The sequence below is a fragment of the Podarcis raffonei genome, chromosome 6 (assembly GCF_027172205.1).
Source record: "Podarcis raffonei isolate rPodRaf1 chromosome 6, rPodRaf1.pri, whole genome shotgun sequence".
NCBI lineage: Eukaryota > Metazoa > Chordata > Lepidosauria > Squamata > Lacertidae > Podarcis > Podarcis raffonei.
In genome coordinates, this window is record NC_070607.1 from 95,662,806 (window position 1) to 95,806,984 (window position 144,179).

Genomic DNA, 144,179 nt, shown 5'->3' on the forward strand with positions numbered 1-144,179 from the left:
TGGGCTTGCCAATTGGAAGGTCGGCGGTTCGAATCCGAGTGATGCGGTGAGCTCCTATTGCTTTGTCCCAGCTCCTGCCAACCTAGCAGTTCAAAAGCACACCAGTGCAAGTAGATAAAGAGGTACCGCTGCGGTGGGAAGGTAAACAGCGTTTCCATGTGCTCTGGTTTCCATCACGGTGTCCCGTTGCTCCAGAAGTGGTTTAGTCCTGCTGGCCACATGACCTGGAAAAAGCTGTTTGTGGACAAACGCCAGCTCCCTCGGCCTGAAAGCAAGATGAGCGCCGCAACCCCAAAGTCACCTTTGACTGGACTTAACCGTCCAGGGGTCCTTTACCTTTACCTTACCATTGGGCTTGCAATGTGGCCATGCATGCTCAGCTTAGCCTTTGACTTATTTGTGCCGAAGGCTGAAACAATTACTCTCCTAGCAATGGAATTTATAGCTATGAACACTGCAGGCTACAACTGGACCCCCAGTGAAGACCCCCTCAGCTCCAGCGGCCGAACTAGTCTGGCCACATTGCGGCAGGACCTGATGCTTGCAACACCGTCCGTCAAGCCACCTGCCAGTGATCTGATGGGAGACATGGAACCCTGTGCAAACCCCAGACTGGCCCAGGGCATTTTCCTGCATGCGGCGAAGGAGAAAGATTCCTTTCATAGGCAAAAGCCGACCAAGACTGGCAGCTGAATCTTACTCCAACACTGGCAATTGGGCAGCACGTTACCTTTGGGGACACAAGGCAGGTTGCAGTGCATGCACTGCAAAGATTCCTGCATTTCAGGTTTGGGGCTAGATGATCCTCGAGGTGTCTACAGTTCAATGATAATGCCTGATTGGGAATCACTACCATCTCACTTGCATCTGATTTGAATTTCAGTTCAGCTCCAAATTATATTTCTGGCCTGCGGCGACCTCTAGTGGTGGGAGCTTTATTTGCACGCTCGAGTTGGGGTTGACTTTCCCGCAAGTTGAGTTTAACTTGGATGATCCAGTCCAGTGCTGGATTTACGTATAAGCTAAACAAGCTATAGCTTAGGGCCTGCTCTCTTGGGGACCCCCCAAAAAAATTAAAGAAAAAAACAGGATGTACATTTCCAAAACATAAGATAAAAATCATATAAAATAAAACCTACCTACAGCAACCGTCACGGGCCCCGCCTGCTAGCCTGCTCCCTAAAATATCCCTGGTTTGCTCCTTTCTATATATAGGGTGCCTACATTCTGCATGGACTGGTTGCATGGCAACATGGGCAAATGGCTTTAGATACCTATTAAAGGTACAGTGGTGCCCCGCAAGACGAAAATAATCCGTTCTGCGGGTGCCTTCGTCTTGCAGGGATTTTCGTCTTGCGGAGCTCCGCTATGAGCGGATCAGCTGATAAGCGGTAATTGACAGATAAGCGGCTTAGCGGCTTTTAGCGGCTTTTAGCGGCTTTTAGCGACTTAGCGGATTAGCGGATAAGCGGCAATTTGCAGATAAGCAGCTTAGCGCCTTTCAGAAAAGGCAAAAAAAAAGGGAGACCACAGGAAAAAATTCGTTTTGCGAGACAGCCCCATAGAAAACTTCGTCTTGTGAAGCGGAAAAAATATCAGAAAGCCCTTTCGTCTTGCACGTTTTTCGTTTAGCGGGGCATTCGTCTAGCGGGGTACCACTGTAAAGGTAAAGGTAAAGAGACCCCTGCCCATTAGGTCCAGTCATGGCTGACTCGAGGGTTGCGGCGCTCATCTCGCTTTACTGGTCGAGGGAGCCAGCGTACAGCTTCCGGGTCATGTCGCCAGCATGACTAAGCCACTCCTGGCGAACCAGAGCAGCGCACGGAAACACCATTTACCTTCCTGCCGGAGCGGTACCTATTTATCTACTTGCACTTTGAGGTGCTTTCGAACTGCTAGGTTGGCAGGAGCAGGGACCGAGCAACGGGAGCTCACCCCGTCATGGGGATTTGAACCGCCAACCTTCTGATCGGCAAGCCCTAGGCTCTGTGGTTTAACCCACAGTGCCACCCACGTCCCAGATACCTATTAGGTCCATCAATTACCATCTAGCATATATTCAACACAAAAAACAGTGGCAATTTGTTGTTGACAAAGGACAGCTGGACATATAATGAGCCCCATTACCTTCAGTAGCTTAGGGCCTCATCAAACCTAAATCCGGCCCTGCTTGGATCTGTTCATTGTGAAAACATATTTTAGGGCGAGCGAATGAGGAGTTCAGTAAACACTCCTCATGTCGGGTTCAGTAAACACCAGTACGAGAGCTATGAATATAGGCATTAGGAGGAGGCAGGATCTACTGCAGGCATAGGCAAACTCCGGCCTCCAGATGTTTTTCGGACTACAACTCCCATCATCCCTAGCTAACAGGACCAGTGGTCAGGGATGATGGGAGTTGTAGTCCCAAAAAACATTTGGAAGGCCGAGTTTGCCTATGCCTGATCTACTGGATCTCCCTACACAGTCACTCAGCCCAAGCAAAGATGTTGTCTGAACCACAGGCTGTGGGTCTCCTCTTTTGCTTGGATGCCAAGCTCACATAGTGAAAATGTGAATTTCGTTGAAAAAATGGCTCCTTCCTCTTTCTGTTCCCTATTAATAGCATTCGCCCTAAGGTGGGTTTCAGCAATTAAAACACATTGAAAACAATTTTCTGGGGAATGATGTATAATGAATTGAAGAAAATGTTCAAGATAACTTTTAGTAAAAACCCCCAAAAAACTAAAAGCTTTTCTTCTAGGGATAATAGATGCAGAGATACCAAAAGACAATGATAATAATAATAATTGTTTATGTATGCTACAACTGCAGCTAGAATGGTTTTTGCCCAGAGATGGAAAGAAGATGCAGTACAGTGGTACCTCGGGTTAAGTACTTAATTCGTTCCGGAGGTCCGTTCTTAACCTGAAACTGTTCTTAAGCTGAAGCACCACTTTAGCTAATGGGGCCTCCTGCTGCCACCGCACCGCCGGAGCATGATTTCTGTTCTCATCCTGAAGCAAAGTTCTTAACCCGAGGTACTATTTCTGGATTAGTGGAGTCTGTAACCTGAAGTGTATGTAACCTGAAGCGTATGTAACCCAAGGTACAACTGTACTAACCAAGGAAGAGGGGCTGATTAAATTAATGGATTATGCTGAAATGGCAAGATTAACAGGTGTAATAGGAAACCAAGAAGAAAAAAAACATTATCAAAATTTGTGGAATATTTGAAAAATTATTGTATGCAAATAAAGTTCATTAGCAGGGTAAAACAAGCAGTTGAACATACTATCAAGATACTGGTAGGTAGCCGTGTTGGTCTGCCATAGTCGGAACAAAATAAAAAAATCAAGGGAAACTGAAAAGTAACTTAAAAATTGTTTAATGTGAAAATGCAGCATAAAACATTAAAATTAAAAAGAAACCACAAAAGGGGGGGAGTCAAATATATGTGTGTATTGGAATTGTATGTGATTTGTGTGTTTGTCATTTGTATGTCTGTAAATTTTTGAAAAATAAAATAAACAAAAAGAAACCAAGAACATGTTACAGACTAGGTAAAGGTTAAAGGGTAAAGGGGACCCCTGACCATTAGGCCCAGTCGTGCCCGACTCTGGGGTTGCGGGGCTCATCTCGCTTTATTGGCCAAGGGAGCCGGTGTACAGCTTCCGGGTCACGTGGCCAGCATGACTAAGCCGCTTCTGGCAAACCAGAGCAGTGCACGGAAATGCCGTTTACCTTCCCGCCAGAGCGGTGCCTATTTATCTACTTGCACTTTGACGTGCTTTCAAACTGCTAGGTTGGCAGGAGCAGGGACCGAGCAATGGGAGCTCACCCCGTCGCGGGGATTCGAACCGTCAACCTTCTGATTGGCAAGTCCTAGGCTCTGTGGTTTTAACCCACAATGCCACCTGTGTCCCATGTTACAGACTACATCTCAGTTAAACATCTGTTTCATGGGCCACCTTGGGGGGAAAACCCCCCAATTCAAAACAACTTGAAATCCCAGAAATAAGGTGGGACCTAAAAGTAAATATCTCAGGGGTCAAAACCCAGGATAAAGAGATCAGTTCTCACACTCCAGTACCAAACTCCTGAGTTGCTTGTGTTGACCTGAATGTATGCTATTACCCATTAAGAACGTCCTCCTATATTTCCTGTGGATTTTGACAGGTGTTGCACATATGTTGAATGTGTGGGAATGTTCAGGGATACAGGAGAGGCTATATTGTCTGATTATAGCCTTTTCAACTTGTGTTAACAAGTTCACAATTTAGCAGAGTCCCCTTTTTAAACTTGCAGCGGATGCGTTTGCTCAGACTTGCTAAAGCCTCTATAATAACTGTTCTGGTATTTTTCCCTTCTTCCCTCTTAAAAGATAAGACACGACACAGTCTTCTATAAAAGTATTAAAAGGTTTAATCACACATCATTCTGTTCACAATAGGATCCCAGAAGGCAGCTTAGAAAAGTAACATATACCTGGAAACTATCTCATAAGGAGATAGTCCCTTTGTCCTCTTTTAGCTGGAAGCCAAGAGAGCATCTTTGGCTAAGCAGATGTTGCTTCTTCGATGCATGTAGTCAAAAGAGAGAGAGATGGCTGCCCTGCCCTGTGCTTTTGTCGTTACCTGCACAGGTGAGGCCACGCCCACCTCTAGTCACATGCAGAGGAAGTCTGTCCCAGCCCAGAAGGAAACAGGAAGTTTACCTGCTGGCTGGACAAACATTCCTCCCCACGTGTAAACATGTTCACTCTAGGAATGTTGTACTTGACTACTCTTGTGTTTCACATCCCACAGAACGCAACTCAAAATACTTGAGAGAAGGTTCTTTATAAAAACTTAGTTTATTTCAAATTTTCAAAACTGTATTTACAGGATAACGAGATATAGCATGAGAGAGGGAAACAAAGAACGCAATAGTGGTAATTGTAATAAGTAAAAACACATTTCCAAAGCTTTCCAAAGCTTCTTAAGGAGTTAGGCTTTTCTTCAAAAATCTTATCGAAATGATCTCTCCATTCTTGTCCTGAAGGAGGTGGAGAAGTCAAGATAACTGAGAGGCTAAGTGTCAAAAGTGTCTGTCCCCCCAAGACTAAATATTTATATGCTTGAACTCATATATATCAGCAATGATCTCTAATTTTTAAAATCTACCGTATTTTTCGCTCTATAACACGCACCCGACCATAACACGCACGTAGTTTTTAGAGGAGGAAAATCCGTAGGCATGCCACCCGTGGGCATTTCCTCCATAACACGCACAGACATTTCCCCTTACTTTCTAGGAGGAAAAAAGTGAGTGTTATGGTGCAAAAAATACGGTAATTCAAAATGTATTGGATTATCGCTCCTAAATAATGAACTGTCTGAATCCCAACTTCGTCATTTAAATGCCAACCTTTCCTAAACGACAACTTTCCACTAAGCTCAAAACAAAACACTTTTTGTTCTAGGTTTGTGCTGCCTGCTGGTTACCTGTCATAGAGCTCTTTCGAAGCTTCAGAAAATATTCCCTCTTCATGTTCATCTTGGTATATTAACCAACAACATTAACAACACTAACTTGATTAACTTCCTTCCCTCCAAAGCCACTTTCTGAAGCCTTTCTTTGGTTTCCCAGAGATAAGAATAAAAGGAGACATTTGGATGAACAAAGATCCCAAATAGCATTTAGGAAACACTTTGAAGTGGACGGGGTGAAAAAGACAAAGATGAGACTGGTGGTCAGCTACATAAAGCTTAATATGAGAGTGAATATAACTCCTTTCTTCTACTGAATCATTGACAACAACCCAATCACAAAACAAAGATGACTATTTACAAAGCTCATTAAATTGTGCATTAAGAAGAAACTGTGCATTAAGGAGAGGCTTCTGTGATCCCAATCAACCTATTTTTCACTAATATCCATGACAAGGATACTATATTATTATTATTATTATTATTATTATTATTATTATTATTATTATTACTATATTGTGTCCTTCCTCCCAAAGGATACCAGGTGTCTGCTCTGATGTCTCTTGGACCAGTTACAAGGCAGTGACACCATAGTGTCACAATTTGACGGCCTTGGACTCTAAAGTCAACCAGAAATTATATCCGCACCAACCCGCCAACCTCCCATGAATGAATTGCATGCAGAGGGAATGGGGATGATTCGTGGTATATAGATTGATCAGACTTCCATTCATGTGGTTGTGTGCATCTATGGACATTTGAAATCATGTCCTCCCTGGGTGAGATTTGGGCCCTGGCAAATTTGCCATCCCTGGACTCCAGGCCACCGTAGGAAGTGAAGCGCTTTGCTACGTCGGAGGTGCAACAGAAAGAAAAATACTTTTTGTTTTATGCTGTATTGGCCTGAATAGATGCCTCACGCCCCCACCAAATTCCGACCATGAAAAGTTAAAGTGTGGCATATATATGCAGCCAGGTGCACGGCACAAACATTTCCCTTTTCTAAAGGGAAATTCCCTTATTCCGAATAGGATTCCTCGCAAGAAAAGGGAAAAGTTGACAGCTTTGGTCCCCCGTCCCCTCCCCTCCCCCTGTCTAGTATGCAGCCAGGAGCTACAAGGAATGGAGAGGCTTATATTCGGGTATTTCCCCCCCCTCCCACCTCCCTCCAATTTTAGAAGTGCGGCTTATACTGTATTCGGGTGCAGCTTATATTCGGGCCAATACGGTATATTGCAAGCGAAAAATGGCCACTTCGCTATCGGCGGAGTTGCTGCACGTCACGGAATGTTCACCAACATTATTTGCCCGGCAGCTGTCATGCTTTGGCCCTCAAGCAGGGCTTGTAGGGATAAATACAGGGCAGGTAGAAGGGGGAAATCTCAGCTTTCGAGGCTGGAGGATTTGGGGTGTTGTGCCACCTTTTCTCCAAAGAAGCTGTTCCACAAGTAAATGGCAGACATATCCTGCAGGTAGAGCACAGTAAAAGCTGCCTTTCGCACAGTTGGTTCAAAATGTTTTGAAACAGAACTGCTAAGGCGAGGTGAGATTTTATTGAGCCTTTTGCCAGGAGGGTTCGTTGGAGACTTGATTCCCCCTGGTGCCTAATAAGGAGAGAGGGTCCTTTTGATTTTCCCATCTTGGGCTAGCCTTGCTGACCAGTTCAACGTGGAGAAAAGACCAGCTTATCCAGCCATCGCTGAAGCAAGGGGTTGAAAATGGCCAGTTTGACCCCCCCCCCATAAACCACAGCAGAAACGCTTCACAGTCTCTTGCAAGGATGTTGCAACCCAGACTGTGCCAGCAGAGGGCAGCTTAGTCCATTCATGGCACCGAGGCTCCAAATTGTGGGGTCTCTGAGCCTATTTGTGTTTATGTGAAGCAAAGGAAGGGAACTCAGCTTCATCTTCAGAGCATGACCCTGTCTTATATTAAATCAGGGATGGGGAAAACCTTTGGCAATCCAGATGTTTCTGAACTCCCACCAATCTCTGCAGAACCAGTGTCCAACACAGGCAGGATCATGTGTGTCTTTAGCCAAATAAAGCCTGAAGCATAATATAAATAATATAAAGGCTGATGGCCAAAGAATGGATGCTTTTGAATTCTGGTGCTGGAGGGGACTCTTGAGAGTCCCATGGACTGCAAGAAGATCAAACCTCTCCATTCTGAAGGAAACCAGCCCTGAGTGCTCACTGGAAGGACAGATCCTGAAGCTGAGGCTCCAAGACTTTGGCCACCTCATGAGAAGACTCCCTGGAAAAGACCCTGATGTTGGGAAAGATGGAGGGCACAAGGAGAAGGGGACGACAGTGGATGAGATGGTTGGATAGTGCTTTCGAAGCTACCAGCATGAGTTTGACCAAACTGCGGGAGGCAGTGGAAGAGTGGAGTGCCTGGCGTGCTCTGGTCCAGGAGGTCACGAAGAGTCGGACACGACTAAACGACTAAACAACAACAACATAATATAAATCTGACCAGATTTTTCTGCATTTACCCAACAAGCTCGCCCCCTGCCCCCAAACGAGCCGGATAGTGTGACACACTTTTCACGGGCAGAGTCAGCCTTTAACATACAGAATAGTTCGCCGTACATTTTCTTGGAAGTCCAAAAGCCCACAAAAGACAGCTTCCTGCACCATCTGGGAGGAGAAAGAGAAAGCTGGTGCTGTTTGCGTCCGACCGCAGCCATGAATTCCTATTCGCGAGGGCCTCTTTTTCAGGGAGTCTCTCTGCACCTGCCACCTGTCCAAACCAGAAGGCAGTTCCTGTTACCTGTGCCAAGGTTTGCTCTCCCTGGCTCACAGAAACTGCAGCCCTGCTTGGTGTCTCTCCGCTATGCTCCTTCAGGGCTGCCCGAAGGCCGGATCATCATCCTCGTGCCCTTGAGCGAGTAGCCCGGTCCCTGGAAGTAGTGCCATCGGATCCCGTTCAGCTTCCGGATATTGTGCTTTGCCGGGTAGTAGATGCCGTTCAGATTCGACAGTCCGCAGGCATCAAACCACCAACCTGAACATGCATCAGGAAAAGCAAACCGTAGATCAGTGCCCCAAAGTAGGTGCTACCATCCCCTGGCCGTGGTGGGATTCAACTCATAGCGGCCGAGGTCCCTTCGCCCCCCCATAAAATAACTGAGTGGGACACCCCCAAAAAGTTGATGGGCATTGCCATGTGTGTGGTTATTTATACAAGGTGGGGCTTACCTGGCACCCCCAATATTTTTTTTCAAGTTGGTACCCCTGCTAGGGGGGCAATAAGAGGCAAGCGGGGCATCGCTGGAAGTGGAGATGACTATCCACCTTTGAAAAGCTGGTATCGCTGGACCAAGCCCATCAATTTTGTTGGAATAATTGAACTAAATAGTTTTAATTGGATTCTGAATAAATGTGCAATTAATTAATTAATTAATTAATTGATAATAAAATTTTATTTATATCCCGCCCTCCCCAGCTGAAGCTGGGCTCAGAGCGGCTATCAACAGTAAAAGTAAACACAGCATTCTAAAATCAATTCAGAATCAAATTAATGGCAACCATTGGGCTAGAGTTCTGTGAGGATTACCAAAGGAGGGGGTCAGACTGTGCCTTGGCCAAAGGCCTGGTGGAACAGCTCCGTCTTGCAGACCCTGCGGAAAGATGTCAAGTCCCGCAGGGCCCTTGTCTCTTGTGACAGAGCGTTCCACCAGATCGGAGCCACGGCTGAAAAAGCCCTGGCTCTGGTCGAGGCCAGCCTAACCTCCCTGTGGCCCAGGATCTCCAAGATGTTTTTGTTTCAAGACCATTAGGTCCTCCATGGGACATACCAGGAGAGGCGGCCCTGTAGGCTACTGTTTTGAATTTTATTGTGTTATTGCCTTCCTCAGTGGCTCTTGCAAATCACTATTCATGCAAACCATGTTTTATAGGGTGGGGGGCACTGGGGATGAGTTTATAGAACCAAGGGAGCAGCGGCCCCCTAAAAGTTTGTGAACCACTGCTGTCCAAACGCTTAAGCAGAAGACAAACGTGTACAGAGTGCTTAAAAACTCAAACTGCTTTAAGATGGCAAAGCTTGTAGGCTTTTAGTGGAGTTTTAGTTTGAAGAGAAATTTACACTTTTTGAAGCAATATGAGAACGGAAATGCAGCCATCCTTAAAAAATCTCTGCTTTCCCCAATTTTACAACATAGCTCTCTGGCCAAGCAATGTGTACAAAAACGGAGGAAAGTGTGCATAAAATTGTATACATTAGCGGAAAAAACATGAAAAGGCATTCTATTAGGGTTAGGTGCTCTGCAAAAATGTGTATAGCAGGGGAAATTACATGCAAATGTTTATAGGATGAGAATTTTGTGCTGAAATGCTGGTGCATTATATATGTGTGTATGCAAACTGATTTGGAAATGTGGAGTCTGGAAAAAGAGAAACTCAAGATTCAAAGCTCTTGGATTCTCACTTGACCCCTCGCTCTCTCCTCCCTTCCTTCCCAGACAGGGTGCACAAAGGCCGGCTCACCGCCAGAAAGCATCTGGGCGCACTTGCAGTTCCGGCAGTTGTCATTGTCAGCGTCTCGCGTGCTGAAGCCCGCCCCTTGGAGAGGCAAGCCGCTCTGCTGCCCAGCACTGCCTTTGTAGCCTCTCAAGAAAAGCCTGCGGAACAGAAGGCATCATGATGAGAAAGAACGAAATCCCCTACAAGTTGCAGCAGGGAGGAGGGAGGCGGGAGAAGGGAGGAGGGAGGGGGAGGAGTTTGGATTTGATATCCCACTTTATCACTACCTGAAGGAGTCTCAAAGTGGCTAACATTCTCCTTTCACTTCCTCCCCCACAACAAACACTCTGTGAGGTGAGAGGGGCTGAGAGACTTCAAAGAAGTGTGACTAGTCCAAGGTCACCCAGCAGCTGCATGTGGACGAATCATAGAATCCTAGAGTTGGAAGAGACCACAAGGGCCATCAAGTCCAACCCCCTGCCAAGCAGGAAACACCATCAGAGCACTCCTGACATATGGTTGTCAAGCCTCTGCTTAAAGACCTCCAAAGAAGGAGACTCCACCACACTCCTTGGCAGCAAATTCCACTGTCGAACAGCTCTTACTGTCAGGAAGTTCTTCCTAATGTTTAGGTGGAATCTTCTTTCTTGTAGTTTGGATCCATTGCTCCGTGTCTGCTTCTCTGGAGCAGCAGAAAACAACCTTTCTCCCTCTACTATATGACATCCTTTTATATATTTGAACATGGCTATCATATCACCCCTTAACCTCCTCTTCTCCAGGCTAAACATGCCCAGCTCCCTTAGCTGTTCCTCATAAGGCATCGTTTCCAGGCCTTTGACCATTTTGGTTGCCCTCCTCTGGACACGTTCCAGTTTGTCAGTGTCCTTCTTGGACACAGGAGCGGGGAAGCGAACCCGATTCACCAGATTACGAGCCCACTGCTCTTAACCACTACACCGTACTGGCAGAGGTTGGGGCTCCAGGATTGTATTTCTTTGTGTGCAGGGCTGGTGATAGATATTTTTTGAAGGTGACCCGGAAACTGCAACTAATCCAGAATGCGGCAGCTAGACTGGTGACTGGGAGCAGCCGCTGAGACCATAAAACACCGGTCCTGAAAGACTTCATTGGCTCCCAGGACGTTTCCAAGCACAATTCAAAGTGTTGGTGCTGACCTTTAAAGCCCTAAATGGCCTCAGGCCAGTATACCTGAAGGAGAGTCTCCACCCCCATCATTCTGCCTGGACACAGAGGTCCAGCACTGAGGGCCTGCTGGTGGTTCCCTCACTGTGAGAAGCGAGGTTAAAGGGAACCAGGCAGAGGGCCTTCTTGGTGGTGGCGCCTGCCCTGTGGAACGCCCTCCCACCAGATGTCAAGGAAATAAACAACTATCTTATTTTTAGAAGACATGTAAAGGCAGCCCTGTTTAGGGAAGTTTTTAATGTTTGATATTTTATTGTGCTTTTAATTCTGTTGGGAGCCGCCCAGAGTGGCTGGAGAAATCCAGTCAGATGGGTGGAGTAATAATAATAATAATAATAATAATAATAATAACCACCCCAGAGCTGGTCACGACTGGACCTAATGGTCAGGGGTCCCTTTACCTTTTAAACTTACTAAAATGTACAAGACAAGAACCAATGAGTGTTGGAAATGTAAAAAAAGGGAGGGTATCTTCCACCACATGTGGTGGACTTGTAAAGAGGTAAAGGCTTTCTGGGAAATCGTATATAACAAGTTAAAGAAAATATTTAAAAATACTTTTGTTCAAAAACCAGAAGCCTTTTTTATTGAGTATAGTGTGCAAAGAGATACGAAGGGAAGATAAAAGACTGTTTATGTATGCAACAACTGCGGCAAGAATTTTTTTAGCCCCAAAATAGTAACAACAAGAAGTACCAATGAAAGAAGAAGAGAAGATGAAAATGATGGGACTTTGCGGAACTGGCGAAACTGACAGGGAAAATCCGAAACCAGCATGACCAAGTACAGTATTCCAAAAGGACTGGAGTAAATTTATACAATATTTGAAAGATTATTGTAAGCAATTTACATCACTAGCAGGGTTATCTAAAGACTTGTAATGAGAAGTGTTCTCCCTTTCTATATTTATTTAAATTTTGAGCTATTTTGTAACGAGTGTAATTGGAATTGGGAAACGTACAAAATGCAATGATATAAAGGTTAATTTTGAAAGCCATGAGGCGGGAGGGAAGGAAGTCAATAGGCTCTAAAGAGCCAGGGAGGTAAAGTGGATAATGATGATGTGAATGTATATTATTAAATGGAGAATAAATAAAAATGAGAGAGAGAGAGAGAGAGAGAGAGAGAGAGAGAGAGAGAGAGAGAGAGATGATGATGATGATGATGATGATGTTTTTGGAATTCCACAAATACCTCAGCAGATCAAAAGCAGATGAAATGAGAGAAGCAGAGGTGCCCTTGCCTGGTGAGCAGAGGGCAAGGAGGACACCCTGAAAGAGCACCATGTTCTCTGAGAAACAGATGCTCGCCAGAAACCCTTAGTCACATCCACAAATACCACAAAGTTAAAGGAGGCTTGGCACACTCTGCTCTTGGAAGGGCAGTTCCCAAGGAAAGCGGAGGTGAAGACACAAACAGAGCTGGAGATTTGCTAGGTGGCAAAGTTCTCTCACAAGAGGCCACCTGAGATGGGTTCAGATTCCCCATTAAACCCACAGGAGACGGTCCTTGCACCCGGGGCTGATGATTTGCTGGGTGGCTGACCTCCAGGGCAAAGCACTCTCGGAACAACTTGTCCAAGCCCCTTCGCCTTTTATCAGAGCAGGTTCAAATCTCCTTCTAAGCTGGCCAGAACAAGCATTTTCATTTGGGTGGCTTTGGCTGATTTGGTGCTTGAAGCACGTATGAAAAAACCCCGGGTGGAATCTGCATGGAGCTCAGTGGTTTAGGAGGTGAGATTCCAGACAGGGATTAGCTCTAAAATGAAGGTGATCTCATAGCCTCCAAGCATCCCAATTTTCCAGGGACAGTCCAGGAATTACAGAATTACAGTACATCCCTGTTATGTACTGAGTTGAATAAGATCCAAAATGCAGCAGTCTGATTGGTCCTAGAACAATAGGATCCAGAATTCAGCAATCTGATTGGTCCACAGGAGCCACCCAATCCAGCTCCAGGTAGAAGTGAATCCGCAACCTGATTGGCCAACAGGTGAATCCCGGAATTAGCCAATCACAAGGGGCCCATTGTGTAAATAATGTATATAAAGCAGACATTCTGGGGAATTTCCATTCCTCCTCAGCTGAATAAAGAGCATGAAATCCACTCTCGACTCCGAGTATATTTCAGTCCCCGTTTCTGATTTGATCCCAAAACATCCTGCGTTTCCTTTTTCCTCCCCTCCACGTCCCAGAGAACAATTAGAAGTGCTGTGTGTTTGTAGGTGCAAAAACAGACTCCTGTTTATCCTGGAAATAAAAGTCCTGCACTAAACGAAGGAGATAGTGAAGCTGGGTTAAAAAGCCCATCCTATCATTTTGAAAGACAATGTCACCAATCGACTTTAAATTCTTTCACTGCCTTGCTTCTGCAGCCAGCCATTTATTAGAAAACACAGGGAGTGCTTATTAAATGGAGCCTTACACTGTTTACTCAGAAGGAAGTCCCACTGTATTCAATGGAGTTTACTCCTACGTAATGGGGTTAAAATTGGTCAGTCTTAAACACTCAGAACTGAGTCCCACTAAGTTGAATAGGATGCAGTCTCTGGTATGTTCTTGATCATTCTCACAGTTTCCACAGTGGCTTCCAATCCACATAAAACCCACATTAAAACATTAAAAAACGTCCCTATACAGTCATAACTCATGTTACGTCCGCTTCATGTTATGTTCTTTCAGGTTACGTCCCGCAGTGACCCGGAAGTACTGGAAAGGGTTACTTCCGGGTTTCGCCGCTTGTGCATGCACAGAAGCACAAAATGGCATCATGCGCATGCACAGAAGCAGCGAATCGCAACCTGCGTGTGGGTTGCACTCTTTTCATGTTGCGAATGGGCCTCCAGAATGGATCCCATTCGCAACCAGTGGAACCACTGTACAGCACTGCCTTCAGATGGTTTGGGGGTCGGATAACTTCATACCCCCCAAGATATCTCTGATGAAAATAGGGATGTCCTACCAAACTCTCCAGGGACGCGGGTGGCGCTGTGGTCTAAACCACAGAGCTTAGGGCTTGCCGATCAGAAGGTCGGCGGTTCAAATCCCCGTCACGGGGTGAGCTCCCGTTGCTCGGTCCCTGCTCCTGCCAACCTAGCAGTTTAAAAGCACGTCAAAGTGCAAGTAGATAAATAGGTACCACTCCGGCGGGAAGGTAAACGGCATTTCCATGCGCTGCTCTGGTTCGCCAGAAGCGGCTTAATCATGCTGGCCACATGACCCGGAAGCTGTACGCCGGCTCCCTCGGCCAGTAAAGCTAGATGAGTGCCTCAACCCCAGAGTCGGCCACGACTGGACCTAATGGTCAGGGGTCCCTTTTCCTTTACCAAACTCTCCAACATTTCTCCAATGAAAACAGGAATGTCCTAAGGAAAAGCGGGACATTCTGGGGTCAGATCAGAAAACCGGGATGGCTTCTGTAAATCCGGGACTGTCTCTGGAAAACAGGGACACTGTGGTGTGCGTGGTTCTCTCCCCCCCCCCCACATTTCAACCTCACAGCAACCCTGTGAGGTAGGTTAGGCTAAGAGATGGCGAATGGCCCAAGGTGAGCTCCACAGCTTAGTGGGGATTTGAACCCTGCCGATAAACACCTACCACGCTGTTTGCATAGAGTTGGCAAAGACCGTATATTACCTATATCGCTGACGCTCGCTTCCCAGCTGGAACTTTTCATAGTGGGCGTATGCGCGGTTGCCTTCCCAGTCCAGGAGTTCGACCCTCAAAGAATAGGCTCCCTGGTTGGTCAGGAGGTGGACTGCCTCATTCCCCAGCCAGTATTCTCCTGCTGGATCCCCAAAACCCTGGGAGAGGCAAAACACAAAGCACTAAGTGGGTTGCTCAATTAAGTTCTTCATATATCAGCTGAGAGGCTGTCCCTTCCTTGAATATTGAAATCAGCCGGTGAGGGCTGAAAGGAATGCGGTCGAAATGGGACCACGATGGGGAGAGAGAGAGAGAAGAAATGGGATCAGCATGGTCAGGAGAACTCCAAGGTCTGTAGATGTACAAACATCATTTAGAGAAAAAAAATATTTAGGCAACCTTCCTCCCAAAAAACAGACAAATGAAGAGCAACAGCGTGCTGAGTCTCTGGAGAAAGGGACAGAAAACTGGGAAGAGGAACAGAACGGAATGGAGTATTTTGCAAGAGGATCACAGCTGGCTGGCTGGAACCCTGAACAGGAGCGCTCCACACCGCAATGTCTTGTAAAAATCAGATGGCACATATTTTTCGGGGGGGGGGGTGCATGGTAGGAAAGGTGAGATTAACTCTGTGGTCATTTCCAACACTACTGGTTGTATCCAATGTTAGTTATAATATAATAATAATAATAATAATAATAATAATAATAATAATAATAATAATTCAGAGGAGACTCATTAATAGACATGAATAGTCCATTCATTTCACTGGGTCTACTCTGAGAGTAATCTAGTTGACTCCAACCTTCCGATTCCCTCTTATTACTTTGTGTAACATGGAGAAGAAGTTATGTACTGCCCGGCTTCAGATCAGCTGTCTCTTGCTTTTTTACGTTTAAAGTAATTTATTCAGTAGAATGCACATTTGCCCCCTTCCTTGAATCCATCACTACTGAATAAATTTTTGGACACTGAAACCATGATTGGGGAGGGAGAGCAAAGTGGGTTGGTGACTTCACGCTGCCTGGCCAATCAGTGCTGTGCAGAGTCCTGGTTTATGGTTCCCCCCTGCTTGATTTGGGAGAGAAGATTGTGCAACTGACCAAACTGTGGCAAGCAAGTTTCCTCTGCATAAAATTATGCACATTGACGCATGGCCTCAGGAAGCCAGTGGGTCAGCAAAATAGGGGTCAGCAAAGCCGTGGGCTGCTATTGGCCCCGTGGTGATTGCTATGTGGTCTCCGCTCTTTCTACTTTTCATCGAAAAGATCTGACGGAGTGAGGATGACAAGTCCAAGGCAGAATCAGACCTGTTTGTATTCTTTCCAGCTCTTTTGGAAGCTGACGCTGCCATTGACTCTGTACTGGATCACCGTCCAGCCACCTCCGTCCGTCTCCATATCGCAATAGGTCTGTAAAGGAAGAAAGCAGAGGATGCTCAGATGGAAGGAGCAAGAGGCAGAAACACAGCTGAGCCTACGGATATCGGAAGAATCTGATCTTTGCAGACGCCATAAGGACTTTTTTTAAAAAAATAAACAATGCTGGAAACTGTTGTAGAACTGTGGAGCACTGAACCTGGCTTGGAATGAACAATTTGCTTGTGCATAGTGCGGGTGGCACTGTGGGTTAAACCACAGAGCCATGGACTTGCCGATCGGAAGGTCGGTGGTTCGAATCCCCGCGACAGGGTGAGCTCCTGTTGCTCGGTCCCTGCTCCGGCGCTGCCCATCAGTGTAGACGGTACTGAACTATATAGGCCAATGGTCTATATAGAAGTTGTAAGGAAACTTCCTGTGTTCCAGAGCTCCTTCCAGGTCCTGCCAATTTTCCCCTTGAACCTATGAATGTTCCCCAGCCCAGAGCAAAATCTAGCCACCAGAACCAAGCGCAGAAAGGCAATCCATTTGAATAAAATCTCCCTGCCCCTCTTTTGCTTAGCTGCCAATGTTTCTCAAACTTGGGTCTCCAGCTGCTTTTGGACTACAACTCCCATCATCCCTAGCTAGCTGGACCAGCGGTCAAGGATGATGGGATTTGTAGTCCAACAACAGCTGGAAACCCAAGTTTGGGCAACATTGGGCCTTTGCAGAACCTGTTTCTGGACCAGGGCGTTTTCCAGACAGCCTTAGAGAGGGTCTGTTATGTACTGAAGTTCTCACCCTGGGCCAGCAGGGGGATACTGTAGATAGTTTTCACTCAGGTCCACATATGCAAATAAGGGATTGAAAGTGACATGCAGTGATTGGATAGTTACAGAAAGTGGTTACTGTTGCGTTGTAGTGGAGCTCTATATAAGAAGGGTGGCTGAACCCTTCAGTTCAGTTCTGGCCTGTGAATAAACAAGAGCTGTTTGAAGAATCGCTGTTTCGTCTGATATGTTCACCCACAACTTAACAGGGTCAGATTCCTTTAGAAGCACCGACGGTAGGAGAACCAAGGTGCTTTTTTTTAGCTGTACAAATTGAGTAATGATCTTTCTCCCTTCCTCCATTCATAGGCTCTTGTGGTTTCACTGACCTTCTTGGGTTCAGTCAGATTGTTGATATGGAGGGTGTAAACCCCACTGAGATTAACTCCAGATTGGCGGATTTCTGCGCAGTCCTGGAACAGCCGGTCTTCTTTCTTTGGAGGAACTAGCAAGAGAAAGTAAAATGCTAAAGAGTTGGCCTCTCCAAATTAAATAAGCATTTTGGGGCATGGATACAGTGACAGTGAGCTCCCAGTCTCAAGCAAATTTCCCTATTTGAAATGTGAATAAAATCCCTATTTAAAATTTGCTTGGGGAAAACTGCGATTATATTTACTAACTCCTGCCTTGTTCTTTCTTCATCAATCCAAGCTAAAGATGCAGTAAGACCAGAATGGGGAATCTGTGAGTCTCCAGATGCAGCCAGCATGACCAATGGTTAGGGATGACGGGAGTTGTAGTTCAACAGCACCTGGAGGATCCTCATCCTTCCAGTAATATTTTGGGCAGATCCACACCATGCATTTAAGAAACACCTAATGCATATTTAAAGCGCACAACTTCCCCCAAGGAGTTCTGTGAACCGTAGCTTATTAAGGGTGCTGTGAAGTGTTGCACCGTGCAGGGAAACTATAGTTCCCAGAATCCTTTGGGGGAAAGCCAGGTGCATTGGATGTTCATCAAAGGATGTTGTGGATCTGACCTGAGTTTATTGCCGGTGGGGATGGGAAGACATGGTGTAAAAGCACTGAGATCGAAAAGTTGCTACACTAATAATAATAATAATAATAATAATAATAATAATAATAATAATTTATTTATACCCTGCCCATCTGGCTGGGCTTCCCCAGCCACTCTGGGCGGCTTCTAACAAAATATTGCTTTAATATATAGAAAGCAACGTAGAATTTTAAGTTTTTCAAAAGCATCCCCCACGATGGAACACTTCCACTCTTTGCTGTAAGTTGCGCCAAATTGGCCTTGTGCGCTATTCTCCTGCACATCTGAACTTTCAAATGACACAGAGCATCGCTGGAGGCTTCCTCCCACCCCATCTTCCCATTGGCTCGGCTGCTCTGATGTAAAGGAATGTTCACAAATCAAGCAGTCCAGAGGGGAAAGTCCTGATGATGGAACATTGGCAAAAAGGTGCGACTCTGCTAAGGAAAGGAAAGTTCATTTTGGAAGGGGAGACTAGGAAGGAGGAACAGGGAGAGAGGCTGCCGGCAGGTGGGATCTGTGTAAGCAGCCAGGAGAGTTCAGAAAAAGGCGTAAGAAGACTGCGAACTGTTGAGCTATCTCCGTCTGCGGTGGACCTCTGGCTAGCATGCATATCATCCGGAGCTCTCAAGCAGCAGAGGCTTGGAAGCTGCCTCATTTGAGATAAAGCGTGATTTATTTTGGTGGCTCTGAGCTCACCTTTGCCTTGGGAGACCAGCTGGACCAAATTCTGAACCGACTCCAAAAGCTGCAGCTGCTGTTGTTGGAGCAGACTGGTGTTGCCGCTGGCGGCATGGAGAGACTTCTCCAAGACCTCGATGGTGTCGCTCTGGCGGATCACCAGCTGCTGCAGCTCCTCCTTCTCCGTCCGGATCCCTTCCAGCTCCATCAGGTGCTTCGTCTCCATCTGCAGGACTCGGGTCTCCAAAATACTGCCAAGGGAGGAAGGAGAGGGAATGAGGGCAACAGAACTGCAGGGCGGATGGCTGGTGGATTTGCAAAGAGCTGGCAAGAGACACTTTTCAGAAGGCGGTCAGCTTAAAAAGCAGGCACCTGCCTTGAGGGCCGCACAGTCACATCCACAGAGTTCATCTATGGGATTCACCAGGATGTTTTAGGTGTAAAGATAGTTGGAAATTTAGTTTGGTTTCCTCACCCCAACCAAGCAGGCAATAATGTACAGGATTAGAAGAAAAAAATGCTGCAAATGTTTAGATAAGGATGGCAATTTTTACCACATGTGGTGGCTGTGTAAAAAAAAAAAAGGCATTTTGGGACAGTATATAAAGGTAAAGGGACCCCTGACCATGAGGTCCAGTCGTGGCCGACTCTGGGGTTGTGGTGCTCATCTCGCTTTATTGGCCAAGGGAGCCGGCGTACAGCTTCCGGGTCATGTGGCCAGCATGACTAAGCCGCTTCTGGCGAACCAGAGCAGCACACGGAAACGCCGTTTACCTTCCTGCTGGAGTTGTACCTATTTATCTACTTGCACTTTGACATGCTTTAAAACTGCTAAGTTGGCAGGAGCAAGGACCGAGCAACGGGAGCTCACCCCGTCGCAGGGATTCGAACCGCCGACCTTCTGATCGGCAAGCCCTAGGCTCTGTGGTTTAACCCACAGTGCCACCCGCGTCCCTTAACCCGAGATACCACTGTATAAACAACGACAACTGGGAAACACTGTCCTGTGAGCGCTCCAGTTGGAGAACAACCTTTACCAAAGGTGTCATGCACTTTGAAGATGATTGAACTCCGGACAAAAGGGAGAAACGTGCTAAGAGGAAAGCATGCTTGGCAAATCTTCACCATGATCAACTCCCTCCCGGAAAGCAATGTCCCCACTGTGGAAGGACGTGTGGATCCAGAATTGGCCTCCACAGTCACTTATGGACTCACTGTTAAGACCGTGTTCATGGAAGACAATCTTACTCGGCTACGAGGGATCGCCAAAGAAGAAGACACAATCAACATGCAGACGGTTAAATGCTGATTGGGCATGTGGAGATGGAACGGCACCAAGGGTCATCTAGTCCAACCCCCTGCAAGGCAGGAATCACGGCTAACAGATTCTTATTCAACATCTTTATCAACGACTTGGATGATGGACTCAAGGGCATCCTGATCAAATTTGCAGATGACACCAAACTGGGAGGGGTGGCTAACACCCCAGAGGACAGGATCACACTTCAAAACGACCTTGACAGATTAGAGAACTGGGCCAAAACAAACAAGATGAATTTTAACAGGGAGAAATGTAAAGTATTGCACTTGGGCAAAAAAAATGAGAGGCACAAATACAAGATGGGTGACACCTGGCTTGAGAGCAGTACATGTGAAAAGGATCTAGGAGTCTTGGTTGACCACAAACTTGACATGAGCCAACAGTGTGACGCGGCAGCTAAAAAAGCCAATGCAATTCTGGGCTGCATCAATAGGAGTATAGCATCTAGATCAAGGGAAGTAATAGTGCCACTGTATTCTGCTCTGGTCAGATCTCACCTGGAGTACTGTGTCCAGTTCTGGGCACCACAGTTCAAGAAGGGCACTGACAAACTGGAACGTGTCCAGAGGAGGGCAACCAAAATGGTCAAAGGCCTGGAAACGATGCCTTATGAGGAACGGCTAAGGGAGCTGGGCATGTTTAGCCTGGAGAAGAGGAGGTTAAGGGGTGATATGATAGCCATGTTCAAATATATAAAAGGATGTCACATAGAGGAGGGAGAAAGGTTGTTTTCTGCTGCTCCAGAGAAGCGGACACGGAGCAATGGATCCAAACTACAAGAAAGAAGATTCCACCTAAACATTAGGAAGAACTTCCTGACAGTAAGAGCTGTTCGACAGTGGAATTTGCTGCCAAGGAGTGTGGTGGAGTCTCCTTCTTTGGAGGTCTTTAAGCAGAGGCTTGACAACCATATGTCAGGAGTGCTCTGATGGTGTTTCCTGCTTGGCAGGGGGTTGGACTCGATGGCCCTTGTGGTCTCTTCCAACTCTATGATTCTATGATTCTATGATTCTATGATTCTATGATGGCCATCCTGACAGAAGACCACTCAACCTCTGCTTAAAAACTTCCAATGAAGGAGAGCCCACCACCTTCTGAAGGAGTCCGTTCTACTGTTGAACGCCTCTTACTGCCAGAAAGTTATTATCGATGTTTAGTTCGAATCTCCTATCTTGTAACTCGCTCCCCCAGGGGGCAATGATGGTCATCAACTTGGATGGCTTAAAAAAAAAAAGGATTAGGCAAAGCCACTTCCGCCATTCAGAGGAGGTGGATTTGCAGGCTTCACGGCCCCAGCCCCCGCATGATTGGGGGGGGGGATTCCCGGCCACATCACCTCCTGGCCAGCCAATCGGCTGGCACTGGGGGCGTGGCCTGCCCTATTTAAACCAGGACGCAGCTGGGGATCTCCCTCTTTGCCGCCTGCCAGATGTTCCTGTTTTCCCCACTCTCCCGCCCTATAGGGTTGTTGTTCCTTGACCTTCCTATGGACCTCGGTTGGTTGCCGTTGAGGGGCCTGGTAGGAATTTTTCCACTTGGCAAATTGGCACCAGCCACTTGGTTTTCGCCTACCTCGTTGCAAATCGTCACAACTTTCTTGGTATTGGCGGTTAGGCATTGGTATTGCTCTGTAGATGGAAGAGGGGAGGTAGCGCCATCACCTGCCCCGCATATGGAAGGGTAGTCCGATAAAGGATTCCGGGGGGCGTGGCCCTGTCCGAAGCCTAGGGAGGTGAGGGCCCAAGGCACCCCCCTAGCGGTGACCCCGGGGGAGCTCCTAGTTGATGTCATCAGCAGGACTCCCCCTACCGGTGGTTAACCCTTCCCAGACTTCAAGCGGACAGGCTGAAGCCGGATATAGTCGGTTAGGACCAATGCCTAAGCCAATACCGCTCATCACCTGTAACCAATAAAGTTGTGGCCATATTTAGCCCATTAACCTTAATAATTGTGTCATGGGTCATTATTTCCACTGGGGGCAGGAACTCGCCATGCAAATCCATGGAGGAGGAGATGGCTATCGTTTGCTGCTTGCCATGCCAACTTTGTTCTGCCTCCACAGTTGGAGAAAGAAATGTTTCTGAATCTCAGTTGCTGGAAACTGCAGGAGGAAAGAGGGCTCTTGTGCTCAGGTCCTGCTTGCAGATTTCCTACTGTAGCAGGAAACCCCCCCAATCATTCAGCTTGTACTAACTTCACACACACTCACACACTACATATGCTACGCTTCTGTTATAAATTCATAGAAAATTACATCAGATTTGCACTGTTCCACTTTTATTTTACTCCATGAAGGAAGGACTACAAAATGGGGAAGGTTTGATACAGGCCAGCCATAATTCCTTGAGCATACCAGCACATCCACAGGAGCCCTGCCCAGTTGCTATGCCAACCCTGATGGTCCTAGACAGAAGACCATCAAGGTCACAAAGAACTTGCATATGGGAGTGGATTCAGCAAGGACTGGAACAAAGGACAATAATCAGCTCTTCCCTCTGGGGGCAGGAAACTGCAAACTCCCCTCTGTCACCTGGAAAGTACTCATGGGGAGGGGGAAAGGGGGAACCAGCCAGGTGACAGGACACTCAGGTTACCACCACAACTCCTCCCTCAACCCCTCCTTTCTGTGATGTATGTATCTGAGGGGTGGTCTTAGGTTACACCCCTTCTGTGATGTTTGTATGATGTTTCTGGGGGTTGGGCTTGATCTACAGGATGGGAATTTCAAAAGTCTTTATAAGGTCTTGCACACCATTTTTCTGTGTCCTTCCTCTCTCCTGCGGGTGAGGGGAGCACCCTGTTGCAACAGATCAATAAAGGCCAAGCCTACAGGCTGCTGTTTTGCTCCAAGTTATCCTGGTTGGTGTCTTTGTTTTTGTCCAAGGGAGCCCTCAGATTTTTCCGTTAACACTACGAACATCTCAATGTCTCCTGTGAGATCAGAATGCTGGACTAGATGGGCCTTTGGCTTGACCGAGCATCTAGCAGGGCTCTTTGTATGTTCTCATGCATGCCATTTTTAGAGACCGTCCCCCAAGGAGAGAGTGCGTGCATGTGTTCTGGAGCAACGAAGGCCGGAACAGGCAACTTCTACGACTCTGTCACTGCCTCTGCTGCTGCTGTCATCACAAGGCACTTCATCAGTTTATTTTTGCAGCCATCAGGGATTTCATTTTTTAAAAAGACAACTTCTCTCGTGACGCTTCTGCGCCATATTGGTGCTGCATGATTGGCTCCCCTCCCCGCTGCCCCTATCACCTTTCTTTGGCCAGGCGAGATGGCCATAAATTGGCTTTTCATAACAGTTTGGCACGGCAAACGCGTCTTGGGAACAATCCAAAAAGCGCTGCGGTTGCAAGAGAAATCATCCCCCAAAACTTTGGGAAGCCAGCTGGCCGGGATGCAACGATCTCTGATCTCAGCACAGTTTGAATCCTTCGCAAGAATGGAGGGGAACTGCAGCATGGAAACCAAAGTCACTCCAAAGTGACTCCATATAGCTTTTAATTTTGATTTCTAGTTTAAGGAATATTTGAACCACTGACCTTCTGATCAGCAGGTCCTAGGCTCTGTGGTCTAACCCACAGCACCACCCGCGTCAGGGTAGACCCACTGAAATTAATGGACTGACCTTAGTCATGCCCATTATTTCTACAGAACGAATGCTGGATCCTGCACCACTTTGAGAACTTGCACACCCTCCATCCCCAGTCAATGGAACTCGCTTTATCCTTTGCTCCTTATCTTCTGGGAACCAAGCAGCAAAATCCACAGGAACGTATATTGGTCCTCAGCCAACAAATCCATTAGTGACCTAATGGAACGAGGTGCTTCGTTGGACAACACTGCTGGAATTAGAGAGAAACCAAGAGGTCCTCACATCTCAGCAGAGCCATGGACAGTGATGGCTGGGAAGAGAAACTCAGTTCTTGGGAAGCTGAGATCTGCAGTCCAGGAGAGCAAGACTGAGATAAGGAAGCGAGCCAATTGCAGTTGGGGATAGATTTATTTCAAAGCCTCCTGAGTACATTTCTGGACAGGGAATCATCCAAGCCCTGCTGGGTTCTTGGCTCATAGGATTAGCAAACTGGAGATTCCTTTTACCCGAGAGAATGTTTTTGTAGCAACTAATGAAAGAGAGAATGATTTGCTTTAATAAATAATAATAATTTTTTATCTATACCCCACCCTTCCCAGTTCAGAAAACTGGGCTCAGGGCGGCTAACAACAAATTTAAAACACAAATTTTAATTGATGCAACAGAAAACAGCATAAAATACAGTATAAAATGTGAATAACAATAAATTCAGAATTCAAAAATCAATTTAGGGGGAAATTCAACCAATAAACATTTGATGATCACCAAGGCTAGCTGGCTAAATTAGTCCTATTTGGGCCAGCGAGGAGACCAGGGGATAATTAGCCGTGGGATCCCAAAGTGGGTAATCTTCATAAAAAGGGGAGGGGGACGGAATGAAGGGGAATAAAAGATCCGGCTGAATTCAAATTAAAGGCCAGGAGGAATAGTTCTGTCTTACAGGCCCTGTGGAAGGAAGCTAAATCCTGAAGGGCCCTGGTGTCATGGAACAGAGCATTCCACCAGTCGGAGCCATCACTGAGAAGGCCCTGGCCCTGGTGGAGGATAGTCTGATTTCATTAGGGCCTGGGACCTCTAAACTGTGATTATTCATGAACCTTAAGGTCCTCTGTGGGGCAGACCAGGAGAGGCGGTCCCGTAAATACAGTGATTCCCAAACTTTTTTGGGCGTCGCTCGCTTGGTTCCATAAACTCATCCCCAGTGCCCCCTCTACCTTAGCCTATATAAAGTATTATTCAAAATAGTGGTTCAACCCCCAAAGGAAGATAGTAACAGTAACAATAAATCACACATTTATTCACATTTATTCAACAGAGAACCCTCTGCCTGGTTCCCTGTAACTTGGCTTCTCATAACAAGGAAATCGCCAGAAGGCCCTCGGAGCTGGACCTCAGTGTCTCGGCTGAGTGATGGGGGTGGAGACGCTCCTTCAGGTATACTGGGTTGAGGCCGTTTAGGGCTTTCAAGGTCAGCACCAACACTTTGAATTGTGCTCGGAAACGTACTGGGAGCCAGTGTAGGTCTTTCAAGACTGGTGTTATATGGTCTCGACGGCCGCTCTCAGTCCCCAGTCTAGCTGCCACATTCTGGATTAGTTGTTGTTTCCAGGTCACCTTCAAAGGTAGCCCCACGTAGAGCGCATTGCAGTAGTCCAAGCAGGAGATAACTAGAGCATGCACCACTCTGGCAAGACAGTCTGCGGGCAGGTAGGGTCTCATCCTGCGTACCAGATGGAGCTGGTGGACAGCTGCCCTGGACACAGAATTGACCTGTGCCTCCATGGACAGCTGTGAGTCCAGAAAGACTCCCAGGCTGCGCACCTGGTCCTTCAGGGGCACAGTTACCCCATTCAGGACCAGGGAGTCCTCCACACCTGCCCGCCTCCTGTCTGCAGGAATCCAGGTATTACTCCACCTGCACAGCAACAACACCTACCTGTTTCGGTTCTGCAGCTTGTGGATCTCGTTCGTCTGCATCAGCAGCTGCTTCTCCAGCTTATTGGTGGACAGAGAGTTCTCCAGGAGCTGGATCTCAATGCGGGAGGTCTGGTTGAGTACCTGCGCAAGGCACAGAATAAAACCTGAAGCTGGAATGAAGTATAAAGGTAAAGGGACCCCTGACCATTAGGTCCAGTGGTGGCCGACTCTGGGGTTGCGGCGCTCATCTCGCTTTACTGGCCGAGGGAGCCGGCGTACAGCTTCCGGGTCATGTGGCCAGCATGACTCAGCCGCTTCTGGCGAACCAGAGCAGTGCATGGAAACGCCGTTTACCTTCCCGCTGGAGTGGTACCTATTTATCTACTTGCACTTTGAGGTGCTTTCGAACTGCTAGGTTGGCAGGAGCAGGGACCGAGCAACGGGAGCTCACCCCGTTGCGGGGATTCGAACTGCCGACCTTCTGATCAGCAAGTCCTAGCTCTGTGGTTTAACCGACAGCGCCACCCGCCTATAAATATATTTTATACCGGCGAGACCAAAGATTTATAGAAGATTGGGAAAAATTTACAGAATATATGCATAAATTATGTGATAATCAAATAACGCTTGTAAGCTTAAATGAAGCGCTGTAAAAAGAAATGTTAGAATTGGAGTAAAGTAAGGCTTTAGTTTTAAGAATAATTGAAGTAAGACCTTAGAAATGTGTATGAAACTTAATGGGGAAGGAGTATCAGGCAGGATGAGGGAAGTAAAAAAAAAAAAGAGAGAGTGGATATCATAAAAAAAGATGTATGATTTGTATAATTTTGTATTGGAAAAATTGAATAAAAATGATTTATTAAAAAAATATAAATATATTTTATAAACGAATAATGCACTCTATCCTCACAACTACAGGATTGCGGATTTGGAAGGGACACCAGGGTATCATCTAGACTGACATAACAATTTTTCTTTGTTTCTTCTCTTCTTCGACCCTCTTTCCCCATTTGAAAACCTCCACCAACCCACCTGAGCCTCCACGTCAGTCAGTTTCCTGGTCTGCTCCGCTGTTTGGTTCAAGAGGTTCGTCCCAATCTCCAGCATCGTGGCCGTCTGGTTCTGCACCACGTTCTGCTGGATCTGCACCATTTCCGACTTCATATTCATCTGGATGTAGCTCTCCAGCTAAAGGTGAAGGAGTCAAAACGTTAAGGGCAAACTCCTCAAGACCTTTCCTCCCCCTCTGTCTTGCCTTCCTCCAGCCCATTCGACAAAAAGGCCCCTTTTCTCCCCCCTCCCCATTTCCTCCTTCGTAAGAAATAATTGAGAAACTCATTCGGAAGAAATAATTGTGCCGTTTGTCTCTAGAGAGGCACCTTGGATTCTCTTGGCTCCACAGTGGTGCCAAATCTGGAGCAGTTCTTGAGAAATATAACCCAGGGCAATTTGACCAAGATGATGCTCAGGGATGCTTTTTGTGGTCAGGCAAAATACTGAGTTATCTAGAGGTCACGACATGTTGTCAGCAAACCTGGAACACTGCCTCCATGAGAGTCTGGGGGTGGAATCTGCTTTTGGAAAAATTAATCTCTCTGAGAAATGTTGGCTAAGAAAAATGCTGGATGTTTATGGTGTCCCTGAAATCCCTCTCGTTTTCTAGACTCCCATTTTCTCTTGCAAAAATCCTGCTCCCATCCAGCATACAGGTTTCAGTGTTGGAGCTGGATAGCTTCTCTGAGAAAATAGGGGCTCTTTCAAAGATTAATTGGAGGAGGACCTGCAGGGAGGAAAGGCATTTGCTTTCCCCGAATTATCCTCTCCGAAAAGGAGATCCTAGATACTAACAGTGAACTTGTCGTCTCAGTGTGAATCATCATATATGGCCTCGGCCCAGTATACCTGAAGGAGTGTCTCCACCCCCATCATTCAGCTCGGACACTGAGGTCCAGCGCCGAGGGCCTTTTGGCGGTTCCCTCGCTGCGAGAAGCAAGGTTGCAGGGAACCAGCAAGAGGACCTTCTCGGTGGTGGCACCCGCCCTGTGGAACAGCCTCCCATCAAATGTCAAGGAAATAAACAACTACCTGACGTTTAGAAGACGTATGAAGGCAGCCCTGTTTAGAGAAGTTTTTAATGTTTGATCTTTTACTGTGTTTTTAATATCCTGTTGAAAGCCGCCCACAGTGGCTGGGGAAACCCAGCCAGATAGGCAGGGTATAAATAAATTATTATTATTATTATTATTATTATTATAGCCCAAACAGCATCACTTGACCTGAAGGAGCGTCTCCACCCCCATCCTTCTGCCCGGACACTTAGGTCCGGTGCCGAGGGCCTTCTGGCGGTTCCCTCGCTGTGAGAAGCGAGGTTACAGGGAACCAGGCAGAGGGCCTTCTCGGTAGTGGCACCCGCCCTGTGGAATGCCCTCCCACCAGATGTCAGAGAAAAACAACTACCAGACTTTTAGAAGACATCTGAAGGCAGCACTATTAGGGAAGCTTTTAATGTTAAATAGGTTATTGTATTCCCCAGAGTGGCTGGGGAAACCCAGCCAGATGGGTGGGGTATAAATAATAAATTATCATCATCATTATTATTATTGAGGGGAGGAACTCACAAAAACTTCCCCAGGAAGACTGAGCATGCTCAGTGAGCACGGAATATCGAGTGTCTATTTGGGGCGGGGCAGGGAATGGAATGGAGTATTTGGGAAACGGGCATGGCTGGCCAGCACCCTGAACAGGAGCACTCCACACGGGATTCCCTATAGCAACTGTGCATTTGTTGTGAGGCACACGCAATCTTTGCCCCCAAAGCCCTGATATATTGGATGAAAATAAGGCAAAAAGCACTGGCCCCCGGCCCCCGGCCCCTGCTCCCTCTCCTGCTCCTCCTCTTCCCCCTTCTCCAACTGGCCGGCAGCTGGGAAAGGTCTGTGTGCGTCTCTCCCTTGGGATCCGCCAACACCATTCCGCATGGCTCGGGGCAGGGTAAGAATAAACATGTCATTTCCTCTAAAGCACTTCCTATTCCAAGCCTTTAGCTGAAAGAGCTTCAGGGGAGAGCCAGCCTTAATCAGATAATTGCTGTGATCAATCCGCTATAGTTTCAACTGCATTGTTTAAAGGGCTTGCTAACTGAGCAAATCACACGCTTGATGGACTGCTCGCAGTTGCTGGCTTGGAGTCGAGGAATATGGAATCCCAGCCACATCAATTCCGGGATAAAGTATGCAGCACAAATAACAGCTCTGATGGTGCAGTTGGCTGTTGTTGTTTTTTTAAATTTATATTTATTGAGGTTTTAACAATAAACTCAACAATAACAATAACAATAACAACAAAAACCACTACACACTACACAAATACAAAAAGGAAAAAATACGGAACAAGAAAGAAAGATGAACAATCAAACACGTAAAAGGAAAAAAAAAACAGCACATAAAATTAAACTTTCCAAAATGTCCTTTCATTAACTTGTTCCTTTGACTTCCTCTCGCCTCCCTTTTTGCATTCTATTTTAATTTGTTATTTTAGCAAATCCTTCTGATTTAACATTACCTGCTTTTTCATAATAATACATTACACACAATCTTAAAAACAGCTTTTGCAAAAGTCAAATTGTTTAATCAGAATGGAGAGGTTTGATCTTGCAGTCCATGGGACTCTCAAGAGTCTCCTCCAGCACCATAATTCAAAAGCATCAATTCTTCGGCGATCAGCCCTGAGTGCTCACTGGAAGGACAGATCCTGGAGCTGAGGCTCCAATACTTTGGCCACCTCATGAGAAGAGAAGACTCCCTGGAAAAGACCCTGATGCTGGGAAAGATGGAGGTCACAAGGAGAAGGGGACGACAGAGGACAAGATGGTTGGACAGTGTTCTCGAAGCTACCAGCATGAGTTTGACCAAACTGTGGGAGGCAGTGGAAGACAGGAGTGCCTGGCGTGCTCTGGTCCAGGGGGTCACGAAGAGTCAGACACGACTAAAGGACTAAACAACAACAACAAAACCCTTTCCTTATGAGCCCAGTATGATGTCACACACCTGGGAGGGCAAACACCACAAGGTCCAATTCCTGTCATCAGTGCTTTTTGCTAGGGGTACACATACCCCTAAACATTTTGTGAAACTTTGTACTTTTGTCCATTTGCTTTTCCCCGATTTGAACTATAAAATGGTGATTTTCTTGAGCCAAAATGAGAGTACCCCTAACATTTTTTAAAGAAAAAAAAAACAACCCACTGAGTTAAACTATGGAACTCACTGCCACTGGAAGCAGTGATGGGTTTAAAAGAGGATTAGACAATTTCAGGAAGGAAAAGGTTGTCGATGGCTCCTACCCACGATAACTAAACGCTTCTGAAAACAAGTTGCTGGGAACCACAAGATGTGAGAGAGCTCTTGGGCTGAATCCTTGCCTGCGGCATTTCCTTAAGGCATCTGGTTGGCCACTGAGAGAACAGGATGCTGGAGGGCAAATTTTGCAGAAGGGCTGTGTTTCAGTTCCCATTTTGTTTCAGAAAATGCGGATTAGGTGGGGTTTGCCTTGAATCGTGACATCTAAAAGCTGACCAGCAAAGTCCCGCTAAGCATCTGGGTCTGATCTGGCTGAGGGCAAAGAAGATGCAGCGGCAGAGAGGGGCATCCGCGAGTTGTCACTGAGAAAAACGGAAAGACGCCTCAAGCTTAGGACGCAGATGAAAGTCAGATGTCCCTTCCTCTTTCTCAAGCCACCAGGGAGATGAGTTTCCCAAAACCGGCCTATTTTTAGGAGAGGTTGTTGTGAATCAAATGTTTGGTTAATTTGATACATCCCAGGTGCCCCCTGTTTTTGGAAGGACTTGTGGGAGACAGGGAAATGGGGACTTCAGAATACAGGCTGTTGAGGCACCTGAAGCAAGAACATAGCAGAAAGAGATTCCTACTGCGGAGAGACCAGGCCTTGAACTAGGAGTCTCTGGGTGTGAAGGACCAGTTTTCCTGCATCACAAGATGCCTGTAATGATCTCAGGCAGGCAAGCAAGCCCCGATAAGAAGTAATGACTCTCCGGCAGTTTTATGTGCATTTATTTAAAACATCCAGAGCACAGCTTCTCGCCTGCTCGCATCGGCCAGTCTGAATCTCTACCCCTTTCACAGCAGGAAGGATGCCAAATTCCCGCCCTTCCCCTCTTGCCCTACAGTTGTCCTCTGACCTTATCCAATCTCCTAAAACGGGGACTGAGAAGCTGGCCTTCCTACCTCCCTACTTCCACTTGACACACTCTCAGTCCTCTGCTTATCTGCTGGTTGCCTAGCAATGCTCTGGCTGCCTCCTAACTCTCCCGCTCCTTGAGAGCTAACAGTGTCATCTTCTGGAAGGGGGGGGGGGGGACAGACAAATTACCCCTTCTTGGCTGTGTCAGCCAGTTTTCATCTGCAGAGTCGGTCTCTCTCTCTCACTTAGCTCAATTTCTGAGTCTGACTCTTCCCCTGCGCTCAGATGAGCCATGTTCCTGACAATGCCAAGACATATGCAGATGGCTTTCAAAGGACTAGGTCCGATCCATGAAGGGCAGGTCAAACCGAGCCCCATAATAAACCCCAGCACCAAGTTTACCCCTTCCCCTCCTTCTGCAACACACTTATGGACACAGCAACTTTGTTAGACACGATTCTTCTGATGGTTAATTCCCCAGCTTAAGGACATAAGAAGAACCCGAGGCATCTAGGGGATAAGGGCTCAACAAGAAAGACCTGGTTATGTTTAGAATGATACCGCAAAGGGAAATGTTCCCTGATACCAAGATGAGGGATTCTATGGAATGCAGATAGAGAGAATCGATAAGAATAATGATCTGTTGTGACCTTGATGGAAGTGTACGCTAGACGAACATTCTTGTGTTTTAGCTCATCCCCCCCTTTTTTCTTCCTTCTCCTTCTTCTTTCCTTTTTCTTTTTTCTTTCCCATAATGACTTATGTTCTATACCATGTACTTTGATATTTTTTTTGTAGTTGTTTAGCTTTTTCATTATTATTATTATTATTAAGGATTTTTCGTTTGTAATTTGGGTTGTTTATATTTATCTGTATTTGTTTAAAGCAAAATAAAAATTACTATTAAAAAAATTAGAATAAGAAGAGCCTGAGGCATGGAGTACCATAGGTCCATAATAGCTGTTTGTCCTGAACATATGCCCTTCCCTGGATGACCTGGAATATCCCAAGAGAGAAGAGGACAGTCAGTCTGAGCTATGGGTAGCCCTCGCAGGAGCTGCTGAACCAGGAGACAGGCCAGTGGACAGAACGGATAAGGCAGGATCAAAGGTAAAGCAGAGCCAGGGGAGAAAGCAGAATAAAGGAAAAGCTTTGCGCCAGAGCAAGGTTCAGGTGGAGAAGGAAGCCCCTCCCTGTCTAGAAAGCACCATTGGTCAACCTGAATGGGCAGAGCAAGCTCATTTTCTCTAAAAAGGTGAACTCCTGCAATTCAGCCTCCCACCACAAGGGGTGGTAACACAAAGATTCTGGTTGTTGTTTAGTCGTTTAGTCGTGTCCGACTCTTCGTGACCCCATGGACCAGAGCACGCCAGGCACCTCTGTCCTCCACTACCTCCCGCAGTTTGGTCAAACTCATGCTGGTAACCTCGAAAACAAAGATTCTAGCAGTGCCAATATATTTCCATTCTCTATCATTCACCATGGTGATTTAATAGGCTGGATTGCAGGAAACAGACATCTGGATTCAGCCTCAGATATTGCCTCTTAACGCCACAATAAACTCCCTTGCAGCCACTTCCCTTGTGTGATGACGTGCACAGATGTTCTGCTGTGGGTTGTTGAAAGCTGAGGGCTTAGCAATAGCTTGGGGGTGGACTCCTCAAAAGGTGTTTGGAATGATGGAGAGAAATATTTCAATCCTTCAAATGTGTGGCGTCACCTACATCATCTGCGTGGCACATTAGGAGCCGTTTGTCGAGCAGAGGGTAATATCTGGAGAGAACATGTCAGCATGAAGCCCCACGGCTTCTGGAGACTTCCCCTTAGTGTCACATCGTTAATCCTCCAATTTTGCCCGGCAAAAGTTTTGTTTATGAAAATGAACAAATTTGAGTACAGGAAACACAAGCAGAGGTTGGGGGGTGGTCACGGGTCGAGGCTGGGAGGAACACAATACCCAAAACAACATGCCCACCAACTGCAGCTTGGCTTCCCATTTTCTTGTGGAAAGGGGCATGTCTAATGTTGGTTAAATGGAGCAAAAAATGGAGCAAGTAGAGGCAGCTGGCTTGAATTAATCAGGACTGAGTGTGAACTGCTTCTTGTTTGTCGCAAATATTTTCCAGAACGTTTGCTTGATGTTAGAGCATAAGAAGGACCAGGCCAGTGGTCCATCAAGCCCGGCCTCCTGTCCTCACACTGGCAAACCAGACTTGGGGTTCCCTCCTGGTCAGGAAAGGAAATCTCTTACAGGAAGTTAACGTTATGCCAAGTGTGCTGGGCCCGGGGGTAACCCATGCAATGTGGTCCAGGACTGGTTCAGAATCTGAAGGTTCTGCTAGGAGTCAGTCCAACAGGGCCAAGGCAGGATACGAGGCAGGAAACCAGGCAAGGACAGGTACAGGATCTCAGGCAGGATCTAGCATGCAGCAATGTTGCTCCCGCAACCTGGGGCGGGGTCCGGCAGCCTTTTATCTTTGTCAGGGTAACAGCTGGTCCTGATCCCCCAGCGACTCACCTCCCTGTTTTGCAAGGAGACATTCAACCAAACATACAGAGGAAAATTCCCTTGGAACTACAGAGCCAATCAGAACATGTGCTTCTTCAGTGTCACTTTGTTTGGATGCTAACCAACACCTCCACACAGCTCCCTCTCAGCTAGTTGGCTTTCAAATCAAGATGATTAACCCTTAAGTTGCGTGATCCTTGACTTCCAACAAATAGCTGATTTGCTCTTGCAAGCAGATTGCCATCAGATGTACACCGAAAAGAAAGCCGTGTCTGGATCTACACGCCGTTGTCACATGCAGAGCACAATGATTCAGAAGTGAGAGCCTTGCGCCGTGTTTTAGAACGGGGAACATGGTGTGCAATTAAGCCAACTGTAGATAATAAGAGGGATAAAATGTGTAATGACAGCTTGGATTGCTTTACAGGAAAGTGACCCAAATAAGGGAGGCCAGCATGAGGAAAGACAGAAATAGAGGGTCAGAAGTGAGTGTTTTGTTTGTTTTTTGTCCTTTTAATACATACCCCAGAAGGAACTCTGAGTTCCTTTTCTTGACAAACTTGCTAACTGGATTAGTCTGCTCAAGTCAAGTTTCATTCCAGTGCAATTCAACAGACTGTCCTGATGAATACAAAGAAACAGCCCATAAAGGGTGATTAAGCTGTAGAAGTCTGTAGAAATTGTATTAATTTGATAGTTGGGTGTTGCTGTGATGCTGTCCTCACATCCCTGTACTTAGGGATGTAAGGAGACCGTGATTTCCATCGTGTCATCCGTTCATAAAAACATAAGATGAACCTGCTCTCACAGTGGCCAGCCAGAGGCCTGTGGGTACCATGCAAGGAGGATTCGAACACAAGAGCAACCCTCTCCCATCCTGTAGTTTCCAGCAACTTGCATTCATTGCTGCCTCTGACTGTGGTGGCAGAGCAGAGCCATTGCTGCTGTTGTTTAGTCGTTTAGTCGTGTCCGACTCTTCGTGACCCCCTGGACCAGAACACGCCAGGCACTCCTGTCTTCCACTGCCTCCTGCAGTTTGGTCAAACTCATGCTGGTAGCTTCGAGAACACTGTCCAACCATCTCGTCCTCCGTCGTCCCCTTCTCCTTGTGACCTCCATCTTTCCCAACATCAGGGTCTTTTCCAGGGAGTCTTCTCTTCTCATGAGGTGGCCAAAGTCTTGGAGCCTCAGCTTCACGATCTGTCCTTCCAGTGAGCACTCAGGGCTGATTTCCTTCAGAATGGAGAGGTTTGATCTTCTTGCACTCCATGGGACTCTCAAGAGTCTCCTCCAGCACCATAATTCAAAAGCATCAATTCTTCGGCGATCAGCCTTCTTTATGGTCCAGCTCTCACTTCCATACATCACTACTGGGAAAACCATGGCTTTAACTATACGGACCTTTGTTGGCAAGGTGATGTCTCTGCTGCTAGTAGCCATCAATGGTTAGTCATCTTCTCCATGAATTTGTCTCATCCACATTGGTGGCCCTCCCTGCCTCTTGTGACAAGGGGTTCCATAGTTGAAGATTGCTCTCTGTGAAGACGTATTTCGTCTGTCCTGAGTCTTCCAATTCAGCCAATATAAATCAAATGACGACATTTCTAAGTCTTTTCAGGGTCTTCAGAATCTGAAATCTCAAGACTGGGGAGGTTTTCTGAGAGCAAATGACCACCGGCCAAAATTGCTGGTCATGCACGGCAAGGCTTGCTCCAGCTCACATGGAAACTTTGCTCCTGCTGAACCCAGTGGGATATGATGTTTTCCCTGGGGGCAGGAGGAAGTTTCATTGAGAAATCCAAGGCTTTTTCCAAGATCCGCAGGATTAACACAGGAAATGGGGAAAGAGGAAGAATCCATAAATGAAAATCTGATCTTCCTGTGTGTGTGTGTGTGTGTGTGTGTTATAAAAAGGCCCAGAAGATTTTTTAAAAATGGGGGAAAATTATGAACCACATTTGTGTTTTACATGGGAGTTACATTCTGGGGGGATTGTGCGTAAAGGCAAAATTGCATATACTGTAGTCAGAATGACACTGGAACCGCAACCCCATAACCATCCCTACCTTTTCAGAGATGGAGCTCCAAGTGGACCAATCCTGTTTTAAAGCCACTCAGGTTGGTAGCCACCTTCCTCCAGTGGCAGGGAGTTCCACAGTATGACGATGTGCTGCTTTATTTCATCTGTCTTAAATCTCCCCACATTCAGCTTAAGCCTCTTCCGCCCTGCAGAGGAGGTGGGATTGCGGGCGTCACGGCCCAGCCCCCGCGCGATTGGGGGAATCCCCGGCCACGTCACCCCCCTGGCCAGCCAATCAGCTGGCTTTGGGGGCATGACCTGCCCGATTTAAACGCAAGTGCGGCCGGGGATCTCCCTCTTTTCCCGCATACCAGCTGTTCCTGTTTTCCCCGCCCTATAAGGTTTTCGTTCCTTGACCTTGCTATGGACCTCGGTTGGTGGCCGTTGAGGGGCCTAGTAGGAATTCTTCCACTTGGCAAATCGGCACCAGCCACTTGGTTTTTGCCTACCTCGTAGCAAATCATCACAACTTTCTTGGTATTGGTGGTTAGGCATTGGTATTGATCTTTAGATGGAAGAGGGGAGGAAGCGCCATCACCTGCCCCGCATATGGAAGGGTAGTCCGATAAAGGATTCCGGGGGGCGTGGCCCTGTCCGAAGCCTAAGGAGGTGAGGGCCTAAGGCACACCCCCAATTGGTGACCCCAGGGGAGTTCCTAGTTGATGTGCATCAGCAGGACTCCCCCTACTGGTGGTTAACCCTTCCTGGACTTCAAGCGGACGGGCTGAAGCCGGGTAGTCTATTAGGACCAATGCCTAAGCCAATACCGCTCATCACCTGTAACCAACCAAATAAAGTTGTGGCCATATTTAGCCCATTAACCTTAAATAATTGTGTCATGTATCTTTATTTCCACTGGGGTGGGGGTGGGAACTTGCCACGCAAATTGCACATCCACGAGCTCTACTATTGAGAAAGGGAGAAGAGTTTTTTTCTCTCCCCTTTCTTCATGCTGTGCATAATTTTATCAGCTTCTATCATGTTGCCCCTTACTTGGCTTTTCTCCATACTAGAAAGTCTCAAAAGTTCCTGACCCCGAGCATTAGGAACATGCAGAAAAGCAGCAAAGTCTACTCAGTTCCGAGAGGTGCAATGCAGTTATTTGCCCTGGATTTGAGCCAAATTGCTTTCCATCTCCCAGCCTGTTCCTCCTTCCATCAAGACTGATAGTAGCTGTTATGTATAGTGGTACCTGGGTTTCGGGTTACATACGCTTCAGGTTACATACACTTCAGGTTACATACGATTCAGGTTACAGACTCCACTAACCCAGAAATAGTGCTTCAGGTTAAGAACTTTGCTTCAGGATGAGAACAGAAATTGTGCTGCAGCGGTGTGGCAGCAGCTGGAGGCCCCATTAGCTAAAGTGGTGCTTCAGGTTAAGAACAGTTTCAGGTTAAGAACGGATCTCCAGAACGAATTAAGTTCTTAACCCAAAGTACCGCTGTACTAAGCTTGGATCCTAGAACAATAGGCAAGTAGGATCCTAGAATGCAACAATGGATTGGCTTGCAGGAAAAGAGCAATCAGGCTCCAGGAGGAAGTTAATCAGCCTATTAGGCTGGTTGGATCCTAGAATGCAACAACTAATTGGCCTGCAGGAAAAGACCAATCAGGCTCCAGGAGGGAAGCAGAATCAGCCAATCAGACGGGATTTGTTGTGTAAATCATGTACAGTGGTACCTCTGATTGCAAACATGATCTGTTCCGGAGGCCCATTCACAACATGAGCAGAACGCAACCCACATCGTGCATGGGTCGCGATTCACCGCTTCTGCGCATGCGCATGATGTGATTTTGCGTGTCTGCGCAAGCACAAGCGGCAAAACCCGGAAGTAACCCTTTCCGCTACTTCTGGGTCGCCGCGGGACGCAACCTGAAAACGCTCAACCTGAAGCAAACGTAACAAGAGGTATGACTGCATATAAAAGCCTGAGATTTGGGGGGCAATTCAATCGCTGTTTTACAAGCTGCAACAAAGAGCATGAAATCACTACAGGACTCTGAGTATATTTCAGTAGCTCTGCAGAAACTGTAGCTATCTCTTAAAAACCACTCCAGTGAGTTTGGGGGGAGCGTATGGACAACTTGCTAATTCACTTTCTCCGCAGCCTCTCATTAATCATGGCTGCCTATTGCCAAGCGCACAAGATCCTTTGCTCCCCCCTCCTCATTTTTCGCTTTCTCCCCCCTTCCCCATGTTTTCCTTTCAACTAAACTGAATCTCTCCCGCAATGCAAAACATCGAGTTCAGAAAGGAACTCGAAGCCCAGGCCCTGTCGCCCTGATTTCTGACAAAGCCAGAATAACAAACTCAAAACCATCAAAAGTGCCAGCGAGGGAACGGGACGGGGTCGCGGGCACATGCCTCGTTATTTTGGGAACGGCAGGACCGATCTGTGCTTTCGTTGTCCCTGGGAAGCTTCCAAAGATTTGCTTGAAATGTGCAGCGTAGCAGCAGTTTAAGGGAAGGAGGGAGAGAAATTCAGGGAGGGTGGAGACAAAGGAGAGATGGAGGATTCTCTCCTCCAAATACCGTTCTTTCTCTTCCCCTCTTCCACTGAAGGAAGGAATTTGCCACACCACTGCAAAGTTGGCTACCTTTGGTGGAGAAGGCTGGGGGAGTCCTATAGGGTCTTAATTTGCCGCCTGTTTATCTTCAAATTAAGAAGTTAGTGTGGCAATGGCAGGGACAAACAGATAGTTTAAGGCTGCCAGACTCCAACGAGCAAACATGATCCAGAATGTGTCCTCAGCCAAGCCTCTTGCTTCTTATGGCATCAATATTCATGGTGTACACACTCGCTTTATGTGTGTGTGTCTGTGTGTGTGTGTTAGGGATGGGAGGAAATTCAGTTTTGTTTACATTTTAATGACAAAGTTGCCTAATTCGCACCCTCGAACCAGTACAGTGGTACCGTTCCGGAGCCCCGTTCACATCCAGAAGCAAATGCAACCTGCGTCTACACGTCCGTGGGTCGCGATTTGCCGCTTTCACGCATGCACATGACGTCATTTTGAGCGTCTGCGCATGCACGAGCGGCGAAACCCAGAAGTAACATGTTCCGTTACTTCCGGGTCGCCGCAGAGCACAACCTGAAAGCCCTCAACCTGAGGCTCATTTAACCCGAGGTATGACTGTCCATGAATGGAGGTGCAACTATCCTCTGAAATTGGGATTCCTCTTGGAATTTGGCCATGCAGTTCTCCAACCAGCCAATGTGTACAAAAACACAGATATTGGGGGGAAGCGTGCATACAAACAGATATAAATGATTGAAGATCACATTATATTTGGAGGAATCGCTTGGGGAAAACGTGCCTATTAATCAAAATGTGCCTATTAGTTATTTGAAGAAATTCTCACTAACTGCTGCTGGATTGACATGAGGATTAAAAGAAATTGAACTGAATTTAAGATTGGAAAAATGAGAAACCAGGAGAAATCACAAATGACAGATTTATCCATCGGGGGGGGGGAGCACTCTGCATATGCACTAACAACAACAACAACATTTTAAATTGCATTTTAACCTGTATTTTAAATTGGTTTTCTTTCCTTATTATGTTTTTACTGAAATTTTATTGATGTTAGCCGCCCTGAGCACAGCTCTGGCCGGGGAGGGCGGGGTATAAATAAAATTTATTATTATTATTATTATTATTATTATTATTATTATTATTATTATCAACAACGCTGTCAATTTCCTTCATAATAACCGCTGGCCTCCACAGGCAGATATCATGGCGTGAAGGCAGGCAGAACTTTCCCTTTAACTGCCTGGCCAATATTTTTCTTACATTTTCCAATTCTTTCACAACCCCCTCCTCCCCCCCGCTTGCCCCCCCAATGCCTGCAACAGAGTTGTTTTTTCAGGACCAGAATCCAAAGAAAACAGGTCCCATTAAGTGCTTCCAGCTGGATTTATGAAAAACAGGCCTGCTTTGGAAGAGGAGCCTTGTGGCATGGGGGTCATGGGGACACGGGTCTTTTGGAGAGGCGGTCAGGGGGGGGAGAGAGCAGATGCTCCCCCTTCTCTGAGAAATCCTTCAGGTTCCCTGCAAAGCCACAATCAGGAAGCCCAGAGCCTCAGAGTTCAGCATGCATCGCTTCTCATTTTAAATGGACAGCGATGCAAACCTAGCCATAGCCAGAGACTTTCGGCACACTACAGATTTGTTCTCAGCTTGATGAAGAAGAGTTTGGATTTGATATCCCGCTTTATCACTACCCAAAGGAGTCTCAAAGCGGCTAACAATCTCCTTTCCCTTCCTCCCCCACAACAAACACTCTGTGAGGCGAGTGAGGCTGAGAGACTTCAGAGAAGTGTGAGTAGCCCAAGGTCACCCAGCAGCTGCATGTGGAAGAGCGGGGAAGCGAACCCGGTTCACCAGATTACGAGTCCACCGCTCATAACCACTACACCACACTGGCTCTGATGCGCCTCTTTAAGTGCCATGCCTTCCCACAAAGAACCCTGGGAGTTGAAGTTTAGTGTGGTTTGCAGGATTCTCCGTTAGAGGTCCCAAGCAACCCACCAACACCAAATCTGCACACCGATTAACCTCCAAATCCTGGAGTCTTTAGGGGTGAAAATGGCTCTACCTGGTCAAATCACTGGGGGTGTGGTATGCCCATGTTTTCAGGACTTATAGATGGTAAAGGTAAAGGGACCCCTGACCATTAGGCCCAGTTGTGCCCGACTCTGGGGTTGCGGCGCTCATCTTGCTTTATTGGCCGAGGGAGCCGGCGTACAGCTTCCGGGTCATGTGCCCAGCATGACTAAGCCACTTCTGGCGAACCAGAGCAGCTCACAGAAACGCCGTTTACCTTCCCGCCTGAGCGGTAACTATTTATCTACTTGCACCTTGACGTGCTTTCGAACTGCTAGGTTGGCAGGAGCAGGGACCGAGCAACGGGAGCTCACCCCGTCACGGGGATTCGAACTGCAAACCTTCTGATTGGCAAGTCCTAGGCTCTGTGGTTTAACCCACAGCGCCACCCGCGTCCCTACTTATAGATGGCCACCTTGCAAAACACAGGTGCAGGAGACAACCCTTTTATCGAATCACACAATTGTAGAGTAGGAAGGGTCCTCAACAATCACCATGTCTAACCTCCTGCAGTGCAGGAATGTCAACTAAAAGCTAAAAAAGCTAAAGGACCCCCAGACGGTTAAGTCCAGTAAAGGCGACTCTGGGGTTACGGCGCTCATCTCGCTTTCAGGCTGAGGGAGCCAGCGTTTGTCCACAGACAGCTTTCCGGGTCACATGGCCAGCAGGATTAAACCGCATCTGGCACAACGGGATACCATGATGGAAACTAGAGTGCATGGAAATGCCGTTTACCTTCCCTCCACAGTGGTACCTATTTATCTACTTGCGCTGGTGTGCTTTTGAACTGCTAGGTTGGCAGGAGCTGGGACAGAGCAACGGGAGCTCACCCCGTCGCGGGGATTCGAACCGCCGACCTTCTGATCGGCAAGCTCAAGAGGCTCAGTGTTTTAGACCACAGTGCTACCCGCGTCAACTACAGCATCTATGACAAATGGCCATTGAATTTACATTTAAAAACCTGTAATGAATTTGATTCTGTCACCTTCCGAGGGAGTCGGTTCACTGTCAAACAGCTCTTACTATAATAAAAATAGTAACAGTCACCACAACAAATGTATAAATTTCTTGATATTTTAGTGTGGCCCTTTGGAACTCCCTGCCTATTGATTCCAGGCAGGCACCTTCCCTGAATTCCTCCCAGTGCCTGGTAAAACATTTTTGTTTAGACAAGCCCACCCAGATATTTAGAAAGTTAATGCGAGTTTTAATCTGTTTCTAGTCTACTATTATTTTAATTTCCGCAAAGTTTTAAATTTGTGTTCATAATTTTTCTTATTGTCTTATCTGTTTTGTAAACCTCCTTAAGTTGTTTTCTTTTAAAAGCCTTTCAAGAAGTGTAGGAACTTTGTGGAATAAATAAAATAATAAATAACAGCAGACACCCTCACCTTAGCATTTGCTGAAATTTGCAATGCTGTGAAAATATTACAAATTTCATTTCAGCGAATCCGGCATTCTCGCCATAGCTGTCAACGTTCCCCCCTTTTTAAGGGAAATTCCCTTATTCCGAATAGGATTCCTCACAAGAAAAAGGAAAAGTTGACAGCTATGATTCTCACGCTGCCTGGTTCTGTGCCAGACACGATTCTGTGATAGCGAATCTAATGCAAGGATTTGTGAAACGCATGCAATCCTGACTCGGATCCGACCATTTGGCTCTTGAGGAAGAAAGGAGTCGTGGTCGTTGCTGGAGGCTCAGGCAGTAGTTCCTTGCTATTCTACCCCTGTGCTCTGTGTACATTTCGTCTTGCAAAGCGTTGCTGGGTCAGCCAGACTTTCCCAGTAGCTGCCTCCGGTGCAGCTGTGTACACAAAAGAGAGCAGCCAGACGTCCAGTATCAAGAAGATACTCTTCCAGAGGAACGTGGAAAGAGTCCTCAGCTTAATGTGGCTACGGACCTTCAAAGAGGGGCTACTATTTTCCATTGAGGGACTGCTCAGGGCCAGCTCAGAGCTAAAACGATTCTGAGGCTCAGGGCATGGATGCATTTAATTTCCCTGTCTCGCCGCCCAGCTTACTAACAGCAACATTACTAACAGCAACAAGTCCCAAGCCAAATTGGTAGGGGCAGTCTTGTGTACAGTGGATGCTCAGGTTGTGAACGTAATCCGTGCAGGAGGCACATTTGCAACCCGCAGCGGCACGTCTGTGCACATGCGGGTTGCGATTTGGCACTTCTGCAGATGCACAAAGCACAATTTAGCGCTTCTGAGCATGCACAAAGCGCAATTTAGCACTTCTGAGCATGCACGACTCCCGAAACCTGGAAGTAACCTGTTCCGGTACTTCTGGGTTTTGGCAGGTCCATAACCCAAAAAAACGCAACCTGAAACGTCTGTAACCCAAGGTATGACTGTACTTGTTAAACTCACACAGCTTTATTTTATCAGTGAGATTTATTACTATTACTATTATTATTATTATTATTATTATTATTATTATTATTATTAATTCAATTTATGCACCGCCCTATACCCAGAGGTCTCAGGGTGGTTCACAAACAAGACCACAACATATAAAACCAAACCAAAAGCAATAACCCAATTTAACCCCCCCAAAAGAACCACATTATAAAAGGGTGTTGGATGTAAATAAGATCAACCAAAGGCCTGGTTAAAAAGGAACGTTTTTGCCTGGCGCCAGGTGAACTTCCCTGGGGAGAGCATTCCACAGACAGGGAGCCACTGCAGAGAAGGCCCCGTTCTTGTGCTGCCACCCTCTGCAACTCTCAAGGAGGAGGCACACGAAGGAGGGCCTCAGAAGATGATCTCAGGGTCCAGGTAGGTTCATATGGAAAGAGGCGGTCCTTGAGGGATTGCGGTCCTGAGTTGCTTAAGGCTTTATAGGTCAAACCCAGCACTTTGAATTGGGCCCGGAAACTTAATTGGTAGCTAGTGCAGTGGGACCAGTATCAGTGTAATGTGCTCAAACCATCTTGCTCTGGGGAGCAACCTGGTCACCGAATTCTGCACTAGCTGAAGTTTCTGAACCGTCTTCAAAGGCAGCCCTATGTATAACCTGGTGTTTTTTTTTAAAAAAAGAAAAATAAATCACAAAGGTGAGCCTAATTAATTTGGCAGCTTTTTTTTAGAGGTAGTTGTAGGTAGGTGTGTGTGTGTGCGCGCGTGTGTGTGCACTGGTGAAATGAGTTAAATTATTTTTAATATGAGATCCAAACTGGCTGGTTTCAGAGATGCCGTCTTATGGCCAAAACATGCAATGTCAGAACATTGTAAAAAGAGCCCAGCTAGTGGATCGGGCCCATGGCCCATCTGGCCCGGCCTCCTGTTCCCACAGTGGCCAATGAGATGCCCTCATGAGAAACCAGCAAGCAGGATTTGAACACAAGACCCCTCTCCCCACCTGTGGTTCCCAGCAACTGGTATTCAGAAGCATTGCTGCCTCCAGCTAGTAGCCATCGATAGCCTCCTCCTCCTCCTCCAGGAATTTGTCTAATCCTCTTTTAAAGCCATCTAGGTTGGTGGCCCTCACTGCCTCCTGTGGAAGGGAGTTCCATAGTTTAACTCTGGGTGTGATGGCCTGGGACTCAGGCTCGGACTCGGAGCCGGAGGAGTCTCAGTCTGCACCGGATCCTTTGCCTCAGGCACCACCTGAACCAAGTCTGGGGCCTGATTCTGAAGAGCCCCAGTCTGCACAGGTTCCCCTGCAACAAGCACCAGCTGGGCCGAGTCCGGGGCCTGAGCCTGCCCTGGCTCCAGTTGCGGGGATTACCTCGTCGCCTTCAGCTGGGCCATCACTTACAGCTGCTCCACTACCGGTTGGGTCAGGGGAGGCTGAGGCGGCCTCTGGGTCTAGTAACCCACTGACGTCTCCCAAGCTGCAGAGACTAAGGTCGGAGAGAAGGAGAGACCTGAGTACTCGTAGGAGGAGTGCTTGCCTTTGGGCGAAACAGGGAGGTGAGTCGCCGGGGGATCAGGACTGGCCGCTACCCCAACAAAGATGAAAGGCTCTCGGACCCTGCCCCAGGTTGCGGGAGCAACATTGCTGTATGCTAGATCCTACCTGAGATCCTGTACCTGTCCTTGCCTGGTTTTCTGCCTCGTGTCCTGCCTTGGCCCTGCCAGACTGACTCATCACGGTACCCTTGGATTCGGGGCTGGACCTGGACCATGTTGCTCAGGTTACCCCCGGGCCCAGCACACTGGGCAGTGTAAGTAAGTGCTTCCTTTTACATGTTCAGAATCTTCCAACATTCGTCTCAATGGATGAATACTAGTGTTTATGAGGGAGGAAAACTGTATCAAACATATGTCGCAACAGGAGCGGGAAACCTGATTTTAAGAAATTGTATTACATTAAAGTAATTTGGTTGGCTCTGTAATAATTTGGGCAATTAATATAAATAATTGCAGAAAACTTTTCTCTGTCGATTTTCTCCATGCCACACATAATTTCATCAACATCCATTTGATTTAATTTCCCCAGGGCGCTGATTAACCCCTGGCATAAAGAGGCAGAGTCAGTTCCCCTCTGAAAGTCAGCCTATATCTGCATCTTTGCTTGTAAAAAAGCAAATTTTACGCAAATCCCTATGCCAGGACTGTACCCCGGGCCATTTAAGCAGCGCAACGCATCCTGCTCAAAATCTCCATTTTGAAGTGACCGTGGTGGAAAGCAGACTGAAGAGCGGGGGCTCACAAGCATTCACCCCCCCCTGCAACCTCCCATTCCATTTCTCATGAGAAGAAGGCCCAGAGATTCCTCCCCCTTTGCCGGGGAACTCAGTTCCTTCCAGTTGTCCACCGGATGCTATGGGACGCTCTCTGGTCCCAGCCCAATCAGGGATGGAGTTATTTGCAGGTCTGACGCAAGCAGCTGTAGCTTAGATGACAGACGAGAGGTCCAGCGGTCCTCTAGAGGGAAGACGACTTTTCTCCTCGCCATGGCTGTCTCCTATTTCGGAGGGAGTCAGCTGCCAAGAAAATAGTGGGGAGGAGGGAGAGGAGAGCTGCCCCCCCCGATAGATATTCCTAGCTCCTTCTCTGAATCAATCAGCTTACCTCCCTCCAGTTTGTTACAGGGGAAAATCTAGGTGCGAGGCTGCTCAGTCACCCAGCTCGTCGGGCAGAGCCCGCGGGTCCCTGTGGAATAAAGGAAGGAGCCCAGCCACCAAATAGCTGTAGACCAAAGTTTATTGTGCAACAGGTTCAAAGAGGAATTTTGAACCCCGAGGATGGGGTGACAAGGACTTTTAAAAGTTTCCCACCATATCCCAGAATACAGTTTGTACAGCATCTGTTATGTACTGAGTTGAAAAGGATCCAAAAGGCAGCAGTCTGATTGGTCCTAGAACAATAGGGTCCAAAATGCAGCAGTCTGATTGGTCCTAGAACAATAGGGTCCAGAATGCAGCAGTCTGATTGGTCCACAGGAGTCACCCAAACCAGCTCCAGGTGGAAGTGAATCCGCAACCTGATTGGCCTACAGGTGAATCCCGGAATTAGCCAATCACGTGGGGCCCATTGTGTAAATAATGTATATAAAGCAGACATTCTGGGGGAACTTCCATTCCTCCTCACCACTATGAGCTGAATAAAGAGCATGGAATCCACTCTTGACTCCGAGCATATTTCAGCATCATTGATGCATCATTGCTACATCACTGACATGTCACAAAAGGGGAGGGGTAAACGGGTTATACTAGTTTAACCTGGGCAAATATGTACAGACAAGTCCTTGGTACAAGATTAGCATAAGCAGACATGGCAGGGCAAGATTCAGGTATAAGATTAGCAGAGGCAAACACCTCTGAAGTCCCACCACCCAAAGTACAATAGAACTTCCTTTGCATGTCTGGCCCCTTGGCAAGTCCGGTGTTTCCTTGGCCAACAATCAGCTCAGCAATTGTCCCCTCTGGGAACTTCCTGGAGTCCTTTTTCAAGGGGAAAATAGCTTTGGAATGGAGGGAAATGGCAAAGGAGTTAATTTTATATTATTTTTAAAGCTAGGTAACTTCCCTGAGCTGTCAAGTTGAAAGGATACAATCAGGCATAATATTTGTAACATTTAACAACTTTAAAAATGTGCCCCCCCGTAATTTCCGTAACAACTTCAAATCTATCTTATCTATCTATCTATCTATCATCTATCTATCTATCTATCTATCTATCTATCTATCTATCTATCTATCATCTATCATCTATCTATCTATCTATCTATCTATCTATCTATCTATATCTATCATCTATCATCTATCTATCATCTATCTATCTATCTATCTATCTATCTATCATCTATCATCTATCTACAGAGACTGTACTTTTTGAGAATTCTAAGGAAAAACCATCTTCTGCAGAAACTGCTGCTTGCCTTCTATCACTGTGCCATTGAGAGTGTGCTCACTTATGGCTTATGTGTGTGGTACGGAAGCTGTACTACCCAGGACAGGATGGGGTTGTGCAGAGTTGTTAAGGCAGCAGAGAGCATTGTTGGCTGCCCACTCTCCACCTTAGAGCAGATTTATGCCACAAGGTGCCATAGGAAGGCACTGGACATAGTAAAAGATCCATCGCATCCTGGTCACTGTCTCTTCGAGCTCCTGCCGTCGGGACGGAGATACAGGACGATGAAGACAAGAACGAGCCGTCTTAAGAACAGCTTCTTCTCCAGAGCGATCTCGGCCCTGAATGGGAAGCCTGGACTTTGAAAGTCATCTAATCTTCCTTGCTGTACTATATTGTATTGTTTTAATTAGTGTTTTTATGGAGCAGTCAAGTAATTTTGTTGTCCCTGAGAGGGGGCAATGACAATAAAGATATTATTATTATTATTATTATTATTATTATTATTATTATTATTATCTATCATCTATCTATGTCAAGGTTGTGTCTCCAGTTCTTCACTTCCACTCTCATGAGAAAAAAAATGTGCAGGCCAATTGCTGGGTGAGAAATCAACTTATCCCCACCTCCCAATGGTCTTCTGGCCAATGACTGCAAAGGGCCAGGCTGATGGACGGGCATCTAACACATCTTTTGTCAAAAATTGCCTTCACACTCCATGATTCTCGCACCTTTTTCTCTAGGCAACACTTTCAAGATAAAAATTCGCTCGTGCCACACCAAAATTTTTTCATTGATAAGAAATGTGTTGGGAAACAAAAATAAAAAAAACTCCTAGCATTCATGACACAGAACATGACTACTTTATAATACGATCACGGGACATGCAGAAAGTATAAAACGATGCAGCTACATAAGAAAAAATGTATCACTCCCAAAATATAATCATAAGTACCTTAACTGTGTATAAAAACACAGTAAGAGGAATGAGCTCACTTTTGCAAATAAAAGAAATATTTTGATACTATGCCATACTGCACTGAAATGTAGATGTTTCTTTAATGGTCCTTGAATCTTCCTGCCACACTTGCCAGCCTCTCCTGCCACATCAGTGTGGCGCATCGCATGCCCTTTGAGAACCACTGCCATAAGACACACACACAAATTTGTTCTGTGATTCCTACATTGAGGGGGATGGACTACAGTCATACCTCACGTTACGTTTGCTTCATGTTACATTCTTTCAGGATACGTCCCGTGGCGACCCAGAAGTACCAGAAAGGGTTACTTCCAGGTTTCGCCGCTCACGCATGCGCAGAATCGCAACCCGCGGGTGAGCAGACGCGCCGCTGCGGGTTGCGCTCTTTTCATGTTGCGAACGGGCCTCTGGAATGGATCCCATTTGCAACCAGAGGTACCACTGTAGATAACTTTTGGGGTCCCTACCAACTACATTTCTATTATTCTTTTTTGTTGTGAACCGCCCTGAGGTCTACGGATGAAAGGTGGTATGCAAGTGTAATCAATGAGGGGTGCAGGTGGCGCTGTGGGTTAAACCACAGAACCTAGGACTTGCCGATCAGAAGGTCGGTGATTCGAATCCCCGCGACGGGGTGAGCTCCCGTTTCTCGGTCCCTGCTCCTGCCCACCTAGCAGTTTGAAAGCACGTCAAAGTGCAAGTAGATAAATAGGTACCGCTCCAGCGGGAAGGTAAACGACGTTTCCGTGCGCTGCTCTGGTTCGCCAGAAGTGGCTTAGTCATGCTGGACACGTGACCTGGAAGCTTTACGCCGGCTCCCTTGGCCAATAAAGCGAGATGAGCGCCGCAACCCCAGAGTCGGCCACGACTGGACCTAGTGGTCAGGGGTCCCTTTACCTTTACCTTTATGATTCTATGATTCTGTATTAGATCACTGGTATTTAAGTTTTCAGTTCTTTGGCATTGCCTGACATTGTCTGTGCAGAGTCCCCTCCCCCCCATCCGCCGCCCTTGCACATCAGCACATATAAATTGTTGCCTGCAAGTCTCCAAAAATCCCCCCGGGAGCTGAGTTTAGATGAGCCCCAGAAGCAAAGTTCCGGTAGCAAGATGAACCAGAGGACACTGGGAAACCACATCTTCCTGACCCTCCTCAACTCCCCGAGGTAGGATTAGTGATGGCCGGGGGGTGGTGTGGTGGAGAGGGACTGGTCATCGCGGGGGTGGAGGGAAGAATCATGCGACGTCCAATATTCACACACATCGTCTCCTTCAGGCCAGGCTATGAGTGAGTGCTCAGCGGGACAGGAAGGCACTCTGCACATGCTCAGTGGCTTCATTCCATCCAAGAGTACAGCTAAAAACCAGTTCTCTAGCCTCCTCCCTCGTAGACTGCAAATATTTCCAGATCTTTACTGTTTGGCTCTAGCAAATTATATCTCTTCCGTCCTCTCCAAAATGACAGCAACAGCTTTCTCTCTCTCTCAATCCCCACACACTGCAGTTCCCAAACTCTGTCATATTTCAGTGTGACCAAGAAAGAGAACCAAAGGAGCGGCTATGCCTATCAAGAGGTGTGGCCATGCAAATAGGCGCATGCTTAATTCTTAACGCCTGGAGTGAGAAGCAGCAGAAGAAAACCAGTGTCCCTGGGTGCATTTCCCCCCCTATATGAATGAAATTTCCATTCTCATGGGCACACCAGGCACTTCTGCATTTGGGAACACTGCTGTGGCAAAAAGAGAAAAACACGCCCCTCGTCCCTGACACAGAATTACCTCAGAGAAAAAGAGAACCTGAGAATTGTAGAGTTGGAAGGGACCCCACCCCCCAGCCATCTGGTCCAACCCCTTGCAATGCAGGAATTGTGGGAATGTTCAGGGATGCAGGAGAGGATATATTGTTTGGTTATAGCCTTTCCAACTTGTGTTAACAAGTTCACAATTTAGCAGAGTAACATTCCCCCTTTTAAACCTGCAGCGGATGCGTTTGCTCAGGCTCGCCAAAGCCTCTATAATAACTGTTCTGGTATTTCCCCCTTATTCCCTCATAAAAGATAAGACACGACAGAGTCTTCTGTAAAAGTATAAAAAGAGTTTCCTCACATATCATTCTGTTCACAATGGGATCCCAGAAGGCAGACTTAGCTCAGAAAAGTAACATATACCTAGAAACTATCTAGAAGACAGTCCCTTTGTCCTCAAAGAGCATCTTTGGCTAAGCAGATGTTGCTTCTTCAATGCATGTAGTCAAAAATTAGAGAGATGGCTGCCCTGCCCTGTGCTTTTGTCGTTACCTGCACAGGTGAGGCCACGCCCACCTCTAGTCACATGCAGAGGAAGTCTGTCCCAGCCCAGAAGGAAACAGGAAGTTTACCTGCTGGCTGGAGAAACATTCCTCCCCACGTGTAAACATGTTCACTCTAGGAATGTTGTACTTGACTGCTCTTGTGTTTCACATTCCACAGGAATCTCAACTAAATCATCCATGACAGATGGCCACCCAACCTCTGCTTAAAAACCTGAAGGAAGGCCCGTCACTTTCCAAGGGAGTCTGACAGATCTCACTGCCGGAAAATTTCTCCTCATGTTTAGTTGGAATCTCCTTCCTTGCAGTTTGAATCCATTGGTTCGGACATGGCCCTGACTGGCCTGGATCCTGTGGAAATTGCATGTGGGGGTACAGTATGTATTAGAAGCTGCCATGTACAGAGTCAGACCCTTGGTCCACCGAGTTCAGTATTGCCTACATGGACTGGCAACAGTTCTTCAAGGCTTCGGATAAGGATCTCTCCAAGCCCTTTGGGGTTTGAACTTTGGAGCTTCTGTAGGTAGTGCAGATGGGACGCGGGTGGCGCTGTGGGTTAAACCACAGAGCCTAGGACTTGCCGATCAGAAGGTCAGTGGTTCGAATCCCTGTGACGGGGTGAGCTCCCGTTGCTCAGTCCCTGCTCCTGCCCACCTAGCAATTTGAAAGCACGTCAAAGTGCAAGTAGATAAATAGGTACCACTCCAGCGGGAAGGTTCGCCAGAAGCGGCTTAGTCATGCTGGCCACATGACCCGGAAGCTGTACGCCGGCTCCCTCAGCCAATAAAGCGAGATAAGCGCCACAACCCCAGAGTCGGCCACGATTGGACCTAATGGTCAGGGGTTCCTTTACCTTTAGGTAGGGCAGATGGTCTAACTCTGAGCCATGAACCTTCCCCTTTCTCTATGGCATGCAATGGTGTGCTGGGCTGCCTTGTAACACACAAGACTGAGTTGGCTCAGTTGGTAGAGCATGAGACTTTTAACCCCAGGGCTGTGGGTTCAAGCCCCATATTGGGGAAAAGATTCCTGCATTGCAAGGGGTTGGAATAGACGACTCCTATGGTCTTTTCCAACTCTGAATCTATGATACTTCTATGCAGCGCTATTTTTCTAGGGAAAAGGGGCCAGAATGCCTCCCTCATTCTCTTAGAACGGCAATGGTGCCCACCTGAGAGGTGCCGGAACTCGTGAGTTGTGGCCGAAAAAAACCTCTGCTTCTATGAAACTTCTAAGGCTGTCCATCCATCAAAATGATGGCCATTTTGCTGCTGACCGGGGTAATATCTCCACCAAGCCCTCACCTGTCACACCTGGGTATTTGTGCATGCTGGGTGTTCCTTCTGTAAACACATGAGATGTAACCGGCTGTACGTTTGAAAAAATAATATATAATAATTATTATTATATAATATATTATAATTATATTATAAAAGATAATATTCATTGTATTGAATTGTAGATTTCAACAGAAGTTGCTCATAAAGTTCAACGACAAAGGTAGAAGAACCAGCAGATCAGTTCATTCTCTAATCTTCTACATTTTTCGTTGAACTTTATGAGCTACTTCTATTGAAATCTACAATTCAATACAGTGGTACCTCAGGTTAAGTACTTAATTCGTTCCGGAGGTCTGTACTTAACCTGAAACTGTTCTTAACCTGAAGCACCACTTTAGCTAATGGGGCCTCCTGCTGCTCCCGTGCCGCCGGAGCGCGATTTCTGTTCTCATCCTGAAGCAAAGTTCTTAACCTGAAGCACTATTTCTGGGTTAGCGGAGTCTGTAACCTGTAGCGTATGTAACCTGAAGCGTATGTGACCTGAGGTACCACTGTAAAAGGAATAGTATATATTATTTTTTCAAACGTACAGCTGGTTACGTCTTGCGAGTTTATTGAATATGTTTCACGTAACCAGAGGTCTGTTGTTGTTTTGTGGGTGTTCCTTCTGAGCAAGAAAAACTGTCTGCGCCGCACCAATGCGCTGAAATTCCAGCGAGTTAAAATTAAGTAGGTGCGTCTTTCTCCAGAGGTTGACAAACCCACCTGTATTTCCATGACCTGGAAGTAAGGAAAAAGCTTCCTTGGGTGCCTGGAGGTGCTTCTGACTCAGGACCATAGAATTGTAGAGTTGCAAGGGACCCTCAAGGATCATCCAGCCCAACCCCCTGCGATATAGGGGTCACAGCTAATGAATTCCTGACAGATGGGCATCCATCCTCTGCTTCAAAACCTCCATAGAAGGACAGCCTGCCGTCTTCCCAGGCAGTGAGGCGAGTGACTTTTTGCATGCCTCCTCAAAAGTTAGAACCACCTCTTCATTCATTTCACAAGTGGGAAACTGAGGCTGAGAGGGATCCTCAGCATCGGCAAGAGAGCTCAGGGCTCCTTGCATTTTGCCCCAGAACCTTTTATGCAATACTAGGCCTCGCTGTATAGTTAAAGCTATGGTTTTCCCCAATAGTGATGTATGGAAGTGAGAGCTGGACCATAAAGAAGGCTGATTATGGTGCTGGAGGAGACTCTTGAGAGTCCCATGGACTGCAAGAAGATCAAACCTCTCCATTCTGAAGGAAATCAGCCCTGAGTGCTCACTGGAAGGACAGATCGTGAAGCTGAGGCTCCAATACTTTGGCCACCTCATGAGAAGAGAAGACTCCCTGGAAAAAACCCTGATGTTGGGAAAGATGGAGGGCACAAGGAGAAGGGGACGACAGAGGACGAGATGGTGGGCCTCGCTGATCCCAAACAAGCTTCCGTCCAAGAACTGCCGAATGAGTGTGCAATAGCTCCTGAGCACGTGCAGAGCATCTTTTGCCGTTGAGCCAAAGGCTGATGTCTAGGCTCAGGCATGGGCAGGCTTGATCCACAGCATCTCTTCCCGTTTGGGGCTTCCATCCTCCACCCTCACCCCCCCGAAGACCCTCCCTTCCCCCTTACCTTCAGCAGCCACTGGGTGTTGTTTTCCAAGACCCTCTCCAACTGCTGGACCCGTTGAGTGGACTGGTCATCACTCCACAGCAAAGGGCCGGCTGGCGAATCCCTCTGCAGCGTGTTGACGTTGAAGGTCTCCCCGGGGTGCTGGCAGGGTTGGGGGTCAGCTTCTGGCAAGACGAAGGTGTAACTGCAGCGCCCGTTCTGAACCCGGTGAGACCTCCTGCGGATGCCCCCCTCAGCCGCCCTCCGCTGGCTGCCCACTGCCCAGGAAGCCGCGACCACCAAGAAACCCAAGGCCCCGACGTTGAGATTTGCAACCGTCCACATGGCTGAGCACGGAGTGGGTGGGTCTCGCCGAGTCCCAGGCCACCCACCACCCCTTGCACCGATCCAGCACCCAGTTGGTATTCTCAGGCTGTAGAAGCTGCTAGTCAGAACTCCCTTGGGTGCTGGTTCCGGAGACCCAGCTGGAGTGAAGCCTCCAAAAGGCTCTGCCCGTTCCTCAACACACACTGAAATCCTGCAAAATCTCGACTTCCTCTCACCCTGCCCCTCCTCCTCCTCTTCTCATTTTAACATTCTCCACCCCCCCTCCAAGACTCTTTCTTTTATCATTATGCTGGCTCCAGTAACAATATTGGCCGGCCGGACATTTTTCATTTTTTTAAAAAGAGAAGTTTGATGCGTTTTCCCCCTCCTTCGTCTCCCTATCCCAGTACAAGAGCTCAAGTTTCAGAAACAGGAGGTTTTTTCCATACACATAACCAAGCCGACGGCTCTCCCAAGGGCTTTGCGCAGATCTTAGCAACGCTCTGTGGTTTGATTTGCATCCTGTCTGCTCTCTATCATTTTATAATCGATAGGCCAAAGGGCAAGTGAGGGGGTGGAGAGGCTGCTCCAGCAAGCCATGCTGCCATGGACGTGGCAGAGAAAGTGTGGCATTGTATCTGAAGATTGTCACAGATATGTTGCTCTGTTCTACCTCCCCTGTTGGAGGCAAGGACCTTGGGAAGCACAAAGTTTAACTGTGGAACTCATTGCCACAGGAGACAGTGAGGGCCACCAACTTTAAAACAGGACTGGGCAAATGCATGGAGGAAGAAAGGGTCATCACTGGCCACTAGCTATGATGGCTGTGCTCAGAGGCAGCAGTGCTTCTGAATGCCAGTTGCTGCAAACCACAGGAGTTGCTCTTGGGTTCGAATCCAGTATACCTGAAGGAGCGTCTCCACCTCCATCATTCTGCCCAGACACTGAGGTCCAGCACCAAGGGCCTTCTGGCAGTTCCCTCACTGCGAGAAGCCAAGTTACAGGGAACCGGGCAGAGGGCCTTCTCGGTGGTGGCGCCCGCCCTGTGGAACGCCCTCCCACCAGATGTCAGCAACTACCAGTCTTTTAGAAGACATCTGAAGGCAGCCCTGTTTAGGGAAGCTTTTAATGTTTAATAGGTTATTGTATTTAAATATTCTGTTGGAAGCCGCCCAGAGTGGCTGGGGAAGCCCAGCCAGATGGCCGGGGTATAAATAATAAATTATTATTATTATTATAATTATCTTACTTGCAGGTTCCCCACAGGAATCTGGTTGGCCACTGTGAGAAAAAGATGCTAGATAGGTCATTGGCCTGATCCAGCAGGCTTTTCTTATATTCTTACATCATCGAGCCAAAGAAGTGAGCCACTTCTTTGAGATCTGTCAGGGTGCCTTGCTCCAAAGGATTTTGTAAATATTTGCTTCCTGACTCCCTGGTGGGAGCTCTTTGTCCAAAGTCTGATCCTGATACCTGCCAATCCAAGTGTTTGGAAAGAGAGGCCTTGGAGAAGGAAAGGCACACCCAGACTCCTGTCACTGTGGGTTGGTGTGCTGCGCCCGGGGGTTAACCTGAGCAACGTGGTCCAGGTCCGGTCCCGAACCCAAGGATTATGCGAGGAATCAGTCCAACAGGGCCAAGGCAGGAAACTAGGCAAGGTCAGGGACAGGGTCTCAGGCAGGATCTAGCATGCAGCAATGTTGCTCCCGCAACCTGGGCCAGGGTCCGACAGCCTTTTATCTTTGTCAGGGTAACAGCTGGTCCTGATTCCCCCGGTGACTCACCTCCCTGTCTCACCCAAAGGCGAGCACTCCTCCTGCGAGTACTCAGGTCTCTCCTTCTCTCAGACCGTAGTCTCTGCAGCTCAGGAGACGTCGGTGGGTTACTAGACCCAGAGGCCGCCTCAGCCTCTCCTGACCCAACCGTTAGTGGAGCAGCTGTAAGTGATGGCCCAGCTGGAGGCAACAAGGGAATCCCCGCATCTGGAGCCAGGGCAGGCTCAGGCCCCGGACTCGGCCCAGCTGGTGCTTGTTGCATGGGAACATGTGCAGACTGGGGCTTTTCAGACTCAGGCCCCAGACCTGGTTCAGGTGATGCCTGAGGCAAAGGATCCGGTGCATGACTGAGACTCCTCTGGTTCCGAGTCCAAGCCCGAGTCCCAGGCCATCACAGCTGGCTTGAAGAAACAGCATTTTGTCGTTTGAAAGAGATAGGAGGCAGAGCGAATGGGCTGAAGGCACCGCAGGAATGTAGGGACCACAGCCTCTCTCTAGACGGCTGATATGGTACCCAATTTGGCCCAGGCGCCTTGTACAAATGCCTTGCTCTATCTGAAGTGTGCAAACTCCAAAAGATGGCCCTGGTTTGGTTGTTCCGGAAAGTTCAGATCAGATAGGATCGTCTCTGAATGCAAACTGCCTTGAACCTCTCCCATTTCACCCTTTCACTGTTTTTTCACCCCAGATTCTTCTTCAGTTGCACACCCTGCTCGTTCTTTCTGCCTCTTAGCCTTGCACCAGTTCTCTAGTCAGAGGCTCCTTGGTTGCAAGAGCATGGCACCCTGGCCCCGTTCTAGGAGGCAAAGCAGACAGCAAGCCTCTGAAGCAAAGAGTGTTTCTTTCTTAGCAACCCTCTGCTCTTCATGCCATAACTCAGCAAATCCTTCTCTGATCAGTACCAGCTGTGACCTTGCTGGGTTCAGCTGAGCCGCATTCAGATTAGATTCAGGGATTCCTCCTTCTCTGTGGTCTATTTATAACGTCCCAGGGAAATGAGTCAGGACTCTCCTGCAAACCTTTCTCACATCAAGGGATATTCTCTCTCAAGCCACAAAGGATTTGGAGTCCTTGAGATTACTTCTGAGACTTCTTGAATAGGATGGGGGAGTCCGTTTGATTTGCATTTAAAGGCAAACCTGCCTGAGTCCCACTTTCTGAAAAGAGACACAAACAAAAACACAGCTGTCTGTTGAAATTTGCACATTCCCGAATTTTGCAATGCAGTTCTCTGGCTCTTTGAAATATGCTCAGAGTTGAGAGTGGATTTCATGTTCTTTATTCAGCTCATAGTGGTGAGGAGGAATGGAAGTTCCCCCAGAATGTCTGCTTTATATACATTATTTACACAATGGGCCCCACGTGATTGGCTAATTCTGGGATTCACCTGTAGGCCAATCAGGTTGCGGATTCACTTCCACCTGGAGCTGGATTGGGTGGCTCCTGAGGACCAGTCAGACTGCTGCATTCTGGACTCTATTGTTCTAGGACCAATCAGACTGCTGCATTCTGGACCCTATTGTTCTAGGACCAATCAGACTGCTGCCTTTTGAATCCTATTCAACTCAGTACATAACATAACCACAGATGCTAGGATAAGTGTGCATATATATGCATGTATTAGTGAAAACAACACAGAAAAATGCATTGCATTGGGCCAAATTGCTTTGCAAACATTTGTGTATAAGACAAATTGCCCACAACCAAGTTCGTTAGCATTAAGGAACATACCGGTGAGAAGCATTCACTTTGGTGCCATTTTAATTTTGGGTATGGATTATTCTCGTGCATTGAGCACCAGCCTGTTACTATATGAATTTATCTGTCATTTCAAATTATATCCTGTCCTTCCTCCCAAAGCGGGAGAGAAAGAGACACGTTTTGTTGGATACAAACCCATGACTAGGGGGCAACTCTGGAAACCTAATGGAGAAGCGAGATCTGTTGGGGGTGTTAATGCTGTGAGCCCCTCCTCCTACGCTCAGGTTGTATATGTGTGTAAATGAAACCACATATCCGAAAGACACCACAGTCTCCACATACTTTCATTCCAAGGAAACAAAACCTGGGTAAGCACCTCAAACGCCTGGGGTCTGTCACCCCTGGGAGACTGGGGCAGTATGGACAATAAAATTAAGGACGAGAAAGAGCTGTGAAGCAGCTTGGGCTCAATAATTCACACACACACAAAAACAAAGCGAGATGATCTCAGGAATTGCAACCTTCCTCCTGAGCCTTAGATCCTGAATCTCAGGGGTGGAATCTTAGTGATAATGGGTAGATCCTACTTGATTTTTAAAAAGAGCCAAAGTTGTTTACGAGAAAGATAAATCAGTAAAATCATCAGTAAGAATTAGAAGCAATAATTTAAGACTTCTGTTAAAATAAAGATCAAGGGACCCCTGACCATTAGGTCCAGTCATGGCCAACTCTGGGGTTGCGGTGCTCATCTCGCTTTATTGGCCGAGGGAGCCGGCGTTTGTCCGCAGACAGCTTCCGGGTCATGTGGCCAGCATGACTAAGCCGCTTCTGGCGAACCAGAGCAGCGCATGGAAACGCCGTTTACCTTCCCGCTGGAGCGGTACCTATTTATCTACTTGCACTTTGAGGTGGTTTAACCCACAGCGCCACCCACGCCCCTTCTGTTAAAATAACTGTAGACTAAAAACAGATTACTGAAATTTCTCCACACTTCTTATTAGGGTCATGTTTTCTGGACCATCTTTGTGGCAAGTGATCTTGTGCTGCACACTCCTTGCAGTTAAAATAATTCCATAATCCCAGAGATGGAAAGGCTTTTGTTTTGAGAGATTTTGCTCTGTTGTCAGTCAACAAATGAAAAATGGTTCTACTATAGCTGGCTTTCAAACTTAGTTGATTACTCTAGAAGGAATTGGTAACCGGTTTTTCCATCCACCCCTCTTCTACAGACTTCAGGCCTGGCCACCAAGCCCGGGACATGATTAACGGCAGTCGCAGTTCTCGGTGCCAGGCCAAGCTTGTTTTCGAGCGCATCCCCAGGGAAGCTGAAGAGGCCCTCTTTGCACAACAGTGTGTTGCCAACCATAACACCAGAGAGAGAGAGAGAGAGAGAGAGAGAGAGAGAGAGAGAGAGAACAAGAACCAGTGGCCTCCCATTTCTGGGGACCCCAAACTCTTCTTGTGCATTGTCTCAAGACTACCTGTTTATTGAGCATTCATCATCACTTGCTAGTGCAAAGTTATATTATATGTAGTCTTGAAAGACCTACACTGGCTCCCAGTACGTTTCCAAGCACAATTCAAAGAGTTGGTGCTGACCTTGAAAGCCCTAAACGGCCTCGGTCCAGTATATCTGAAGGAGCGTCTCCACCCCCATTGTTCAGCCCGGACACTGAGGTCCAGTGCCAAGGGTCTTCTGGTGGTTTCCTCGCTGTGAGAAGTCAAATTACAGGGAATCAGGCAGAGGGCCTTCTCGGTAGTGGCGCCCTCCCTGTGAAACACCCTCCCACCAGATGTCAAAGAGAAAAACAACTACCAGACTTTTAGAAGACATCTGAAGGCAGCCCTGTTTAGGGAAGCTTTAAATGTTTAATAGACTACAGTGGTACCTTGGGTTAAGTACTTAATTCGTTCCAGAGGTCCGTTCTTAACCTGAAACTGTTCTTAACCTGAAGCACCACTTGAAGAAGAAGAAGAAGAAGAGGAGTTTGGATTTGATATCCCGCCTTTCACTCTCTTTAAGGAGTCTCAAAGCGGCTAACATTCTCCTTTCCCTTCCTCCCCCACAACAAACACTCTGTGAGGTGAGTGGGGCTGAAAGACTTCAAAGAAGTGTGACTGGCCCAAGGTCACCCAGCAGCTGCAGGTGGAGGAGCGGAGACGCGAACCCGGTTCCCCAGATTATGAGGCTACCGCTCTTAACCACTACACCACACTGGCTAATGGGGCCTCCCACTGCTGCTGCGCGGCTGGAGCACAATTCTGTTCTCATCCTGAAGCAAAGTTCTTAACCTGAAGCACTCTTTCTGGGTTAGTGGAGTCTGTAACCTGAAGCGTATGTAACCTGAAGCGTATGTAAACCGAGGTACCACTGTATTGTATTTTAATATTCTGTTGGAAGCCGCCCAGAGTGGCTGGGGAAACCCAGGCAGATGGGCGGGGTATAAATTCTTCTTCTTCTTCTTCTTCTTCTTCTTCTTCTTCTTCTTCTTCTTCTTCTTCTTGTAATATTTATTGTTATTGTTGTTGTTATTATTATTATTATCTGAGTGGGGGGTGCTTGTGTAATCTCACGGTATACAAGTTGTACAAGTGACAATAAAGTATTTCAGTAATATATTGCTGAAGGAATGAAATGTCCCTATTTTCATTGCAGGAATGTTGGTGAAAATCGCAGAGCCCAGGCAGGTTCATAGGGGAGAATTCGGTCCTTCAGATAGCCTGGGCCAAACCTTCTTATGGATAGGGAATATTCTGCAATGTCTTGCAGCACAGCTAAGGTTCTACAACGTGGTTTATTGCCTTCTTCTCATTATTCAAACCCAAGGTGATGCATTGCTTAGGTCCAAACAACGCAAGAGAGACTCTTCGCATTTCTAGTCCTTGTCAGAGATGTCGCAAGAGAAACTAGGAGGAATTCTCCCTTTCGCCCTGCCAGGCACCCTGGGCCCGTGCCAGCTGGGCAAATAAACATCCCAGCCGGCTCTGTTTACATGTTGAGCGGGATCGCTCCTTTGAGATGCTGCCCTTTGGCCTGCAGTTGGGATGGGAACTAGACCAGCTTTTCCTGCGTCCTAATGGAAACGGGAACGCGTGATGCAAACCCAGTCCACGTTAGGCCAATGGGGCAGGCTTGTGAAGCCCCACTTTGCCCCTCCTGGGAAGCAACTGTGATGCTGCTGCCACTCTTGGGAGGCTATTGCTGCAGCCCCACAGAATCGTAGAGTTGGAATGGGTCCCAATGAGTTATCCAGTCTAACCTCCTGCAATGCTGGAATCACAGCTAAAGAATCCCGCTGTTTTTCTTCAAGCCTGCAAGAAATACTTGGTTTTATACTGGAACCCACAGGTCAAATAACCAGACCAGGTGCAAAACAAGGGGGTGGAACCCTGGAAACCCCCAGGATGGAGAAAACGAGGCATTTCCACCACATATGTAGGGATGTCAGCTCAGTAGCATCCCAGATGCTGAAATTTCAGGACACAAAGCTGAGACCTGGGGCGGGGGGGGGGCATGGCATTGTCACTAGTAGAGGCCATTGGTGATGTTGTTGTGACGATCCCCTGATGACGTCATTGGCTGGGCCCTGGAGACGGAGGTTAATTGGGAGAGGGGAGCGGACAGAGTGTCTATGCCAGGGGTCAGCAAACTTTTCCAGACCTTGTGGGGTGGGGGCGGACTATATTTTGAAAAGAAAAAAACCCAGAGATGCATTTGAAATAAAAGCACACATTCTGCTCATGTAAAAACCGCCAGGTAGGCCCCACAAATAACCCAGAGATGCATTTTGAAGAAAAGGACACTTTCTACTCATGTAAAAACAGGCTGATTTCCGGACCGTCCATGGGCCAGATTTAGAAGGTGATTGGGCTGGATCTGGCCCCTGGGCCTTAGTTTGCCTACCCATGGTCTATATCAGTGGTTCTCAACCTGTGGGTCCCCAGATGTTGTTGGACTACAACTCCCATCATCCCTGAGCTCTGGCCTTGCTAGCTAGGGATGATGGGAGTTATAGTTCAACAACATCTGGGGACCCACAGGTTGAGGAAGGCTGGTCTATATGCTATACTTTGCAGGCATCTCCTGCTGAGCTGAAGCTTGCAAGGAGCAGGCATGGCCTGTTATCATCATAGTTATTGCTGTTACTGCTATTATTACGACTAAAGGCCATATTGTTCACCTGGACATCCATACTCTCCAACCTGCCACCTTGAGAGAGCCAGGTGAACCTGGCAACCCAACACACCAGTGCATCATTTTGCCTTCCCTCCGTTGACTTGCCCACCAATTGAAAGGGATGGTTCTGAGAGCTTGTATTCTGTCCTAATCGAGCCACACCTGGAGAATCACATCTGGTTCTGAGCACTGCAGTGCTATAAAGGAGGAGAATCCTGCCAAAGGCTAAAGCCACGATCATTTTGTTTCCTCTGTCCAGTTCTCGGCACCACAATTTAAGAAGGATATTGACAAGCTGGAATGTGTGCAGAGGAGGGCAACCAAGATGATGAAGGGGGCTGAAACCAATATACCTGAAGGAGCATCTCCACCTCCATCATTCTGCCCGGACACTGAGGTCCAGCGCCGAGGCCCAACGCTGACTTTTAGAAGACATCTGAAAGCAGCCCTGTTTAGGGAAGCTTTTAATGTTTGACGGACTACTGTATTTTAATATTGTGTTGGAAGCTGCCCAGCGTGGCTGGGGAAATCCAGCCAGATGGGCAGGGTATAAATAATTTATTATTATTATTATTATTATTATTATTATTATTATTATTATTAGAGCCATATGTAAAGGGCTGTCACGTGGAAGGTGGAGCAAACTTGTTTTCTCCTGCTCTGGAGGGTAGGACCCAAATCAATGGATTCAAGTTGCAAGGAAGGAAATTCCGACTAAATATTAGGAAGAACTTAAGACAGTAAGAGATGTTTGACAGTGGAGCGGTCTCCTTCAGGAGGTGGTGAACTTTCCTTCCTTGGTGGTTTTTAAGCAGAGGTTGAATGGCCATCTCTTGTGGATGCCTTAGCTGAGATTCCTGCCTTGCAGGGGGTTGAACCAGATGTGACTTGGGGTCCCTTCGAACTCTACAATTCTACGATTCCATGATTCTACGAATGTCGGTGTTGGGGGTTATGGATGGGAGAAGGCTTTTGCATTCCTGTTGGTTCCTTTGTCAGTCTCCTGCAACCTGGTGCCTCCAGATGTTTCGGGCTACAACCAGCATCCATCAGAATGTGGTCAATAGACAGGGATGGTGGGAGCTGTAGTCCAACTGCACCAGGAGGGCCACATGTTCCCTATCCCTGGCTTAATCCTCCTCCAAATAAGCAAGGCACAACCTTGATGGCAGAAAGTGAGGAGGAATTAAAGAACCTTTTAATGAGGGTGAAAGAGGAGAGCGCAAAATATGGTCTGAAGCTCAACATCAAAAAAACGAAGATCATGGCCACTGGGCCCATCACCTCCTGGCAAATAGAAGGGGAAGAAATGGAGGCAGTGAGAGATTTTACTTTCTTGGGCTCCATGATCACTGCAGATGGTGACAACAGTCACAAAATTAAAAGACGCCTGCTTCTTGGGAGAAAAGTAATGACAAACCTAGACAGCATCTTAAAAAGCAGAGACATCACCTTGCCAACAAAGGGCCGTATAGTTAAAGCCATGGTTTTCCCAGTAGTGATGTATGGAAGTGAGAGCTGGACCATAAAGAAGGCTGATTGCCGAAGAATGGATGCTTTTGAATTATGGTGCTGGAGGAGACTCTTGAGAGTCCCATGGACTGCAAGAAGATCAAACCTATCCTTTCTGAAGGAAATCAGCCCTGAGTGCTCACTGGAAGGACAGATTGTGAAGCTGAGGCTCCAATACTTTGGCCACCTCAGGAGAAGAGAAGACTCCCCGGAAAAGACCCTGATGTTGGGAAAGATGGAGGGCACAAGGAGAAGGGGACGACGGAGCTACCAGCATGAGTTTGACCAAACTGCGGGAGGCAGTGGAAGACAGAAGTGCCTGGCATGCTCTGGTCCATGGGGTCACGAAGAGTCGGACACAAATAAACAACTAAACAACAACAACAACATATAATGCACACATTCAGAAGTTTGGGTTTTTTTTAAAAAAGAACGTTTTTATTGGAAAGCAAACAAGTCAGACAGCTGCCCTGCTTGTGAAAGTGATACAAGCAATATACAAAACCGTAGCAGTTGTGGATTTTGCGTTTCACTTGCATTCACTAGAAGGCAACAGCCGAAATTGTATTAAATGCAAGAACGGAGTACCAGCCATCCTCTACTCTGTAGCGCCCCCAAGTGGTAGCTGCAAAAAATGTGTATGTAAAAACAAAACAAAAAAACAACAACAAAAATATCCCTTTCCTTGGAAAACTTTTCTTTTAAGATGTGGTTGTGTCCATCTTCCATGCAATCACATTTGTTTTTTTCAGCCTAAGTCTCGACAAGGTTTCAAACGGAGGTTGCTATTTACAATGCATCTTTTTTAAAACAAAAACAAAAATACATTTAAAACAAAATTGAAGAAATAAATCTATATGACGAAGAGCATTTTAAATACATTGACATTCTACAAATAAATTCTCTATATTATATATATATATTTATTTATTATTCATAGCAACAATAAAATGTAATTTGCTTTCATCCAGAATCACAGGAACCTATCCAAAAATCTGCATCTTGCTGAAGAAATGTACCTATGTAGGCTTACAGTGCAAGTTTTCTCAAAGGCAAGTAACTAAAATAAAGTAAAGGGGGTAGATGGTTGGGGTTTTGGACCCTCCACAAACCCTCAGCTGGACAACATAAAGTGGGAAGGGGGAGAGGATTTCTTTCTTAAGTATAAAAATTAAGCTGATACTTAGCCACGAGTTCACTATGTAGACTCAGTTCCAAGATGCAGATCGGGGGCTGAATGTGGTGCTATTTTGTACTTCCCCCCCTTTCCCTTTCACCCCACCCCTCACTTTCCGCAGTTTGTGTAACCTCTAGGCTGATGAAGAGTTCTGTGGAACTCAAAAGCTCACGCCACTTTTGTGACGTATTGCTTAGTTATCCCAATAAAGGTCTTGCTCAGCTGTGGGTTTCAAAGGTCGTTCTCCTTCGCCACTTATAGAGCAATGTTGATTCCTTCGTTTTTCCTGTAGAACTAACAGGATTTCTCCACTGGGAAGTTCCTCCCTGTTTGGGCCTTGTGGAAAACCATCGCTGCTATAGGTTTTAGTCATGCAGGAGAGCTTCCTGTGTGTTGTGTCCACTATATTTTCAGAGAAATGCAACCCCTAGGGCCCAGGTTATTTTTCAAATCTATAGTTTTGTAGCAGGAAGGATTACGGCTATGGGACTGATTTAGCAAATGCACTCTCTCTCACTCGCTCTCGCTCCCTCTTGAAAATTTTGACTTGGAAAGTCTGCAATGCCATTGTAGCAGATGGTAGACAGAGGCACAGCTCAGCTCCAACTACAGGATAAATCCTCATGACCTGTCTGCACAAACTGGGTTGGGTTATTTCTCTTCTGGGCCCTGTCCTGGGGTATTTCAGGAGCTGGAGTCACTTCCAGGAGTTCTCTGGCAAGAGAGTTGTCCTTTCTTGACTCTCCATGCTTGTTGAATCCAAAGTGAGCCCCGATCATAGCTGTCAAACTTCCCTTTTTTTGAGGGAAATTCCCTTATTCCAGTACCATTTCCTGCTGCTATCCCAGATTGTTAGATATCCTGTAGACTGTCCCCGGGACAGGTGAGGCTGCTGATCCCTCATTTTTGAGAACTGGGCCAAAACAAACAAGATGAATTTTAACAGGGAGAAATGTAAAGTATTGCACTTGGGCAAAAAAAATGAGAGGCACAAATACAAGATGGGTGACACCTGGCTTGAGAGCACTACATGTGAAAAGGATCTAGGAGTCTTGGTTGACCACAAACTTGACATGAGCCAACAGTGTGACGCGGCAGCTAAAAAAGCCAATGCAATTCTGGGCTGCATCAATAGGAGTATAGCATCTAGATCAAGGGAAGTAATAGTGCCACTGTATTCTGCTCTGGTCAGACCTCACCTGGAGTACTGTGTCCAGTTCTGGGCACCACAGTTCAAGAAGGACACTGACAAACTGGAACGTGTCCAGAGGAGGGCAACCAAAATGGTCAAAGGCCTGGAAACGATGCCTTATGAGGAACGGCTAAGGGAGCTGGGCATGTTTAGCCTGGAGAAGAGGAGGTTAAGGGGTGATATGATAGCCATGTTCAAATATATAAAAGGATATTGCATAGAGGAGGGAGAAAGATTGTTTTCTGCTGCTCCAGAGAAGCGGACACGGAGCAATGGATCCAAACTGCAGGAAAGAAGATTCCACCTAAACATTAGGAAGAACTTCCTGACAGTAAGAGCTGTTTGACAGTGGAATTTGCTGCCAAGGAGTGTGGTGGAGTCTCCTTCTTTGGAGGTCTTTAAGCAGAGGCTTGACAACCATATGTCAGGAGTGCTCTGATGGTGTTTCCTGCTTGGCAGGGGGTTGGACTCGATGGCCCTTGTGGTCTCTTCCAACTCTATGATTCTATGATCCCTTATTTTCAAATTTGAAAGTTGACAGCTATGGCCCCGATGGCTCGGCTCCAGGTGAAGTTAGTTGCCCTTAGTTCCCACTGAAATTGATGAGACGTAAGTCGTTCAGTGGCGGAGCAAGCCGATTGGGCGCCTGGGGCTGTGTGCATGCCCTGTGCCCAGGGGCAGGGCCAGCTACCCGTGGGGTGGGGCTAGTTGCCCGCAGGGTCTCCGAGTCGTCTGCCTGCCTCCTCCCACTCAGCTGCCCCACAGCTGAGTGGAAGGCCACAGGTGGAGAGTTTGGGACAGCACAGAGCCTGCGGGCACCCAAGCCACCGCGTCACTCCCAGGAAAGATGTGTGGCTTGGGTGCGCTGCAGGCCCCGCGGTGAGTGCTGCCGGCGTTTTGTCACCCCCCTCAGTGGTGACACCTGGGGCAGTCCGCCCCCACCGCACCCTCCTTCCTCCGCCCCTGAAGTCGTTATGGCCAACTTGTCCCATTGATTTCAATGAGCCCTAACTTCAGCCAATCTAGCCTGCATCCAGCCCATTGAATAGTGCCGTTCGGGCTGTAGCCTTAGAGCACCAATTGCTCAGACCCCAAATCCTCCCCCATCCTCCCCCCGTACAGTGGTATGCATTCATTCCATAACAAATTATAAAATGCACCAAAATTAAGCCAATAGCTCGTAAATGCCAATAGGGTTGGGTAAAACTAGGTTCATGACTGATATCCCATATGCACTCGTTTCTCATGTGTCATTCAGGATTATCTGGAAAGTTCCCGCAGTAGAAGTGGAAACAGGAGACATTTTGTTTTCCCAGAATGCCCTGGGTGTTGCATTGTTCCAGGTCGTCTAATGGCAGCTGGCACTCCTCTCCCCGTGCTCCAGAATGACACGACAACCAGGGGCATTCTGGGAAAATAAAGCAAGGGTTGCTGGGAAGATGCAGCCAATGAAATCACGCTCTGCTGCCACTGCTCCAAATTTGGGGGCCGAGCCACAATAAACGAGGAAAGGAAGGAAAGCCTACAGAAGAAAGGAGCTTTTTTGCAAGTGAATAACGAGAACAACTGCCATTTCAATAAACAACGAAAGGAGTGGTGTTATTAAGGCCAAAACAAATGGAAGAACAATATGGGGGGATATTCATGCACCCCTCATGGTCGCCTGAATGGAGAGAAACCAGTTGAGGCCTTTCAAAGACTTCTTTGACATGGAGCCATCTTCTGTCCTGGCTGCAGCAAGAGACTCTCCAGCGAAAGTGCGCTGGAGAAGCAGCGGAGAAGGTGACCTGGAGGTCTCAACAGGTCTAGGGCTTGGCTTGCTGGACTTTCCACATGCATCAGTGAGCCCCTGTCAACTGCCCAGCCATCACAACTCCTCCTGTGTGAGGAAGGTGGAGATCAAGAGACACTCCGGGCAAACTGCTTTGGCATCTGTGCAGAGAGGATTCTGCCTTTATGGGTTCCAAGTGGGCAGGAGAGAGAGAAGGCAAGCATTGCGTGGCGGCCTCTTCTTAGGAGGAAAGATACTCTGAGGGGCTGCTAGATCCTAGCCAGCTTCTTCCGTTCATCAGTTCTGCTAGGTGAGCTCACCTGCTCTCAAGCAAAGGGTGCAAGGCAGTTTGGGTCGGCCCATTTGGGAAAGCCAGGAGAGCTGGTTATCCACCCACCTGTGAACACCTGTGGTATATTTGCATTGCTTTGGAAGGAGATAAACACAAGCCTACAAGCCACCAAGTCAGGGTGACTTGCCGCCTCTGGAACATAAAAGAATCTGCCCCGTACCAAGTCAGGTCATTGGTCCATTTAGCTCAGCTTGTCTACACTGGCCGGCAGCAGCTCTCCAGGGGTTCAGGCAGAGAGGCCTTTTTGAGCCCCAAACAGGTGTTCCACCTTTGAATTACAGCCTCTTTCCATCCTTTGGGAGACGTTGTCCTCCTTCTTCTCTGAGTCCCTCTGGGGTGCCTTTCCAGTTCAACGAAGGCTGTGCAGGGAGTGTCAGCAACACAACGCCGTACGGTCCCCAGCGTCCTTTTCCATACTGTTCTGTCTGTGCCGGCAATCTGGGGGTGAGGAGGGAGATGCGTGTGTGGCAACAAATTAGGACCTCTAAAGGGGAAACATCTGACAGGCCGCAAAGGCTTCCTTTTCTCTCTTTCTGGAAAGAAGGATTGTGCAACGTGATCTGGATGGAAAAGATGGAAAAACAACAACAATGCAAAAATAGCTGAGGAAGGAACCTCGCAGAGGCAGAGAAAGAAGGTCTTTTTTTCGTCCACTAGGATGCCCCCTGCTGGACTGCCTCATGTACTGCTCCCCTCCCTGACATTTCCACTTGCTCTGACGGCGATTAAATAACCATGAGAGATTCCAGCTTTTTCTTCCTCCTCTGTTTCCTCTCCCTTTTTGCGTTCTTTTGCTTTTCCTTGTTCTCTGAAAGGCAAAACCAGAACCACGTTTAGTTCAGGGGTTTGTTTCATGCCACATGCAAAAAACAAGAACAACAGAAGCCTTGGGGATATGCATTGCTATTAGCACTGAAAGTATCGTTTCCAGGCTCCGTAGAAATAATTTAGTTTCAGATGTGGATTTAGAGGTAGTAGCAAACTCATCACTGCTGCAAAAACATGTGTAGGAAATAACAGCTGGGGGGCAGTGAGGAAAGTAGCGAATTCCCCATGAGAATGAGATGGTTTGATGACTCTAGTATCCCACAATACTATCTAAATTAGCATTTTATAGGAGATCAGGTCATGAACAGCCCTACAAGTCCTTAGGGTGCTTCCAGACAACCTATTTGCTGAGCGTTCACCCTGATCTGTTTGCAACGAGATGAGGTGATGCTGGCAATTTAGCAAGCATTTGCTCCAGTTGGTTAGCAGGGACGTTAGACGACAGTTGCGTCAAAGGACTTTATTTATTGCAAGAAGTCCAAGCAAGAAGTCCCAATCAATTGCAATTCTGCAATCTGAACATGCCAATACGTAACTGAATCTCACCGGAAAAGAGCAAGAACCTGGAAGCACTCTAAGCATGCTGGTCTTAAAACAATAAAACACTTACGCCATTCTGAGGACACCATTTAACCCATCTGAAAGCAGTTTCAGTTAACAACATTATTCCATCCAGAGATCTTGAGAATGCCAGCCTTAGCAGCATCCTGCTCGCAGGAGTGGAAGTATTATGGGATGGGAAATAGGTTGCTTAGCCTCCTTGCCCACCCCACCCCCGGCCACCAACCTGCATCTTGCTCTGTTTCCTGTTAGTGATGGTCTGCTGCTATCCATTATTGTTTCGCAATTGGTGAGTCTTGGGGGATGCTGGTGTTATTTAAAACATACTTGCCTTGCTTTGTAGTGTATTCTCTATTTAATGAATTGTAGGAATCTCAATGCCACTCAGCTTCTAAAATGCTCTACCTTTCACACAAGTGTCCCAACTGGAAAACTCCATTGGCAAAATTTGGAGCAGTGTGAACTTTCCGTCCCCAGAGCATTCGAGAAAGTGGCAAGTGGGGAGGTTCGCCTTCCAGTGCAAACGGAGACAAATTTCACAGCACCTTGCGGGCAACTGCCCTGCGCAGCCAATGCAGAACTGCAGTCCATGCACCTGCTGATCCAGTGACATCACCAGTTGATTGTCAGTTGATTGGCAGGTGGGGAGGGCCGGATTTAGATTGGATGAGGCCCTAAGCTCCTGAAGGTAATGGGGCCCTTTATATGTCCAGCTGTCTTTTGTGAACAACAAATTGTCGCTGTTTTTTGTGTTGGATATATGCTAGATGGTAATTTATGGATCTGATAGGTATCTAAAGCCATTTGCACATGTGGCCGTGCAACCAGTCCATGCAGAATGTAGGCACCCTATATACAGAAATGAGCAAAGCAGTGATATTTAGGGAGCAGGCTAGCAGGCGGGGCCCATGACTTACATCATAAGAGCCTACACAACACAAAACACTGTTGCTGTATGTAGGTTTTATTTTATGTGGTTTTTATATCTTATATTTTGGAAATCCAGTTTTTTCCTTTAATTTTTTTGGGGGCCCCCAAGAGAGCGGGGCCCTAAGCTATAGCTTGTTTAGCTTATACAGTGGTACCTCAGGTTAAGTACTTAATTCGTTCCAGAGGTCCGTTCTTAACCTGAAACTGTTCTTAACCTGAAGCACCACTTTAGCTAATGGGGCCTCCTGCTGCCGCTGTGCCACCACTGCACGATTTCTGTTCTCATCCTGAAGCAAAGTTCTTAATATTTCTGGGTTAACAGAGTCTGTAACCTGAAGCGTATGTAACCCGAGGTACCACTGTACGTAAATCTGGCACTGCAGGTGGGTGTAGTTTGGGGGGAATTGCCTCATGGGCTGAACTGGATCTCTTGGCAAGCTAGACTTTCCCTGTGGACCAGAGGTTTCCCAGCCCTGTCTGGGATTCAGAAACATTGGCAAGTTCCAATCTCTTTGCCCCCTCCTCACAGCAGGGCTACTCCTCCCTCCATCCCACTGCACCTCACCTCCCGGACAGATCTTCTTCAATCGGCACTTCCTGGACTCGGAGAGTGTTTGGCATGCGGCCGCCTCATCTTTGCTGGGCCTGAGAACCTCGCGGACCCGGGTCGTCGAACCCCACTTGGAGCCGCACGTCCGTCCTTGGTTGTTGCAGGGGCTCCAGCTACCCCAGGGACCCACCTCACATTTTTCTGGCGGGGGTGAAATAAGGAAGAAAAACCCACAACCACCAGGTCAGAACAAAGGAAGCCGGCTTGGTTTGAGCTTTGTCCATCTAAGTCAGTGGTTCTCAGATGTTGTTGGACTACAACTCCCATCATCCCTGAGCTCTGGCCTTGCTAGCTAGGAGTGATGGGAGTTGTAGTTCAACAACATCTGGGCACCCACAGGTTGAGAAAGGCTGGTCTAAGTCCAAGATTATTTCAGGGGCAGGGAACCCAGGGGCCAGATTTTCTTCCGTGGCCTGGAGACACTGCACGGGCCAGAGAAGAAATTCCTGGGGGTTGCATGTGGACCGTGCACCTGAAGTTCACCCCCTGTCAGGGACTGGTTGGACGTGGAGGAACCAGCTGGGGAACCCCTATGGGAAGAAGGCTTAGAGCCTGGGGATTGGTGGTGGGCCAGGTTGCTCGCCGGAGCAAGATGGTTTGAGCTTATTACACCGATCCTGGTCCAACTGCACTGGCTACCAATGAGTTTCCACGCCCAGTTCAAAGTGCTGGTTTTGACCTATAAAGCCTTAAGCGACTCAGGACCGCAATACCGCAAGGACTGCCTCTTTCCATATGAACCTACCAGGACCCTCAGATCACCTTCTGAGGCCCTCCTTCGTGTGCCTCCTCCTTGAGAGGTGCGGACGGTGGCAACACGAGAACGGGGCCTTCTCTGCAGTGGCTCCCTGTCTGTGGAATGCTCTCCCCAGGGAAGTTCACCTGGCGCCTTCATTATACACCTTTAGGCACCTTTATAATACCTCGGAAACTGAATTTCACTTTTGGAGATTTTGCCAAAAAGGCTCAACAACTTTCCCCCAACTTTGTGTCCAGGTATCCGCTTTCTGAAATACGGCAACCCTAACGTATGTGTAAACATTTTTATTTAATGCAAGTCACTTGGAGACCTTTGAGTGACAAGTGACTGATAAGCATCCCTAACAGAGCCTGGGGTGGGTTCTTCGCGATTCCTTGCCTGGCTTACCTTGGCATTCCCGGGTGCTGTGCTGGGCCACTGTGTCCTGGGGACACGAGCTGAAGCATTTGCCTTTGTGCAGGTAGAACTGCTCTTTGCATTTCATGCAGAAGTCTTTGCTGAAGCAGCTGTCGCAGCTGGGAGACCTGCACTCTGCACGGGGCAACAGAGAATAAAGAGGGAGGGAGGGAGGGAGGTCAGCAACACCTTGCCATATATTTATTTCTTCCTGGATATCTCCAACCCACTTCCCACGGCAACAGGACTCTCACAACTCTACTGTTCTATGATTCTATAATTCTGATGGAGGAATCTGCCAATTTCATTTTCTTCCGGGTTTGTATTTTCAGCCTGTGAGTTCAGTTCAGCTTATTTATCAGTTTGCTATTATTATTATTATTATTATTATTATTATTATTATTATTATTATTTCTCTATAAAATTCATATGCTTTCCCATGCATTTTTCATGAATTATACACAGTTTTGCAAACAATCCTGCCCATTATAATGCATTCTTGTATGTTGTTTAAACAACATGTGCATTTTTCTATATAAGGTAAAGGTAAAGGGACCCCTGACCGTTAGGTCCAGTCGCGGACGACTCTGGGATTGCGGCACTCATCTCGCTTTATTGGCCGAGGGACCCGGCGTACAGCTTCCGGGTCATGTGGCCAGCATGACTAAGCCGCTTCTGGCAAACCAGAGCAGCGCACGGAAATGCTGTTTACCTTTCTGCCGCAGTGGTACCTATTTATCTACTTGCACTTTTGACGTGCTTTTGAACTGCTAGGTTGGCAGGAGCAGGGACTGAACAACGGGAGCTCACCCCGTCGTGGGGATTCGAACCACCAACCTTCTGATCGGCAAGCCCTAGGCTCTGTGGTTTAACCCACAGCGCCACCCGCTGTATACTTTCCCCTATTGAACACATTTTTGCAATACTATTTGTCCGGGGAACTGGAGAGCAAAATTCAGAGGAGTGCAGGTTCTGAGGAGAGCTGCATTTTGGGAAATGAAAATGAGGTAGTTTGGCTTTGCAATTCCCTTCCCTAGCTGCAACCTCCAGAGAACAGAGAGGCCAGACCTCTGAACGAACCAAGGGCCAGTGATAAGGAGCCCCACTGGGATAGGAGAGACCCGCTTGCACAATCAGCCACCTACTAATGCAACGGTTGACCTCTTGGCCTCGCACCCCAAAGTATCCCGGTGGACAGGCGTGGACGCAGGCCCCGTACTGCCGGATCCCGTCCCTCCAGATGAGCAGGAAGAGCCTCTGCTGGCAGGAGATGCAGCCGTTGTCCTCCGAACACATGATGCACCCGGTGCAGTTCTCAAACAACGTGGTGCTTACTGGTAGGGAGAGAGAGGAATCAGAGATGGGATAGAGGCAGTGAACAGGGACTATTGGCAGTACGAACAATGCCAGATTTCTGTATAAGCCAAACAAGCTATAGCTTAGGGCCCCACTCTCTTGGGCCCCCCCAAAAAAAAATTAAAGGAAAAAACCTGGGTGTACATTTCCAAAATACAGTCATACCCTGGGTTACAGCTGCTTAAGGTTGCATCTTTTCGGGTTGCGGACTGCTGAAACCTGGAAGTACCGTAACGGGTTACTTCCAGGTTTTGGCGGTCGCACATGCGCAGAAGTGCTAAATCACGTTTTGCACATGTGCAGAAGCGCCTAATTGCAACCTGCGTGTGCGCAGACACAGGTTGCGAATGCTGTGGGTTGTGAACGTGCATCCCACGCAGGTCACATTCGCAACCCAAGCATCCACTGTATAAGATTAAAAAAAAACACATAAAATAAAACCTACATACAGCAACCGTGTTTTCTGTTGTGTAGGCTCCCACGATGTAAGCCATAGGCCCCGCCTACTTCCCTGCTCCCTAAAATATCACTGGTTTGCTTATTTCTATATATAGGGTGCCTACATTCTGCATGGACTGGTTGCACGGCAACATGTGCAAATGGCTTCAGATACCTATTTGGTCCATAAATTACCATCTAGCATATATTCAACAAGAAAAACAGCGACAATTTGTTGTTGACAAAGGACAGCTGGCCATATAAAGGGCCCCATTAACTTCAGTAGCTTAGGGCCGCTTCAAACCTAAGTCCAGCCCTGAGCATGAGGCAAACCCTCAAAGTGTCCCTATTTCCCAGGGACAGTCCTGGAATTACGAAAGCCATCCCAGCTTCTGCTTTGATCCTGGATGCAGAATGTCACTTTTGAGCTTGTCCTAAGTGGCAGCTGTGGCTGCAGCAGACATGAGAGAGCACCCTGTGGCCTCTCTGTGGCCTCTCCTTGGCTGGGTAGCTCATAGCAGCTGCTGGAGAGCAAGTGAGGAGGAGTGGAGTCTGCCGCCATCAAGGACCACCCCCCCTGGCTCTGAGGGGCAGGTAAAGGTCAGGGCCACCCTGGGCAGGAAGAAAGGGGGAGCAGAACAGAGCACAAGGGGTATTGGTTGTTGTTGTTTTAATGCTTTGTGCATCTGCGTCTAACCTTTCCCCTCTCTAAGATTTATTTATTGGCGTGCGTTTTTCCTTTTGTAAATCTACAAAAGGGCGTGTGTGGCTGTGTCCCATTGGCGAAGTGGTGAAGGCACTCACCCTTCTTCCGACAGGAAAGGCTCTGCAATCATTGTTTATTTCAATTCGCTTGTGGGAACAACTCAGAGGCCGTGATAGAAGGAAGGTTAACGACAGGAAGATTTAAAGGAACTATTGTAAATGCCTATTGAAAGCATCAGAGATATGAGATGATCAGAGCCCACCCCCCGAACTTGAAACATGGGAAGTCCCAATAAAAAATTTATAATTTGGCAGAATATTTGGATTATTTGATATGTATGCGTATAATTTGGAATATTTAATGTGATTGGATTGGATTGTTAAAATGGAAAACTTAATAAAAATGATTTTTAAAAAAGGAAAGGCTCTGCAAATTCCACAAATGTTAAAATATTAACCTCAGCTGTCAAAATGCACAAGCCCAGTAAAACATTGATATTATAAGCATCCACAATGAAAATGTGCAATAAAACAATTTCATTAAAAACTGCACAGCAGATGGAACAGGCTGAGAGATTGTAAAGCTCAGGGATTTTGGAGGGTAAGCCCTTTGGGGTCAGGGACTTGTCCCTTCATTTTTGCAAAGCATCCTGTGCGTGGATGGTATACTATAAAGAACAAAGTTTGGGCCAAAGAAGTGGCTTTGAAATAGTGTTCCAGGAAAACCTGAGGTTGCTTGGAAGCAGGTCTCCATGAGAAAGTCAATAATGGCAGACTAAAGGTAAAGGGACCCCTGACCATTAGGTCTAGTCATGGCCGACTCTGGGGTTGCGGCGCTCATCTCGCTTTATTGGCCGAGGGAGCCGGCGTACAGCTTCCAGGTCATGTGGCCAGCATGACTAAGCCGCTTCCGGCGAACCAGAGCAGCGCACGGAAACGCCATTTACCTTCCCGCCGAAGCGGTACCTATTTATCTACTTGCACTTTGATGTGCTTTCGAACTGCTAGGTTGGAAGGAGCAGGGACCGAGCAACGGGAGCTCACCCCGTCGCAGGGATTCGAACCACCGACCTTCTGATCAGCAACTCCTAGGCTCTGTGGTTTAACCCACAGCACCACCGGTGTCCCTAATGGCAGACTAGCTTCCCTGAAAAACAGGAGATCAGCACTACAGATCTTCCCCTGCAATGCACAGACCCAGACAGTGTCCATTTTTATTTACAAGGCAACAGGGAGACCCACACAACAGACCTCACCAATGCTCTCTGGTAATGGACATGGGGATATAGGAAACCAGCTGTGGTATTGAGTAAGTAAGCAAGACACAGTGGCCAGGATCACCTACAGCCACCTGGGGGATGATCATAGCTGAGTGGCCGGACATCTGCCTTGCATGCAGAAGGCTCCATATGGGAAGCGGGGGAAGGAAGTGGGATAATCAGCTTTACACACACGAAGCAAGCTCCACATCCTCCAACCTGGTGCCCTCCAGATGTTTTTGATGACACCTGTCACATGCTTCCTCCAGGCACAGTCTCATCCCTGTACTCTCCGACAGAAGCCACCAGCAAGATATTAAGATGAGCTACTCCACCAGGGATGGATGAGTCTTGGCAATGTTGGCTTCCCTCAATTTCTCATTCTCCACATCTTTGATTTCTGTTCGCCCCACTTCCACATCTGTCTTCAAGAAGATTCTAACACATTTTTGCTAGCAATTTTTTCCTAATATGATGCATTTTTAAAAGTTACTTTCACTAACACATGCATTTTTGTGAACACTTTCCCCAGGACTTTTTTTCCAGGGAGGACTCACCGGAACTCGGTTCTGACACCTCTCAGGTGGGTGCCATTGCCATTCTAAGAGAAAGAGGGAGCCATTCATGGTGAGTTCTGGCACTTTTCTAGAAAAATAGCTCTGACTTTTCCTGATATTCATCCTAGCTAGTAGTCACTGATAGCCCTCTCCTCCATGCATTTTTTCCAATCCTCTTTTAAAGTCATTCAAGCTTATGGTCAGCGTTACCTCTTGTGGGAGTGAGTTCCACAGGTCAACATGCACCATTTGAGAAATTTTGTCTGTTCTGAATCTTCCAAAATGCATCACAAAATTCAGAGAACTGCAAATTTCAAAGGGAGCCATTTCCCCCCCATCTGCTTCCTAGTTCCAGAAGAGCAAGTCAGGCAGCTTCACATTAGAATGTAAATAGAATCCATTTCCAAGTGGTTTGAGCAGTAATGCTTCATGTGGTGAAAGCCACTAAGGAGTCTTTTGTTCCAGCAGGTCTTTCTATATCTCCCATACTCTCATTAATGATTTCCTAATTATATGGTTATAAAAACTTCTGTGAACCTTCCTTTCCAAGACCATAAATGTGCCTGCCAGCCAAATCTGTTATCGTGTCCTTCTAATTCTAATGCCTCTTGCTTTTCCAACCTCATCCAGTCCCTGATCCATACCAAACAGGCAGATTCATAATACAATTTAAGGTCTGGGAGGGCAAACATGCCTCTATCTTTCACGTCTGTAAGTATTTTATATTTTATCCTTGGCCCTTATCCCTACGCAACAGTATGCAGTCCTTTAAAGGAAACTAGAATTGTGCCCATTCCCCTGTCTGGCCAAGAGAGGCAATTAAGGTGAGGCAATGCACCTGTACCCACTTCCAGTTCCAAGATTTGGATAAGACAAGCATCTTTCAGAGCAGGGTTTGGGAACCCCCACGGATCCAGTTTGACAGGAGGGAGGGGCTTCCCACCTGTCATTCACCCAACCCAAGGTGACCCACTTTGGCCCAATGTGGTTTGATATCAGACTATGCCGCTGGAGGAAAAGCGCTTTGCAAATGCCCACTGTCAACTGATCCTTGGCACTTGCAAAACCCAGTCCACATATATTATACCAGGGATAGGCGGGCAGGACTTGGCCAAAATGCCCCCGCAAGACCAATGGGGAGACTTGGTGGTCCCCACACTGCACAGTCCCAGCTGTCTGCTGTTGATGTGGAACATGCATCTAGATTTCGCATGGGCCAAACTGGTCCTTTCTCAGAGTGAGGCGCAGAATACAGAGGGCCTGTGCTGCTACCAAGGGGGGAAGATATAGAGGAGGGGGCAGCGGTTTTTGTGATTTGGGGACTATCATGCTCACCATCTGAGGGATTAAGAAGGACCGAGAATGGTTTTCATCCTGCTCAGAGCTTGTTGTAGGCTCATCTTCAAAACCTGCGTTTCTTCAGTCACCCTGACCAGTCCCCCAAATAGTGCAATTGTGAAATTGAAATTTGTATTTAAGCTTACTAACAAAAAAAGTAATAGTGATGGCAATTGTTCCATCCTGACATCCATTGTTTCTGACTTGAATTTGAGCGGAGGAGAACCGACAGAGAGCCAGGATCCCAGAACAATTATGGAATGGAACCGTTCCATTCCACTCATCCCTAATTCCAAGACATTTTGGCGCCTGGAACAGAACATGCAAATCGTGCTCCCCATGCCCACAGCCAATGTGGTTAAAAGAAGAATACTACAACAAACAAAATATCTAGATGCTTCCCCCAAATCTGCAGCTTTCGTTTCTGCATGGGGATGTCTCACACCCTGTCCTCGTTGGGCTGGTCTTACTAACTCCACCATCATCACCACTGCGCTTCTGGAATAATAGAACTGTAGAAGGGATCCCAAGGATCATCTAGTCCAACCCCCTGACATGAAGGAATCGCAATTACAGAATCCCTGACCATCCAGCTTCTGCTTAAAAACTTCCAAGGAATGGACTACGCAGAACTAGATAAATTAACAGGAAGGGTCCGAAACCGACGAGATCACAAGTTTACTGAGGACTGGAGTAAATTTGTGGACTATATGAAAAGCATATGTGATGCACAAATAACATTGGTGGGTTTGCAGGAAGCCTTGTGAAGAAACAATATTAGAAACACTGTAAAAAAAAGGGAACAAGGGAATAGGTTTAAATCAAATCAAAAGGCAATGTTAAATTTAGAATTGCGGATAGAAGATTAGAAAACGGAAGATTCGCGGATGAGCTGAAGGAAGTCAAAATTATGTATCTGTGACAATATTGAAAATGTATGTTTAAATCTTGTATTGGAAATTGAATAAAAAGAATAAAAAATAAAAACTTCCAAGGAAGGAGAGTCTTCTGAGGGAGACCGTTCCCCTGCTGAACAGTTTTTACTGTCAAAATGTTCCTCCTAATGTTTACTGGTGTTTTCTAATGCCAGCATCATCCACATGTTCCCACCTCCCTCATTGCAGTGGTCTTCCCCCCCTCCAGATCGATCAGTCCAGCAAGCTTCAGTGTGTCAACAAGAAGCCCAGCTTTAAGTAGACGCAATAAGAATTGAGCAGTGGTTCTCAAAGGGTGCGATGAGAGGATGGCGAGTGTGGCAGGAAGATTCAGGGACCATCAAAGAAACATCTAAACCTTTCAGTGCAGCACGGTATCAAAATAAATCTGTTTTGGACACACAACTACAAACAGTATCTGCGCCTCTCTCTTCAAGAGCACTGGCTATTCTGCAGTTCACCACAAACTTGTTGGGAACAGGGATTTTCAACTCTGGCGAATATGAAAGATCGGAAAAGGGAAAGGCTTCTTTGTGCTGATGAGGAGACGAGAATTTGTTTGTCTCAAATCAGACGTCATCTAAATGAGATCGCCCAGCAAAAGCAAACTCACACCTCTTGTGGAATCGTAGAATTGGAGAGCTGGAAGGGACCTTGAGGGCAGAGAGCAAAATAAGGCAATCTCTCTGCGATCTGAGGATGAATCAATAGAACCTGAAGGTTGGAGGGGACCTTGCAAGCCATATGGTGTGCTGCCCCCCTGCTCAGTGAAGAAAATCTGCACTTTGAGCATCTCCCACAGACGGTCCTCTAGATTCTGCTTGAAAAGCCCACCAGGAAATTGGTTCCATTGTCAGGACGTTTCCACTAATGCTCAACTGAACTCTGTCCTCCTGTAATGTAAGCACCTTCGATCTAGTCCTGCCCCCTGGGAGTAAGCAGAGAGCAGCCTTTTGTCCCCTTCTGTGAGTCAGCCCTTCAGGTATGTGGAGAGAGACTGATATTATTGCCACCTCTCAATCTTCCCTCCTCTAGGCTAACCATACCCACTTCCTTCCACTTTTCCCTATATGATTCCTCGTGAGATTCATAAGCAGGGCATCTCCTACCATCATAGAATTGTAGAGTTGGGAGGGACCCCGAGGGTCATCTAGTCCAGCCCCTGGCAAGGCAGGAATATTTTACCCAATATAGGACTCGAACCCACTGTTAGAATTCCTGCTCCATGATTGCAGTCATGGGATTGTTGTCTATCACATGACGGTGTATATTTTGACTCCACAAAGAGGGAAGTGACAGAGACAGGATGTTTGTGTACTGTGTTCCCTGAAGTGGGACTATTGCCCTTTGTTCTTTGTCTTTGCTGTCTGATGCTAGAAAGAGAGGGAGCCATGTTGCAGTGCTCTGTGTGTGTTTATATGTAAATAAAGTAGATTAGCCAACATGCTGAGTTGCTGAGGTCTGTCACGCATGATGCGCAAACTCTGCAGATCCTTAAGTGTGCCGATGTCTGTTGGCATCAGTCGCTGTGATGTCTGGGCTGAAGAAAGCTTTTGAAGCTCCTGAACGATCGACCAGGAGGGAGAGAACATGCCAGTTGGGCATGTGTCTCTGCCAGGGTCCTACTCAAGTGTAGGTTGAGCTCCTGACACCCACAACCCTGAGTTTAAGAATCTTGTGCTCCCGGAAGAAGAAGAAGAAGAAGAAGAAGAAGAAGAAGAAGAAGAAGAAGGGGAGGAGGAGGAGGAGGAGTTTGGATTTGATACCCCGCTTTATCACTACCCGAAGGAGTCTCAAAGTGGCTAACAATCTCCTTTTCCCTTCCTCCCCCACAACAAACACTTTGTGAGGTGAGTGAGGCTGAGAGACTTCAGAGAAGTGTGACTGGCCCAAGGTCACCCAGCAGCTGCATGTGGAGGAGCAGGGAATCAAACACGATTCACCAGATTACGAGTCCACCACTCTTAACCACTACACCACACTGGCTCTCTGTTTGCCCTGTGTCAATAATGGATTGTCTAGTTTTGTGGGCACTGGGTTGGAGGAAGTGGTGGTTAGCGATTCCAGAAGGAAACCTATCTCACGAACAGAGGAAGTTGTTCTGTACCCAGTCAGACCACAAATGCACCTAGTCCAGAACTGTCTACTTTGCCGGTGCATCTTCAAGTTCTCAAGGTGAGGAGTTTCCCTGTCTTGCTACCAGAGACCCCTTTTAACTGGAGGTACCAGAAATAACCTGGGATCATCCATATGTGGGCCAGGCACTCTCTTGCTAAGCTGTGGCCCAAGGCAAGCTGGACTAGACAGCGACTTTTAAATGTCCTTTGCAAAAGCAGCCCAGCTTCGACAATGGCTGCACCCCAACCCTGGCAAGCTCCTTTGTGACATAGGTATTATTTGACATGGGACGCGGGTGGCGCTGTGGGTTAAACCACAAACCACAGAGCCTAGGACTTGCCGATCAGAAGGTTGGCGGTTCGAATCCCCACGACGGGGTGAGCTCCCGTTGCTCGGTCCATGCTCCTGCCCACCCAGCAGTTTGAAAGCACGTCAAAGTGCAAGTAGATAAATAGGTACCACTCTGGCGGGAAGGTAAACGGCGTTTCCGTGCGCTGCTCCGGTTCTCCAGAAGCGGCTTAGTCATGCTGGCCACATGACCCGGAAGCTGTATGCTGGCTCCCTCTGCCAGTAAAGCGAGATGAGCACCGCAACCCCAGAGTCGGTCACGACTGGACCTAATGGTCAGGGGTCCCTTTACCTTTACCTTTTATTATTTGACATGGCTGCTGGTACAGAGGGAGGTCAGAATCCTCTCCTCCCATTACTAATGCACCTGGGAGTCATAAGACGTTATGGTTTGCATTTGTCAAATGCTGGCTGCGTCATTATTTTAAGCTTCGTCTCAAAGGATCTCCCTGTGACATCATGTCATATTTGATTTAATCTTGTTTTCTTTCAACCTCTCTTTTAAAAACATACCTCCGTTTCCTTCTTTTCTGGGCCCTTAGTGCGATAATAAAAAGGAAAAAGTAGTTTTACGGGATATACCAATGGAACTGTATCACCAGTTGCAATGTATTTCCCTTCATGAAGCTGAAACTGAGTTTTTGGTGGAAATAAAATGTCTGGGCCTAATTCAGATCAAATTTAAAACTGTACTTCAGTGAACCTCATGCTTGGACTCTGCCCCCATCCTTTCTCTTCCTTTTTTGCCCACTGGAGGAGGGAACTGCAAGCACCCACTTCCTGTTTTAAACAAACCGCAGTTCCCCATGACGTCCAAACCCAGGGAACTGTGGCTTGATATAACTGTAGTTTCAGCATGCTTTGTCCTCACTGTAGATCGATCCCAGGTCTCTGAGTTCAGGTGTCGCAGGGAACTGTGGCTTTTTAAAGAGTGAGAACAAAAGTCTACTGGCTTCTCTTTGTGGCATGAAATTGGCACATAGAAGAGAAGGAGTGTGTGAGTCCATTTCCTGCTGTTTCTTAACCAGTCTGTGCCTTCGCCTTTGAGGTGCAACTCATTCCATGACTGTCCACACACTTCCCCGCTACCGCTCCTTTGATGGAGGGCTTGATCTAATAAAATGACTCACCCCTTTGGCCAGCCTGATGAATCACGTAACCAGAGCACGCACAAAGCCTTTTCCGGTTAGATTAAAAAGCCGGGGCCCATATTTGGACAAATGAAGGCAGATATCCACCTCTGAAGCTCAGAGCCCACAAGAATGCAAGACTCTGGTCCACATGGCTTGCTATAGTGGAATATACCGTATTTTCCCGTGCATAACACACCCCTGTGTATAAGACGCCTCCGATTTTGTGGGATGCAAAATTAAGTAAATGGGGGGGATTGCCCTGAATTGTTGAGCTTTTTTTAGGGGGGGTTGCCGAAAATCGCTCACCCGCCGGACCTGCCACTCACACACATCACAAAGGCCACCTATCGTCTGTTCCAGCGCCAGCAGGAGAGTCACCAATCGCCCGCCCTAGTGCCGCAGCGACAGCAAATCAACACCAGTCTTTGCCTCAGCCACAAATAACACACCAAATAGCCACTGACAATCTCCGGCTCGCTGCAGCAACCATTTCCATATCACCCTTATACACTACCCATGTACAGTGGTACCTCGGGTTAAGTACTTAATTTGTTCCAGAAGTCCGTTCTTAACCTGAAACTGTTCTTAACCCGAGGTACCACTTTAGCTAATGGGGCCTCCCGCTGCCACCGCTCAATTTCTGTTCTCATCCTGAAGCAAAGTTCTTAACCCGAGGTACTATTTCTGGGTTAGCGGAGTCTGTAACCTGAAGCATCTGTAACCCGAGGTACCACTGTATGTAACCCAAGGTACCAATTTTTAACATAATTTTTTAACAAAGGAACCTTGTCTTATACACGGAAAAGCACAGTATTTCAGGAGCCTCCGTATGTTCCTCTGTTTCAATTCCTTAATAAAACGAATCCCCGCAAGTTAGTTGGTGTCGCCTTGTCTCTCTCTGATTTGTGCTACATGCCAGCTCGCCTGGCACAGGGCATCTGCAAACTAAGAGTTGGCAGGCACTTTCCTGGCATCACGAGGAGTCGTCTGGAAGCTGTTCAATGACTCCCCCTCCCTCGGACACTTAGTGCTGCCTGCGATCAGAAGTGGTCACTGAGGTGATGGATCCGACCTGGTGGAATGCTCTGCCCCAGGAGACCAGGGCCCTGCAGGATTTAACCTCCTTCCGCCGTGCCTGTAAGACAGAGCTATTCCGCCTGGCCTTTAATTTGAATTCAGCCTGATCTTTTATTTCCCTTCTCTTCCCTCCCCCTCCCCTTTTATGAAGATCACCCGCTCTGAGACCCCACAGCTAATTCTCCCCTGGCCTCCTCGCTGGCCCAAGTAGGACCAATTCAGCCAGCTAGCCCTGGGGATTATCTAATGCTTATTAGATGGATTTTCCCTAAATTGATTTCTGAACTTTGAATTTTATTGTTATTCATGTTTTTATACTGTATTTTATGCTGCTTTTATAATTGTTTTAAAGTGTTTTAAATTTCTCGTTAGCTGCCCTGAGCCTGGTTTTTGAAGTGGGAAGCGCAGGGTATAAATAAAAAATAATTATTATTATTATTACTATTATTATTATTATTATTATTAGTGGGGCAAGGGGTGATGCTGGTTCCTGAGATGGGGCGTAGGGTGAGGCATGGTGCAAGCACGGCAGCAGAACCAATCCTGCTGCCGCACCTACCTCTGCGTGCCTCGCCCCTCCCTCTCTCCAAAACCAAAACTGATGCCCGCTGTACAAAAGGAGAGTGAGTGGCATCATCTCACTTGTGCCCCCAGCCAACTGCTTTTGGCTATGGTGGGTTGAAAATCCCCCTGGTTTGTTTTTCGATAATCTAGCTCTGTGGTTCCCAAAGTGGGTGGGAGCGCCCCCTGGAAGTCGTGGGATTACCTGGGGGGGCACCAAGAGGCAGTGGGACTCTGGAAGCGTAAATGACTATCAGACTTTGAAAAGCTGGCATCAAGTGCATCGGTTTTGTTGAATCATTAAATTGTTTTCATTGGATTCTGAACAAAGATGCAATTGACCGTTACTGTTTTGAATTTTATTGGGTTATCATCTTCCTTAGTGGGTTGTGCAAATTGCTATTTTTTAATAGGGGTGAGTTTATGGAATCCAGGGGGTGGCGGAACGACTGCTCTAGCTACTTGTAGATTTCAAAATAGCTCCAAGATTGCACCAGAACCTGCAGGATGGCAGCACATCTTAACCATGTCTACTCAGAAGCAAGGCCTATCAACCCCAGGTCAGTGGGGTTTAGGATGCAGGTGAACTTGCATTCTGAGGGGAACAGAATGTGCTTTTCCACTCAAAACTTGATCTCATGACAGTTGTCTCTTTTGACACAGCATATGAACTGCTGCCCCTGTCTAACACCCTGGAGGATTCTGACCAAGCGGTAAGAATTTCAGAACATGTCTGTCCTGGTAGATAGTTATTCCATTCAAATCCTTCTTTCCTTTTTGTAATCAATAAAAGCTGCTTTTTTCCAGCAACGCAGAGCCAGAGTAAAGCTAAAGGGACCCCTGACCATTAGGTCCAGTCGTGGCCGACTCTGGGGTTGCGGTGCTCATCTCGCTCTATAGGCCGAGGGAGCCAGTGTACAGCTTCCGGGTCATGTGGCCAGCATGACTAAGCCGCTTCTGGCGAACCAGAGCAGCTCACGGAAACGCCGTTTACCTTCCCGCCGGAGTGGTACCTATTTATCTACTTGCACTTTGACGTGCTTTCGAACTGCTAGGTTGGCAGGAGCTGGGACTGAGCAACGGGAGCTCACCCCATCACGGGGATTCGAACCACCGACCTTCTGATCGGCAAGTCCTAGGCTCTGTGGTTTAACTCACAGCGCCACCCGCGTCCCAGAGTAGAGCAATTCAAATTAAATCTTCAGATATGGTTTTCCAAATTAGCTGCATTTGCCGACACCTTTACCTTTCTGCGTTGATTAGAAGATCATAGGGAGCTGCTTTATACTGAATTCATTTTTATCCATTAATTCATTCACTCATTCAATTTATTCATTTACTACATTTATATCCCACCGTTTCCTTCAAGGACCTCGAGGTGGTCTACACAGTTTTCCTCCTCCCCATTAAATCCTCACAACAGCCTTTTGAGGTAGGCTACGCAGAGAGTGAGTGGCCCAATGGCACCCACTGAATTTCATGGCTGAGTGGGGATTTGAACCCTGGTCTCTTCCATGTCCTAGTCCGGCGCTCTAACCAGTATACCACACTGCCTCTCCATATTCTCAAGCACCTAGCTTGCTATTGGCAGGGGCAGGGGCTCTCCAGCTTTCCAGGCAGGGTCCATTTCCAGCCTACCTGTAGATGACAGGGATTGATCCTGGAACCTTCTGCACCTGGGGTGCAAACTTGAATAATTTTTTGTGGGGGCCCAGGTAAGCCCCACCCTGCATAATCGATCACATGACACGGTGCACACATACCACTTGAATGGGAATGCCCATAAAATTTGGGGGGCCCAGCCCCCTCCAATATTTTATTGTGGGGGCTGAAACCCACACAGTCCCTAGAAGTTAGCTCCTATGTTCTGCATGCAGAAGAGATGTTCCCCCCTGAACTATGGCCTTCTTTTCTACATTTGGTTTCAATGTTTTCAGCTGGGTGTTCTTCTGCAAGTCTAATGATAGCCCTAATGGTGTCGATGCTTGAGTGAGTTAATTGGGTATCAAATAATGGGTTACTAGGTAATGTTGTAAAGATCCTACACACACGTACCTACGGGACTGCCTCCCCTGGTACGCCCCGCGGAGAACCTTAAGGTCCCCAAATGACAACATTTTGGAGGTCCCAGGTTGCAAGGTGGTTAGAATGGTTTCAACTAAGGCCAGGGCCTTTTCAGAACTGGCCCCAACTTGGTGGAACACTCTGTCACAAGAGACCAGGGCCCTGCGGGACTTGACATCTTTCCGCAGGGCCTGCAAGACAGAGCTGTTCCGCCTGGCCTTTGGTTTTTACTCAGTCTGACCCTTATGTTTCCCTCCCCTTACAGTTTTGATCCATGGGCTACTTTTAAAATAAGGCTGCATTTTAAATTGCATTTTTTCCTGTATTTTAAATTGGGTTCCCCCCCTCTTTTTTCCCCCTATTATGTTTTTACTGTGATTTTATTGGTGTTAGCCACCCTGAGCCCGGCTATGGCCAGAGAGGGCGGGGTATAAATAATTTTTTTTATTAATATTATTACTACTACTACTAATACTACTACACTGCGTGGAGCCACGAACCTGCATGAGGTCTAAACTCTTAAGTAATTCCTCTAAAAGTGACCCCACTTCTTTGAAGAAAAGAGAGTGAACGACTTGGATGAAGGAATTGAGGGGATGCAGATGACACCAAACTGGCAGGGGTAGCCAATGTCGCAGAAGACAGAATCGGGATTCAAAATGACCTTAACAAAATGAATTTCAAATTTAAGGTTCTGCACTTATTATTTTTTTTTTAAAAAAATGTATTAAATTTTCCAATTTTTTAAACAAACAAACAAAAACAGAACAAACAAAAACATTAAAAAAGACATATAGTTCATAAAACATACTTTTCAATAACATATTTCTCTGACCTCCTCGTACTTCTCCTCCTCGTATTCCAATTAAAATTATTTGTTCAGCAAATCCTTCACTTAAAGCATTACAGCTTATAATATTACCTTATTTTTCAGACCCTTTTTTCCCATCTATGTTCCTTTATATCATTACAGCTAGAAACCACTCAATTTCAATCCAACACCATTTAACATTCCTTAATTTTACAATATTTCTGTAAGTAGTCCTTAAATTTTTTCCAATCTTCTTCTGCCGACTCTTCTCCCTGGTCACTCAAATGTAAGGTTCTGCACTTAGGCAAGAAGAACCGGATGCACAAATATAAGATGGGGAACACCTGGCTTACTAGCAGTACATGTGGAAAGGATCTAGGGGTCTTGGTGGACCGCAAGCTGAACATGAGTCAACAGTGTGATGCAGCGGCGAAAAGGGCTAATGCTATTCTAGGCTGCATCAACAGAAGTCTAGTGTCCAGATCAAGGGAAGTCATAAAGGTAAAGGGACCCCTGACCATTAAGTCCAGTCGTGACCGACTCTGGGGTTGCGGCGCTCATCTCGCTTTACTGGCCAAGGGAGCCGGCGTACAGCTTTCGGGTCATGTGGCCAGCATGACTAAGCCGCTTCTGGCGAACCAGAGCAGCGCACGGAAACGCCGTTTACCTTCCCGCCAGAGCGGTACCTATTTATCTACTTGCACTTTGACATGCTTTCAAACTGCTAGGTTGGCAGGAGCAGGGACCGAGCAACAGGAGCTCACCCTGTCATGGGGATTCGAACCGCCGACCTTCTGATCGGCAAGTCCTAGGCTCAGTGGTTTAACCCACAGCACCAGCATCCCTTAAGGGAGGTCATAGTCCCACTCTATTCTGTCTTGATCACCTGGAATACTGTGTCCAGTTCTGGGCACCACAATTTAAGAAGGATGTTGACAAGCTGGAATGTGTGCAGAGGAGGGCAACCAAGATGATCAAGGGTCTGGAAACCAAGCCTTATGAGGAGCGGTTGAGGAAGCTGGGCATGTTTAGCCTGGCAAAGAGAAAACCGAAGGGAGCTAGGATAGCCATTGATAGCCTCCTCCATCTCCACGAATTTGCTCAATCCTTTTCAAAGCCAGTAGTTGGAATCCATCACTGCTTCAAGTGGGAAGGAGTTTCATAGTTTAACTGTGCTGCTGCGGATTTTGGTGACTGAGCCAGGAATCTTCTGCATGCCAAACTGTTGCTGTACAACTGAGCTACAGAAGAACATAGGCGTTCAGAACGGGCTCACATCTTGAAAGTACACATGTTACGGGAGCCCCAACTGCAATGTCTCCCAGACTGACGCATGAGCGTGGCGCACCTTGCCACACCAGCCCAAGGCCCAGGGATCACAGGTGTGGCTGCTGCATTTGTTGCCATGTCCTTCAGCCTCAAAATTATCCTTCTACCAGAACCATTTGAAATCTCCCTCTTGCAATCACCTGCAGATGGCCCGTCTCATATCCTCATGAGAAAGTGTGACTTGAGGGCAGGAAACCCATCATAGTTTGTTTCCAGACAAAGAAAGGGATATCAGTGAGTATGGGTAAAAATGCAAATTTGTGTTTTAAAGGCATAATAACTAATTCACACTTCTCAAACCAGCCATGAGCTGAAACACCCTGCAGAATTTAAATTTTTCTGAATTTTACAACGCCCTTCCCCAACCTAACGATGTGTACGAAAATGCCGACGTTATTGGGAAGTCTGCACAAAAGGCATTGATTAGAGAAAATAACATTGCTTGCTTTTTAAAAAATTGATTTTCTTGAAGAAGAATTGCGAATTGCTGCAGATATGGGGAGAACTAAATCCAGGATCAGAAAGTGAGAGAAAGTGAAATAGGCAGATTTGTCCATGCACGTTCGTGTGCATGCCTAGTTCTACAGACACAAGGAGAACCATACAGAATCAGGTCAGGAGTCCTTATAGGCCCAGTATCCTATTTCCAAGAGTGGACAGCTGCAAAGTAGGAAGTGAGTAGGCAACAGCCCTGCTCCCCACTGCTGGGTTTTATAGGTTTGGTGTTCTGGAGTTTCCATGTGGTTATCATGGCTAATTTAGCCATGGAGAGAAATCTCCTCTTCCCTGAAATAATCTAATTCCACTTCTAAAGCCAGCAAAGCCACATCTTGTGTCAGTGAGTTCCACAGATTAACTCAGTATTAACTTCTTTCTTGTGTCCAATCCTCAGTCTATGGGGTGGAGGATGCACTGTCTGCATGTGCCCCCCCCCCATGCACACACCAAACCCCTCAGAATCATTGCATGTAGAAATGTAGCATGTCAGAGAAAAAGCTGCAGCTTTGTGATTTGACTGCCCGCTCCCAAACAAGAAAAGCACAGCTGGATCAGGCCCATTTAGCTCAGCTGATTCCTGTTCTCACAGGAGGTTCTCACCCACCAGGTGCAAGCAGGATCTAAGTGCAGCAGCTCTCCCGTCTGAAGGGATGTTCCAAGATCTACAGTGGAATTAGTGGAACATCTCCATTGTAGCTAGTAGTCCCCTTGAGGTCTTATCCTCCATGCAAGTGAACGAATCTCTATTTGATGCTATTTTAGGTTGCATCAACCAAAGTGTCCAGGTCAAGGGAAGTCATAGTCCCACTCTAGTCTGCCTCCTTCAGACCCCACCTGGAATACTGTGTCCAGTTCTGGGCGCCACAATTTAAGAAGGATGTTGACAAGCTGGAAGGTGTGCACAAGAGGGCAACCAAGATGATCAAGGGTCTGGAAGCCAAGCCTTATGAGGAACGGTTGAGGGAGCTGGGTGTGTTTAGCCTAAAAAAGAGGAGACTGAGAGGAGATATGGTATGCCCCCCAGAGGACCTTAAGGTCCACAAATGACAACATTTTGGAGGTCCCAGTTCGCAAGGTGGTTAGATTGGTCTCAACTAGGGCCAGGGCCTTTTCAGTACTGGCCCCGACTTGGTGGAACGCTCTGTCACAAGAGACCAGGGCCCTGCAGGACTTGACATCTTTCCGCAGGGCCTACAAGACAGAGCTGTTCCGCCTGGCCTTTGGTTTGGACTCAGTCTGACCCTTATGTTTCCCTCCCCTTATGGTTTTGATCTATGAGCTACTTTTAAAACGAGGCTGCATTTTAAATTACATTTTAACCTGTATTTTAAATTTGTTTTTTTCCTATTAAGTTTTTACTGTAATTTTACTGGTGTTAGCCGCCCTGAGCCCAGCTCTGGCCGGGGAGGGCGGGGTATAAATAAAAATTATTATTATTATTATTATTATTATTATTATTATTATTATTAGAGCCATCTTCAAATATCTCAAGAGCTGCCACATGGAGGATGGAGCGAGCTTGTTTTCTCCTGCTCTGGAGGGTAGGACTCGAACCAATGGCTTCAAGTTACAAGAAAGGAGGTTGCAACTAAACATCATGATTCTAGCTGATTAACGGGGCTCAAAATTAATTTGGGGAATGATGGGGAAATTTCAACATATTTGGTTTTTTCTCTTCCTCTCTTTCCACTACAAGGGCAGGCTACAGACCAGAGACGGAGCAATGTGGGTGCTGTGGGTGTGGCTGCCCCAGGTGTCACCTCCGAGGTGGGTCCAGAACTCTGGGCAACCCTTTGCTAAAATAAAGCATGACCCCCCCCCCAAAAAAGTGTCCCCGGATTCCTTGAAAAAAATCTGGTAACCATATAATAACAAGGTCCGGCTATCATCCTTCTTTGCCCTTCCCTCATAGTTTCCGTGCAAACACAGCCTTCAGACTCCAGCCTCCACTTGCTCAGCCCTTCTCACACGCATTTCAATTTTCACTCCATAGTTCTGATAGTTTCAGTAATTTCTCTGACGGAAGGAAAGCAAATCAAGTCACACAGTCCAGATGAGAAGCTGGATCTGAGCCTTCATGCTATCCCTTTTTCATACCAAATCTTGCTCAAAGTCCAAGTTCAGATTGTATCAATTTGTTGCTCTGGTGATGGACATACTTTCCGCATTTCAGCAGATCACAGAATTTATATATAGGTTACGAAAAATCAGCTCCCTGATCTAGCTCTAAAGATAAAGGTAAAGGGACCCCTGACCATTAGGTCCAGTCGTGGCTGTCTCTGGGGTTGCGGCGCTCATCTCGCTTTACTGGCCGAGGGAGCCGGCGTACAGCTTCCGGGTCATGTAGCCAGCAGGACTAAGCCGCTTCTGGCAAACCAAAGCAGTGCACGGAAACGCCCTTTACCTTCCCTCTGGAGCGGTACCTATTTATCTACTTGCACTTTGACGTGCTTTCAAACTGCTAGGTTGGCAGGAGCAGGGACCGAGCAACGGGAGCTCATCCCATCACGGGGATCTGAACCGCATGCCACTGCTACAGACCACCAAAAATTATTTGAGACTACTAATACTTAAATTCACTGGAAGGACAGATCGTGAAGCTGAGGCTCCAAGACTTTGGCCACCTCATGAGAAGAGAAGACTCCCTGGAAAAGACCCTGATGTTGGGAAAGATGGAGGACACGAGGAGAAGGGGAGGACAGAGGACGAGATGGTGGGACAGTGTTCTTGAAGCTACCAGCATGAGTTTGACCAAACTGCGGGAGGCAGTGGAAGACAGGAGTGCCTGGTGTGCTCTGGTCCATGGGGTCACGAAGAGTCGGACACGACTAGATGACTAAACAACAACAAAAATACCTAATATTTCCAATAATCCCCAGCCCTCAGGGAGAGAGTTCAGAATCCCTTGCGCGCGCACAAAGACAGATTCTGCTACGATCTGACATTCATTCAGCACTGATAGTTCGATGTTCGTGGCTTCAATGAACCCTGGTCTCCCAGGTCTTAATGAAATGCTCTAGCCACTAGACTGCCCAGGCTCCTTCTCTGCTTATGTCCCTGGATACATTCCTTCTCCTCCCTTCATCCAGTCCCTCCAGCTCCTGGAAGCGTCTGTTTCGCAAACAGGTGTCTTTGTTTTGCAACCGGAGCTGAGAGAGCCAAGCCAGAGGTTTCTGACCCACAGGCTCCGCTCCGACCCCCAAACCAGCCTGCCTGCCACCTCTTTCATCCCTCACATGCAGGAATTCCGAGAAAGCCGGGGTTTTACTGAAAGTCTTTTGCGTCTGGAATTGTCGCCACTCGAATTCAAGGCCTGCATTTTTTCGGCTTAAGTCCCTGGCCTGGAGCCTGCTTTGGTTCAAGCATCTAGCGCTTGGCCGCACCCACCCGGAGGTGCAGAACAGAAGCTGAGAAGAAAGACCATGCAGATGATAGCAGGGGAATCTCAGGTTCAGATGCCAGTTAAGTCATCAGCAGACTTGAGTGAGTTTGGCAAGTCCGGCAGCCTCAGTTCTCCGTCTGTGAAATGGGTAGATTAAGAGCCAACCTTCAACGGCTACTTTGAGGATGGACAGAATGTGATCAGAAATGTAGAATGAGCTGCTCCCAGTGTGCTTTCATCCCCAAAATTCCAGGCTACCACCCAGCCAGGATTCTTTAACTCTGGGCTAACCATCAGGATGGGGAGGGGCAGGAGAAATTTGACCCAGTTTGCGTTTAATTTGCACTTTTGAAAGCAATGTGCAAACCCAAACATAGCTGCACATCAAAATCCGCCCTTCTCCGTAATGTGTAATGCTTTTCCCCAGCCAAGTGACATGCTCAAAAATGCACAAACCAGGGTAAAGCGTGCACAGAAACGCATATAATAGGGAAGACACCATGCAAAACTGCTTTGGATTAGGGAACGTTAGTTTGCAAGCATGGGTCCCTTAGGCAACAGCGCATAGAAAAATGTGCGTATCAGCAGCACTAAAAATCCGCTAAATTTTCATGCAGACTTTTTTTTTAAGAGAAAAATTGCAGGCTGATGTTGGAAAGAGGAGGACTGAATGGAGGACTAGAGAAATGAGAGAAATGAGAGACTGAAGGAAACTGAAAATTGAGCACTTTGCTTTGCCCTCACTGCCATGGATGGCCTGCGTTCTAGTAGATTGACGAACAAGCCTCTCCTTCCCTTTTGGAATGGCGTGTGTGGGCGGCACTAGGCACCAAAGCATCCCATAACTGTCCACCCTCGGCCCTGTGCGCCACTTGCCAGACCTCACTGCATTGCACCAGAGCCACAAGGCATTTTTTATCTTTGGCACAGACAGGGGTGGACCGGGGTCCAGAGCTCCAAGTCTTTCCTGCCAGGCCCCAGATCTCCTATTACTTCCCTACTCTTTAAAAACTTTAATAATAATAATAAAGTTTGCTTACGGAATAGGTTGGAGGAATCGCTTGTCTTCAGTTTCTCTCACTTTCTCATTATTCCACCCTTAAGTTGACGTTTTCACAACAGTTCGCCATCTGGGTATTTATTCTGAAAGTCCTCAGAAAAATTCAGCAGCCTTTTAGTGCGCAGCTCTTCCTAACGTACACATTTTCCCATGCAGTTTCTCCCAATATAATGCATGTTTATATCCAGTCTTATTAATATAGTAATTGTGGTTGTTCTTAATTATATGCATTTTTAGAAATGTATCCATTTTTTGGTACCCAGTTTTTGGGTTTGGAAACGTACATTTCAAAGGATAACAGTGTGTTGGTCCACATACGGTTTTGAAAACTGTCTGTTGGGTAGGTTTGCATCAGAATGTGACCTGAACTGAATTTCTTCCTCCAGCCCATGCCTGGAGGACCTGTATACATTTAGGCACCTTCGCACTGCAGATCCAAACCTTGAGCTCTTTAGCTACCCAGCAATGCCCCTGGTTCCTGCACATCTAGCTGCTTACACACAATATATTTAAAGCACCCCCCCTCAGGAATCCTAGGATCTGTAGTTTGTTTAAGGATGCTGGGAGTTCTAGTTCTGTGGGGCACAAACTACAGTTCCCAAAGTTCTTTGGGGAGTGAAATGTCCTTTAAACATATGGTGTGTACACAGCCACGGGGAATTATAAAACCAGTGCATCTGGCTAGGTCCCCATGTTTCAAAGATCCCACAAACAACTTCATCCTCACATTATAAGCCATAACTTTTACCAAACTTTTAGAAGACGTCTGAAGGCAGCCCTGTTTAGGGAAGCTTTGAATGTTTAATAGGTTATTGTAGTTTAGTGTTTTGTTGGAAGCTGCCCAGAGTGGCTGGGGAAACCCAGCCAGATGGGTGGGGTATAAATAACAAATTATTATTATTATTATTATTATTATTATTATTATTATTATTCTCACATGGAAAGCATTGCCTCAAAAGTGCTGCATTGTCAATAACAATATCCTGAATCGTCTGGGAATTCCCCCATCACTGGCAAACTGAGGCCTTTGCAATATTTCTGCAGACGCTCTTTCGAATGAGATGATTTCCAACAGGGAAACCTCTCCTTTTTTGCTACTGGGGAGGGGGAATATGGGGCAAAAGGACTTAGCTCTCGGACCGGACAATGCCATTCAGACCTGGACAGCTTTTGCCCAGCACTGGGCCAGCCAAAGCTTTGCATGCCCCATGCTGTGAGCATGACAGCGCCTAAGCAGCTCTAATGAGAGGATGGTTTTTTCCGTACGCTGAATGCCAAGTATTGCTCAAACCTTTCAGACGGCACAAAACCCATCCGGTTCTTATAAAACCCGCCAAATCCATCCAGTTCTCCAGTATCTCATATGCTCTGCTGTATCCCTTTTGTTTTCCGTCTGTTTACTTTTCCATGGACAACCAGCTCTCTCCACCTGCTCCTCTCCAAAAGCCATGTTTGCCACCATCATGAAGTCTGGCTTGCAGTGGAACGGAGGGGGCCTAACTGAGCTTGCTCCCTCTCTCTCTCAGAGGTCATTTAAGGGGGCTCGACTCACAGATCAGAAGAACGCCGTTGCAGCTGGGGGAAGGAGAGGAACTAGGTTAGAAGGTTTGCGAAAGGAAAAAGAAAGGAAGAAAAAGTGATTAAATCCGCATCCTTGTGTGGTGGCCAAACCCGCTTGCCAGTGTGCCAAATAGGAGAGGGTTCTGCACTTCTTCACAGCTGGGCTCAGCAGGCAGTTTAAAGAAGAAGAAAAAGAAGAGTTTGGATTTGATATCCCGCTTTATCACTACCCTAAGGAGTCTCAAAGCGGCTAACATTCTCCTTTCCCTTCCTCCCCCACAACAAACACTCTGTGAGGTGAGTGAGGCTGAGAGACTTCAAAGAAGTGTGACTAGCCCAAGGTCACCCAGCAGCTGCATGTGGAGGAGCAGGGAAGCGAACCTGGTTCACCAGATTACGAGTGCACCACTCTTAACCACTACACCACACTGGCTCTTAAAGGCTGAACACACATTTCCAAGCTCCAACTGGTAGAGATGATAACCTTACTCTCTATGTGCCCACCCGACCACTTCGATCTGTGCTCTTTTCCAAATGTGGATAGGGTGGCACTGTGGGTTAAACCACAGAGCCTAGGACTTGCTGATCAGAAGGTCGGCGGTTCGAATCCCCGAGACGGGGTGAGCTCCCGTTGCTCGGTCCCTGCTCCTCCCAACCTGGCAGTTCGAAAGCACGTCAAAGTGCAAGTAGATAAATAGGTACTGCTCCGGCAGGAAGGTAAACGGCATTTCCGTGCGCTGCTCTGGTTCACCAGAAGCAGCTTAGTCATGCTGGCCACATGACCCGGAAGCTGTACGCCGGCTCCCTTGGCCAATAAAGCAAGAGGAGCGCCGCAACCCCAGAGTCGGCCACGACTGGACCTAATGGTCAGGGGTCCCTTTACCTTTTAATGCCCTTTCCACGGTTGGAAAAGAGCAAGATTTTTGTGCCGCAACACCTAGGAACTCCCTGCCGATGGACTCCTTCACTGAACTCTTTTTGTTGCCTGCAAAAAACGTTTTTGTTCAGGAAAGTCTACCCAGATATTTAGAACGTTAGCATGTGTTTTAATTGTACCACGGATTGTAGTTATTATTTGAATGCTTTAAATAGCCATTTTAACCGTTTTTATGGATAAAAACAGTTATTGTATTATTCTTTTTGTAAACTGTTCGAGGTTTATTGGTTTTTTCCTAATCAAATGAAATGTATTTTTTGTATTTTTAAGTTTTAATGTATTTTTAAGCTTTTGTTAGAAGCCACCCAGAGTGGCTGGGGAAACCCAACCAGTTGGGCGGGGTACAAATAATAAATTATTATTATTATTATTATTATTATTATTATTATCATCATCATCATCATCATCAAATAAAATTAATGAGCATGCAACCTGTCCTCTGCCCCCGATTGATCGCTTCACACTCTCTGATATCCATGAAAACTCAATGGAGTCTTTAAGATATATTTGCAATATTCATTTCATTTCATTTATAGCCCGACTTTTCTTCTCCAAAGGAGCTCACAGTGGCATACAAACTTCTTCTCCTCCCCTTTTTATTCTTACAAGAACCCTGAGAGGTAGGTTAGGCTGAGAGGAACGGAGGTTCCATGGCTCAGGGGGAATTCGAACCCTGGGCTCCTGAGTGATAGCCCAGATAACCACTACACCACACTGGCTCTCCAGCATATTTTCTGAATGTCTCTTTGTCCCCCATGAATGGTGTTCTTCTTGTTTTGGGTGTTGGTTGACTGTGTTTGCTGTGGTTGCAATTCTGCCTTCAGAACATGCAGCTCGTTGCAAACTGATGTACTTTGGCAGTACAGGCAGAAGCTGCAGTTGGAGGGAAATCCCAACACACCTTTCAGTGTCCATTCAGCCTATCTACAGGACCGCCTCTCCTAGTCTGCCCCGCGGAGGACCTTAAGGTCCACAAATAACAACACTTTGGAGGTCCCAAGTCGCAAGGTGGTTAGATTGGTCTCAACTAGGGCCAGGGCCTTTTCAGTACTGGCCCCGACTTGGTGGAACGCTCTGTCCCAAGAAATTAGGGCCCTGTGGGACTTGACATCTTTCCACAGGGCCTGCAAGACGGAGCTGTTCCACCTGGCATTTGGTTTGGACTCAGTCTGACCCTTATATTTCCCTCCCCTTATGGTCTTGATTTATCAGCTACTTTTTACAATGAGGCTGCATTTTAAATTGCATTTTAACCTGTATTTTAAATTGGTTTTTCTTCTTCTTCCCCCTATTATGTTTTTACTGTGATTTTATTGGTGTTAGCCGCCCTGAGCCCAGCTCTGGCGGGGTATAAATAAATTGAATAATAAATAAAATGAATAATAATAAAATAATAAAATAATAATAATAATAATAATAATAATAATAATTATTATTATTATTATTATTATTATTATTATTATTATTATTATTATTATTATTATTATTATCTCTCCTGCTCCACTCAACTTGAAGAGGCAAAAAATTTCCCTGGGGCAGAATAATACAGTGTTACCTCGGGTTACAATCGCTTCAGGTTACAGACTCTGCTAACCCAGAAATAGTGCTTCAGGTTAAGAACTTTGCTTCAGGATGAGAACAGAAATCGTGCAGCGGTTGCGTGGCAGCAGCAGGAGGCCCCATTAGCTAAAGCGGTGCTTCAGGTTAAGAACAGTTTCAGGTTAAGAATGGACCTCCGGAAGGAATCAAATACTTATCCCAAGGTACCGCTGTATTACAGAAGGTCGTGATGATTGCTATCTGAAACCATCAGTGGCATAGCGTGGCTTCCTGGTGCCCGGGGCAGGGCAAGTGTTGCACCTCCCTTGTGGACTGGGCAGCTGGGCTGGGGAACATGCAGGGGGGGGGCATGTGGAGCCCATGCAGAAAGTGAACGGATTCCGCCTCCAACAGGTTCCTCACCTGCTGCCTCCACCCACCTGCCCACTAAACCAACCTGCCTGCTGCTGCTCCTCAGCTGCCAGGGCTCCATGCCTATCACGATTGTGCCCCCTCAAAAACGTGCCCCGCCCCCTGGTCCCACCATGCTATGCCTCTGGAAACAATATTCACATTGGGCTGTATCTGACCAAATCGGAGTAGACCCATTGAGTTCCACCAGCTTGACTTAAATCCATTGGTTTCAGTGGACTTAAGTATGACTTAACCAAATCCCCCATCGGAAAACCAGTCTCTCAGGTGACAAGGGCATCTCAAACCACCTGGCAGCCAAAGGAGAGCATCTCTCCTAGTCCCTACCTGATTCCCTGAATGCATCTATGATTCCATGAATTTGATAAATGTATCTGCACTTTAGAGATCCAGTGGTGGTGTACTGAGTGTCGAACTCAGACCTGGGAGAGGAGAACCAGGGTTCAAATTCCCAGTCGGCCAAGCAAAGTTCATTGGGCTGTTGACTGCCTCTCAGCCTGTCCTACCTCACAAGGTTGTTGTGAGGCTGAAACGGGGAGGAGGAGAACTACGCAAGGCCACCTTGAGTTCCTTGCAGGAAAGGAAGGGAATAAATGTCATGAATTTAAATGAACAAATAACACACACACCCCTTGCAATTACTTCTGGTATACTAATTTATTTTAGCATTTGGCATCTGTTTCCTTCTATGATTCCTCCTAATATCATCAGTCTCTCATCATCAATAGGCATTGCATTACTTTTCCCTTCACTTTATGCTCAAGATACTTCTATTGCACCATTTTGCAGTGCACAGAAAGAGATCACACACCATACGGGTGTCAATTTTTCTGTCCAGGGAGACAGCAATGCTTATCCCAAACTATTCACAGTATCCCTTTAACACCTGCCCATTGTCTGTATTTTCCAGGAGCACCTCAGGTGTCTGATTTAACACCAAAGTACCTCAGCAGGAACATAAATCCTTCATCGAGGAAGCTATCCCCTCTGACATCTACAGAGTATAACATCGGGTATCATTTCCTTCAGGATATTTCCATAGGATTCTGCGGGAACCAATGAAAGCAAGCCCTGCTGAATCAGACCGAGGCTGGTCCATCTCACCCAGTATCCAGTTTCCAACAGGGGACAGCCAGGAACCTCTACAAAGCTCACAAGCGGGGCAACTGGTCTTACTGGATAGCCCTACCCTTCACAAGCAGAGCCAATCCTTTTTTCGACTTCTTGTGGCAGCGAGTTCCATAAGCTAACTGTGCGTTTTCATGAAGTCCTTTCTTTGTTCTGTTTGAGCCACCTGCCGGTGAATTTCTTTTAGCAAGTGGCCACAAGAACAAATTATACTACCAAAGAAAGAAAGGCAATTGTGTGCTTTCTCAACACCCTGATCATATTCTCTCTCAATTAAAAAGCCCCATGTGATTTTAACTCTTCTCGGGTCTAGGTCCCCAACTCTTTTAGCTGTGATTGCAGGGGGTTGGACTAGACGACCCTTTGACTTCCTTCCAACAATTCTATGATTCTGAAGTCACCCTTTTCTGCGTCCTTTTCAACCCTCTGTTTTTAGGTTTGCCACCCACCATTTGCCATTTGCTTTTCACTTCCATCCTGTGCGATATCTGATTTTGTCCACCTGTTCACACACACATGCACACACACCCACCCTAGATAACTTCATCATTTGGGGACGAGAGATACCCAGTCACACAATTGTGGTTTTTCAGGTGATGCACCTGGTCTGGGAGAACGCAAGCTGATTCTTTTTTACAGCACCTTTGCCAGAGCATCTACCCTGCAAATGCTTCAGATGGAGCAATGCTCAGCTCAGAATGGGCAACATTCAGATGTGAGCCCAGGAGCTGGGATTTTACTTCTCTGGGGAGCCCTCGGGAGACGGAGGAAGGCGAGAGGATGGCCTGCCCCATCAGCTAGGCCTGGCTGGTGTGCCCACTTATCCCACGATCAGTTCCACTAAAAGGTTCTTCAGGATTTTGGAGTACCTGCCAGCCTGCAAGACCTATTTGATTGCAGATGAAAGCAGGGCACAAAAGATGGGTGAGGACAAGTTTAATGAACTATCAGTGAGGCCTCTATTTTAACACCTTTCATCCACCTGGAAGAAAATGTCTCTGACCTCTTAATGTGTCTCGTTGCTCCCTGCCCTGATTCACTTACTGGGTCTCTGGGTAACACTCATGCCCTCTCCTTCCCACTCTATCCTATCCAGAGCTATCTGGATAGGGGGCAAGAACTGGGATGGGTGTGATAGGGGGATTTCTGTCTTGTCTGGTCTTTTGAATCAAACACAGGACCAGCTGGTTCATACCTAAAGCCTTGTGCCTGACTTAATCTTGAACAGGCATCCCGAACAATCCTTGCCCTGCCTTGAAAAAATATTCCCAGACTAGCATTATTGACAATATCTCAAGGTGAGGGCATTGACCTTCTAAGAAACTGATCATTTCCCTATAAGTAGCAGCTTATAGCCACAACCTGGAAGAGTTTTGAATACATGCAGATCTCCTTGTGGCAATAAGAAAGCATGGACAATAGCTTTGTCTGAAAAATTGAGCAAAAAAGTGAAAGCCTCAGCTTTCTCGACTGAGAGTTCCATGAAGTGGCGTCCTCTGGACTCCCAGTTTCAGCTCTGGAGAAATGTTTTTCCATAACCGCTCTGCTCTTGGGGAGAGCGTGGATAGGGGATAGTGGGGGTATCTGTGTATTTACTTGTTCTTATAAAATTAAAAAATAAATTAAAAAGAGAGATTTTTCCAGAGCAGTTTGGGATCGACCACAACGGACGGCAAATTGCGAACACCTGTCGCGGAATTCGCAAGACCGGCTCAGCACCGAAATCAACCTGGGTTGGCACCGCATAGTGGGAATAAGCGGGGAGCCCTGCGCGGCTCTGGAGGCGAAACCGACTGACGGAGCGGACGCGACCCCTACCTCGTTTCTTCCTCCTGGCTTGAGCGAGCATTTCCATGGAGTTTACGAATAACAGCAACAGGAACAGAATCCACTGCATCTGGCCAGAAATAAATTGGCGCAAGGGAAGAATCAGATCATTCAGGCGGCTGACAGTTCTCCTGCTGCCAAGCGCAGATTGAGCAAAAGGAGGGAAAACAGCTCTCTCTCTTTCTCTTTTTGGAGGGGAGTGGGATAAAAGAAAAAAGTGGGAGGAAGAGAAAATGATGGGGACAAAAGCACGGTTCACAGCATCCCCTGTGAGGTGGGTCGTGGCACCAGCTGGTCACCAAATGTGGGCTCTCTATGGTGGCATCAGGGAAGATGGCAGGAGTTCAGCGGCCGGTCCCAAGAACCATGGCGCAGAAGAAGCTTCGGTGGCAGATCCAGGGCACTCTTAGAAGTGGCAGTTCTCCTCCTCACCTGTCTCATGGGCAGCACTCCCAGGCCAAAGGGAGCAAAACCCTGCAAAGTTCCTTCTCTGGAGAGCTCTAGACTTCACCTCTGCCGAGAGCTGCTGGTCTGCCTTGCGCCGCTCAAGCTGAACTTCTGCCATGACTCGGAAATCAGGTTCAATGTAAAGCCCTTCCAAATTATTGGGGTGGAGTCAGGGAATTAACCGTGTCCCTGCCGGCAAGCCGCTCGTTCACCCTTGCCCCCGTGTCGCCATGCCCCCGCCCCCTTTAAAGAAAGACAGACTTCGACAGACTTTCTGGATTACTCAGTCACAAATGCTGGTCTCTCCCCCAGACTTTATTTCAGAAAGGGGAAATTTAATCACTTCAATTTACTCAGCCGCATTCCATATGACAAAGTCGGTGTCTTTTGGCAGGGGGTATGAACAGCCAAAAAACGAGAGAGAGAGAGAGAAATGAAAATCAAAGGGACTCCCTCTTTGCATTTTTACAGCCACAGTTTATTACAGCAACTAATAAATTTTCATTTGATAGCTACTGACCTGGGACGTTTGTTTCCCAACGTTATCTCTGCATCGCGGGAGATTTGCTTGTTCATTCCCCTCCTGTGAGCAAAACAACAGCAGATTTCTTCTGTATGTCTTGCGTGTTCGTTAGCTGCAGTGCTGCTCTTTGAATTTTCCACACATTTTCGGCCAAAAATGAACGTTCTCCTGGAAAGGAAAATCCAGATTGATTTTTAAGGGGCGAAACAACAAAGGTCAGAAAACAAGAGGCAGCTGCTTTTTAAAAAAATGGAATAATTTCCCTGTCACAACTGAGCTTCTAATCATTCATATTATCTACATTTGGACAGAACACCATTACACAGTAATATTAAGGAGGGGAGCAGCTTGGAAAACTTCTTTAAATAGTGAAACTGCCGATTTAATTTCCCCCCAAAATAGCGGCTTAATCCTCCTGGTGACGGAGCGTATTGAACATAAACTTCAATCTTTTTTGCTTTTTAAGATTTGGAAATCTTTGAAATGAAGAATGTTAGTGTGTCAACATTTATGTATTCATTTAGCAATATTTATATGCCACTTAATCAAACATATCTCTGAAACCATTAAAGGTACACCCCTGACCATGAGGTCCAGTCTTGACCAACTCTGGGGTTGCGGCGCTCATCTCGCTTTACTGGCCAAGGGAGCCGGCGTACAGCTTCCAAGTCATGTGGCCAGCATGACTAAGCTGCTTCTGGCGAACCAGAGCAGTGCACGGAAACGCCGTTTACCTTCCCGCCAGAGTGGTACCTGTTTATCTACTTGCACTTTGACGTGCTTTCGAACTGCTAGGTTGGCAGGAGCAACGGGAGCTCACCCCGTCACAGGGATTCAAACCACCGACCTTCTGATCGGCAAGCCCTAGGCTCTGTGGTTTAACCCAAAGCGCCACCCGCGTCCATTATGCATCTCTAAAAAGGGCATGAAATATGCCTGCAAAATGATGGTTAAAAACTTTCACAATTAAATGAAAAGATGGCTGCGTATTAATTTATTATTTCTTCTCTCTCTCTGACCCCCCCATCTGCATCCTGCAGTTAAAAAGTAGTATCACACCACTTTAAACATTCATGGCTTCCCCCAGAGAATCATGGGAAGTGTAGTTAAGGGTGCTGAGAATTGTTAGGAGACCCCTGCCCCCTATTTCTCTCACAGAACTACAATTCCCAGAGTTCCCTGGGAGGACTGACTGGCTGTTAAACACTTCTGAGAATTGTCATTTTCTTGTGGAAAGTCATCAGCATTTTCATGCAAATTTATCCTAACATGCACATGTTTGCATGTATTTGTGCCTAATTACGCACCTTTTTGCAAAGCAATTTCCCTTAACGTAATGCATTTTTGTACACTGTTTTTTACTGACACGTGCCTTATTCATGCACTTTTCATACCCCAGTATATGCATTTTGGTAAACATTGCTAGGCTGGAGAAAATGCATCGCAAAATTCACCTATAAATGCAAACAGGATCAAATTTCTCCCCCATTCCTAGTGGGAAGAAAAATTGCTGGGGGAGGTGATTTGTAGCAGGATCATACCTTATTGACATTAAGAATTTGGGGCTTTCTGTCCTTTCCACCTTAGTTCTGGGTCTCCAGAACCGTGGAAATATTTCAAATTTTGTCCTTTAGCCTTCCACACTCAGCGGGAGCTGAGAATCTCGGGTTTCTCCACTAACGTTCGACCTCAGCAAAGGCTTCTTGCTTCTTGCCTTCTTTTTAAAGATTCTCCTTCTTGCTATCTGAGAACAGCATGTTCACGGCTGGAGGTGGATGAGGGTCAGGAAGAAAGCCACAGATACCTACAAATTTAATGCTGGCGTGCAGAATGATTTTGGCACCTCGGGATCAGCAAATATGTTCCAGTCCCGAACACCTCCCCTTTAATCTTCTGTTCTCGAGCGTCAGGAAGTGGTGTTCCTTCATCTCTTCCGCCTACAATTTTTCTTCTAGATCTTTGATCAGCTCCATAACTCTGGAGAAATCCTCTCCAACTTTCCAGTGCTTTGCCAGGGCTGCAGTTGCCTAGAAAAGACTCTTTGTACTGGAGACGTCGAAGGGCCAAGCTGCATGTTACCTGGGGCTGGATTCAACCCATCAGACTAGTGAGAGCCAGAACAATGGGTGCAGCTAGTGCAATAGGCTTTCTCCCCCACCAGCCCACGCTTCCCTGCTGCCCCCCAAATTGGCCTGGGGGTGGCACTGAAAAAGTCCTCAGAACAGCACGATTGGGGAAGAGAGAGGAGATCTTTTCAGCCGGCAAGCAAAAACATTTCAGCTAAACATATGAACTTAACAACTTGTGCCCCTATCTGGACAAGAATAACTGTTATGTACTGAGTTGAATAGGATCCAAAATGCAGCAGTCTGATTGGTCCTAGAACAATAGGATCCAAAATGCAGCAGTCTGATTGGTCCTAGAACAATAGGACCCAAAATTCAGCAGTCTGATTGGTCCTAGAACAATAGGATTCAGAATGCAGCAGTCTGATTGGTCCTAGAACATTGCAGCAGTATTATTGGTCCGCAGAAGCCACCCAATCCAGCTCCAGATGGAAGTGAATCCACAGCCTGATTGGCCTACAGGAGAATCCTGGAATTAGCCAATCACATGTGTCCCATTGTGTAAATAATGTATATAAAGCAGACATTCTGGGGGAACTTCCATTCCTCCTCACCACTATGAGCTGAATAAAGAGCATGAAATCCACTCTGGACTCCAAGTATATTTCAATAACCTACCTAACTTCTGTCATCTGTGCTCTGGTAACTGCTAGGTTTGATTACTGCAATGCGTTTTTCGTGGGATTAACTCCGGAGACAGTTTTGAAAATTCAGCTGGTGCCGAATTCAGTGGCCAGGTTGCTCACCGGGGCAAGACGGTTTGAGTGTATTACAACAATCCTGACCCAGCTACACTGGCTGCCATTCAGTTTCTGGTCCCAATTCGAAGTGCTGGTTTTGACCTTAAACGGCTCAGGACTGCAATACCTCAAGGACCGTCTCTCTCCATATGAACCTACCTGGACCCTGAGATCACCAAAGGTCCTCCTTTGTGTGCCTCCTCCTCAAGAGGTCCAGAGGGTGGCCACATGAGAACAGGGCCTTCTCTGCGGTGGCTCCCCATCTGTGGAACACTCTCCCCAGGGAGGCTCGCCTGGCACCTTCATTATATATTTTTAGGCACCAGGTGAGAATGTTCCTCTTCAACCAGGCCTTTTTGGGTTACCAGCATTCTGTTGTCTTTCAAACATGCTTGAGGGAGTGGGGGTGTTATTGTTTTTTATTATTATTATTATTATTATTATTATTATTATTATTACTATTATTATTAATTTTGTGTTCTCGCTTTCTGTTTTTATATTGGGCAGCAGCCTGCGATTTTCAGATGAAGAGTGGTATACTAAGCAAACAAACAAAGCAACATTGAATTCCTCCATTAGACTCCTTTTTTCCATTTTAAAAACTACAGTGGTACCTCGGGTTACATACGCTTCAGGTTACATACGCTTCAGGTTACAGACTCCGCTAACCCAGAAATAATACCTCGGGTTAAGAACTTTGCTTCAGGTTGAGAACAGAAATCATGCTCCGGCGGCGTGGCCGCAGCAGGAGGCCCCATTAGCTAAAGTGGTGCTTCAGGTTAAGAACAATTTCAGGTTAAGAACGGACCTCCGGAACGAATTAAATACTTAACCCATGGTACCACTGTATTTCTATACTACCAACTCACATAAACTCTCAAGGAGATGCACACAAATATATACAGGTACAAAAAAAAACCACACAAAACGTCTGGCAGGTGGGGGACACACACACAAAACAATCCCAAATAGTTATTAAAATGATCAACTAATCAAGGAAGCTGCCTAGGCCTGTCAGAGGCAGAAGATGCTCAAGAGAAATCTGGAAGTCAACAGTGAGGAGCCCGGCAGAATTTCTGCAGGAAAAATATTCCATCGCAGGCAGCTAGTGACTAAACTAAAGCATGCCTGACCTATAGTTGAAGCCAGTTGAGCACCTTAGTCGCCGTATAGACCATTTAAAGAACAGTTAAAGCAAATGCACATGCGCCCCAAAGAATTCTGGGAACTGTAGTTCTGCGAGGAGTAAACCACAGTTCCCAGGATTCTTCGGGAGGGATGTGCTTTAAACGTTTGGCGCGCATGAAGCCTTTGTGACTGATATGAGGAGGAGATGAGGGGTCAAGTGGTCCTTAAGGGATCCCGGACCCAAGTTGTAAGGTAAAGGTAAATAGGTAAAAAAACGTAAAGGACTCCTGGACAGTTAAGTCCAACCCAAGTTGTATATTAACAAGAGACAGACAGACAGACAGAGACAGAGAAGTAGATAAATAGAAAAATGTGAGCTTTCTTTTGCCAAAGTTGTCGAGCTTTTGCCAGTTTTGAGCTACTTTTATGGGAAATCGGCCAAAACGGCGCTGCCGACATGGGCAGATTTTCCTGGACATTTTGCTGATTCCCACCCAGGCACTGCTGCTGGGGGCAGTATTCTGAATATGTCTGGGAAATTCAAGCCTATAATACGATAGATCAAACAGGGTGCTTAAAGTGACCTGTTTTACTTTGAAGAAAAAGGTGCTTTGGAGTCTAGATCCAGAATGTATCCTGAGTCTGCATTGAAAGATCCATGGCCGTTTCCTATCATAGAACTGTGAGCTGGAAGGGAACCTGAGTGTCATCTACTCCACCCCCTGAAAGGCAGGAATCTCAGTTAAAGGATTCATGGCAGATGGCCATCTAACCTCTGCTTTAAAACCTCCAAGGACGGCAGATGAAGGTGTGTGCTTGTGCTGCTGCAGATGCACCATGAAACAGCTGAAAATTCCTTCATGTTCTCTGCAGGGCAAATAAATTGATTTCTAAGTGAGTAATTGGGCAGAATATTGTCAGCATGTACAGTGGACGCTCGGGTTGCAAATGTAATCCATGCGGGATGCACATTTGCAACCCGCAACGTTCGCAACCAGCGCCTGCGTGTCTGCGCCTGCGTGGGTTGCGAATCAGTGCTTCTGCGCATGCGCAACCGCCGGAACCTGGAAGTAACCCGTGTACTTCCGGGTTTCAGCGGGCCGCAACCCGAAAAAACGCAACCTGAAGCGGCTGTAACCTGAGGTATGACTGTATGTCCTTATTGCTTCAAAACTAAAGGAAAAGGGGGGAAAGACTGAAATTCTTTTTTTTTTTAAGGCAAAGCAGAAAATCCAAAGCCACACTGGCCCTCCACATCTGGAATTCAGAATATATATATTTTTTTATAATAGTATTTATTGAAGTTTTAAGTTTACAAAAAGAAAAAAGAGGAAACACCAAATTAAACAATAGCAAAACAACACATCACAATAAAAAACAGAAAAATAGAAACAATTAAGAAAAAAACACCAAATCGAACCTTCCCATAACTTGTCTTTCATTTGCTTGTTTCCCTGACCTGCTCACACCTCCATTTTTTGTATTCTAAGTCAATTATCCATTTCAGCAAATCCTTTCCCTCTCTTCAAATTTTTATCCTGAAAATTTATCTTGATCTTAATATAAGTTTGCTTTCCCTCCTTTCACCAGTTAAAAGTCTATTTTTCTTAAATCTTTGTTACATTTTTGCTAAAATCACATAGATTCATTCCAACATCATTCTAACATTCATTAATTTTACAATGTTTCTGTAAATAGTCTTTAAATTTCTTCCAATCTTGGAATTCAGAATATAGACTGCCTTCGTACGAGGAAGTTCCATTTAGCTATGACAGCCAACAACCCCTGACAGACACTTCATTTTTATTAATGGAGCTAATCTATTTTCAAAGCCATCTGAACAAATGTGTTCTGCCAGTTCTGTGAGGAAACGCTTTCTCTTGTCAGTACTAAACCCAATGCGACTCATCTTGATTGACTGACCCTGAATTTTATGCTTTATTGTTATGAGAAAGAGAGAGAAAATGCCCTCTTCACTGCATCCCTCATATTTCATAAAATTCTGCTGTTGCAAAAATCTTTGGGCTGAAGGAAGACTCCACGCAGCAATGGAAAAGGAAAGGTGTTTATTTACTGCTAGCTAGCAGAATGTCGCAGAGGAATTATTTCCAAATCTGAGCCCAGAACACAGGGCTAAAATACCTTTTATTGTTCACTATGTATCAATTGGGGACGCAGGTGGCGCTGTGGGTTAAACCACAGAGCCTAGGGCTTGCTGATCAGAAGGTTGGCAGTTTGAATCCCCACGATGGGGTGAGCTCCCATTGCTCGGTCCCTGCTCCTGCCAACCTAGCAGTTCGAAAGCACGTCAAAGTGCAAGTAGATAAATAGGTACCGCTCCGGCAGGAAGGTAAATGGCGTTTCCATGCGCTGCTCTGGTTTGCCAGAAGCGGCTTAGTCATGCTGGCCACATGACCCGGAAGCTGCACGCTGGCTCCCTCGGCCAATAAAGCGAGATGAGTGCCGCAACCCCAGAGTCGGCCACGACTGGACCTAATGGTCAGGGGTCCCCTTTACCTTCCCCAGAGTGGTTGGGGAAACCCAGCCAGATGGGCGGGGTATGTATGTATGTATGTATGTATGTATGTATGAATAAATAAATAAATAAATAAATAAATAAATAAATAAATAACCTTGCTGGCGGGGAGAAGGCCTGCCCTCTTCTGGAAGAAGCAGTGCTATTTTTCTAGAAAAAATGGTGCTGGAGCTCACCATTGTTCTCTGAGAATGGCAATGGCAGCCACCTGAGAGCTGTCAGAACCGAATTCTGGTGAGTTCCGGCGGGGAAAAAAGCCCTCCTTTGTCAAGACCCCTGTACTTGGCCAACTCTTTAGTTATAGAGGGCGAGATTCCTAACTTAAGGTTACCAGATTTTTTTCAGTGAATCTAGGGGCTACCTACTAAATAGATGGATTTTGTCAGGGGTCTGATTTGTAAATCTGGGGACTGTCCCCGGGAAACAGGAACGTCTGGTAACCTTTTCCTAACTGACTCGGCGAGGTCCATTAACCTAAAAAAGGGATTGGTTTCATCGTCTTCTACAGAAGCCCACAGGTTTGCACATGAACCCCAAAGATGACATACAAACAACTGCCCCACCCCAGTCCTGCAACAATATATTTGGATATTTGGCTTTAATAATAATAATAATAATAATGTATTACTTATAGTTAAAGCTATAGTTTAGTTAGTCGTATAGTTAAAGCTATGGTTTTCCCAGTAGTGATGTATGGAAGTGAGAGCTGGACCATAAAGAAGGCTGATCGCCGAAGAATTGATGCCTTTGAATTATGGTGCTGGAGGAGACTCTTGAGAGTCCCATGGACTGCAAGAAGATCAAACCTCTCCATTCTGAAGGAAATCAGCCCTGAGCGCTCACTGGAAGGACAGATCCTGAAGCTGAGGCTCCAAGACTTTGGACACCTCATGAGAAGAGAAGACTCCCTGGAAAAGACCCTGATGTTGGGAAAGATGGAGGGCACAAGGAGAAGGGGACGACAGAGATGGTGGGACAGTGTTCTTGAAGCTACCAGCATGAGTTTGACCAAACTGCGGGAGGCAGTGGAAGACAGAAATCTCTGGCGTGCTCTGGTCCATTGGGTCACGAAGAGTCGGACACGACTAAACGACTAAACAACAACAATTACTTATAGGCCCCCTATCTGACTTGTTTGGCCCCTCTGTGCAGCTTTCAAATGCAATATAAAAACAGAACGAGATAATGACGACAACAACAACAACAAATTATTATTTATACCCCGCCCATCTGGCTGGGTTTCCCCAGCCACTCTGGATGGACATCAAACATTAAAAACTTCCATATACAGGTCTGCCTTCAGGTGTCTTCTAAAGGTTGTATAGTTACTTATCTCCTTGACATCTGATGGGAGGGCGTTCCATGGGGGGGCACCACCGAGAAGGCCCTCTGCCTGGTTCCCTGTAGCTTCACTTCTTGCAGGGAGGGAACCACCAGAAGGCCCTTGGAGCTGGACCTCAGTGTCCAGGCAGAACGATGGGGTGGTGATGCTCCTTCAGGTATACTGGGCTGAGACCACACAGACCTAAGAAGCCGAGGTTCAAAGTTTAGGGCTTTAGACCTAAGAGCCCAAGGCAGATTATAACTCAGAACATGTATAAAATAGCCCTTAATGTTATCCAGTCACCAGTTTTTAACATACATGGAACGGTTCCATTCAAGGGTGTCACTCAGGTTTGGCCTAATCCTGCTGCCACTGTTGTGGTGCGACATTTTGGCAAAACCCAGAAGGAAGAAGGAGCAGCTGCACAAATCAGGAAGAGCCGTGGTATTGGACCTTTTAAAGCTTGCCTTAAAAATAATGTCAAACCTCTCTTCCCTCCCCACCCTGTCTTCCTTTTTTGTGCAATCCAGAATTCTTTCTTCTGGTTGCCATTAATAACGTGACATTTACTGGGGTTTCTCCAGATGTTTGCGCCAGCAATGTCCTTTCGAAGGAATTTCTGATTACTGAGGCTTTCATAAGGACGTCCACGTGGTTCTCTTTGCGGATGGAGACGCCGGGGGCGGACCGGAAGCGCTAACCGACAGGGAGCCAGGAGCGAGCGCTAACCCTTCGTAATGCTGCTCATCCTCTGCTCCAGGTGACGCAGTTCTCCTGTCTGTTGGCAAGGGGTGGAAAGAAGGGAGAAGGTAGACATTGGCTTCCCGGGTGACTCACGAAAAGAATTGCAAGGCAGTAGAGGAACAGCTGGAGCCGAGCTATTTAATAGCAACAATACCCCCGGTTCTTGGGAAAGAGACAGTGGAAATACACCACATGCGACCACAGGCATTTATAAATGAAATTCAGAAAATATGAATGAAAGCCCCTCTCTTCATTGGATAAGTATGTCTCGCATATTCAGCCCCAGTCAAAGGGAAGCGGGTTTTCTTAGATCTGCCATACAGATTTGGCCAGAGGTTCTCACTTCAACGCGTGCTCTTGTCCAAAAGGGGGGAAAGAAGAAAACACCAGGATCTTCAAAGTCAGAAGGCTGGGATTCTCAAAGATCTGCTTCATCCATCCCCTTCCAAAAGGGGTGTCTTTGGGAAGAGGGTCAAGTTCTTGTTATAAATCAGTCCGCGTCTATTAACACCCACCGAGGTGCGAATTTGACACCAATTAACGCAGATTCTGTCCTCCTTAGCAGACTCCAAATCTCCTTTTATGGGATTGCTTGTTAGGAATGCGTCAATTTGTCCCAGGTTCCCCATCCATATTTATGGGTGTTTTTGCACAAATGTTTTCCCTCCTCTTTTAACACTGAGGCAACCAGAAGAAATGGGAATCTAATAAAATGGAGTTAACATGGGAAGCTTAAAGTCTGGGGCAGAGAACTTTCCCTACCAAATCACCCAACCCCAAACTCATCCTGAGTCTCACACCCACACCTCCTTCCTGCTCTCATCTACTAAAAATCATGTTAAAAGAAGAATTAAAACTAAGTTTTAAACCCCAGGTCATGAGCCCAATTTCCATCTCGGCCTAAGGACAATATGAGCCATTAGCCTGATCAAGCAGACTTTTCTTATGTTCTTAGAATGATGGAGAGAACTTTGTTGTTGTTGTTTAGTTGTTTAGTCATGTCTGACTCTTCGTGACCCCCTGGACCAGAGCACGCCAGGCACTCCTGTCTTCCACTGCCTCCCGCAGTTTGGTCAAACTCATGTTAGTAGCTTCGAGAACACTGTCCAACCATCTGTCATCCCCTTCTCCTTGTGCCCTCCATCTTTCCCAACATCAGGGTCTTTTCCAGGGAGTCTTCTCTTCTCATGAGGTGGCCAAAGTATTGGAGCTTCAGCTTCAGGATCTGCCCTTCCAGTGAGCACTCAGGGCTGAGTTCCTTCAGAATGGAGAGGTTTGATCTTCTTGCAGCCCATGGGACTCTCAAGAGTCTCCTCCAGCACCAGAATTCAAAAGCATCAATTCTTCGGCAATCAGCCTTCTTTATGGTCCAGCTCTCACTTCCATACATCACTACTGGGAAAACCATAGCTTGAACTATACGGATCCTCGTCGGCAAGGTGATTTCTTTCATTTGCTGCTGCACAATCAATGCAGACTCCCAGCCTTCTGGAAAGCCAGCAGGACGCAGCACGACGCAGATGAAGACATCGTGTGCAACTTGAAAAACTGCAGCAGCAGAAACTGGCCTGATGGGAAGTGGCACATTTCCATCCCGTTTGGTGTGTGGCACATTCCTGGAGTAGACAGCTGCGCAAGGAGGCAAATGTCTTGAAGGAGAGATGGACAGCTTATTCAGAAACAGACACCGCAATGGGGACATGTCGCAAGGAGGAAGGCCACAGGTCAATTTGCGCACATTCAAACGTATGTGCTGAATAAATACATGGACGTGTGAATCACCAGCTTAAGCCCACGGAAGCGCTCAGTTGCTGACAGTTGTACAGCAGTCTTTCGACAGCCCTTTAATGCTCTGTAAATGGTCAGCAGTCATCACCTCTTTGAGACCAGCCATTTGCAAATGCGCACTGATTAAGATTTTTGCTGGCATGTGGACTGTGTCAGAGACAGGACAGCTGGAGAACATGCTGCACCAGTTCCATTCCCGGGGAATGAACACCTCATCAGCAGTTCATGGTGTCAAAGTGAACTCACAGGGTGTTGCTGTCTGGTCCCTGTTCCTTCCAGCAAATGGTTTTTTAAATAAATAAATAAATTATTAGGTAATTCAACAAAACATATTATCTTAAAAGATATCATCCTTAATTTCCCCCCTCATTTTTCCTTCTCCCCCTCCCTCCCATAAACACCCCTCCCTCCCTGCCCCCCTGACTTCCCCCAGTTCCCATCTCTGGTTTCTCTATAAATGCTATTCTCTGCATGTTACAGAACTGTATAAGTCCTTAATTAATCTAACGAATCAATAACAAATTTCTGAGTGTTTATTCAAAGCCTACCAAGGAGTCCAATTCACTTTGTTGCGTCTTTAGGTACTTTGTAAAAGGTTCCCATTCCTCTTTAAAGTCACAGTTATCCTTCTCCCGTAGTTTATGTGTCAATTTCGCCAATTCCGCATAGTCCATCAACTTCCCTTGCCATAGTTCTTTAGTCGGGATTTCCTCATTCGTCCATCCTTGTGCTATTAAGACTCTCGCAGCTGTTGTCGCATACATGAAGATGTTCTTCAGTTTCCTTGGCAGGTCTTTTCCTACAATCCCTAACAAAAATGCTTCAGGTTTTTTAACAAATGTGAGATGGAACATTTTATTCAATTCATTCCAGCAAATGGTTTTAAGCACACACTTTGACGATGTTTGGCTGCCAGGGATTGCTGTCACCCTCCTCCTGGGTCACTTTCCAACGCCAATTTCTGCTGGTTGTTTTCTATCATTCCCTTAGGGAAAGTGGGGCATTGTATATGCAGAGGTAGAATTTCGGCAAAGCTTCTTTTAAATCTCCTTATCCATTGCATTCATATCCCAGCTTTCCTCCAAGGAGCTCAAGGTAGCATAAAGGGCTCTCCTTCTCCCCATTTGAACCTCACAACAACCCTGTGAGGTTGGTTAGGCTGAGAACTATGAGCCCTTCTTTTTAAAGTTTCCAATTGACATCACAAAACCAAAACGCAGCAATTATTACCAGGTGCTTCTTTAAACCAGTCCAAGTTCAGATTGTATCAATTTGTTGCTCTGGTGATGGACATACTTTCCGCACTTCAGCAGATCACAGAATTTATATATAGGTTACGACAAACCAGCTCCCTGATCCAGCTCTAATAGTGCATAGTTGTTGTTGTTTAGTCGTTTAGTCGCGTCCGACTCTTCGTGACCCCCTGGACCAGAGCACACCAGGCACTCCTGTCTTCCACTGCTTTCAGGGAACTGCCATCGGAGCCAAGAGTGGAGGTAAGGCTCCCCAACGATGCAGGAGAAGGGACCAGCAGGGAGAGAGAGAACACTTCCTTTGGGGAAGGAAATCGGCGTGACACCAGGAAGAAAGGGGAGCAGGGAAGGACTTCGGAGAGATGGCTCCAAGACTCTTCCACAGAGACCAGCGGGGAGAGCCCAGGACCTCCGCTGGCCACGCCCACTCTGCGCAGAAGACTTCCGTGCAGGGAGGCTAGGCGGAGACTTGGCGTCAAAGAGCTTTTATGTTAGAAGAAGTTCAGGAAACGCCCACTGACGGATTCTGCCAGTGACTGACACAGCCACGGAGAAAGGGCTGTCCAGCCAGGGAAAGGTTTAGCCAGACAACGTTGCCTAGAGCAGCAGTCCCCTTACGCACGAGCAACCCCCAAATGCCTTTACAACTGCCTCCCCCAGTTTGGTCAAACTCATGCTGGTAGCTTCGAGAACACTGTCCCACCACCTCGTCCTCTGTCGTCCCCTTCTCCTTGTGCCCTCCATCTTTCCCAACATCAGGGTCTTTTCCAGGGAGTCTTCTCTTCTCATGAGGTGGCCAAAGTCTTGGAGCCTCAGCTTCAGGATCTGTCCTTCCAGTGAGCACTCAGGGCCGATTTCCTTAAGAATGGATAGGAAATCAGCCCTGAGTGCTCATTGGAAGGCCAGATCCTGAAGCTGAGGCTCCTATACTTAGCTACTCAGTTCTATTTAGCTGGTTGCAGTCTCTGGGAGCTCATGACCAGGACTTGTAAACAGGAACATTTGTAACGGGTTTTTGAAGGGGTGGCCTGAAACGCTGTCTCATGATGTAGGACCAAGAGACATGGATGGTGAGAGAGATGCTGCAATGAGCTGCAACATCTGTGCCATGCTTGTTTTCCTGCCTGAGAACCAAAACTGCACCTGCAGCACGTGCAAGCTGGTTGCAGACCCTCCAAGCGCCCCTATTTTCCAGGGACACCCCTAATTTAGAGAAGTCGTCCCCGTCTCCAATTGATCCCACTTTTCCTTTTCCTGCAACCGGAGGGGGGAATTTCCTTTTAGGTGTTGAATTTTATCCTTTCCAAAACATCTTTCTCGGTTAGAGCTTTGAGGTCTCTTTGCTTTGCTCTTTTGACAGTCCGGGAAGGCTGACTTCCTGTTTTTTGCCTTTCCCGTTTCGGTACCAAATTCTTAGAAATTTATTCCAAATTAACTCTCAAATCCTACTCACGGGTAGTTCTTTTTAGTGTCCAATTTTCCAGCGAAGAAATCAGCGCTCTCCGACCCTGGCTGTGCGGCTTCGCTTCGCGGAGACGGTTGCAGCTCTCAGCTCCGCGCCTCTCTCCCCCGACCTGTTCAGGAGCCTTTAAAAAGACTCCTTCGCAGTGAGGGGGGGCGCAAAAGGAGCCCGCCGAGCCTCCGGTTCACAGGCTTCCCCGCCTGTGACTTTTTCGGGTCCCCGCTTCGCCGTAGCGGTGGTCCCCAACTCCGCAGAAGCCGATTGCCTCCGGAGCTCAGAGGCAATCCGCCATTTCGGTCGCTGGCGCTGACCGGAAGTCTCACAAATAACACTTTGGAGGTCCCAAGTCGCAAGGTGGTTAGATTGGTCTCCACTAGGGCCAGGGCCTTTTCAGTACTGGCCCCAACTTGGTGGAACGCTCTGTCACAAGAGACTAGGGCCCTGCGGGACTTGACATCTTTCCACAGGGCCTGCAAGACGGAGCTGTTCCTCCTGGCCTTTGGTTTGGACTCAGTCTGACCCTTATGTTTCCCTCCCCTTATGGTTTTGATTTATGGGCTATTATTAAAATGAGGCTGTATTTTAAATTGTATTTTAACCCCTATTTTTGTTTTGTTTTGTTTGTTTGTTTGTCGTCCCCCCATTATGTTTTATTGTAATTTTATTGGTGTTAGCCACCCTGAGCCCAGCTCTGGCAGGGGAGGGCAGGGTATAAATACACATTTTTTAAAAAATTATTATTATTATTATTATTATTATTTCTTCATTGGAGAAATGTTGGAGGGTATGGAGTTATCAAAACCCTAAGCCGTCTGAAGGCAATCCTGTCTAGGGAAGGTTTTTAAATGTTTTATTATGTTTTTGTAAATGTTGGAAGCTGTCCCGTGTGCCTGGCGCAACCCAATAAGATGTGTGGGGTTTAAATAGTAAAATTATCATTATGGAATGGGGCGTCCCTATCTTCATCGGAGATATGTTGGAGAGTATGTGGCTGTGTTGCTGAAATAGAAGGTACAGTATCTTAAGGTCTGCCTATCCATACTTTGAGCTATTGTGCAAGGTAAGGAATTTCTTGATAGAGTAGACTGTCCCGGGACAGCGGCACATGTGGGGGCCCCTAGCGAGGAGGAAAATCGCCCATTGCAGGAGACAAAAGGCTGGAGGAATGTGCCACACAGACGCAAGACTGTCAGGAGCCATGCTGGGCGACCAAAACTGCACACAGTTCACCAAATGCATTTGCACCACAGATTTGTAGAATGGCATTGGCATTCTGGAAGTTTTGTTTTCAATTCCTTTCCTAATCCCTTTCAACCATCAAGGGTGCATTTCTCCTGATATACACATTTCTTTGGATTCAGTTTTTTCCTAATATATACATTTTTTCCCAGGAATTTCTTTTATTTTCAAATAGCCCTGTTTAACGAAGTTTTTAATGTGTGATGTTCTATTGCGTTTTTCCTATTCTGCTGAGAGCCGCCCAGAGTGGCTGGGGAAACCCAGCCAGATGGGTGGCATGCAATTATTATCATTATCATTATCATCATTTGATTAGCATGTACACTTTTTACACTTGTTTGGGGTTGCAGAACTGCAAAGCACAGAGATGCAAATCTCAAATGCCGCTGTATTTCAGTTTGCAGATTGAATGGAATTCCTCCCCCTTTCCCTAAGTATACAGCAGGTCCCTATGTTCTTCCCTCCAAAGGAAGCCGAACCAGTGGCCATTGTGGGAACAGACCTCTGTACATGATGGACCACTGGCAATACAGTAAATCCAAAACTTACGTTGAAGTTATTTTCCAGAGATTGCGCCTAAAGCCAAAATCACATATAGTCAAAACACAATGGGTGGAATTGCCAAAGTCTCCCCCCACCCCCTGACGCCTGCTCTCTTTCTGCCCTCTTATTAATTTATTTTTATTTTTTATTCTTGCCAAGTGGATAAAGCTGAATGCGCACAAATTAAATTCACGTCAGTTGCGGAATCACTGTGTAATTGCGCAACCCATTCTCATCACTTGGGGAAGCAGGGAGCAGGATGCAGCAACGTATACCTGCACAGAACGGTCTCTGCGATGTCCCGAAATAGTTCCCAGGCAAAGCAGAGTAATTGGGGGAAAGCTGCTGTTAATTAGCCAGGAGCCATAAATTGCCACGTCTGGGAAAGAACTGGTTAGCACAATTGCTAGTTCTCTGCTCTAATACAACCTTCTATAGATTCTTTTTTTTTTTTTGTCCACTGTCTCATGTTTTATTGAAAAATCATATATAAACAAATAAAAACATAAATAAATGAGAGATATATATTTTCCTCTTCGGCGGTCATTCATAGCCGAGAGAGAGAGAGAGAGAGGGAGAGAAAGAAAGAGATGGAAACTGGACAGAGTGCTTATTTAAGAGTAGTAAAAAGAATAAGTACAGTGGTACCTTGGGTTACAGACGCTTCAGGTTACAGACTCTGCTAACCCAGAAATAGTGCCTTGGGTTAAGAACTTTGCTTCAAGATGAGAACAGAAATTGTGCTCAGGCGATGCGGCAGCAGCAGGAGGCCCCATTAGCTAAAGTGGTGCTTTAGGTTAAGAACAGTTTCAGGTTAAGAACGCACCTCCAGAACGAATTGTCAGGTGTGTGTGCTGGAGCCAGGCCCTGTGACCAGTAGGACTCTTCAGGACTGGGGCCTTCCTAAGTTTGTTCTGAAGAGGCAAGGCGCGGCTACACAGGTGAGGCCGATTGGTAACTCACAGCACCTGGTAGCAAGAGATGGGAAGGGATATAAGGTCAGCATTTCCCTTTGGCCCTTTGCCACAGCAACACGTTCACTGCCTTGCTGTGTTTGACCCCTTGCTTCTTGATCCTCAGACCCCTGACTTTGTGACTCCTTGCTTCTCAATCCTCGGACCCCTGACTTTGTGACTCCTTGCTTCCTAACCCTCGGACCCTCGGCTTCTTGACTCCTGGCTCTCTGACCCTCGGACTCTTGGCTTTTTGACTCCTGGCTTCTGGACTCCTGTTCTGCTCCCACCCCGCCATCTTGCCTCCGGTCCCGACGTCCCCAGCTGGGACTTAGATTGCCCGTGAACCGGACTGTGACACGAATTAAGTTCTTAACGCAAGCTACCGCTGTATAGTTAATATTAAATTAACAGACGTAAGTTCGCTGGGTAAAATCAAAGGCATGAAAACAACCATGAATTGGATTTAGATCGTACCTAACAAGGAGGAGGGATGAACTGGATTCTGAGCTTTATTATTCCAGTAATGAATAAAAAGACTCCACTCTTCTATGAATTGATTATTTTGCTAACTCTCATAAGTTTAGCCATATATAGGTTTAACTACACTATTTAAAGTCATTCATTGATATATGCTGAATTGCTTTTCTTCTGTTTAAAACTATGGGAGATCCTTCAATGATCATCTGCTATTTTTGGTCACCAGTTTGAATCGGTCCATCCTTTCAAGTCAGTTATTTTCATCTTTGGGGCAGGAATTGTACCAGTTATGTTATTGTACTGTACTGTACTGTACTGGATGCAGAGCGAGTCTTTGACCACTGAGCGACGCTTCCCCCCTCTTTGAAAACCAGAGTCCCAGGTCCACCCTGAGGTGCTTCAGGGAGCTTGTTCACCCAGCAGCTTTGCATCCTGATGGGCCAAAGGGAGCTAAGCCCCATCTGAGTGGGTGGGCTAGGCCAGGAAGAAGGAACTCAAGAGGGTCTGGTCCTTTGAGCGAGGGATTGACCAAGCAATTTGGGAAGCCCTGCATTAGAATTAAAAGAGTCCAGGGCATTTATTCCACTTTGTTTACGAAACAACCAAGGAAAGCCAGATGGTGAAAGAAAGAAAGAAAAGCACTGCGTGGATCATTTTTTAAAAACATTTATTTGACTTTGGCATTAAAACAAAAATAAACCCAGCCATTATTATTGCTTTCTGGGGGACAGGGCACAAATGTTCCTGAAATGCTGCTACTGGGCTGACTTCAGAAATTAATGTTTTGTACAGGCATTCTGTTTTATTCAGAATAAACAAAAGTATTTCTTCACACGGCACAGAGTTAATCTCTGGAACTCACCGCCTCAGGAGGCAGGGATGGTTACCAAAGCAGATGGCTTTAAAATAGGATAGGACCCTAACATTCGAGTGACAAAGGAAGTAACAGGAGGTGGATAACAATTAAGGATTTATTATGTTTTCTGAATGTAATGGAAAATTTATATAGAAAGGTTTATTGTTTTGTGTTCATTCAATTGTAAGATAAAACCTATGCAAAGGGACGTTACAGGAAGTCAAAATTGAAGAAAAGATTTTGTAAGGTAAAAGGGGGAAAGGGACAGGGGTGGCGCTGTGGGTTAAACCACAGAGCCTAGGACTTGCTGATTAGAAGGTCGGCAGTTTGAATCCCCACCACGGAGTGAGCTTCCGTTGCTCGGTCCCTGCTCCTGCCAACCTAGCAGTTCGAAAGCATGTCAAAGTGCAAGTAGATAAATAGGTACTGCTCCGGCGGGAAGGTAAAAGGCGTTTCAATGCGCTGCTCTGGTTCGCCAGAAGCGGCTTAGTCCTGCTGGCCACATGACCCGGAAGCTGTACGCCGGCTCCCTCGGCCAATAAAGCGAGATGAGCGCCGCAACCCCAGAGTCGGTCACGACTGGACCTAAAGATCAGGGGTCCCTTCACCTTTAAAAGGGGAAAAATACTTATTTTCATTATTATCATTATTATTTTCAGTGTGTGTGTTTTGTATGAAATGTTTGGGAGGAAATAAGACGGTAAATAACAAATAACAAACAAAACATTGATGCATGTAATTTTAATTTCTCAATTATATTTTGTAGGAATGTGGTTGTAATGTTTTTTGTAACATAAAATCATTCAATAAAAATTATTAAAAAAAATAAATAAAAGAGGATAAGACCATTTAATGGAGGAAGAGAGGTCTATCAATGGCTTCTAGCCGTGATTGTGATGATGTGCATCCCTGGTTGGAGGCAGCAATGCTTCTGAATACCAGTTGATCTTGTGTTCAAATCCCGCTTGCAGGTTTTCCACAGGCATCTGGTTGTCCATTCTGAGAAGCGGATGCTGGTCCAGAGGGGCCATGGGCCTGATCCAGAATCTTCTCATGTTCATAATATTTGCTTCCAAAGGCCACTAGCATAAACCACAAGACCACTGGACAAAATCCCTCTCTATTTTTCACTTTAAATAATCCACACTTCTCTGAATTTTGCAAAGCAGTGCTCCAGCCTGGTAACATGTATAAAAAAAGTTATATTTTGAAGTAAAGTATTTTAATGAAGGTGAAAGAGGAGAGAGCAAAATATGGTCTGAAGCGCAACATCAAAAAAACGAAGATCATGGCCACTGGTCCCATCACCTCCTGGCAAATAGAAGGCGAAGAAATGGAGGCAGTGAGAGATTTTACTTTCTTGGGCTCCATGATCACTGCAGATGGTGACAGCAGTCACGAAATTAAAAGACGCCTGCTCCTTGGGAGAAAAGCAATGACAAACCTAGAGACATCGCCTTGCAAACAAAGGTCCGTCTAGTTAAAGCTATGGTTTTCTCAGTAGTGGTGTATGGAAGTGAGAGCTGGACCATAAAGAAGGCTGATCGCCGAAAAATTTATGCTTTTGAACTATGGTGCTGGAGTCCCATGGACTGCAAGAAGATCAAACCTCTCCATTCTGAAGGAAATCAGCCCTGAGTGCTCACTGGAAGGACAGATCCTGAAGCTGAGGCTCCAAGACTTTGGCCACCTCATGAGAAGAGAAGAGTCCCTGGAAAAGACCCTGATGTTGGGAAAGATGGAGGGCACAAGGAGAAGGGGATGACAGAGGATGAGATGGTTGGACAGTGTTCTTGAAGCTACCAGCAAACTGTGGGAGGCAGTGGAAGACAGGAGTGCCTGGCGTGCTCTGGTCCAGGGGGTCATGAAGAGTCAGACACGACTAAATGACTAAACAACAAATGCCTAGGAGAAATTTACACTAAAATGCTGATAAAGTTGCATGGTGACTTTAAAGAAATAAAAATAAATCACAAACTGCTGTGGAAATGTGGAGGATCAAACTTAAGAATGGAAAAATGAAAAACTGTGATGCTCTGATCCCAGTTAATCAATTGGACACTGAGGAGTAAAAGTGTGACTTTCAGCAAGATGAGGACCCAAGCTGAGATGGAAAAAGCTAGGAAGAACTTGAGAAGGGGCCATCACCAAAGGAATCATTTTGAGACAGAGTTACTCAGATGCAAATGCATCAAGAAGACAGAGATGGAGGAGAAATTCCTTTTTTTAAAAAAAAATTATAGGCTCACCTACCTAATTCAGAGTTTCCAAAACAACATGAGAACCAAAATACAGCCAGCCTTTGAAATTCACCCTTATCCGAATTTTGCAACACCGTTCTCCAGCCAAGTAGTGTTTACACAAATATTTCTTTTAGGAGAAAAGGTGTATAAAGACGAATACATTCATGAAAATAACATACAAAAATCCAGTCTATATGGGGAAATTGCTTGCAAACATGAGTTTATTAGGAGAAATTCACACTAAAATTCTTGACAAGTTTTCATGAGGATTTTTTTTTAATTGCAAATTGATGCAGAAATATCAAGAAGTGAATTTAAGATTGAAAGAAATCTTAAGGTCGTAAATTGTCATCTGACAAAATTTGGCACTTCGTCTAAATATTTCTTATTTTTACCATAATTATTTTTGGTACAGCTGCTTTTTTTATTGGATCTTTGCAATATTATTATTTTGTGCCCCCTTGGCTCAGTGCCCTGTGCAGCAGAACTGCCTGCACCTCCCTAAATCTGGTGCAACATCAACACACAGAAGCTCCCCCCACAAACTTTGCTAAAACAACAGCAAATGACCCTATAATGAGACCCTGAACTTTGCTACTTACATTGGTGACGAAAGCAATTTACTTCATTATCATGAACCAAATGGCAAAATCTGTGATGAACACTCGTAACCTTTTAATGATGTTACGCAACGTTTCTATAAATGCAAATGATTCAGCTTTCCTCTTTGGCTTCCTTCCTGGAACACCAGGGTCAGCCGAAAGTTATCATTCTTCTCGCTCTCTTTCTTTTCAAGCGAAACTATAAAACAGAAGCAAGGCAATGGAGCGGCCGGTCTGTTTAAAAACTAAAAAAGTTTAAGAGCGCCAGATCTTCAGATATCATCAACATCATCGAGGAATCGTGATCTGTTTGGTCACATGTGTAGCCAACACAGTCATAGGAGCCAGGAAGTCAAATGGATATTTCTGACAAGTCCATGGACTTGCATGCTGCTGAACTCCATCCCTGTTCATAGAATCACAGGGTTAAAGGTTTTAAAAAAGAAGATAAAGACCTCTGAATGGTTAAGTCTAGCTTAATTCGACTATGGGAGTGCAGCGCTCATCTCACTTTCGTGCCGAGAGAGCCGGTGTTTGTCCACAGACAGCTTTCTGGGTCATGTGGCCAGCATGGCTAAACAGCTTCTGGCGAAACAGAACAATGAATCCAGAGTGCATGGAAATGTGATTTACCTTCCCACCAGAGTGGTATCTATTTATCTACTTGCACTGGCATGCTTTCGAACTGCTGGGTTGGCAGGAGCTGGGATAGAACAACGGGAACTCATTCCATTGTGGGGATTCAAACCGCTGACCTTCCAATAGGCAAGCCCAAGAGGCTCAGCAGTTTAGCCCACAGCGCCACCCGTCTCCCCCAATCACAGGGACTCCCAAAGGTCATGTAGTCCAACCCCCTGTAATGCAGGAATCACAACGAAAGAATCCATGGCAGATGGCCACCTGACCTCTGCTTAAAACCCTCCCACCTTCTGAGGGAATCGGTTCCACTGTTGAACATCTCTCGAAGGCTGACAGTGGGCAAAGGGTAGGTCTTTTGCTCTTTTAAAGCAGGAGGAGACATTTTTCAGCTTACCCCCGAGGAAACAGCCAGAGACCACCTGGCAGTGGTGGGGGGAGCCAGAGGCAAACGTGCGCAGACCGACTGATGAGTCAGAAGAATCTTTATTTGCACCAGCCACTGTTGTTGCTGTTTAGTCATTTAGTCGTGTCCGACTCTTCGTGACCCCATGGACCAAACCACGCCAGGCACTCCTGTCTTCCCCTGCCTCCCGCAATTTGGTCAAACTCATGCTGGTAGCTTTGAGAACACTGTCCAACCATCTTGGTCCTCTGTCGTCCCCTTCTCCTTGCGCCCTCCATCTTTCCCAACATCAGGGTCTTTTCCAGGGAGTCTTCTCTTCTCATGAGGTGGCCAAAGTCTTGGAGCCTCAGCTTCAGGATCTGTCCTTCCAGTGAGCACTCAGGGCTGATTTCCTTCAGAATGGAGAGGTTTGATCTTCTAGCAGTCCATGGGACTCTCAAGAATCTCCTCCAGCACCAGAATTCAAAAGCATCCATTCTTCGGCGCTCAGCACCGGCCACTAGCCATAGCAATAAAATAAAATAAAAATTTGTGAAGATAGAGGTAAAAATTTAACTGTAAAAGAGGGGTGGCCAACTCCCAAGAGACTGCGATCTACTTACAGAATTGAAAACTGGCAGTGATCTACCCCCGTTTTTGGGGGGTTCATGTCAAAGTTGTTGACCTTTTCTGTGAATAAAAGCCCTGTTTTTGGGGGGGGTTGAGCTTTTTTTAGGGAGGAGAAAAGCCCCGTTTCTATGGGTTTTGGGGGAGAAAGAGGAGCAGCCACTTACCAACAGATCGCTGGGGAAACAAGCAGCCTCACTGAGTAAACTCCATCTTTCATTCTGCAGATCTACCAAAAGCTCCCAGGGATCTACCAGTAGATCGCAATCAACCTGGTGGACATCCCTGCTATAGAAAATACACCTTGGGGGTTTACATCAATAATCAAATAATAGATCTTATTCTAATTGCCCCCGCTAAAAACCCTGCAGGGGTGGGGTTTTTTGCCTCCTGATCATGATCTGTTAAAAGAAAGGACATACTAGCAATGGTTGAGTGACCCGGCACGGACAATAATAGAGAGGTACTAACCTTACTCCTCAAATCTTTATAAAGAGTGCAAGCACATGAGCCACTGACTCAATTCTGAGCGACTGATGGAAATTTTACCTCTGCGCATTAGGCTGGTTTCTACACATACACAAACACACCTCCATCACGAGAAACAAGAGTTATCTGAAGAAGTGTGCATGCAAACGAAAGCTTATACCAGAACAAACTTACTTGGTCTATAAGGTGCTAGTAAAGTAAAGGGACCCCTGACCATTAGGTCCAGTCGTGGCCGACTCTGGGGTTGCGGCGCTCATCTTGCTTTATTGGCCGAGGGAGCCGACATACAGCTTCCGGGTCATGTGGCCAGCATGACTAAGCCTCTTGTGGCGACCCAGAGCAGTGCACGGAAACGCCGTTTACCTTTCCACTGGAGTGGTACCTATTTATCTACTTGCACTTTGACATGCTTTCGAACTGCTAGGTTGGCAGGAGCTGGGACCAAGCAACAGGAGCTCACCCCGTCACGGGAATTCGAACCGCCGACCTTCTGATCAGCAAGACCTAGGTTCTGTGGTTTAATAACCCACAGCGCCACCTGCATCCCTTATAAGGTACTACTGGACAATTTTTATTTTTCTTATTTTTATTTCGAGTGCGTCAGACCAACATGGCTACCTACCTGAATCGTGAAAAAAGGAGTGTCGTCAGAGTTCAAGGGCCCATTCCAGCCAGGCAAAAATATTTTCCAGGAGAATGCAAAGCAAGACCTGTAGGGGGCTATGGCCCGGGAAGAGCTTGGAAAGGCCAGATAGACAGGCTTGGGGGCCCTGAGGTTTTACCCCGCCCTGTTTTAAAGCTTCCTGAAAGGTCTGGATTTGAGAACTGCCAGAGACACGATACTGATCTTAATCGATGGGCAACCGTTCTCTCCCCAGCTGTTTCGCACTTTTCGTGGTCTTAGAAACACTCGCTTGCGATCTTTGGCATCGAGTAAAGAGAGGGCTTTGGCTACTCTTGAGTAAGGCAATGAAACCCTTCTATATCTTCCTAGGCTGTGTCACTCAGCCGCATGAAACAGAGGCAGGGGTTTGTGTCAGATCACCCCAGCTTTGACACGGATGGTTGAAAGCGAGTTTTGAGGAGTTTATCGCATCTCTCTCAGCTTGGCTGGACTCAGGAGTGGAAACCTTTGCTTAAAAATCCTGGCTGGCTCCCTCTCCGAAGGCCCATAAAGCTACCCAGTAAATAACATGCCTCTGACAATCTTAAGCCTGGAGAAAGCCGCCTCCAGAAACCCAGCCTTTATCTTCCTCTCCGCCCTCCCCCCCAGATCTGTGTCTTTTGTAACTCTAATTCAAACTGACAACAGATGCCTGAGAAACAAGAGGAGCGTTGGATCTGAGAAAGAAAAAGAAGAAGCGTGTTTGTGCAAAGAGGGAGAAGAGCCTGGGATGAAGTTTCACAAATCTAATTTGGCTTTGATATTTTTTCAAAAGTCGTTTTGAGCCCCTTCCGAGCCTGAATGAGCTCTGCAATGCCCTTTGCAGGCAGGCAATTTACCCCTGCATTCACTACAGCAGGAAAAGCGTAGCAGAAGTATGTGTGTTTCTGTCCCCTTTGCTCCAAGGCATGCACAGAATTCTTCCATGAATGAACCAGTGCCTCATGACATTATTGTATGTGGGGGACACACACCTCAAAGCAGTTTACAAAAAAGAGGGATGCATTCTTGCCGCCCCGCCCCCAAAGAAAACCACACACACACCAGTATAGCTCCAAGGCTTAATCTTAATCTGATCTGGTTATTGCTTTCATTTTTAAATGATTTTTCCTTATGTGTTACTATTTTATTTTATTTTTACAGGTAAAATCGTAAGGAAAAGCATACATTCAGCATTCTTCCTAATTTCTCAGTTACATATCTATATCTATCTATATCTTTAAGCAGAGGCTTGACAACCATATGTCAGGAGTGCTCTGATGGTGTTTCCTGCTTGGCAGGGGGTTGGACTCGATGGCCCTTGTGGTCTCTTCCAACTCTATCATTCTATATCTATCTATCATCTATCTATCTCTATCTATCTATCTATCTATCTATCTATCTATCTATCTATCTATCTATCTATCTATCATCTATCATCTATCTATCTATCATCTATCTATTATCTATCTATCTATCTATCTATCTATCTATCTATCTATCTATCATCTATCTATCATCTATCTATCTATCTATCATCTATCTATCATCTATCTATATCTATCTATATCTGTCTGTCTGTCTGTCTGTCTGTCTGTCTATCTCCACACACACCTGCTCTCACTTTCAAATACTCTGCCCAAGATGAAGAACAGAGTTATTTAGTCCAGCCCCCTGCAGGACAGGACTCACAGCTAATATACCGTATTTTTCGCTCTATAAGACGCACCCGACCATAAGACGCACCTAGTTTTAGAGGAGAACAAGAAAAAAATTGTTCTCTCCCTCTCTGCTCAGCGCCTCTCCAGCAAAGTGGAAGGAGAAACGGAAGGGGCTCCATTTCTCCTCCCACTTCGCTGAAGGGGCACTGCGCAGCTTTCCCTCTCGCAGCGCCATTCCAGTGAAGCGAAGCCAGGAGAGCGAGAGGGATCGGTGCGCACTGATCCCTCTTGCTCTCCTGGCTTCAGCAAAAGCTGCACAGCCTTCATTCGCTCCATAACACACACACATTTCCCCTTACTTTTTCGGAGGGGAAAAGTGTGTCTTACAGAGCAAAAAATACGGTAACAGAATAACAGCTATGTTCTTAAGAATTTAATGGTTTTACAATTATTATTTGATTTTTCAACACTACATGGGATCGTTGCTCATGATGCAAACATCAGAACAGAGGAAGCTGCCATATACTGAATCAAACCATTGGTCCATGTAGCTCAGTACTGTCTGCACTGACTGGTAGCATCTCTCCAGGTTTTCAGTCAGGGAACTCTGCCAGTCCTTCCTGGAGATGCTCTCAGGGACTGAATCTGGGACTTTCTGCATGCAAGGCAGATGTCCTACCACTGAACTTTCCAGGTCCCCATCACCACCTGGGAGTCAGGTTGGACTGAGAAGCCGACAAAGCAAAAGGAAGTATACCTGAAGGAGCGTCTCCACCCCCATCATTCTGCCCGGACACTGAGGTCCAGCACCGAGGGCCTTCTGGCGGTTCCCTCACTACGAGAAGCCAAGATACAGGGAACCAGGCAGAGGGGCTTCTCGGTGGTGGCGCCTGCCCTGTGGAACGCCCTCCCACCAGATGTCAAAGAGAACAACAACTACCAGACTTTTAGAAGACATCTGAAGGCAGCCCTGTTTAGGGAAGCTTTTAACGTTTGATATATTATAGTATTTTAATATGTTTTGGAAGCTGCCCAGAGTGGCTGGGGAAGCCCAGCCAGATGGGCGGGGTATAAATAATAAATTATTATTATTATTATTATTATTATTATTATTATTATTATGAAACACACGAGGAAGATGTCCCTGGCAGGCTACCTTCTTGCTTCTAAAGTCCCCCAAAGGAAGAAGAAGAGTTTGGATTTGATATCCCGCTTTATCACGACCCGAAGGAGTCTCAAAGCGGCTCACATTCTCCTTTCCCTTCCTCTCCCACAACAAACACTCTGTGAGGTGAGTGGGGCTGAGAGACTTCAGAGAAGTGTGACTAGCCCAAGGTCACCCAGCAGCTGCATGTGGAGGAGCGGGGAATCGAACCCAGTTCACCAGATTACGAGTCCACTGCTCTTAACCACTGCACCACACTGGCTCTCAGCGTAACCCAGAAATAGTACCTCAGGTTAAGAACTTTGCTTCAGGATGAGAACAGAAATCACAGTGCGGCTGAGAGACTTCAGAGAAGTGTGACTGGCCCAAGGTCACCCAGCAGCTGCAGGTGGAGGAGCGGGGAAGCGAACCCGGTTCCCCAGATTACAAGTCCACCGCTCTTAACCACTACACAGCCGACTACTGGCTTGGCCACATTAAAAGATTCAGGGCCAGGAAGGCAGTTGCATCCGAAACAACAAATGTGGGTTTGATCACGGGAGGATTTGGGGTGGATGGTGGAGGATCAGAATGAAAAATAGTCAGCATTCTTCCATCATTACAACCCCAGATGCCTTGGGTGGTGGCAGCAGCCCTCTTCCCCACAAGAATGGAAATTCACAGCTGTTGCCTTGCCAGTTTTGGCCAACGGAGGCTCATGAGTGTTTGTAGACATGCTACGCTTTTCATATGGAAATGTAAGGTTTCCAAAACTCACTTCTCATTCCAACCGTTCGCTCTTGAGAAAGCAAACGGGAGAGTTGCAGAGCCCATGGTTGCAGCACTCAGGTTACGATTTCAAATGCAGAATTGATCTGGAAGATTATGAGATTCTCAGGGTTCGACGCTCGTTTCTTGAAGCTGCTTTCCAGCTCTCAATAACCGCAGTTTCTGCGGCAGCCTGGCCAGGACTGGGGCATCTGCGGCTCTCCAGATGTTGCTGGACCACAATTCCCATCACCCTTGACCATTGGCCAGGCTGGCTGGGGGTGATGTCAACTGCATCCCCACAACATCTGGAAGACCGAAGGTCTAAGCCCAAAAGAGAGAAGTGCCAGTCAACTGAACCCAGGATCAGCCACATGTAGTGGGGCAACGCAGCCAGATGGGCGGGGTATAAAATCATCATCACCGTCATCTCTACCACTGAGCTACGGCCGTTTTGCATTGAGTGGGGTTATCAGGTGACCATCAAATGATGTCCCAGCATATGTGAATTGTGTGGGATGTAGCAGTCAAGTACCACATTTTCCTGTTGCCTAGAGCGGATACAGAGGAGAATGTGGCTCTAGACAGGGAGGACTTCCTGTCACACCTGCTCTGCAACCTCCTCCCCTTGTGTGTGACCAGGTCGATGAGTGTGACCCTAGCTGACCCTGAAAAAGAGGTAGCCACGCAGCCATCTTCCCTTTTCAGACTTCTCTCTTGGACCTCCTCTTCTGGCTCTTAGCCAGCACATGGCTCTCGTCCTTACAGAGGATGGAAGCCACAGGTAGAAAGTCTGAGGCAGAGCCCAGACTTCCTTTTCTCTACAAATGTGACTGTAATCACAAGATAAAGCCTGCCTCCAGATTACTGCTGAGAACTGAATGCGAGCAAAACTTTATTCTTGCTTTTAAAGAAGACTGTCATGTTATTACAGTCATACCTCATGTTGCGAACACTGTGGGTTACGTCTTTTCAGGTTGTGTCCTGCGGCAACCCAGAAGTACCGGAAAGGGTTATTTCCGGGTTTCGCCACTTGTGCATGCGCAGATGTGCAAAATGACGCCACACGCATGCGCAGAAGTGGTGAATCATGACCAAGAGCCTAGGACTTGCCAATCAGAAGGACGGCGGTTCGAATCCCCGTGACGGGGTGAGCTCCCGTTGCTCGGTCCCTGCTCCTGCCAACCTAGCAATTCGAAAGCACGTCAAAGTGCAAGTAGATAAATAGGTAGCGCTCTGGTGGGAAGGTAAACGGTGTTTCCGTGCACTGCTCTGGTTCGCCAGAAGCGGCTTAGTCATGCTGGCCACATGACCCGGAAGCTGTATGCTGGCTCCCTCTGCCAGTAAAGCGAGATGAGCACCGCAACCCCAGAGTCGGCCATGACTGGACCTAATGGTCAGGGGTCCCTTTACCTTTAAAGGGGAAACTTACCAGGAACAATCCAGCCGGGACAAGCCAAATTGGATTGCTTAATTTAAAGGATTCTAACGAATCATCAACTTGCTTCCAGGAATGCGCTCTGCTGCTTGCTCATCAGCGTGAGTGAGGAGGGATAATATTTAAGCAATATGTCCTCTCCTACCTTCCTCGACATTCCCACAAACTGGCCCCTGGCAATGTAAGTCCAAGCCTGCATTGATTTGCTGACAAGCTTCTTCCTGTCTTTGCGACACTGCCTCCCTCATCTTTGTTTCCCACCAATATTTATTTCGGCTAGGTGGCCTTCAGAGGTCAGCCAGCTACGCCATGCAACAAGCGAATTAAATCCCCCCTCCAGCTTTCCCCAAATGAGATGAGCCCAACTTGGCAGCTATTTGAAGGGAGCCGAGGATGGCTAACACCTGGAGATCAGCGCAGAGAGACCCCGACGCTCTCCCGTGGCCGCAGACCAAAAAACCGAAAGATAATGAGAAGCAGAGCAGCACCTGGCAACCAGGGGAAGAGGGGAGAAGACTACAGAACCGTCCAGGTCTAACACATCTTGGCAACCTGAAGTCGCCAGCATCTCTGTGCATCAGCTCTTTTTAGAGATGGTGTGTGATGGCCTGGGAATCTGATTCAGAGGCAGAACCTGAGGAATCCCAGCCTGCACAGGAGTCCCCGCCTCCAGGACCAGCTGAGCCGGGGCAGGGGCTTGAACCTGAAGGGCCCTCACCTGTGCCGGATCCTCAGGAGCAGACACCAGATGAATCCACTCTGGCTCCAGAGCCAGGGACCCATCGCCTGCAGGTGCTCCTCTCCCAGCCCTGTCAGGGGAAGGTGAGGTTGCCTCTGGGTCCAGTAACCCTCCAGCCTCTCCTGAGCTGCAGAGGCTCAGGGCAGAGAGGCGGAGGGAACTAAATTCTCTCAGGAGGAGTGCTCACCTCCAGGCCAGGAGAGGCGAGTCACCTGTGGACTGGGGCCGCCCTATGCCTCAGAGGAGATAAAGGCCAGTCAGCCCAGTCCCAGGTTGCGGGAGCAACATCGTTGGTAACCTGTTCCTGCCAGCACCCTGTCCTGCTCTTCCAGAGTTCCTGACCACGCCCGGCTCCTTTCCTTGGACCCTGCTTCACCCTAGACGGACAGACTCCATACCCTCAACCTAGGACCGGACTCAGACCATGCCGCATGGTAAACACCCCCCCCCCCGGGACCAGCACATGGTGTGTTAACTGTTCGTTTTGATGTGTGACCAGGAGAAAGGGCTGTGGCTGAGTCGCAAAGCATCTGCTACACATACAGAAGGGTCAAGGTTCAATTTCTGACGTCTCTAGGTTGGTCTGAGTGGAGCCACTGTCTGAAAGCCCTGGAGAGCTGCTACCAGTCAGTGTTGACGATTCTGATCTAGATAGACCAATAGAATCGTAGAATTGTAGCATTGCAAGGGACCCCACGGATCATCTAGTCCAACCCCCTGCAATGCAGGAATATGCAGCTGTCCCATAAGGGGATCGAACCTGCAACCTTGGCATTATCGGCACCATGGTTTAACCAGCTTCCTACATTCGTGGTATCTGAAGAAGTGTGCATGCATACGATAGCTCATACCAATAACAAACTTAGTTGGTCTCTAAGCTGCTGCTATCCATTCTGAAGGAAATCAGCCCTGAGTGCTCACTGGAAGGACAGATCCTGAAGCTGAGGCTCCAAGACTTTGGCCACCTCATGAGAAGAGAAGACTCCCTGGAAAAGACCCTGATGTTGGGAAAGATGGAGGGCACAAGGAGAAGGGGAGGACAGAGGACGAGATGGTGGGACAGTGTTCTCGAAGCTACCAGCATGAGTTTGACCAAACTGCGGGAGGCAGTGGAAGACAGGAGTGCCTGGTATTTTTGTACCCCCTGTACATTTTTTCATATGTGGTGGGATTGCAAAATTGTTAAGAAATACTGGGAAATGATTTATAATGAATTGAAGAAGATGTTTAAAATAACGTTTGTTAAAAAAATCAGAAGCTTTCCTACTAGGTATTACAGGAGTGGATATACCAAGAATGCAAAAGGATTTATTTAAGTATGCAACAAGAGCCGCACGAATACTATTAGCACAATATTGGAAAGAAGAAGGTGTCCCATCTAAAGAAGACTGGCAAGTGAAATTAATGGAACATGCTGAAATGGCAAAACTGACTTTGAAATTAAGAGGAAGAGATGACAATGGATTTAAAGAAGAATGGAAGGACTTTATTGCATATGTACAGAAGCAATGTACACAGGTTAATACATTAGCAGGATTTTAAAATACTTGAAAACATATTATGACTGGACAATAAGTAATTTTAATGATTTTATAATTTAAAATGGACATGCGGTATGATGATAAACAATGGAACCAGGGAAAGGAAAAGGGGGAAGTCAACTCTATTTTTTTTTCTATGGTTGAATATGTATTGTTAATTTTATTTTTTGTTGTTTTTGCAAAATTAATAAAATAATTCTTTTTTATATATATAAAGAAGACAATTCTCTATTGGGAGAATTTTGCTTTCACTCATTCTTCCAGTCTTAATTTCCTTTCTCCATACTTCTGCAGCGACCCTCAGGAAAACCCACCAGCATTTTAGTGCAAAATCCTCCTAATAAACCCACCGTGGTCTGCATCTTTCCTTACAAACTTCAAATGCACGTTTTTCTATGTATTTATATTTCCCATGATAGGATGCATTTTCGTCCACACGTCGCTCTTGCATATGCATTATTCCTTGGCTGGAGAACAGCACAGCGAAATTTAGTAAAGGTAAATGGGCCCCTGACCATCAGGTCCAGTCGTGGCCGACTCTGGGGTTGCGGCACTCATCTCGCTTTATTGGCCGAGGGAGCCGGCGTACAGCTTCCGGGTCATGTGGCCAGAATGACTAAGCCGCTTCTGGCGAACCAGAGCAGCGCACAGAAACGCCGTTTTCCTTCCCACCAGAGCGGTACCTATTTATCTACTTCACTTTGATGTGCTTTTGAACTGCTAGGTTGGCAGGAGCAGGGACCGAGCAACGGGAGCTCACCCCGTCATGGGGATTTGAACCACCAACCTTCTAATCGGCAAGTCCTAGGCTCTGTGGTTTAACCCACAGCACCGCTCATGTCCCTTACAGTGAAATTTGGAGAAGTGCAATTTTCCACCGGTGGCCGTGTTTCAGTTTCCGTGTTGTTTTCGCAAAGTGTGCAGACAAGGTCCTTCAAATGCAAACGGAATGGGATTGCCTCTCCGTTGCTAACTGAGAGTGGATGCATTAAACACCTTGACTTCTGCATTTTGGTGAGCAGCTGTGGGGCTCCCAGAGGCAGCCGGGAGAAAGATGGCCCCCAGTTCTCCTATTTAGTGGATCGCTGACACATGTAGACATCGCCTTCCAATTTTCCGTGCAGCTGTCAAAATAGGAAGCACGGCAGCCGCTCACGGAGAGCAGGTCTTCAGGCTTGGGTGGCCTGCGCCAGCCGCCGGGTCCTCGTGCGAATCCTGCAGCTCCACTAACCGGCCTGCATGGAAGTGTCTGGTTTTAAGTGCCAAAGGAAAGGCCCAAGACGCCTTTGTCGGGTTACAGACCGAGCGTGACAACTGCTGGCTGCAGGGGCTGCAATGCTACCCTGCAAGAGCCATGAAATGGGAAACTGCATTAAAGATGTATTATCAAATTGGAATCAGGTGAGGCGCTTGGAAAACATATGGTTTTGCAAAGGCCTCCATGGCGTTCTCAAGTAACAGAGTCAGAATTGCCGTGAAGATCGACCTCCTGCTGGCATCAGGAATTTCGCCTAAATATCTCTGTTTGGAAGTGGGGGAAATGGGACGTGGGCATACAGTGGTACCTCGGGTTACATACGCTTCAGGTTACATACGCTTCAGGTTACATACTCCGCTAACCCAGAAATAGTGCTTCAGGTTAAGAACTTTGCTTCAGGAAGAGAACAGAAATTGTGCTCCGGTGATGCGGCAGCAGCAGGAGGCCCCATTAGCTAAAGTGGTGCTTCAGGTTAAGAACAGTTTCAGGTTAAGAACGGACCTTCGGAATGAATTAAGTACGTAACCCGAGGTACCACTGTATTGTGAAGCTGCCTTACAATGAGCTAGACTGTCTAGCCCAGAATTACCAACTCTGCTTGGCAGAGACTAACCAGAGTTTGTTTCCTACCATATAATATATTATTATTATTATTATTATTATTATTATTATTATTATTATTATTTAGTTATACCCCGCCCATCTGGGCAGCTTCCAACTGAATACTAAAAACACTACAGCATGAGACATTAAAAACTTCCCCAAACAGTTGTCTTTTAAAAGTAAAATAGTTGTTTATTGCCTTGACATCTGATGGGAGGGCATTCCACAGGGCAGGCGCCACCACCAAGAAGGCCCTCTGCCTGGTTCCCTGTAACCTCACTTCTCTCAGGGAGGGAACCGCCAGAAGGCCCTTGGTGTCCAGGCACAACGATGGGGGTGGAGACGCTCCTTCAGGTATACTGGGCCGAGGCCATTTAGGGCTTTAAAGGTCAGCACCAACACTTTGAATTGTGCTTAGAAATGTACTGAGAGCCAATGTAGGTCTTTCAGGACTGGTGTTATGCGGTCTTGGCGTCCGCTCCTAGTCACCAGTCTAGCTGCCGAATTGTAGCGTTGGGAGGGACTCCAAAGGCCATCTAGCTCAACCCCCTGAAGGGAAATTTGGTCACATCCAGCAGGGTTCTTCTTAGATTCTCACACTTCTGTAGGCATACCCATGATGCAAAGGGAGCCAAGAAAGTCAAATTCATTACGCAGATTAGTGTAATGGCTCCTAGCAGTAGCTCCCTCAGTAGAGGATGAGATCTCAGGGTGGTGGGTTCGAACCCCACGTTGGGCAAAAAATATTCCTTCATTGCAGGGGGTTGGACTAGATGACCCTCGCAATCCCTTCCAACCATAGCTGTCAATGTTTCCCTTTTTTAAAGGGAAATTCTCTTATTCCGAATAGGATTCCTCGCAAGAAAAGGGAAAAGTTGACAGCTATGCTTCCAATTCTATGACTCTGTGGAGCTGCCAATCTAAACAATGTTCTTGACTGTTCAAAGCCTTTGCTCCTTGCATATCATGAAAGCAATCAAGTCTCCAGTCCTCATGGTGCATATCATGTAACTATCCAGCTCTCTGGAAGTGAAGCAGCTTCACTCCTTCTGGTTCCACATAACAGTGCGGATGGCAGCTTAAAAGGGACCGAAACCAATCTAGGCTCAGTAGCGTTCTCACTCCTTCTTCGCAGTCTCGCACCCGTCAACCACATACTTTAAAATCAGGTGGTAAGTCTGCTTGGAAGCCCAAACTAGGAATAAACTGGAAACTGATGTGACACTAAGCCTCCCTTCTCCAGCTTAACACGGGGGTCTGTTCCAGGCTTGTCGCTCAGGGCTCCTCCTTCAAAAACCCTCTTGTTTACTATAGCACAGTAGCATATGGCTAAACAGCGAGATTCTTGTAAGCTTCTGGGCCAGGGTATAGTCAAAATAGCTCAGGAAGGCCTAATTAAAACAAGACTTCTCCTTTAAAGTGAAAATCAGATAAACATAAAAGAGGGAATTTGAAATAAATAGCTTGCTGATTACAGTGCGCCCTCCAAAAGCGCTTAAGCGAAGAGAACAAAAGCGGATTCCCTGGCAGAGGCTGAGCTGCTGGTTTTCCAGGGGTGTAAGTGTCAAATTTTCCAAGCAGGATCAACCAGGCAGACTTGGGTGGAAGCCTGCAAGCCTCCGAAGAGCTGGAGGGGGACTAAGGGGGCTGAGCCTGTCCGCAGCAAAGGAGGGACCAGATTCAGGAACTGGGACACTCTAAGAGGCCCAGATGTGATCTTCCAGATGCTTGTGGGCTCCAGCTGCCATCATCCTTGACCAGTGGCCATGCTGGCTGGAGCAGATGGGACTTGAGAACTCAACAACAGCTGGGCTGGAATATACTGTCGCAAAAGTTGGGGGCCAGCCCCATTCTGTGCCAGATTCCAGTGGGTTCCTGGCATTCACCCGGGGTCTGGGTTCTTTGGAGACCTGAGACACAGTGGAAACCACCGTTGCTTTAAGAAATATGGTTGATTCATCTATTTACACCTTCAGTCTGCATGGAGGGAGGCCAGATCTTACAGCATGGTCATTTCAAGAGGGGCTTGTCCCCCATAGCAGTGCATAAGTCCAAGGCATCTCTCCCAGCCAGCCTTCAGCCAGCCTGCCCAAAATGGATCCCACTATTTCTTCTTGCCTCTGCTGCCCAGAACACCCTGCTAAAAACGCTCTTTTCCAGTCACCCCAAACCCAGTCACCCTGGCAACCCCCCAAATCCCCAGTCTCTGTTCACACTTCAGGGCAAAGGGGGGAACACAGTTCTCTTGCATTGCCAATGTCCCTCCACAGCCCTGTTGTGTTTCATGATGGTCCTGGCTTGGTCAAGTTGTTTTGCTAGCTCAGGCATTCCTGTATTTCTCCCTTCACATCCCAAATCATCAAAATCCTACCCTTTATTAATTTCTAGGGCTTAGGGTGCTCCCCTGCCCCCCACAAATCTATAGTAATACTAACGGGGCACTGCTGCGACACTCCTTAACAACAGTCTCGGCAGATACAGGCAACAACCGATTTATGTGCATCCAATTGCTGCGCAACCACGCATGCGAACATCACAGCGACCCATAAGTGGCCCAAAAATGGGGTTGTATGTCGCGCACAATGATCCAGAATGCAACCCCAGCACAATTCAGGGGTTGCCTGTATATGGAATATGTGAAAAGGGTGTGATTCTGAAGGTTCATAAATAGCAACACCCTGGAGGTCCCGGGCCCTAAGGAAGTCAGATTAGCCCCAACCAGAGCCAGGGCCTTTTCAACACTGGCCCCGGCCTGTGGAACGCTCTGCCTCATGAGACCAGGGCCCTGCAGGATCTGATTTCTTTCCACAGGGCCTGTAAGACAGAATTGTTCCACCTGGCCTTTGGCTTGGAATCTCATTTTGATTCCCTCCCCCTCTTTCGTTCACGTTGTCCTCTCTGTGTCACCAATATGCCAAAACCAATGAGAACTAACTCATTGGTTCTCAGACTTTTTCAGGATACTGCCCTCTTGGTTCCATCAACTTATCCCAATTGCCCCTTTCCCTATAAAAAGCATTACTCAGAATAGTGGTTTGCTTGGTCTGCTAAGGAATATAATAACAAAATTAATACTTTTTTAAAAATAATTTTTTATTAACAATTTCAACCTAACAAATTATCAAAACAAATCATCTTCATTATTCCCCCCCATTTTTGCCTCCCACCTCCCCGACAAACCCTCCCTCCCTCTCTCTCCCCTAAGACTTCCCTCAACTCCTCTCTCTGATTTCTCAATCCATGTTAACTTCTGCATATTGTAAAATTGTCACAGTTGTCCTTACCTCGCAATTTGCATGTCAATTTCGCCAGTTCTGCATAGTTCATCAATTTCTCTTGCCACTGTTCTTTTGTCGGGGTTTCCTCATTCTTCCATCCTTGTGCTATCAAGACTCTTGCCGCTGGTGTAGCATACATAAATAAATTCTTTATTTTCCTTGGCAGGTCCCTAACAAAAATGCTTCTGGGTTTTTTTTATAAATGTCATTTTAAACATTTTCTTCAACTCATTGTATATCATTTCCCAAAATGTTTTAATTTCTCTGCATTCCCACCACATATGGTAAAAGGTCCCTTCCTTTTGTTTACATTTCCAACATATGTTTGACCCAGTTTTATACATTTTTGCTATCTGTACTGGTGTTATATACCATCTATACATCATTTTCATGTGATTTTCTTTCAGAAGAGAAGAAGTCTGTAAATTTTAAGTCTGTTTTCCACAGTTTTTCCCAATCTTCAAATTGTATGCTATGTCCGATATCTTGTGCCCATTTCATCATGACCGATTTCATAACAAAATAAAGCCTAAGGCAACAGCAATCATGTGTATTCAAAATCCATTTAAAACCATTTAGTTTAATTCATTCAGAAAAAGAGCTTGATCAATGAGACCAGTTTTTCAACATCTGGTTGTCATTTACAACCCCAACGTATCCTTGCCACCCCTTGCTCCTTAGCGCCCCCCTTAGGTACGTACTGCCTATTTTGGAGATTGCTGTCCTAAACACTACAAAAAGTCTCTCCTCCCTCCTCGATAGTCAACCAATTTTGGGTGGGAAGCAGAGGAAAGTGATTCTGCACCTTTCCCCCTCTAATTATTTGCAGCTGTGGCCAAATATTTCATGAGAAAGAGAGAGCGATTTAAAAGAAGAAGAACAATGAGGTCAAATGTTATCTTCTCTCATCAGCAGAGAGTCTGATATGTGAATTACTGCCTTGTTCAAAGGCGGGGTTGACTTGAGCCGACCTAATGGATGTCATTACAGAGGGAAATATGCCTTAACCCCTCCCCTTCCCACAGGCTGCAGAAAATATAGTTTTGAAATCTGATAGCTGCTGGAAAAAGCAGTTGCTTTGTACCTTAAGGGGAAAAAATTGTCCCTTTCAAGCAACAAGATCCATGCTCATGTGCTCATGTTTAACTAACTTTATCGGATATTCCCAGGGCTTTTTTTCAGCTGGTTCTCAATGGAACTGAGTTTCGGCACCTCTCAGGTGGGCGCCATTGGTATTATAAGAGAATAAGGGAGGCATTCTTTTTTTATATAATAATTTTTATTAAGTTTTCCATTTAACAATTCAATCATATCACATTAATTATTCCAAATTACACCAATACATATCATAAAGTCCAAATATTTTGCCAAATTATAAATTTTTGTTGGGGGTTCCCATGCTTCGAGTTCAGTAGGGTCCAATCATCTCATATTTCTGCTGCTTTTAGTGTTCACCAGTCCCATCTTTCAATCTTCTTGTTAAAACAAAAAATTTTTTTCCTTCCAGTAGCACCTTAAAGACCAACTAAGTTAGTTCTTGGTATGAGCTTTCGTGTGCATGCACACTTCTTCAGATACACATCTGTATATCTGAATATATCTGTATATCTGTATATCTGGTGTATCTGAAGAAGTGTGCATGCACACGAAAGCTCATACCAAGAACTAACTTAGAAGGTCTTTAAGGTGCTACTGGAAGGGAAAAATTTTTTTGTTTTGACTATGGCAGACCAACACGGCTACCAATCTTCTTGTTGTTATCCTTGTTCTTCTCGAATAAGGGAGGCATTCATGGTAAGTTCCAGCACCTCTTTTTCTAGAAAAAGACCACTGGATGAAACTCAACCGGGGGGAAAAGCCAACAGAGGAATCACCACAGGCAGGAGAAAGATCAGCTTTGATATAAAGTGCATCTCTTTGTTCTAAGTAGATTAGTTAGCAGGGACTTTCCAGACCCTCCAAGCTTCCCCATTTTCCAGGGACAGTCCCGGATTTACAGAAGGTGCCCCAGATTATGATTTGATCCTGGAATGTCCCACTTTCCCTTAGGACATCCTTACTTTCATTGGAGAAATATTGGAAGGTATGGAGCTATGCAACCCCTGAGCCAAGTTGATAAGTAACTGTTCTTCTTCTTCTTCTTTGGTGATCCCTCGTAACCAAGTAAGATGGTCTTCCATAAACACAGTTTTAACAGTGAGTCCATAGGTGACTGTGGAGGCCAATTCTGGACCCACACGTCCTTCCACAGTGGGGACATAAGTTTCTGGGCGGAAGTTGATCATGGTGAGGTTTTGCCAAGCATGCCTTCCTCTTAGCAGGTTTCTCCCTTACGTCCTCAGTTCAAGCGTCTTCAAAGTCCATGACACCTTTGGTAAAGGCTGTTCTCCAATTGGAGCACTCACAGGTCAGTGTCTCCCAGTTGTCGGTGTTTATACTACATTTTTAAAGATTTGACTTGAGAGAGTCTTTGAACCTCTGTTGTTGACCACCAACATTACGCTTCCCATTTTTAAGTTCGGAATAGAGTAGTTGCTTTGGAAGACGACCATCAGGCATCCGAACAACGTGAACAGTCCAACAAAGTTGATGTTGAAGACTCATTGCTTCGACACTGGTGATCTTTGCTTCTTCCAGTACGCTGACATTAGTTCACCTGTCTTCCCAAGTGCTGTGTTGAATTTTTCGACAACACCATTGAGGGAATATTTCAAGGAGTTGGAGATGGTGTTTATAAGTGGTCCATGTTTCACAAGCATATAGTAAGGTTGGTACAACCTTCAGAAGACATCTGTACAGTGGTACCTCTGGTTACATACTTAATTCATTCCGGAGGTCTGTTCTTAACCTGAAACTGTTCTTAACCTGAAGCACCACTTTAGCTAATGGGGCCTCCCACTGCTGCCGCGCCACCGGAGCACGATTTCTGTTCTCATCCTGAAGCAAAGTTATTAACCTGAAGCACTATTTCTGGGTTAGCGGAGTCTGTAACCTGAAGCGTATGTAACCTGAAGCATATGTAACCCGAGGTACCACTGTACAAGGAAGTTTTTGAATGATTGATGTTTTACTATGTTTTCACATACTATATGTTGGAAGCCGCCCAGAGTGGCTGGGGCGACCCAATGCGATGGGTGTGGTATAAATAATAATGATGATGGAATAGGACATCCCTATTTTCATCAGAGAAATGTTGGAGGGTATGTCTTTCCTGTGCCCGACATAATACGCCTTTCACAACCCAGTTTGTTTGGAAAGCGTCTGGAACGAATTTCCATTTCAAGTTTCAGTTGCAAGGAACAAGGGCCTGCAGTTACCTTTCAGCTGGCTAAGGTATCTTGCAGAGCACATGAAAAGTTGCTTCCATAAATTACATCACAACAGAGGCCTCGGTTTGGCTCAGGCCCTGCACTGTAGCCTGTTTAGGATAGTGGCTAATCCCGCCTTGGCAAAGAGCGAAGACTGTCTCTGATGCTTTGCACACGGGTTGTAAGAATGTCTTCTTCAGTCTTCTGCCAGATTGGAACCTCGTCATAAAGGGGATATATTTTTCAACGGGAAGCTGTGCTCAACCAAGGGTGTTCCATATCTTCCAAAGTCCGGTTGTTATTCCTGCTCCTTAATTAGCTGCGCATTTCTTCAAACAGCGGAAAACAAAACAAAGCAAAACAAAAAAAAAAAGTCTATTTCATTTATTTCTCTATTTTTACGGTCTGAATAGCCAAGGTTCCCCCCCTCCCTCCTTCGTAGTATTGTTTGGGCTGCCAATTTAGCAAAGGAAAGTTTAATTAAAAATGGTTTCCAAAGGAAGCTTTAAAAAGAAAACATCTTACGGAAATATTTCCAGTGAGGCCCTTTCTTTATTTATTTAATAAAAGCTGTATTCTTACCATTATTTTATTATTTTTTTCAGTCCTAAAATTAGCCCACAGTTTCTTTACTGCGGGGGCTGAATGAAGATGCTTTTTTAAAAAAAATAGAAAACACTACATTCATATGCTTGCGTTTATTGCAGCGGTGATGACTCGTTGGACATGTGCAGAACATACACAGATTTTTGCAATAGGAAGACATGTTTCATACTGAACTGGGGAAGAAAAAAATAATGCTTCCAGAAAATGATACAAAAACCTGCAAATTTTGTGTTCCAAAGGCAATAGTAGGATGTGGTGGATACATGGAATCAGAAGGGAATAGATTGTTGTTGTTGTTTAGTCGTTTAAACATGTCCAACTCTTTCTGACCCCATGGACCAGAGCACGCCAGGCACTCCTGTCTTCCACTGCCTCCCGCAGTTGGTCAAACTCATGCTGGTAGCTTTGAGAACACTGTCCAACCATCTCATTCAGGATGAGAACAGAAATCGTGCTCCCATGGCGCGGTGGCAGCAGGAGGCCCCATTAGCTAAAGTGGTACTTCAGGTTAAGAACAGTTTCAGGTTAAGAATGGACCTCCGGAACGAATTAAGTACTTAACCCGAGGTACCACTGTATACGCAGTAAAGTACTTCCATTCAGTGGCGGAGGAATAATAATAATAATAATAATAATAATAATAAGAAGAAGAAGAAGAAGAAGAAGAAGAAGAAGAAGAAGAATATTTTATTTATATCCCGCCCTCCCCAGCCAAAGCCTGGCATGCGCGACGTCAGTACGGAGTGCGCACGCGCAGCAGCCCATATGGTTGCAGCGCGAGTGGCGCCCACACTGACTGTGCGCACCCCCGGCCGCTCTACAGCTGGGGGGAGGCAGGGGCCATCCTGTCACACACCCCCAGAGTTGCACCTGGGGTGGATAGCCCCCTCTGCCCCCCACTTCGTACACCCCCGCTTCCATTCTTCCTTAAATTCGTTGTCATCTCTTCCTCTTAATTTCATTGTCAGTTTTGCCATTTCAGCATATTCCATTAATTTAACTTGCCAACCTTCTTTAGCTTTAACTTTCTTCTTTCCAGACCAGTCTTATGTTCTTAATACATACGAACCATAGATTCACATAGATTCACAGCTGACCAGTATATAATATGTGAAGTTATAACGAAATGGCAGGGAATTCTTTTTTTACAACTATTATTTAGAAGATGCGTAGCCCGCTCAGTCAAAGAGCTCTCAGAGCACCGACTATTAAAACCGTACGTAAAACACAGCTAAAATCCACCGCAGAGCAATTAAAAGCAAACTGAGATGGAATCATCGTTTAAGACAAATTAATGAAACTTTCAAAAACCAATATAGGCAACTAAATTATATGCCTGGGTAGGGTTTGTGAAACAGAAACAAAAATTGTTCAGCAGGCATCTGAACCAATATAGGAGCCTGGCAGATGTCAATAACAGTGATTATCGCCATTCTTTTTTGCAAGCTAGAAAACACTTCTCCATTTCTCTGCCCCTTCCTTGCTGCGGGCGCTTTCAGAAACAGCAACGAAAAAGAATCTATCTTTCCCCCCCCCCCCCGCTTGCTTGTCTGATTTCCCCAACATATACTTATCAGGGAAATAAGATGATGAAATGGTTCCACTAACGATAAACATAGCCTTTTTCCCATTCCTTGCGGTAAAAAGAGCATTTTCCCCTCCCTGCTGGCTCACTTGGGTGGGGAATAGGTTGATTTCCTTCTCTGAAACCCCCACCCCAGTTTGGCCCAAAGCTACATCAATTGCACTTCTGTTCTCCAGCTATCCTGGGGAGGGGCTGGGGGGTTATTTGTATTTTATTTATTGGTATTTATGGGGCATCAACGTGGTCAGATCTTTGATCCAATGTGTTTCATGAATTTGGAGATCTGAAACATATGTCCCGGCTGCAAGAAGATATGGGAAGCATCTAGGCCAGACCGTAACCCGTTTCATGCACCCGGTACGAGTCCATAAATTGTTTCTGCATAATGGAAACATAATGCTTTGACAAGCACGGCTATATTCTGAACACAGCTCAGAACATGCCAAGCTAGTAATTGGGTTCATGCATGGTGTGATGGTTGGCATCCTATAGTGCCAGGGACTCTGGGTCCAGAGCCAGGAACGTCACGATTTTAGCCTCGGGAGTCGGCCTACTGAGCTTCTCAGAAAGCTGAGAGCTCACGCCGCAAAACTGTCTCCAGGCACATCAAGGAATATGGGTCTCCAACGCCAGGCAGTACAAAGACTCTGGGATATCCAGCCCTGCAATAAATGCTAAGGTCTTCTGCCTTTGCCTGGTCGGTCAACAGGATCTTCTGCCTGGTGTTCTTCCCCAGCAATAGAAAAGAAGGCCCGGGGAAAACTCATCCTAACTCCAGCCATCAAGACCCGGGTCTGGGCCTGGCACCTGTGGGAATGTTCAGGGATGCAGGAGAGGATATATGGTTTGATTATAGCCTTTCCAACTTGTGCTAACAAGTTCACAATTTAGCAGAGTAACATTCCCCCTTTTAAACTTGGAGCGGATGCGTTTGCTCAGGCTCACTAAAGCCTCTGTAATAACTGTTCTGGTATTTCCCCCTTATTCCCTCATAAAGGTAAGACATGACACAGACTTCTCTAAAAGTATAAAAAGAGTTTACTCACATTCTGTTCACAATCGGATCCCAGAAGGCAGACTTAGCTTAGAAAAGTAACATACACCTGGAAACTATCTTATAAGGAGACAGTCCCTCTGTCCTCTCCTGGCTGGAAGCCAAGAGAGCATCTTTGGCTAAGCAGATGTTGCTTCTTCGATGCATGTAGTCAGAGAGAGAGAGAGCGAGAGCTGCCCTGCCCTGTGCTTTTGCCGTTACCTGCACAGGTGAGGCCACGCCCACCTCTAGTCACATGCAGAGGAAGTCTGTCCCAGCCCAGAATGAAAAAGGAAGTTTACCTGCTGGCTGGAGAAACATTCCTCCCCATGTGTAAACATGTTCACTCTAGGAATATTGTACTTGACTGCTCTTGCGTTTCACAACCCACAGCACCTGGGTCCAATTCCAGGCCTTGAAGCAAGGGCCTCAAGTTACAAGGAAGGAGATTCCAACTGAACATCAGGGAAGAACTTTCTGACAGTAAGAGATGTTTGACAGTGGAAAAGTCTCCTTCGGGAGGTGGTGGACTCTCCTTTGTTGAAGGTTTTTAAGCAGAGGTTGGGTCGCCATCTGTCATGGGTGCTTTAGCTGAGATTCCTGCAGTGTAGGGGGTTGGACTAAATGGCTTTTGGCTGTCCCTTCCAACTCTACAATTCTCTGGTTCTGTGACAGCCCTAGCCTCCACGTATTTGTCTAATCCTCTTTTAAAGGCGTTTTAAAGCTGCCCACCATCGCTCCATCTTGCAGGAGCGATATTTTAGGTTTCATAAGACGCACCTGACCATAAGACGCACCTAGTTTTTAGAGGAGGAAAACAAGGGAAAAAAATATTCTGAACAAAACAGTGGGTGTATGGTTTTTGTGGTTCATGCTGTGGCCACAGACGTGTGATTTGACGGTGAGTTTGGGGTAGCCCAATGCAAAAATCCTGAGGATACATGTGGATCCGTGCTTTGTGCACCATTTTTGCACCATTGCAGCCCCAGGAAACAGTGGATGCGTGATTTTTTGCTGCAGGCTGTAGCCATGGACATGCTATGTGATCTGATGGTGAATTTGGGATGACTCAATATAAAAATCCTGAGGATCCATGGGCTTATCTCTCTCCCAATCCCACCGATCAGCTGCTTCCTTTCAACACTCCCTTCCCTCTTGTTTGCCTTAGTGTTTTTTCCTTAGCTGGAGCAGTTTTTTGCTCCTCCTTTTCTTCTAATTTCTCTCCTCATTGATTTAGTTTTCCTGTCTCCTCTCCTTGCAAGTTTGCTGTCTTTACCTCCCCCCTCCCAGGCAGCCTCCTTTATCTCTAGTGTCCCTTATCTCTCTCCCCGATCAGCAAACGATCAGCGGCTTTGTTTCAACACCCACTTCCCTCTTTCAAAAAAAAAGGCATGATCTGCTTTTTGCCCCTGGGCAATTCGGCTCCAGGGACCACACATTCACTCCATAAGACGCACATTTCCCCTTACTTTTTGGGAAGAAAAAAGTGTGTCTTATGGAGTGAAAAATACGGGAATTCTGTAGTTTTACTACGTGAGGCAGGCAGAAAGGAGATGAGGATCTGTTGGCAGCTCCCAGAGTGATTTGCAGAATGAAAAGGCTCTCTACCTTTCTAAATTAGACTTCTGAGATGGTGGGGGAGTGCAAGGCTGTGAGCTAAGTTTTGGTGCTGAAAACTAATTCCTGTGTAGGGAACACACATTCACTGGTACCCTGGTACTTATTCTAAGGACCAGCAATTCTTTTGCCCCTGGCTCTGGTTGGTGTACCTCAGGGATCTAGAATAATAGAATCATAGGATTGTAGCGTCAAACAGCAACCGATGGATCCTCTAGTCCAACGCCCTGCAATGGAGGAATCACAGCTCAAGAATTCCTGGCCGATGGCTTTCCAACCTTTGTTTAAAAACCTCCACCACCTTTCAGTGCAGTCCCTTCTATTGTCCAAGAGCCCTTACCATCAGACAGTTATTCCTAAATAAATAAGAAACAAGGCAGAAACGATTGGCTTGGGCCCCCTTGCACAGCCATCCCTGGACAACGCCTTCTTTGCAAGACCCAGAAAAAGAAATTGCCACTGCAAGTTTCTTGTTTGGTAACAGTCTTGGGCTCGAGCGGAGATATTGCATGCAGACAACTTTAATAAAGCCTCTTGCCAAAAAATTTGCCTCTGAATTAATGAAATGAGAGAGACGTTCAATATCACCAGCAAAAAAACAAAGTGATAATTATTATTTGTGGAGATCCCATCCAACCCCGAAGCCCCAACAAATAGGAAACTGTCTCGTCCTTTTGCTGACGTCAAGGGGCACCATAAAAAACCTGCGTGAATTTTGGAGGATAGATTGTCCTTGATTTTCTTCAAGGGAAAGGAATACATTTCCATGACCAAATACATTGAGTTACAAGGGGGGAACTTGTTTGTTTTAATAATAATCCTTTTGAAAAGCTGCGAGATTTATTTTTATTTTTTGCCATTGCTTTTCCTGTTTATTTGGCACAGAACTTTCCATTTTAAAACTGTCAGCTTCTGTAACCACCAAGTTTAATAAAGGGGAGCGATGGTGACGCCCCTTTCCTCAGCTGCTCCAGCAATTTGGCCT

The 144,179-nt window shown here is 46.6% G+C and overlaps 2 protein-coding genes across 2 annotated transcripts; both read right to left on the reverse strand.

Annotated features, from left to right (window-relative positions):
* Window positions 1–6,960: 6,960 nt before the first annotated feature.
* On the reverse strand, window positions 6,961–53,105 carry ANGPT4 (angiopoietin 4). The gene is made up of 9 exons (XM_053394628.1): window positions 52,409–53,105; window positions 26,509–26,664; window positions 25,496–25,617; window positions 18,659–18,891; window positions 17,290–17,405; window positions 16,080–16,181; window positions 14,761–14,927; window positions 9,944–10,077; window positions 6,961–8,459 (listed from the first exon to the last, which is right to left on the reverse strand). The coding sequence occupies exons 1-9, from the start codon at window positions 52,730–52,732 to the stop codon at window positions 8,287–8,289; spliced, it is 1,527 nt and encodes a 508-aa protein (XP_053250603.1). The 5' UTR covers window positions 52,733–53,105; the 3' UTR covers window positions 6,961–8,286.
* A 13,360-nt stretch (window positions 53,106–66,465) lies between these two features.
* On the reverse strand, window positions 66,466–99,393 carry RSPO4 (R-spondin 4). Its single transcript, XM_053394646.1, has 5 exons — window positions 98,840–99,393; window positions 71,602–71,790; window positions 70,448–70,591; window positions 69,256–69,441; window positions 66,466–67,179 (listed from the first exon to the last, which is right to left on the reverse strand). Exons 1-5 carry the CDS (start codon window positions 98,916–98,918, stop codon window positions 67,097–67,099), a joined length of 681 nt encoding a protein of 226 aa, XP_053250621.1. The 5' UTR covers window positions 98,919–99,393; the 3' UTR covers window positions 66,466–67,096.
* Between the last annotated feature and the right edge of the window lie 44,786 nt (window positions 99,394–144,179).

Excerpts from the sequence above, each read along its gene's own strand:
- ANGPT4 (XM_053394628.1), bottom strand. The coding sequence starts at position 52,732 with ATGTGGACGGTTGCAAATCTCAACGTCGGGGCCTTGGGTTTCTTGGTG. Across the intron at positions 26,665-52,408 it reads ACACCCAGTGGCTGCTGAAG|CTGGAGAGCTACATCCAGAT; the intron begins GTAAGGGGGAAG and ends CTTCACCTTTAG. Across the intron at positions 14,928-16,079 it reads GCTGGAAAGAATACAAACAG|GGTTTTGGGGATCCAGCAGG; the intron begins GTCTGATTCTGC and ends TGCCTCTCCCAG.
- RSPO4 (XM_053394646.1), bottom strand. The coding sequence starts at position 98,918 with ATGCAGTGGATTCTGTTCCTGTTGCTGTTATTCGTAAACTCCATGGAA. Across the intron at positions 69,442-70,447 it reads CAGCACCCGGGAATGCCAAG|AAAAATGTGAGGTGGGTCCC; the intron begins GTAAGCCAGGCA and ends CACCCCCGCCAG. Across the intron at positions 67,180-69,255 it reads GAAGAAGATCTGTCCGGGAG|AGAACAAGGAAAAGCAAAAG; the intron begins GTGAGGTGCAGT and ends TTTGCCTTTCAG.